The 144,179-nt window shown below is 44.1% G+C and overlaps 6 protein-coding genes across 9 annotated transcripts in view; 4 read left to right on the top strand and 2 right to left on the bottom strand.

Moving 5' to 3' along the window:
* The window catches only part of LOC115171742 (F-box/WD repeat-containing protein 9), a 10,426-nt gene extending 4,905 nt beyond the window's left edge, over positions 1–5,521 (top strand). Inside the window, exons 6-8 of the mRNA XM_029728837.1 lie at positions 2,689–2,892; positions 4,068–4,133; positions 4,268–5,521. Of these exons, the coding sequence (XP_029584697.1) occupies positions 2,689–2,892; positions 4,068–4,133; positions 4,268–4,342 (345 nt within the window). The 3' untranslated portion in view covers positions 4,343–5,521. The remainder of the gene's footprint in view (positions 1–2,688; positions 2,893–4,067; positions 4,134–4,267) is intronic.
* On the bottom strand, positions 4,722–33,808 carry LOC115171744 (guanine nucleotide-binding protein G(I)/G(S)/G(O) subunit gamma-12-like). 2 transcript variants are annotated; one of them, XM_029728840.1, is made up of 3 exons: positions 33,613–33,808; positions 6,241–6,398; positions 5,811–5,936 (listed from the first exon to the last, which is right to left on the bottom strand). In XM_029728840.1, the coding sequence occupies exons 2-3, from the start codon at positions 6,331–6,333 to the stop codon at positions 5,811–5,813; spliced, it is 219 nt and encodes a 72-aa protein (XP_029584700.1). In that variant the 5' UTR covers positions 6,334–6,398; positions 33,613–33,808. The 2 variants fall into 2 exon arrangements, with proteins under 2 accessions (XP_029584701.1, XP_029584700.1); XM_029728841.1 differs by lacking the exon at positions 33,613–33,808 and having other exon boundaries at positions 4,722–5,936; positions 6,241–6,333.
* On the top strand, positions 6,858–17,438 carry LOC115171743 (deoxyhypusine synthase). The gene is made up of 10 exons (XM_029728839.1): positions 6,858–6,936; positions 7,856–8,058; positions 10,237–10,386; positions 10,690–10,811; positions 12,689–12,785; positions 12,933–13,019; positions 13,418–13,523; positions 15,623–15,726; positions 16,252–16,377; positions 16,712–17,438. Exons 1-10 carry the CDS (start codon positions 6,915–6,917, stop codon positions 16,802–16,804), a joined length of 1,110 nt encoding a protein of 369 aa, XP_029584699.1. The 5' UTR covers positions 6,858–6,914; the 3' UTR covers positions 16,805–17,438.
* Positions 33,809–47,557: 13,749 nt separating the features above from the next.
* LOC115171745 (Na(+)/H(+) exchange regulatory cofactor NHE-RF2) lies at positions 47,558–107,977 on the bottom strand. 3 transcript variants are annotated; one of them, XM_029728842.1, is made up of 8 exons: positions 107,771–107,977; positions 106,917–107,159; positions 104,564–104,860; positions 104,078–104,122; positions 61,540–61,758; positions 52,254–52,407; positions 51,744–51,862; positions 47,558–50,796 (listed from the first exon to the last, which is right to left on the bottom strand). In XM_029728842.1, the coding sequence occupies exons 1-8, from the start codon at positions 107,837–107,839 to the stop codon at positions 50,629–50,631; spliced, it is 1,314 nt and encodes a 437-aa protein (XP_029584702.1). In that variant the 5' UTR covers positions 107,840–107,977; the 3' UTR covers positions 47,558–50,628. The 3 variants fall into 3 exon arrangements, with proteins under 3 accessions (XP_029584702.1, XP_029584703.1, XP_029584704.1); XM_029728843.1 differs by lacking the exon at positions 104,078–104,122 and having other exon boundaries at positions 107,771–107,976; XM_029728844.1 differs by having other exon boundaries at positions 106,917–107,976.
* Positions 107,978–135,211: 27,234 nt separating this feature from the next.
* On the top strand, positions 135,212–137,811 carry LOC115171746 (myeloid-associated differentiation marker-like). The gene is made up of 2 exons (XM_029728845.1): positions 135,212–135,860; positions 136,886–137,811. The coding sequence occupies exons 1-2, from the start codon at positions 135,594–135,596 to the stop codon at positions 137,471–137,473; spliced, it is 855 nt and encodes a 284-aa protein (XP_029584705.1). The 5' UTR covers positions 135,212–135,593; the 3' UTR covers positions 137,474–137,811.
* Positions 137,812–143,232: 5,421 nt separating this feature from the next.
* The window catches only part of LOC115171747 (myeloid-associated differentiation marker homolog), a 2,017-nt gene continuing 1,070 nt past the window's right edge, over positions 143,233–144,179 (top strand). Inside the window, exons 1-2 of the mRNA XM_029728846.1 lie at positions 143,233–143,550; positions 143,782–144,179. The exon at positions 143,782–144,179 is cut by the window's right edge and continues 1,070 nt beyond it. Coding sequence (XP_029584706.1) covers positions 143,341–143,550; positions 143,782–144,179 — 608 coding nt within the window. The 5' untranslated portion in view covers positions 143,233–143,340. The remainder of the gene's footprint in view (positions 143,551–143,781) is intronic.

Below are 144,179 nucleotides of genomic sequence, written 5' to 3' on the forward strand. Positions count from 1 at the left end.
TTTCTACATTGTAAAATAATAGTGAAGAGCTCAAAACAATGAAATAACACGCATGGAATCATGTAGTAACCAAAAAAGTGTAAAACAAATCTAAATATATTTAAAATTTGAGATTCTTCAAAGTAGCCACGATTTGCCTTGATGACAGCTTTGCACACTCTTAGCATTCTTTCAACCAGCTTCAGCTGGAATGCTTTTCCAACAGTCTTGAAGGAGTTCCCACATATGCTGGGCACTTGTTGACTGCTTTTCATTCACTCTGCGATCCAACTCATGCCAAACCATCTCGATTGGGTTGAGGTTGGGTGATTGTGGAGGCCAGGTCATCTGATGCAGCACTCCATCACTCTCCTTGGTCAAATAGCCCTTACACAGCCTGCAGGTGTGTTTTGGGTCATTGTCCTGTTGAAAAACAAATGATAGTCCCACTAAGTGCACACCAGATGGGATGGCGTATCGCTGCCGAATGCCATGGTAGCCATGTTGTTTAAGTGTGCCCTGAATTCAAAATAAATTACTTAGTGTCACCAGCAAAGCACCATCACACCACCTCCTCCATGCTTCACGGTGGGAACCACACATGCAGAGATCATCCGTTCACCTACTCTGCGTCTCACGAAGACACGGCGGTTGGACTCATCAGACCAAAGGACCGATTTCCACCGGTCTAATGTCCATTGCTCGTGTTTCTTGGCCCAAGCAAGTCTCTTCTTATTATTGGTATCCTTTAGTAGTGGTTTCTTTGCAGCAATTTGACCATGAAGGCGTGATTCATACAGTGTCCTATGAACAGATGCTGTTGAGATGTGTCTGTTATTTGAACACTGAAGAATTTATTTGGGCTGCAATCTGAGGTGTAGTTAACGCTAATGAACTTATCCTCTGCAGCAGAGGTAACTCTGGGTCTTCCTTTCCTGTGGCGGTCCTCATGAGATCCAGTTTCATCATAGTGCTTGATGGTTTTTGTGACTGCACTTGAAGAAACTTTCAAAGTTCTTGAAATGTTCTGTATTGACTGACCTTCATGTCTTAAAGAAATGATGGACTGTTGTTTCTCTTTGGTTATTTGAGCTGTTCTTGCCATAATATGGACTTGATCTTTTACCAAATAGGGCAATCTTCTGTATACCACCCCTACCTTGTTACAACACTACTGATTGGCTCAAATGCATTAAGAAGGGAATAAATTCCACAAATGAACTTTGAACAAGGCACACCTGTTAATTGAAATGCATTCCAGGTGACTACTTCATGAAGCTGGTTGAGAGAATGCCGTGAGTGTGTAAAGCTGTCATCAAGGCAAAGGGTGGCTACTTTGAAGAATCTCAAATACATTTTGATTTTTTTAACACTTGTTTTGGTTACTACATGATTCCATATTTATTATTTCATAGTTATGATGTATTCACTATTATTCTACAATGTAGAAAATATTAAAAATAAAGAAAAACCCTTGAATGAGTAGGTGGGTCCAAACTAATTTTTTTGTTTTTAATCCCATCCTTCAGCTACACTCGACCCCTCCCATCTATATCTTGCTATACTATCTTGCTATACTTTATTTACTTTGCCACCATGGCATTTTTTTGCCTCCCTTATCTCACATCATTTGCTCACATTGTATATAGTCTTATTTTTTTCTACTGTATTATTGACTGTATGTTGTTTACTCCATGTGTAACTCTGTGTTGTTGTATGTTGTCGAACTGCTTTGCTTTATCTTGGCCAGGTCGCAATTGTAAATGAGAACTTGTTCTCAACTTGCCTACCTGGTTAAATAAAGGTAAAATAAAAAAATACAATCTGAAGACCATCCAGTTTGATTTCTATTTGCCATATGTTTTTAACTGTGCTGTTTCACAAAAGTTCTAAACCTATATACATTTTACAGGTACATAATATTTGACATTAGCTATCTTGTTGTTTTTAGTCCCACCCTTCAGCTCCACTCAACCCCTCCCATCTATCTGTCCATATAGTTTTCAACTGTGCTGTGATGTTTCACAAAAGTTCTGAACCTTTCTATTGTCATAGTTTCTACAGATTGTAAATTAAAGATTTATTTTCTAAACGTTTTATATTATTGGTGAATTGACTATGACTTTTCAAATCACCCAGCAGTGCTATTTGCAGAGTTAGCTCCAGGTAAATTCTTCAGCCATTCCTGAACCTGCGACCAAAAACAAGCTACATGTGGACAGTACCAAAACAAGTGATCTAATTATTCTGTCTCTTCACAGCAAAATCTGCAGAGCTGGAATGGTTGAATCCCCCATATATATAACATTATATTGGTTGCAAGAATTTTGTATAATAATTAAAACATTCTACATTTTGAATCCGGTGTTGTTTTGCATATCAGTTCATAAACCATGTGCCATGGTTTTGGCACATTGAAAATCTCTTCCCAACTATTTTGCAATCTATATGGCACAGCTGTCAAGTTTTTGGTCCTTAAATGAAACTGGTATACTTTTTTATTTATAAAAAATTTCTTTAACTAATTTTGGTCTTTAATGCAGGGCTGACAGACAAGTTCCTTAATTTCTGACCCTTCCGCTTGTGCTGTTTTGTCTTATTTGGTTCAACAATGACAGGATTTGGCAAGTCGGCACAAACAGATCCAGGACCAGGCTATAATATGTTAGTATGTGTGTCTTCATTCTGGGTTGTCTCCTCTCTTCCCAGCTGAGCTCGTACCTGCTGTCAATGTGCTACAGTGACAGTGAGGTGTGGGCGGGGGACAACCGGGGCATGCTCCATGCCTTCTCCATGCAGGCCGGTTTCTTCAAGCCCCTCTCCCAGTTCGACGTGGGACACACCTCACTGGTCACCGGCATCCACAGGTCCCCTGGGAGCCTCTACACCTGCTCCGCTGACCGCACCATCAAGGTACGTCCTGTTAGCCTGGTTAAACCAGTCTGAATGCTGTGCAACAGTGGTGGGCATGGCGTTCTTCCTGGTTTATGCCAGGCATACACTACACGATTTTGCCATGAATTCGCCATGTTTTTGCCGTCCCAGATTAATTTTCATGATCGGGGTGAAATCTTATTAATTTGGACTAGGATCAGTACGTCAGGACTCGTGTAGTTTGTTTGAGCGGGTCAAGGACTCACCGCTGATTGCTGTTCCATTCTCCAGACCCCTGTCAGAGGTCCCGATAATTTTGACGTCAGAAATGTTGATTGTGTATCTTGTAGTATGAGCAGTGCTACAACGCGATTGGGCAAGGACGGCTGCCAATAGCCAGAGCATTCAGTATGTGAGACCAAAACAAAGAGGAAAGCAACATGCACCGTGTGGACCGTGGTGATGGTGATGCTTTACATGGCCCGGTGCCCCGGTTGGGCGGAGTTTGATTATTTCCGACCATTCCATTGGTCCTTAAGTGAAATCTCCACCCACTGGGCCATGCAAAACAAATTCCAGCAATATTATATCTGCGTCCTACCATGACAGAAACCAAAAATAGAATTTCATATTATCATTATTTCATATTAAGTCCATATTCTTTTTAACAAATGTTTCTGCACGTAATAATGTGCACACCTATAAAGCAGTTCACTGTTTGCGCGTCAGCATCTTCTTCCTACGACAACCGAGAAACGCAGGGCTGGATCAGCTAGGGAATCATGGTGTAATGTGAACACCCACGTCCTGGGGTTGAGGATGGGCGGAATAAAAGAACAGGTCCAAGTTAAGATTTAGAACTTATGTTGTGTATTCCCAGCATTAGCCAGGCTTACACCCTGGAGCCCACTAGAATAGAATGTCTTTATTGTCCATCCGAGGATGGTTCTTTTTCTTTGGCATCACCGTACAATAATATTTTAACATATGTGGTAATATCTATTCAGCTCTGTTGTAATGGTATTCTGTTTGGGGTTTTTAGATAAATGGATAGGCTACTTTATTGTCCTCAAAGAGGAAAATCATTTTCACTGCCCATTCGGTTACAAACAACATTAAACCATTATCAAAGAGCGTGTGCATTAATGACATGAATGAACAAATCCATGTTCCTTCATTCCCTGTTCCTATCTTATCAACCATTCATCTTCCAGGTGCATCTCCCCTGTTCCCCTCCAAGGACGCTGTGCACACTGCACCACCAAGCAGGCGTCAATGGGGTGAGTCTCACATCACTTTTTTTATTTTTTTATTCTGATGGCTGATAGCCTCTCTCCTTAGCCTCCTACCTTGATCTGGTTGAAGAAAGATCTGTTTTACTCTCTGTCTCTGTCCTCTCTCTCGCTCTCTGTAGTTGAGTGTGGAAGCAGGAGTGCTGGCTATCGCATCAGGAGAAATGTGTGTGGAGGTGTGGAGGGCCAGGAGGTGAGGGGGGCCACACCCACCCTAATCTACTTACGTTCCTGAAGTGATGCAAGATGACTGACGTATAATGGTCTGTCATTTAAATGATAAACCTTCTCATACTGTATGCTGTGAGAATGTGGACGTGAAGGACCAGTGCTCTTAGCTTTACCCAAAAAACTATATACAAGCCAAACATATTTAGTGTGTCTGTGTGATTCCCATGTATTTTATCAAAGAAAATAAGAAAAGAACACACAAAAAGGCTTCCTTAACTAATGTAAAGAAATGTAAACGAAAAGGCCTAGATAATAACACTTCATGGTATGGTGTATTTCTGTCTGTGTCCCTGTGTTGTTGACCCAGCACTCGTTCAAAAGATTTCACATAAACTGGATTTTAGCTTCAAGTGTATATTTGGGAGTTAATTTGAGGCTCAGCACTACTGAAGGGTTTTAAACACTTGTACATGATTAGATTTTTCAATGGCCTGATTTTAGCTTGTTGATTTAAAATGAGGACATTCTGCCACCAGCATTCCAGACAGTTGGTCTCTAGAAAATAGATTAAGTATTTTTCTCTTTGACAATTGAAACAGATTCGGAAACACAATGGAAAGGATCAGTCAAGCCGTTCTGACACACTGATTGTAAAGTATTTTGGTCTAACTGTCATAATGTGTGTAGTGGCGTTCTTATACTCAGTACCACAGCACCTGTTTGTCAATTACACTGTTCTGAGTTCTTCCTCGTTCTCTCTTAGGGTAACTACTTTACCAACTCTTACCGTTTTACGTAAAGCTCTTTTTTATTTATATTTTTTTAAATTCTGCACTGTTGAGGAAAGCGCTGTACTGTTACACACATGACAAAATAAACGTTGATTTGAATCTGTAGCGTCCCAGCATCCACCTCGCTCAAGTGACTCGTTTGAGTGCAAAACCCAATAGTACTGCATTGTTCACTAATTATTTCTTACAAGTTTTTGTTATTACACACACTGATAGTCTGAGGCAACAGTGTCTGTCCTTAGCAACAATCAATCTCCATGCCAACTCCTTATCTGCGACCCCTCTTCACCTGCTGCAAGAGAGTCCTCTGACTGCATAAAAATATCCAAATGATTCAGATTTTGTAAATATGCTTTTGTGAATATGCTATGTGTGATTTCTTTTGTTATGAATAAAATGTTTACACTCAATCAATTCATTGTTTACCAGTCTACCCTGTGGTTCTGTAATGTCAAGAAGAAGATATAAACAGTTTGCTCTCCTTTGTTACAGCAGAATCCGGTTACAGCATGACCAATACTGTACCAATACTGTACCAATACTGTACCAACCAGTCACTTTTTGCTTTAGCCACGTTAATGTCTTGTCTGGCATGATGAAGTAGGACATGTTGAAGTAGCCTGGTATAAAAACGTTTCACTGTTGTTAATGATGAAGCACTGTTGAATGCAGCGCCAGAGAGCAGTGTCCTGAGGCAGCCTTTCTACAGCAGGACACAGGTCTTCTTGTCTTTGAAGGGGTTGGAGGAGGCAGAGATGCCGGTGAGGAGGGGGTCACTGCGACTGTGCTCCTGACAGTACTGCACCAGCTGGGCAGCTGCTGTGGAGATCTGGGAGGAAGAAGTAAGGAACAGCCATAACTTAAAGCTTGTCTCAAAGCTGAGGTTATTGTACATTCAGGAGAAAGGTGATGCCCAATATACAAAGAGTTACTGATGTGTCCTAAGACGAGGGTGGGGGTCACATTTTCCTTTATCCGTTCTGTATCAGACTGCTCTGCACTGCTCCCACAATTGATCTTATTTTTGATTCATCAAATGAAAGTACTGATCAACAAAATTGTCATTCTCCAAATTAATTAGAAATTCTACTTCCAACCAATTCATTACACACAGGCTACTTTAGTGTACTCACCTTGATCCTCTCCATGCTTGCCTCCACTCGTAGTTGTTCCACAGTCCTCCGTGCCTGCATCACACTGTTATTGCTGCACACCTTCCCTGACATCCCCTCCTCCAGAGAGACTCCCACTTTTAGTCCCAGACAGCAAGCTGAAACTGCACTTCTTTCCACTCCAAAGTGAGAGAAAATAAATTAATGGAATTGCAATCAATTGTTGAGAGTTGAAAATGTACAACTTGCTGAACACACAGAAACCTGTTCCACCTCCAAATATGGATTCAGATTTGAAATAATAATGGAAAAGTTACTGTTATACTCTAACACTAGGCTATGTGTGCCTACGTCCAACCGAGGTCCCAATTTCTGCCAGAGTGGCATCTGGCCTCCCTTTTTAACCTCTGCTCTTTGCTGTTACTGTGGAGGCCACTTCAAAGCTGCTGTGATGTGTCAGGTTTAAAGGTTACACACACAGTCCTGGAAATGTCACATCAACATCACACATCCCTCACTGATGATAAAAGAGACTGGAGGGAGCAGGGATGGACAGGAAATGTGTGTGTGATATTGTTGACCCACATAATAATAAGCATAGGAAAGGTGCATACAGAACACAATCTTTCACCAGAATGCGTTGCTAGGTTTGAACCTTTGCGCTTTCCGTAGTGATTTCGTGTGCCGCATGGGGAATGTTAGATCGCCAGACCTGTGGTGTGTTGTTAATGTTTTGGCTGTCTTTATACATGATACCCTTTTTAGTTTCAGCATTCTCTAATTCAAAAAACTTTGTTGCTTCATTTGTCAGTGTGTGTAATTGTATTTAAGCCAATAGAGAATGGATAGCTAGCTGCTAGCTAGTTGCAAGCCAGGCAGCCAGCAGGCGATGGAGTGTTAGTTGCTAACTGACGTCTGCTATACTTGTTATACTTTGATCTCGGTGTCATGAAATGTGCTGAATGATGACGTTAGAATGCTGTCTCTATAAGATGCTACTAAGCACAATACAAGGCATGATCCTAATATTGTTGCTTGCCACCAGCTATACAGTAGAATCAGAATGATTCAGGGAGTTGACAGTTGATTTAGCTAACTACTGTAGGGAGTTGACAGTTGATTTAGCTAGCTACTGTAGGGAGTTGACAGTTGATTTAGCTAACTACTGTAGGGAGTTGACAGTTGATTTAGCTAACTACTGTAGGGAGTTGACAGTTGATTTAGCTAACTACTGTAGGGAGTTGACAGTTGATTTAGCTAACTACTGTAGGGAGTTGACAGTTGATTTAGCTAACTACTGTAGGGAGTTGACAGTTGATTTAGCTAACTACTGTAGGGAGTTGACAGTTGATTTAGCTAACTACTGTAGGGAGTTGACAGTTGATTTAGCTAGCTACTGAAGGGAGTTGACAGTTGATTTAGCTAACTACTGTAGGGAGTTGATAATAGTGCTGACACTTTGCAAACCTTTTCAACGTGAACTACAGGATTCCAGCTGTCAGATCATTTTGCTTGTAGCTATTCTAGGTTGAATGCCACTAAAACGATCTTTGCAGCCACTTAAGTAAAATGAATGTTCAGCACTCTTTATGCAACCGTTGCATAACTTTTTGATTTGCTTCCTTGTGTTTGACAGACGGTATGGCGGAAAAACACGCCCCCTTCGTGGCCATGGATGCGGTGCTGATGCCCAGCATGGCCCTCCCAGATGACATGCCCCGTATCAAGGGCTATGACTTCAACCAGGGAGTGGACCACCATGCCCTGCTCCAGTCCTTCCTCACCACAGGCTTCCAGGCTAGCAGCGTGGGCCATGCCATACAGGAGATCAACAAGATGGTGAGACTCACTGGAGGCTATCTAGCCTGGAATCCTAACTGATATGCTCAGTAAAACTATGGTGAAACGGAGCATAAAAAGTTGTATTCCAGGCTAGATGACATCATCCATCTCTAGAGGTTTAGGGAGTTGAGATTAGAGGTAGACCGATTTGCCGATGTTTATTTTATTATTTTTTATTTTTTAAATGTTTTATTTTTTTATATACACCTTTATTTAACTAGGCAAGACAGTTAAGAACACATTCTTATTTTCAATGACGGCCTAGGAACGGTGGGTTAACTGCCTTGTTCAGGGGCAGAACGACAGATTTTTACCTTGTCAGCTCGAGGATTCGTTTTTGCAACCTTCCGGTTACTAGTCCAACGCTCTAACCACCTGCCTTATATTGCACTCCACGAGGAGCCTGCGTGGCAGGCTGACTACCTGTTACGTGAGGGCAGCAAGAAGCCAAGGTAAGTTGCTAGCTAGCATTAAACTTATCTTATAAAAAACAATCAATCTTAACATAATCACTAGTTAACTACACATGGTTGATGATATTACTAGTTTATCTAGCGTGTCCGGTGTTGCATATAATCGATGCGGTGCCTGTTAATTTCTCATTGAATCACAGCCTACTTCGACAAACGGTGATGATTTAACAAGCTCATTTGCGAAAAAAGCACTGTCGTTGCACCAATGTACCTAACCATAAACATCAATGCCTTTCTTTAAAATCAATACAGAAGTATATATTTTTAAACCTGCATATTTAGTTAACATTGCCTGTTAACATGAATTTCTTATCACTAAGGAAATTGTGTCACTTCTCTTGCGTTCCGTGCAAGCAGTCAGGGTATATGCAGCAGTTTGGGCCGCCTGGCTCATTGTGAATTGCGTGAAGTCCATTTATTCCTAACAAAGGCCGTAATTAATTATGACATAACACTGAAGGTTGTACAATGTAACAGCAATATTTAGACTTGGGGATGCCATCCGTTAGATAAAATACGGAACGGTTCTGTATTTCACTGAAAGCATAAACGTTTTGTTTTCGAAATGATAGTTTTCCAGATTCAACCATTTTAGTGACCAAATGCTCGTATTTCTGTGTGTTATTATGTTATAATTAAGTCTATGATTTGATAGAGCAGTCTGACTGAGCGATGGTAGGCGATGTGTTTCTGATTCAAGCCCAGGTAGGAGCGAGGAGAGGGACGGAAGCTATACTGTTACACTGGCAATACTAAAGTGCCTATAACAACATCCAATAGTCAAAGCTATATGAAATACAAATCGTATAGAGAGAAATAGTCCTATAATTCCTATAATAACTACAACCTAAAACTTCTTACCTGGGAATATTGAAGACTCATGTTAAAAGGAACCACCAGCTTTCATATGTTCTCATGTTCTGAGCAAGGAACTTAAACGTTAGCTTTTTTACATGGCACATATTGCACTTTTACTTTCTTCTCCAACACTTTGTTTTTGCATTATTTAAACCAAATTGAACATGTTTCATTATTTATTTGAGGCTAAATTGATTTTATTGATGTATTATATTAAGTTAAAATAAGTGTTCATTCAGTATTGTTGTAATTGTCATTATTACAAATAAATTAAAAACAATCGGCCGATTAATCGGTATTGGCTTTTTGGTCCTCCAATAATCGGTATCGGCGTTGAGAAATCGTAATCGGTCGACCTCTGAGATGCCTTCTCAGAGCCTGGTCCCAGATCTGTTTGTGTTGTCTTGACAACTCACAATGACCATAGGAGTTGACAACACAGCACAAACAGATCTGGGAGCAAGCTAGTGTTGTCATTGGGTCAGAGGATGTCCGCTCTGTGTAGGAGTTGATCTACTAGGTACAGATCTAGAATCACCTGACCTAAGATCAGTGTACAGGGGGGAACTAGGCATCCTACTCCAAACATCCCAGGACGTATAAGGGGATAAGATGCCTAGTAGTTGGGGATGTGGAGAGTTATGTTAGCATCCAAGTTGTTGCCATTTATGTAGACATATGACATTCCTTGTCTGATTCTAGGCCTTGCTTTTTGGGGGATTGGGAGAGGAAGAGGGAGAGGAATAAGAAGAGGGAGAAATGTTTAAACCCCTTTATTAGAGAGAGCTTTTATCATACTGTATGTGGTCTATATTTCTCTTCTGTCATCTATTTATAACCACAGATTGAGAAGCGTCTGGAGCCACTGGAGGAAGAGGAAGGATGCGGCTCCTCCCCTTCCCACTCGGGCTGTACCATCTTCCTGGGGTATACCTCCAACCTCATCAGCTCTGGAGTGAGGGAGTCCATCCGCTACCTGGCACAGCACAAAATGGTACAGTCCTATACAACATCCCACTCTCGTGTGTCAAATTCCAGTCCTCCTGCACTCAGTGTCTGCTGGCTGTCATTACTCACTTGATCAATTAAGGTGTTTGATTAGTAGGAGCTGCCCCCACCTGGTTATCTAGGTCTTAATTGGACACCTATTGAAAATAGAAACCAGCAGATGCTGCAGCCCACCAGGAATGAAGTTTGACACCCCTACAACATAAACACTCACTTCAAGATGCCAGTGCATATAGGTGATCGTATACACTAGTAAAATGCTACATGTGTTTGTGGACCTTCCTAACAGGTGGACGTGATAGTGACTACAGCGGGGGGAGTCGAGGAGGATTTCATCAAGTGTCTGGCCCCCACCTACCTGGGGGAGTTCAGCCTGTCTGGCAAAGAGCTGAGACAGAGAGGCATCAACAGGTAGAGCACTATCACCTCGACTATGGATCACAGATCATAATACAATTAAGCAATAAGGCACGAGGGGGTGTGGTATATGGCCAATATACCACGGCTAAGGGCTGTTCTTATGAATGATGCAACGTGGAGTGCCTGGATACAGCCCTTAGCCGTGGTATATTGGCCATATTTTTATTTTTTATAATAATAATTTAAGGAGGTAGGCCAGTTGAGAACAAGTTCTCATTTACAACTACGACCTGGCCAAGATAAAGCAAAGCAGTGCGACAAAAACAACACAGAGTTACACATGGAATAAACAAACGTACAGTCAATAACAAAATAGAAAAGTCTATGTACAGTGTGTGCAAATGTAGTAAATAGGCCATAGAGACGAAATAATGACAATTTAGCATTAACACTGGACTAATAGATGTGCAGATGATGATGTGCAAGTAGAGATACTGGGGTGCAAAAGAGCAAAAAAATTAATCAATTACAATATGGGGATGTGTTATTTACAGTTGGGCTGTGTACAGGTACAGTGATCAGTAAGCTGCTCTGACAGCTGATGCTCTAAGTTAGAGAGGGAGATATAAGTCCAGCTTCAGTGATTTTTGTAATTCGCTCCAATCATTGGCAGCAGAGAACTGTAAGGAAAGGCGGCCAAAGCAGGTGTGGTCCCGTGAAGGCTCAGTTGGTAGAGCATGGCGTTTGCCATGCCAGGGTTGTGGGTTCGTTTCCCACGGGGGACCAGTACGGAAAAAAATGTATGAAATGTATGCATTCACTACTGTAAGTCGCTCTGGATAAGAGCGTCTGCTAAATGACTAAAATGTAAATATACCTGCTGGAGCGCGTGCTGCTGCTGCTGCAGGGGATACAGAGCTGTTGGCCGGGGTAGGGGTAGCAAGGTGGAAGGCATGGCCTGCTGTAGAAAAATGCTTATTGAAATGATAGATTATCGTAGATTTATCGGTAGTGACGGTGTTTCCTAGCCTCAGTGCAGTGGGCAGCTGGGAGGAGGTGCTCTTATTCCCCATGGACTTTACATTGTCCCAAAACGTTTTGGAATTAGTGCTGCAGGATGCACCTTTCTGTTTGAAAAAGCTAGCCTTAGCTTTCCTAACTGGATTGGTTCCTGACTTCCTTGAAAAGATGCATATCGTTTGGGCTATTCGATGCTAATGCAGTACGCCAAAGGATGTTTTTGTGCTGGTCAAGCGCAGTCAAGTCTGGGGTGAACCAAGGACTATATCTGTTCTTTGTTCTACAGTTTTTGAGTGGGGCATGCTTATTTAAGATGGTGAGGAAAGCAATTTTAAATAGCAACCAGGCATCCTCTACTGACCAGATGATGTCAATATTCTTCCAGGATACCTGGGCCAGGTCGATTAGAAAGGCCTGCTCACTGAAGTGTTTTAGGGAGCGTTTGACAGTGATGAGCGGTGGTCGTTTGACCACGGACCCATAACGGACGCAGGCAATGAGACAGTGATCGCTGTCTTTATTGCTCCGTGTCGGCAATAAAGGGTCCAGGCCAATTGGCAAAATAAGTATTGTAGCCCAATAATTAGCTGGTAGACCTCTTCGGCTAGCTTAAGGCTAACTGGTGCTTGCTTCGGGACAGAGGTGTTAGCCAGTAGTAGCCACTCGGTTGCAGCTAGCTAGCTCCGATGATCCGGTGTAATGGTCCAGAGCTTTCGGCAGGAATCCAGTGATGTGGTAGAGAAAAAGCAGTCCGATATGTTCTGGGTTGATATCGCGCTGTGCAGACTGGCAGGTGTCTGAATTAACGGTGAAGAGGGCTCGAACCACCCAGTTGTTCTTATTGTAGGTGCTGTCTAATACACTAAATTGTCATTAATCTTTTCTCTCTCCTCTCGCTCTTTTTCTAGGATAGGTAACCTCCTGGTACCTAATGATAACTACTGTAAGTTTGAGGACTGGTTGATGCCCATTCTGGACCAGATGGTGCAGGAGCAGAAAGATGAGGTGAGCTAATTTAACCCTTCGTACAGGAAATGTCATCTTCAGTATCTGTGTCTGGGTTGTATTCATTGGGGTAAAATGTATCAAAAAAGTTTATCATCCTGGTATTGTGACATTCATTTGACCTTTGACCTGTTAATAACCCTTTAGGGCACCCATTGGACCCCGTCCAAGATGATCCACCGTCTGGGCAAAGAGATCAACAACCCAGAGTCTGTCTACTACTGGGCCTATAAGGTGAGGACTGGATGGGCTCACTTGTCTCATCAGCCTATCCTTGATATAAAACAGGAGATATCAGTGGAATGAATTGAAACCCGTGCTCTTTGCCCTCTCTCTCCGTTTGTGATGTATCTTCATCATTCCCCTCTCTAAACTCACCAGTATAATGTACAGTAGGGGGCTCATGCCCCTCTTTGGCCTCACCTTACACTATCACAATGACCTCTACAAGGTTAACGGATCATAATATTATTGTTCATATTTGTTGCTGTATCAGTTGTTTGTGGGTGCTGTCTAATACACTAAATTGTCATTCACATTTTCTCTCTCTGCCTCCCTCCCTCCCTGTAGCCCTCATTGAGTTACAATAGGCTGTGTTCATATAATCAATAGATTTTCAACCTCTGTTGCAGAATGACATCCCAGTGTTCAGCCCTGCTCTGACAGATGGATCCATTGGGGACATGATCTATTTCCACTCATATAAAAACCCTGGGCTGGTGCTGGATATAGTAGATGGTAAGAGAGAGAGGAGACATGAGGACTGGGGTTCTGTCTGTGTACATTTCAATTTTTGTCATCCATGGCGACTTACCGACGCAATTAGGAATAAATGCCTTGCTTAAGGGCACATCGACCGATTTCTCACCTTGTCGTGTCAGGGATTCAAACCTTTCGGTTACTGGCCCAAAGCTCTAACCGCTAGGCTAGCTGCTGCTAGTTCTTTCCTTTGGTGATGTGAGACCACACACTTGCCTTGCTTTACATTGTAACTACAGTTGAAGTCGGAAGTTTACATACAGTTAGGTTGGAGTCATTAAAACTCATTTTTCAACCACTCCACAAATTTCTTGTTAACAAACTATAGTTTTGGTAAGTCGGTTAGGACATCTACTTAGTGCATGACACAAGTCATTTTTTCAACAATCGTTTACAGATTATTTCACTTATAATTCACTGTATCACAATTCCTGTGGGTCAGAAGTTTACATACACTAAGTTGACTGTGCCTTTAAACAGCTTGGAAAATTCCAGAAAATTATGGCATGGCTTTAGAAGCTTCTGATAGGCTAATTGACATCATTTGAGTCAATTGGAGGTTTTCCTGTGGATGTATTTCAAGTCCTACCTTCAAACTCAGTGCCTCTTTGCTTGACATCATGGGAAAATCAAAAGAAATCAGCCAAGACCTCAGGAAAGAAAATGGTAGACCTCTACAAGTCTGGTTCATCCTTGGGAGCAATTTCCAAACGCCTGTAGGTACCACATTCATCTGTACAAACAATAGTACGCCAGTATAAACACCATGGGACCATGCAGCCGTCATACCGCTTAGGAAGGAGACACATTCTGTTTCCTAGAGATGAACGTACTTTGGTGCGAAAATTGCAAATTAATCCCAGAACAACAGCAAAGGACCTTGTGAAAATGCTGGAGGAAACAGGTACAAAGTATCTATAACCACAGTAAAACGAGTCCTATATCGACATAACCTGAAAGGCCGCTCAGCAAGGAAGAAGCCACTGCTCCTAAACCACCATAAAAAAGCCAGACAACGGTTTGCAACTGCACAAGGGGACAAAGATAGTACTTTTTGGAGAAATGTCCTCTGGTCTGATGAAACAAAAATAGAACTGTTTGGCCATAATGACCATCGTTATGTTTGGAGGAAACGGGGGAGGCTTGCAAGCCGAAGGACACCATCCCAACCGTGAAGCACGGGGGTGGCAGCATCATGTGGTGGAATTGTTTTGCTGCAGGAGGGACTGGTGCACTTCACAAACTAGATGGCATCATGAGGCATGAAAAGTATGTGGATATATTGAAGCAACATCTCAAGACACCAGTCAGGAAGTTAAAGCTTGGTCGCAGATGGGTCTTCCAAATGGACAATGACCCCAAGCATACTTCCAAAGTTGTGGCAAAATGGCTTAAGGACAACAAAGTCAAGGTCTTGGAGTGGCCATCACAAAGCCCTGACCTCAATCCTATAGAAAATTTGTGGGCAGAACTGAAAAAGCGTGTGCGAGCAAGGAGGCCTACAAACCTGACTCAGTTACACCAGCTCTGTCAGGAGGAATGGGCCAAAATTCACCCAACTTATTGTGGTAAGCTTGTGGAAGGCTACCCTAAACGTTTGACCCAAGTTAAACAATTTAAAGGCAATGCTACCAAATACTAATTGAGTGTATGTAAACTTCTGACCCACTGGGAATTTGATTAAATTAAATAAAAGCTGAAATGAATCATTCTCTCTACTATTATTCTGACATTTCACATTCTTAAAATAAAGTGGTGATCCTAACTGACCTAAGACAGGGAATTGTTACTAGGATTAAATGTCAGGAATTGGAAAAACTGAGTTTAAATGTATTTGGCTAAGGTCTATGTAAACTTCCGACTTCTACTGTACATATCTCATCCACCACAAACTTGCCACTTGGTGACATTCATTCCAGATATCTATGCACTCAATAGTATATGTCACTGTTTTGGTGCTTGGTTTTGTAGTTGAAGGGTGGTGTGCTTGGTTTTGTAGTTGAAGGGTGGTGTGCTTGGTTTTGTCATTGAAGGGTGGTGTGTAATGTATTGTGCTGATAACACGGTCTGTATTGTAGATATCCGCAGGTTGAACAGCAAGGCAGTGTTTGCCAAACGGACAGGGATGATTATTCTGGGTGGGGGCCTGGTCAAACACCATATAGCCAATGCCAATCTGATGGTAAGTAACTACTATTACTACTACTATAAAGTGTTCTCTATGATCATATTCCTTAATTATAATGTTGGTGTAAATTATGAGCTGTTCAATTCACCTATTTTCCTATAATTTTGTGCTGTCGCAATTCACCAGTTAGAAAGTTGACGTGCTTAGCAGTGTTGGGGAGTAGTAAATTACATGTAGTTCAACTAGTAATGTAATTACATTTTGCAGTAGCTTGGTGGTAGTTGAACTACATTAAAATCTTGGTAGTGTTTCCAGTAGTTAATGACTTATCTGCCAGGTAGCGGTGTAGCTAACTACTGGAACTACTGTTTTTGCAGTTTGTAGTCTAGGACATTTCAGATTGAGATTTTATAGTTTATCATGTAGTAGTTTGGATGTAGTGAACTACTTTTTCAAAATAGTTGGTAGCTTGGTGAACTATTTTCAGAGTAGCTTCCCCAGCACGGGTGCTTAGCAACCATAACTAACCAACCAGGTCAAACCATTTTATTATAATGTAACCCCCCCTCCCTCCCTCAGAGGAATGGAGCGGACTATGCAGTGTTTGTGAACACTGGGCAGGAGTTTGATGGTTCAGACTCAGGGGCCAGGCCTGATGAGGCAGTGTCTTGGGGGAAGATCCGCATGGATGCCAAGCCAGTCAAGGTAACTCACTCACCAGCTATCTTATCCCCAGTCTGAAGGTTAATGGATGGAAAAGAAAATAATCTAACTTTATTGGCCACCTGAAGATGGAAATGTGCTTTTGGCCTCACCTTACGCTAATATAGATGACGTGAAAGTGTAACTCGGGGTCAAGCAGGAGAGCAGTGCCCCCAGAACTCTTGATAGATGCATTAGATCGACCAAAGATAAAACACAAACTCACGTTGAACCTTTTCCAATGGCTCTTTCCATTCCCATCTCCAGAAATTTCTCTTAGAGATCTGTATGTTTAGGCTTCTGTTTCCTTTCTGTGTTGTTTTGTTTCTCTCTCCAGGTGTACGCTGATGCTTCCATAGTCTTCCCACTGCTGGTAGCTGAGACATTTGCCCACCATGCTGACAAGCTGATTCCTGACCAGAAAGAATAACCAAACTAACCAAGGTGTTCCCACTCCACACTTAAAGGAATAATCCACAAAAAAAACAAATGTCGTTTTTTGTTTCATTTGTCAACTGTTGATACAGTCCCAAAATCGTTTTTCATGTCAGCAATCAAGTTTTCAAGATATAGAACTTTCAAAAGGTTAATTGTCACTTGCCACATCATCATGATAATGCATCATATGACAGTGATCTCTCTCTGCGTCTATTTTTAGACATGATGTTCTGTTTACGGACTTCTCTCTCCATTATTTCAGAAATAAGTATTTGCTACAGGGTACATTTAGCGCAGCGAAAGTGTTTTTGTTGTTGTATGACGTGAATTGCCATGTACCAATGAGTTGTGTGTGTACATGCGTGTGTATGCGTGCATACTGGCACGTATGAGAATGCCATTGCTGAGTGAGACATTACTATATGGTAAACTTATGAGAGATGTTTAAGTGTAGTGAGAGGGTCTCTTTAGGGGAGCATGCACTGTTATTCAAAGAAACGCTTACCTGACGTGAAATGTATTTATTTATTACCTAGTACCTACTCATGTATATCTGAAAATGTAAATGAATAAAAACAACCTCAGAATGTTTCCATTATTACAGAATAAAACATCTGATGTCTTACTACCTCTTGTTTTCTTCTCTCAAAAACGATGTTCAGCAGTGCTGTAGTACTTGAAATGACCATAAGGGGTCTCCCCTGCCTCAAACACTTTGCACGCACATATACAATAGTCCTTGACCGCAACTCTTCTGGCTACAGTGCATATCATCTCCAACAGTGATCTGGAGGCATTAGCTACCATTGGCAAGTACATCCACGTACACAATCAGTCAGAATGTTTATACTTTACATGAATCAGCATCATGTGAGCAAATCTACAGCTGAGTACAGGCAGCTCAATTCTGATATTTTGCCCAAATATTGTAGAAAGAGCTGATCTGATTGGTCAAAAGACCAAGTGTAGAAAAAAAATCTGAATTGGGCAGCTCACTTTTGTTGTGCAGCGTTATACATTTATTTTATTGAACCTTTATTTAACTAGGCAAGTCACAAATTCTTATTTACAATGACAGCCTACCAAAAGGCAAAAAGCCGACGGGCTGGGATTAAAAATAACAAATAAAAATATAGGACAGAACATATCACGACAAGAGAGACAACTCAACACTACAAAGAAAAATCTAAGACAACAGCATGGCAGCAACACATGACAACATGACAGCAGCACAACAGTTACATCACGTCAAACTCATTGCACGGAGGGCTGCGGGTTTTCGCTCTTCTCTTGTACTTAATTGATGAAATAAGGTCAATAATTAGTAAGGAACTGCCCTCACCTGGTTGTCTAGGTCTTAGATGAAAGGAATAACCAGAAACCAGCAAACACTACATTTTAGTCATTTAGCAGTGTTTCCCAACTCCAGTCCTCAAGTCCCTCTACAGAACACATTTTTATTGTAGTCCTGGACAATCACACCTGATTTAAGTAATCATCAAGCCCTCTGAGTTGAATGTGTGCTGAAGATACCGACCCTACCATTATGCTTGTTTACACTGAGTAGCACTGGGGTCGGAACACAATCATGGTTATATGAAGACACCATGGAGCTGGTAAGAGATATGGGTTGGAAAACTTACCTCAATGCAGGGATGGGATATGTCACTATACTCCAAATTGTACCTTTATCCAAATTGCCGTTTTCGTCCTCTTGCTAGCTACCAGTAGCCACAGCAACCATTATGGAAAGGCATGTCATGTTGAACAACAAAGAAACTGATTGGCTGACACAGCCACATTCCAAAATAGCTGCGGTGGCTACTGCTAGCTAGCATGGGGACGAAAAAGGCAGTATTTCAATCTTTTAGATGTATGAGTGTGGATAAAGGTAAAATGTGTAGTACAGTGGCATATCCCTGCATTGACGCATGTTTTCAACCCCATATCTGGCGCCAGCTCCTTAAAGTAACCATGATTGTGTTCTGACCCCAGTGCAGCTCAGTGTAAACAAGCGTAACTGTAGGGTCAGTATCTTCCGGCAACCGAAGCTACTTACATTAGTGCATTCATCTTAAGATAGCCAGGTGAGACAGCAACCTATCACAGTCGTAATAAGTAAATGAAGTTATGAAGCTCAAAACAAGTCAAGGGTGTAGTTATTGACAGTGAGAGGATATTGGCATTAACACTGCCATTACATGCTACTGTGGGGTGAAATGTGTGGTAGTGTGTTTGTTCATTGGTGTGTGTTTTCAGATGGTGGGTGTTATTGAATGGGTTTCCAGATCCAAGAGGCCATGTCAGGTAACCATTCCATCAATCACGGCTGTTGTCTGTGTTGTTCCGCCCCTCCCAGTTCCCCTGAAGAGTTAATGAAAGAATCATGCATCGCGTGTGGGCTGTTCTGTGGAAATGTCTGTTGGCACCGTTACCGGTTGTACAGGCACGCACGTGCACACACACACGTGTTTGGTTTTATTATCCTTGTGGGGACCAAACAATTGATTCCCATTCAAAATCCAATTTTCCCTTAACCTAACCTGATCGTGGACTTCAGGAAACAGCAGAGGGAGCACCCCCCTATCCACATCGACGGAACAGCAGTGGAGAATGTGGAAAGTTTTAAGTTCCTGGGCGTACACATCACTGACAAACTGACTGTGTGGTGAAGAAGGCGCAACAGCGCCTCTTCAACCTCAGGAGGCTGAAGAAATTTGGCTTGTCACCTAAAACCCTTACAAACTTTTACAGATACACAATTGAGAGCATCCTGTCGGGCTACCTGGTACGGCAACTGCACCGCCCACAACCGCAGGGCTCTCCAGAGGGTAGTGCGGTCTGCACAACGTATCACCGGGGGAAAACTACCTGCCCTCCAGGACACCTACAGTACAGCACCTGATGTCACAGGAAATCCAAAAAGATCATCATGGACATCAACCACCAGAGCCACTGCCTGTTCACCCACTATCATCCAGTAGGCGAGGACAGTACAGGTGCATCAAAGCTGGGACAGAGAGACTGAAAAACAGCTTCTATCTCAAGGCCATCAGACTGTTAAATAGCCACCACTAGCACAGAGAGGCTGCTGCCTACATACACAGACTTGAAATCATTGGCCACTTTAATAAATGGAACACTAGTCACTTTAATAATGTTTACATATCTTGCATTACTCATCTCATATTTATATACTGCATTCTATACTTTCTACGATATTTTAGTCTATGCCGCTCTGACATTGCTTGTCCAAATATGTATATATTTTTAACTCCGTTCCTTTACTTAGATTTGTGTGTATTGGTATATGTTGTGAAATTAGATTTGTGTGTAACTGGGTATATGTTGTGAAATTGTTAGATATCACTTGTTAGATATGGCTGCACTGTCGGAACTAGAAGCACAAGCATTTCGCTACATCCACAATAACATCTGCTAACCACATGTATGTGACCAATAAAATTTGATTTGACTTGATTAGAACCCTAACTCTTAACCCTAAAACTAACCACTACTCTACAACACTGGTCCATCAAGAAGATTGAAATACTGCTGTTTTCCCGGAAAACTGCCCTTTTTGTCCTCATGCTAGCTAGCAGTAGCCACAACAGCCATTATGGAATGGCACTTCATATTGAACAACAAAGGAACTGATTGGCTACTGCTAGCTAGCATGAGGACAAAAAAGGAAGTTTTCCGGGAAAACTAGCAGTATTTCAATCTCCTCTATGTATCAGTGTGGATAAAGGTCAAATTTGGAGTACATTGGCATATCCCATCCCTGCATTGAGGTACGTTTTCGAACTCATATCTCGCGCCAGCTCCTGGGTGTCTTAATGTAACCATGAGCAGTGGAGGCTCCTCAGAGGACGAAGGGGAGGAACATCCTCCTCAATGAATTTCATAAAAATAAAAATAGTGAAACATTAAAGTTATCCTTTTTAGATAAAACTATACTAAATATATTCACGTCTCCAAATAATTGATAAAAACACACTGTTTTGCAATGAAGGTCTACAGTAGCCTCAACAGCACTCTGTAGAGTAGCACCATGGTGTAGCCGGAGGACTGCTAGTTTCCCTTCTGGTCCCCACAAGGATAGTAAAACCAAAAACCTGCATTACATAACGATGAAATAATTGTCAAAACATTCTCAGCTTTTATGAGTCTGACATCAGTCACTTCACACTATAAACTTAACCTCAATAGTAGAGAGAGTATGCACTCTTCTCTCATTGAAATAGTACCATCAGTGTTCCCCTAAGGGGAGTTGAGCCTTCCAATGTCTAATCATAGTTCCCATATACCCAAACTTCCACCCTACACGTCACCATGCAGACCCATTATATTTCAACCTTTTAAATGGAACTTTTCCACAAATGTGTTTATTCATGAAAAGCCACAGTGACGTCAGGAATGTTTTATTTATTTTTTGCCCAAAATGTATCTGACCTTTCCTTCTGGATTCGGAAAGATGTGAATAAAACAAAACAGAATAGAATTTTGGGACAAGGTCCATTTTCCCAAACCTCAGCCTCAATGTGTCCCCCACCACACACTCTCTGCAGTTCCTCTTTTTGCACAAACTGCCTTTCCATGCATTTAATTTCCTATTGGCTTTGTGTGCTGTATGGTGTGTGTGTGTGTGTGTGTGTGTGTGTGTGTGTGTGTGTGTGTGTGTGTGTGTGTGTGTGTGTGTGTGTGTGTGTGTGTGTGTGTGTGTGTGTGTGTGTGTGTGTGTGTGTGTGTGTGTGTGTGTGTGTGTGTGTGTGTGTGGCACGGTGTGCTGTAGGGTGTGTTTACCAAGGGCTAGACATTAGATTGACAGCACAAAGGCCACACTGTATGGATTTTCCATCACGTTTAGACGCTTATGTTTGTTTAGCGCTTTATTGGATGATGAGGAGACAGAAAGTCTGAGAGAGAGAAGATATTGCGTGGATAGTTGTCTCGTGCAGTGTGTGTGTGAATGCGCGTGCGTGCTCAGGGCTGTGTGTGTGTGTGAATGCGCGTGCGTGCTCAGGGCTGTGTGTGTGTGCATTATCTAGTCACTCTATTATAATGTTGGGTGACGTCTCCACAGAGCGGACAGTGTTAGGACCTTCTCTCGCTGAACAATCACTACTCTGTGTGATGTGTGGGCCACAACAGTCATAATGGCAATTATGTCTGTACAGCAGCCAGATTGGCCGTTATCTACTGAGAGGGAGGGAAGGAACGAGAGAGAAAGAGGGAGAGAGAGACAGAGAGAGTGCAGAGGAGGGAGAGAAAGAGGGGGAGAGACAGACAGAGAAGAGAGCAAAAGAGAGAAAGAAAGGGAGAGGGAGGAGGAAAAAAGAAAGAGGGAAAGTGAAAGATGACTGGCTGCACAGCTGCAGGGTGGGTTGAGCCTGTCGAGAGTCTACTGCAGCGTGTGTGTGTGTGTGTGTGTGTGTGTGTTGTTGTGCGTCTTTTTCTATGTATGTAGTGTGTGTATGTCCTGTCTGTACACTCTTTAGCAGCGGCATCCTCATGCCCTTATCTGCTTCACTGTTTACCTGTTAGGTTGCCATGGGGACTCCCGCCCTGGATCCATGCCAAGCTAACCTCCAGACGGGTGTCATTCACCCCCAAAATCTGTGGGTGCACAAAGTATGTGAGGATGGCCGGGGGGTGGTTCGGACGGGGGCTAGGCCTCCTGCTGGAAGTTGGAGAATTTAGCATTTTTCAAAAACATCTAAAACAGCTTTTTCCTGCAATATAGATCGATAATCATTATGCTTAATTCTATGTAAAAACATATTTTTTCTGCATATCTAAGCATATCTCTTGAGCTGTCTGTGTCCTCCAGACTGGTGGTTATATCTTTTTTGGTATTGAAAGTTATGTGAGTTTTATTCAGTACATGTAGTAATTGCTTGCTTTTCTAAAGTCTACCAACCTTGCTAGCAGGCATCCCATCGTAGATAGTTTGACAAGCTAGCTACTCTAACTTGATTGATAGCCTGAAATGGCTTCTTGGTAGCTAGTTATGAGGTTTGGAGATTGGGAACCTATCTGGGCTAGTTAAAGTGAAATTCATAAAATTGCTAGGTGGCTAGCAGTATTACAAAGAAACAACAACCAAAAATGTAACTTTTTTCCCCCTCCATTTCTATTTTCTATTTGTAATACAAACCCTTTTATTCATTATACATTTATTTTTACAGGACAAATCTGAGGGGGCATGTACCCCTGTGCCCCCTATGGGCATGACGCCTCTACGTGCAGAGGTGGCAGCAGGTGAGGGACCCCTCAGACTTGTCCTGTACATTGTTTTTATAAAAATAAATAAACTGAGAAAGTGAGTGAGAGAGAGGGAGTCAACCTAGAGTGAAAAGAGAGAGAGAAAAAGAGAGAGAGCTTTAGCCTCACCTACAAACTGCTTTCTTAGAAACAGGAAGTTGATTGATGCAGTGTTACCTCTGACGCAGCCAGCTGCCGCTGCTGACGGAGACTTTCTCCGTTGGCCCGGCAACGACCCAGAGAATACAAACATCCGGACCGATGCTAAACTCTTTACCTCCATCATCAGCATTATCGTCATTGCCACTATAATCGGTGTCGTCATCATCTTTACCGTTATGATCATTAGCTTCGACAGCTGGCGCAGACTGGGTGGGGTTGGTTGGTGGTTGTAGAAGTCAGTGATAATATGACCCCATTGATATAGATCGTTTAGTTTACCCTGTCTCACCTGCTGTGGATAATCTCCCACAGTTAGTTAGTCACTACAGATACCCTGGTTCGAATCCAGGCTGTATCACAACCGGCCGTGATTGGGAGTCCCATAGGGCGGCACACAATTGGCCCAGCGTCGTCCGGGTTTGGCCGGTGTAGGCCATCATTGTAAATTAGAATTTGTTCTTAACTGACTTACCTAGTTAAAAGGTTAAATAAATAGAAATAAAAAAATAAACAGGGATCAAGTTCACTCTATATATCTCCCTTTAAGAAGACATGAACTCTGTCAGCCCTCTCATCTGTCTTTTGTTACCCCATATGGTGGTGCCAGATTGGGCAGTTTTCCTCACCTGCAACTGGGCTACTTTTAATGGACTTGGTGGGATTTTGGCTCAGATTCATCTGTAAAGTGTCATGAAATCTGGCAACACTAACTCCGTATATGTAAAAGAGACAGCGTTTTACAAACCTTAGCCTCAAGCCAGAAAAAAAGGATTGTGATGTAATATTGTGGTGTGATATTCAGTCGAGACAGGTTGCCTTTTGGTTCACAACACGGTTCACCATGTTCTAGTACACCACAAGTGTTATATGATGTGTTCAGATAGCTAAGCTTTAGTCGTTTCATCATTGCAAATGATTTGCGCTAGAAGGGTGTGACATGCAGGCATCGTCTTTAATGTTTTGTTTAATATTTGTGAGTTACTTTGTTCTATCAACCTTTATTCATCATTACAATATTGATTAATATCACAAATACATTGAGATATTTACAGATTAAGTCCCAATGGAGAAACATAGCTCAGCAATGTAGTTAGTAGTACATTATGACATGTACTAATCTATTCAGGGGGCAGGTAGGTTGCTGGTTCGTTTACAGAAATCGACAAGGGGAAAAAATCTGTCAATGTGCACTTAACCTAAATTGCTCCAGAGGTGCTGTGCTACTGTGGCCGACTCTGTAAAACAACGTATTTCCCTGCACCTAGCTGGTATATGTGACAATAAAAAAACAGATTTTTTCCTAAGTTATGAAGTTTCACAACTTGCACATGTAACTGAAAGCACATTATGTGAAGTTTTCCATTTTGCTGTTGTTACTCAATCCACATCACATCTGCTGTGAGGACTGAGAGAGTTCACAGCACAAGTCAAGGACAATAAGATCATAAAACAGGAGGAGGACATAGGGGAAGATAAAGAGAGATACAGAGATAAAGAAAGACAGGAAGAGGAACATAGAGATTGAGAGAGATAAATAGAGATAGTACATCTTGTTATAAACCTGTAGAATAGGTTGTTACCATGGTATTCATTGGAAATAACAAACTTGAGAAATAACACAAAGAAAAACATAATGCATTTTAGAGTATTCTTTTATTTGCATACTTTCATATCAAACACACACATTTATGCATTTTTTGTAATATAACATTAAAACATATGCAACAATTCAATCTGTTTTCTGTTCACCTGTCCTGTACTTCAATTTAAGAAGCATGGCTATATTTTTGTTGATGGAGAGATGGATATGATGGAGGAAGACGGGGGTGTATTCACTAGGAACCAAACAAGTACACTGGACAAATTGGGAGGGACTAACCTTGAATTTGTCCTATAAGAAATGGTCATTTTTGTTGCAAAACGTTTTGCACTAATGAATACACGTCTTGCCGATGGTTTACTGGAGTGAAACACTGGTCTCAGGTGGGGATGGTTCTCCTGTTCTAGTATGTCTCTCTCTGGCCTCCAGCCACTGTGGATGGGCCAGGCCCCTGTTCCTGCTGAACTGAGCCAGCTAACCTCACACACTGATTATCAGCACAGCAGGCACGGGAGACAGGCCCAGTGAGGGGGCAGAGAGAGACCACACACACACAGTAGTTAATATGCTAACACATACAGTAGCTACCCCAGCAGGAAGAGACAGCAGTGAGATAGCTGACCTACTACTCTTAATGAGGAGAGAGAGAGAGACCTTCACAGTTCTTTGAATACACTACGTGTCCTATACTGTACTAATGGAGACTTGTAACCAAACACTGACATTTGGAAAGTTTTAGTTACAAAGAGAGATCAAAGCATTCAATTTGTATTGTTCGGATGACAGGAAACAGTGGGTACACAAACCCTCCCTGCTAAAACCACAAGTAAGACCAACACTTCAATTACAAGCATTGGGGAACTGGGGTCGCGCACACACACACACACACACACACACACACACACACACACACACACACACACACACACACACACACACACACACACACACACACACACACACACACACACACACACAAGAAACTGAGAATAGAAACTGTGATGGATGACTATGAATTCTGTCTTATTTTATTCATGCATGAACACAGTCCGAGAAGCATTAATGCACCTGGAGAGGATGAAAGACTTCCCACCTGGTCACACAGCCAGTTGATAGAGAGATAGGAGCGCCCAACAGATCCATCAGAATCACAGACAGACATATAAACAGCCCTGATAATGTCAGGCCACACTTTATTTAGAGAGTCCCAAACAGATGATCTGCAGATGGTTACGGGTAATGGATAGTTAGCTGAAATGTTGCTGACAGTTATTGAACATCTACAAACCATCTACTTGGGACTATCCAAATGAAGTGTTACCTAATGTCATGCTTCAAATAGGTCCACCAATGCGTTGTATTACAATGGCGTAAACACTAACTGGTTGAACTTTGGCAATACTAAGGTCCATCCTTAGAGATCCAGGCTGGGGTAAGGGTCCCAGTGATTCTCCCCAGTGCCCCCTCTCCTCTCCTGGGTTCAGACATACAGGCTGTGGCTCCAGGGCGGCAGAACTTAACCACTGTGAACATGGAGGTAAACTTACAGTGTTCACATGTGTGCTAAGTCCTGCCGCCGCGCAACCAGGTGTGTGTGTGTATATATGTATAAATGTTTGTTCACACACCTTTATTCCCATTAGATCCAGGTTGCATACTTCATGCCGGCCATTGGAAATCCCTGGCAATGTGATTCAGTCTTTAGTCTTAAAAATCACTCTACCAGGAATTCCCCTGGCCGGCAGCATGGTTGACTAGACTTGAGGCGTTTGTGGTGGAGGTGTGTGTCTGTGTCCATGGTAACTTATGGTACAAGTGTAGGTCCATGGATGTGCTATCCTAAAAGACACCAGATGAAAACCCACAGATAGTTTCTGTATAAGTCCATGAGGGTGTTGTTCTGGATCTTCCCCTGGTCCCTCCTTTCACACGGTCTACAACTCCAGCCAGCTCAGTGTGTGTGTGTGTGTGTCTGTGTGTGTGTTTGTGCGTGTTTGTGCCTGGGTGTGTGTGTTTCTTCAGCACTGTCATATCTTCGCCATTCACAGGTCATTGTTGATACCCTTTTTCAGCAGTGTGTTGTAGCTTCTTGAAGACCCAGCTTCCTGAGGCCTCTTAAAAATAGCTTTTCAATGATAGTGTAGAGAATTAGGTCAGAAGGAAGTATAGCCAAGTGGCACTCCCATTAAGATGTTATACAGTACGCTCTGGGCCCCTCTCTCTGTCACTCCCATTAAGATGTTATACAGGACCCTCTGGGCCCCTCTCTCTGTCACTCCCATTAAGATGTTATACAGTACGCTCTGGGCCCCTCTCTCTGTCACTCCCATTAAGATGTTATACAGTACCCTCTGGGCCCCTCTCTCTGCCACTCCCATTAAGATGTTATACAGTACGCTCTGGGCCCCTCTCTCTGTGACTCCCATTAAGATGTTATACAGTACCCTCTGGGCCCCTCTCTCTGTCACTCCCATTAAGATGTTATACAGTACGCTCTGGGCCCCTCTCTCTGTCACTCCCATTAAGATGTTATACAGTACCCTCTGGGCCCCTCTCTCTGTCACTCCCATTAAGATGTTATACAGGACGCTCTGGGCCCCTCTCTCTGTCACTCCCATTAAGATGTTATACAGTACCCTCTGGGCCCCTCTCTCTGTCACTCCCATTAAGATGTTATACAGTACGCTCTGGGCCCCTCTCTCTGTCACTCCCATTAAGACGTTATACAGTACGCTCTGGGCCCCTCTCTCTGTCACTCCCATTAAGATGTTATACAGGACCCTCTGGGCCCCTCTCTGTCACTCCCATTAAGATGTTATACAGTACCCTCTGGGCCCCTCTCTCTGTCACTCCCATTAAGATGTTATACAGTACCCTCTGGGCCCCTCTCTCTGTCACTCCCATTAAGATGTTATACAGGACCCTCTGGGCCCCTCTCTCTGTCACTCCCATTAAGATGTTATACAGTACCCTCTGGGCCCCTCTCTCTGTGACTCCCATTAAGATGTTATACAGTACGCTCTGGGCCCCTCTCTCTGTCACTCCCATTAAGATGTTATACAGTACGCTCTGGGCCACTCTCTCTGTCACTCCCATTAAGATGTTATACAGGACCCTCTGGGCCCCTCTCTCTGTCACTCCCATTAAGATGTTATACAGTACCCTCTGGGCCCCTCTCTCTGTCACTCCCATTAAGACGTTATACAGTACGCTCTGGGCCCCTCTCTCTGTCACTCCCATTAAGATGTTATACAGTACGCTCTGGGCCACTCTCTCTGTCACTCCCATTAAGATGTTATACAGGACCCTCTGTGCCCCTCTGCTGTGCCCCTGACTGGGGAAACTGACTCAGTGTACAGTGGCGCTGCTCTTAACTCCTAACTAGGCCCCAACCAAACCTCATAGTGGATCTGCACCTAACTCTGCCCTAACTATACCTCACCATGGACAGGACCACTCCTAACTCTGCCCCAACCAAACCTCCCAGGAGCTGGGGTTTTGTTCTTAACTCTGCCTCAACCAAACCTCACAGGAGCTGGGGTTTTGTCTTAACTCTGCCCCAACCAAACCTCACAGGAGCTGGGGTTTTGTTCTTAACTCTGCCCCAACCAAACCTCCCAGGAGCTGGGGTTTTGTCTTAACTCTGCCCCAACCAAACCTCACAGGAGCTGGGGTTTTGTCTGCCTCAACCAAACCTCACAGGAGCTGGGGTTTTGTTCTTAACTCTGCCCCAACCAAACCTCACAGGAGCTGGGGTTTTGTCTTAACTCTGCCCCAACCAAACCTCACAGGAGCTGGGGTTTTGTCCTAACTCTGCCCCAACCAAACCTCCCAGGAGCTGGGGTTTTGTCTTAACTCTGCCCCAACTAAACCTCACAGGAGCTGGGGTTTTGTTCTTAACTCTGCCCCAACCAAACCTCACAGGAGCTGGGGTTTTGTCTTAACTCTGCCCCAACAAAACCTCACAGGAGCTGGGTTCTTCCTCTGCCACAGTGAATGACACGTAAAGACAGAGTTTGGTACATCCAGTACTACCAAAGTGCTATATTTAACCATTACCTAATGGACGGATATCAATTTTAGTCTAGTGACTCTAGATCACACCATATGAGTCAGTATTAGAGCACCTTTTGGGGGGAATTCCAGGCCCTAAATAAGTTAGTCTGGTGTCTGTCGTGTGTCTGTACACAAGGCCTGCCGTGCCGTGCCAGCCAAGGTACACCCGTGTTAGCATCGCTAATGCTAACATGCTATATAACTGTCGTCTGTATAGGCAGATGCTAATGGTAGCTGTAACACTGAAAGCTGTAAAGTTCCTAATATACTTTACCAAGCTGGATCTGTGAATGAAGAGTAGTGTCAGACTATAATTAGCTAATGTAGTGTGTCATTGATGTCTAACAGACTGGCGGTTTTAACACAAACCAAAGACAATAAACAGTGAAATAAACACTCATTACAAAATGTGTACACAGCTCACTTGATTGTGTCCAAAATGTTGATATACAGTTACTATTTATGTCTAAATGTAACTTGTATGTATTTGGACTACCTGAAGTAAATGGTCCCTCGGAGATAAGATTCCACAGAGATAAAGATTCTATATTCCATACCGGGTCACGCTATGAACTGTGTATAAAGCAGCCCTATGAGTGCTCACTGTTAGCTAATGCTGACAAACATCTCTGTGTAGCCTGCAGGTTGGCATGTTAATGCTAACTTTAACAAACATATCCCTCTTATCTCTGTGTAGCCTACAGACAGACCAGCCCAGCACATGCTAATAATATCTCTTGATGGAACAGACTAGCCCTATGACCGCTTCTAATGCTAACAAACGTCTCTCGCTCTCTCTGTACTGGTGCATAACTGCCCTATGAGTACATGCTAATGCTAACAAGCTTCTCTCTTTCTGACCAAAACCTGGGTTGCTCTGCCAAACCAATGTTCTGTCCCACCACTGCTTCTCTCTGTGGGTCAATTCATCAATCAAAGCTTGATTAACAGCTCAGGACTAGACGTGATAGGGTGGCTGCTGGGAAGAAACCGAGCAACTAGAAGTTTCTGTATGTCATTCTTCTCTCTCTAGCTCTGGCTCTCCCTGCTTACAGTATGGAGTGTGACTGACTTCAATTTGGGGACTGATTCAATTACCTGCTGAGTTATCGTTTTTGCATCATTGAGGGCCACTGTTGTTGGTTCACATGTCAGTGGACACAGGGATGCTGCAAGTTGATTTAGAGAAATACTCAATTTTCTTCACAATTTAGGCTACATTATGTCTAGCCTTTTATCATTGAGTTGTATCTGATGTCTTTTATTGCATCTATGCTTCTAACTGTATGAGTTACATATGAATAACTTTGCCTTCAAGACAGTTTCATGTTCATAATATTTACTAAAGCTTTAGTCTCCTGGAGACAGAAGGTCATTCAAGGTCTTTGTCAGTGCCCTTATAAGAAAGACCAGAACTGACACTCTTCTCTGGCAGCATATCAGCCAGTTACGCTGTGTACCCATATGTCCTTTCATCTCCTAGCTGGATCTCTCTCTCTCCCCCCATCTTTTCCATTGGGGCCTTCTTTTTCCCCTTTCCCCATTCTAACCCCCAGCCGTTAGTATATGAGCTCATTCCTTCCCTCTTCTCCTCTTAATGACAGCATGGCTGGTGACGCACGCCGCCCTGCCGCCTCACCTCAAACACTTATTCAAGGGATAGACGGCTAATATCTCTCACTGCTTTCCCCCTCTCTCTCATTCTGAGTCAACGAGTTTCTGGCTAATTCTCAACTAATCATCCTTTGGTAATTTGTGAATCCCGAGCGAAGCGGAGAATTGGAGGAAAATGTAATCACTGACTGAGTGATGTTCAGAAGCAGATGTATCTTAGCAATGACAAGCTGTTCCTCTGTGTGTGTGTGTGTGCATGCGTACGTACGTATGTACGTAGCCTATGTGTGTGCATATGGAAAAGAGAGTATAGTGTGTGTGTGTGTTTCTCTATGTCTAGACGTGGACTCCTCCTGCCACCAATCTCTCTGTTCTCAGATATTTGGGTAGTGTGTGTGTGTGTGAGTTGAGCAGTAGCATTTACACAAGGGCATAACGCTAAGTGGAAAACACTTTGTGAAGACAGCTGGATCTCAATGTGTGTTGTCTCAACACATATCTTCTCCCTGTGTTCCTATCCAGGCAGCCTCTCTCACACACACACACACACACACACACACACACACACACACACACACACACACACACACACACGCACACACGCTGCTGAGTACACTTCAGAGTACAATGCACACACAGTATGCATATAATCAATATACAAACAGCATTTTTTCACAATGTCCTTTAGAGCAAACACAGTGAGTGTGTTAGCAGCACTCTGACCTTAGCGACTCATAAAAGGAGAACAGAATCCAAAGCGATACTGTAGCAGCCTGACATCATACTCAACTTGGTGGTGTGAACTGGCTCCCGTTAGCTTATACAGAACAAACTGGACCAACCGTACCACTATGGTCTACTTTTACCAAAGTGTAATACTGTGTTTTTCCAGACTACAGCAAACTGTACATCGGTGAGGGCAGGACGGCTCATTATAATGTCTGGAATGGAGTGAATGCTCCGTCCTCCCCTCAACAGCCTCCGCTGCTGTACATAGACAGATAAATATAGACTGGAACATAATGTCTAGTTGAATTATATTTCTATGTGTTACTATGGAAAACTACTGTATTCCCATGATCTACATGATGCTCAATACTGTAAATAAGCAGGGATCAGGGGTGTTGCTAAGATGACATCGTAACAAACTGGATGAGGCCTACCGTAAATTACCATGAATCATCTTAAGCCTTTCAATCAGTCCTTCAATCAAGAGATCTGAAGTAGTGTGTGTGACACAGTGGAATCACTGTGTGGTACACTCGCTTTAACCTAGTTCTATAGACCTACACACCTTGATACACTACCACACCCGTTCCTTTGTGTGTGCTTGCCTCCATTTCCTCCTAGTAAGTGTGTGTGTGTGTGTGTGTGTGTGTGTGTGTGTGTGTGTGTGTGTGTGTGTGTGTGCATGCGTGTGAGGGCATGCGTGTGAGGGCATGCGTGTCAGGGCATGCGTGTGAGGGCATAGTTAGTGCTGATTCCGTGACATTCAAGGACATTCACAGAAAGATGTCAATGTCATTGTTATGTTTAACAGCGGTAACAGAATCAAAGCCAATTCAAAGTTCACTGGAAGTCAAACCAACAACCAAGGGAACGCATCACATGTGGTACATTAGTATGAAAATAAAAAGTATTTCCAGACGAAAAGCTCGATGGCCGTACCAGCCCAGAACCCAGCCCAGCTCAGCCCAGAACCCAGCCCAGCTCAGCCCGGCCAATCCTTCTCTCCCTTCAGCCCAGCGGCTGTAACCCTACCCTGGGCCTTATCCCCTGCCAAACCCCACCACCACTGTACTTTGCCACGGACGCCCACGCCGCCTTACACACACACACACACGCACATACATACACACATACACACGCAGACGCCCCAAATTAGACACCCCAAACACCAGGCCTCGCTCCAGCCCCTCATCTTCTCCTTCTCCTCCACCTCTTCCACCTCCCTCTCCTCTCTCTCCCTTCCATCTATTTTTCTCCTCTTCGTCACCATCCGCCCTTTCACCTTTCCACCCCTCCGCTCCTCCACCCCTCTCCCCAATGTCCGGTGACACTTGCAGCCTTAATGAGCACAGTGTGAGAGGATAAATGATCACCCCCCCACCACTCCCTCTGCCTGGAGGTCTAGGACTGGAGGCCCAGTTAGCTCCAGTAGAGACCCATGCTGAGAGCCCCAGAGAGGGGGAGCCAGATAGCCAGAGACAGACATCCTGGCTGGCTAAACCCTTGACTAGAACCGTGATCTGTATAATTCCCTTTCATGGAGGTTCTCTCCTCTCTGGGCTGCTGTAGCAGACTTACAGGACTCCTGAACAATGACAGGAATGTTCAGAGCTCTCCTCTCTCTCTCCCTCCCTCTCTCCCCCTCTCTCTCTCTCTCTCTCCCTCTCTCTCTGTCTGCTCCACGTCCTTCTCTCGCCTGCTTTTCCAACAAACTTTTTATGACATCCGCTGAGCTCTGTCTCTCAGCCCCCAACTAACTCAGGGCTGGTTGACAGACGTAGACAGACAGACGGACGGATAGGCAGACAGACTTACAAAAAGAGAGAGCGAGAGACAGACTAACAGATATACGGACAGACAGATAGACAGACAGATAGATAGACAGATAGATAGACGGACAGACTAACAGATAGATGGACAGACCAACAGATAGATAGATAGATGGACAGACAGATAGATAGATGGACAGACAGATAGATAGATAGGACAGACTAGACAGACTAGACAGACTGTCACAGACAATGAAACTATTTACAGCATGACCTTTGGGTGGATGTTCACATTGGCGGCAGAGATTACTCTTAGATCAGGGCGATATGTCGCTTATCCAAACGACACTTGAGTAGCAGATCCAGATAAGCATATCCACTGTTCACTAGAAAAAGTTAAAAGCCTGATCCACAGGTTGTTGTACAAACAGCTGGTGAAAAGTGAAGTGGTTCCCTCCCCTGTTAGGAACATACACCTAGGCCTACATCCTCACTTAAAAAACAAAACAAAGCTAAAGTCGTCAATAATCCAATAAGACCATTATCTGGGACAATGGTGAAAAAAGAACATCCTATGTGATAGAAGATATAAGTGTTACATACCTGAGAGGAGACTGTTTGCCTCTCTCTCACTCTCTCACTCTCTCTCTCCCAGAGACTGAGTTGAACGTCAAGGTTGCAGTGTCTCTCCTTCTCTCTCTCTCTCTCTCCGTTCTGTCTCTCTCCCAGAGCAGACAGTGTGTGTGAGTGTGTGTGTGTCTGGGAGCCAGACGGGTTGAGTGAGTCGGGCAGCCCAGCCCCAGCCATTGAGGGGATTCCTTTTTGTAAACGTCAAAGCTTGGGTCCACCCCTTCCCCACATCGCTGTAACACACAGGAAAAGGGGCAGGGAGGCAATTAGCTGTAATGCTGGTAATAAAGGGGCAATACTATTTCACGAAGACTTAGCCTGGGGCTGAGAGGATAACATTTTATGGGGTGTTCATTGTGTAATGTCTTGGCCCATGCTTAACATACTTTACTGTTTTAGGTTGACCTGTTTTCTTTGCAATGGATATCACCGACTTATGCTCTTTATTTTGTGTTACTGCATCAGTAACAGATTATGCTTGAGGTGGAAAAGTATGAACCAAAGTCCACAAATTCAATAAGCCTCATATTTATGTCTTTCTGTTGTTTTTATTTATTATTTAAAAAAATGACACCTTCTTCTCCCCAATTTCGTGGTATCCAATTGGTAGTAGTTACAGTCTTGTCTCATCACTGCAACTTCCATACAGACTAGGGAGAGGCGAAGGTCGAGAGCCATGCGTCCTCCGAAACACAACCCAACCACACTGCTCACTTAACCTGGAAGCCAGTCACACCAATGTGATTGGAGGAAACACCATACGCCTGGCAAACATGTCAGAGTGCATTGTGCCCAGCCCACCACAGAAGTCGCTAGTGCACGATGGGACAAAGACATTCCTGCCAGCCATGCCCTCCCCTAACCCAGACAACTGTGCACCGACCCACGAGTCTCCCAGTCACAGCCAGCTGTGACAGAGCCTGGACTCAAACCCAGAATCTCTAGTGGCACAGCTAGCGCTGCGCTGCAGTGCCTTAGACCATTGCGCCACTCGGGAGGCCCTTCTTTCTGTTGTTTTTAAGCTGTCCAATTAAGTTTGATTCTATCATGTGTTTCCACTTTCTGTTTTTGTTGTGAAGCAACAGGTGCTCGTTTAGATATATATTTTTTGAGTCCTCATGGCTCTGTGATGCTCAGTGGTTGGTAACTCTTGGGGGGGCGGGGAGGGAAGGAGAGGGCCTGTGTGGTTTGGTCCGCACCTGTCCAGTGTTGACACAGCCTCCCTCCCTGCCTCCTCCTTCCTCTCCTCACCTGCGGGTAAGACGAGCCTCTGAGAGAGGCTATTAGAGACTTTACGACTTTCCTTACTCTCTCTTCTCCCTCCATCCACTCCTCCCCTACCGCCACAAGCCTCAGGGTGGGTAGTGTGTGAGGAAAGAGCCTTACTTAGATGACCACGCCCCTGTAAGCACTGTGTGTACGTTACACATTCCTCACACACACACGCTCACACACACATATACACACACATGGGTTGTTTCTAAGCAACACTAACAAAGGCATATGTAATGATTCTTACCGTAAGGCAGATGATAACAGAGATATATTTGTCTTGAAAGGGTTCTTTTGGATGACATTACTGTTGACAAATTTGATAGTGTTCATGGATTTGTGTGGATTTGTTATGTTGTCATAGAACTTCTTTTGAATTGTGGGAAGCGTGTATTGTCTGTGTCAGTAATAATGTATATCTGTGTGTGTGAGTGTTTGTGTGTGTGTGTGTGTGTTTCTGTGTGTGTGTGTGTGTGTGTGTGTGTGTGTTTGCATGTGTGTACACATGCATGTGAGTGTATGTGTGTAAGACCTGTCTGAAAAAAAACTTGTGGGTGCGTCAGGGTCAGATGGGCTGAATTTGTCTGTAATGTCTCCCTGATACTGAATCAGTGGTGTGTCTCAGCACTAAGAAGGCTCCTCTGTCGTAGCATATGAAATGTCACGGTCTAGACAGAAAAAGTCATCATGTGAGTCCTAATATAGAATGCAGAGCTATAATCTAGAACAAAGCTCAAGTAGAGTGTGAGTGTGTCCTTGAGGGTCCAGGTTCACAGTGCAAGGTGCATGCATGGGATTGTGTGCTCAATGTGTTTCAGTGTGTGTGTGTCTGTGGTGTGTATGTGGTGTGTATGTGGTGTGTATGTGGTGTGTATGTGTGTAAAGGGTAGGGGGGTCATAAAGGAATGCCTGTTTTGCAACATGTAGGGGTCGTAGTTCAGTGTAATGAATGTGGACGTTATGTTACAGTACACGTTACAGTACCTTCAGCTCAGAGTTTATTGAGAGAAATGTGTAACACGTGACTCTTATGTGTGTGGTGTGTGTGTGTGTGTGTGCGTGTGTCAGACCTGGGTTAAAATGGGTATTAGATTATTAGTTAGTTAAATACACATTTTCTGTGTATTTGAGCATTTTTAAATGTGGTCCGAATCAACTTCTTCTATTGGAAGTATTTTAAAGTATTTTAAAATAATTTCCTATAAATAGCTTACTTATCTTAAGTACTATTTTCAAATACCTGGGTTAAATGCATGGGTGTGTAGTGTATTTTAGTATTTTCAAATGCATGCCAATACTTTCCAAGTGTATTTCCAAGTACTTTCCAAAATTAAAATACTTATCTTTTCGAATCTGACTTCAAAATGAATGTGAGAGTAATTGTCTGGTGTGTGTGTGTGTGTGCATGTGTGTGTGTGTGTGCGGTAGTCATGTGAAGTGTCAGAGTCAGTGTGTCTCAGACAGTGAGTCACACAACTATAAGTGACTCTAAACTCAGCCCCGGGATACGAAAAAAATAAAAAATCCCGTTTGGTTGTCATGACAGCAGGGATCTAATTATACAAGCATTCCAGAGAGGAAATAGGTCTTCCTCTGAGGGAGTGGAGAGAGACGTCCCTCCACTGGACCGAACTACTACCTGACTCCACTCCCTCATCTCTCACTCACTCTACACTGGGAATACACTGAGACTCAGTGAGGATGGGACCCAGATCTGTATGTGTTTCAGCAAACTTCTTTGAAGGTTTTGCTAGACTGGTCCCAGATCTGAATGCATGCTTTCACCAACTTCCTCTGACTACCGTTGTCATGTAGAGGACTAATTGGCTAAAGCCCATACCGATCTAGGACCAGGACCCGTATTCACAAAGCGTCTCAAAGTAAGAGAGCTGATCTAGGATCAGATCTTCCCTGCCCATATAATATTATTCATTATGATCTAGAAGACTAAACTGATCCTAGATTTGTCACTCCTACTCTAAGGTACTTTTTGAATACTGACGGCCCAGGCTACTACATTGCAGACCTGGGTCACATTCAGTGAGGCAAAATGTTATGGAACATTCAGATAGAGATATATGGTGTAGAAGAGACATACTTCTCTGTCATGTAGAGTCAGCTCTGCGACTTTTCTATCTGCAATGTTCATAGTTAAACGCCCTCCTAAACATGACTGTTGTAAGATACTTTGAGTAAGATGGGTGTATTTTCCATTATATTTTGCTCTACAAATCAATATTATTACTACGGTCCTAACAGTGCCTTCGGAAAGTATTCAGACCCCTTGTCTTTTTCCACATTTTGTTACGTTACAACCTTATTCTAAAAAAATCATCATCAATCTACACACAATACCCCATAATGACAAAGAGAAAACAGGTTTGTAGAAATTTTACATAAGTATTCAGGCCCTTTGCTTTGAGACTCGAAATTGAGCTCAGGTGCATCCTGTTTACATTGATCATCCTTGAGATGTTTCTACAACTTGATTGGAGTCCACCTGTGGTAAATTCAATTGATTGGACATGATTTGGAAAGGCACACACCTGTCTATATAAGGTCCCACAGTTGACAGTGCATGTCAGAGCAAAAACCAAGCCATGAGGTTGAAGGAATTGTCCATAGAGCTCAGAGACAGGATTGTGTCGAGGCACAGATCTGGGGAAGGGTACCAAAAAATGTTTACAGCATTGAAGGTCCCCGAGAACACAGTGGCCTCCATCATTCTTAAATGGAAGAAGTTTGGAACAACCAAGACTCTTCCTAGAGCTGGCCGCCTGTCCGAACTGAGTAATTGGGGGGAGAAGGGCCTTGGTCACTCTAACAGAGCTCTAGAGTTCCTCTGTGGAGATGGGAGAACCTTCCAGAAGGACAACCATCTCTGCAGCACTCCACCAATCAGGCCTTTATGGTAGAGTGGCCAGACGGAAGCCACTCCTCAGTAAAAGACACATGACAGCCTGCTTGGAGTTTGACAAAAGGCACCTATAGACTCTCAGACCATGGGAAACAAGATTCACTGGTCTGATGAAACCAATATTGAACTCTTTGCCTGGATGCCAAGCTTCACGTCTGGAGGAAACTTGGCACCATCCCTACGGTGAAGCATGGTGGTAGCAGCATCATTGTGTAGGGATGTTTTTCAGCGGCAGGGACTGGGAGACTAGTCAGGATCGAGGCAAAGACGAACGGAGCAAAGTACAGAAAGATCCTTGACGAAAACCTGCTGCAGAGCGCTCAGGACCTCAGACTGGGGGCGAAGTTTCACCTTCCATCAGGACAACAACCCTAAGCACACAGCCAAGACAATGCAGCAGTGGCCTTTAGACAAGTCTCTGAATATCCTTGAGTGGCCCAGCCAGAGCCCAGACTTGAATCAGATTGAATATCTCTGGAGAGACCTGAAAATAGCTGTGCAGCAATGCTCCCCATCCAACCTGACAGAGCTTGAGAGGATCTGCAGAGAAGAATGGGAGAAACTCCCCATATACAAATGTGCCAAGCTTGTAGTGTCATACCCAGGAAGACTCGAGGCTGTTATCGCTGCGAAAGGTGTTTCAAAAAGTACAGAGTAAAGGGTCTGAATATTTATGTAAATGTGATATTTCAGTTTTTTATTCTTAATAAATTGGCACAAATTTCAAAAAAACTGTTTTTGCTTTGTCATTATGGGGTATTGTGTGTAGATTGATGAGGATTTTTTTTAGAATAAGGTTGTAATGTAACAAAATGTGGAAAAAGTCAAGGGGTCTGAATACTTTCCGAAGGGACTGTATAGACCCAGACCAGACCCAAACCAGACCCAGACCAGAGCCAGAACAGACCCAGACCTGGGCACTTGGGGTCACAGCCTCTGTTCTCCTGGTACCACGTCACCAGAATGCTGTCCAGGCTCAGTGCAGGGTAGTAAAGTCAGGACCATCATGCCTCCCTCAGCCAGTCACTGAGGCCCAGATTGGGTCCAGTTAGCCAGTCACTGAGGCCCAGATTGGGTCCAGTTAGCCAGTCACTGAGGGCCAGATTGGGTCCAGTTAGCCAGTCACTGAGGCCCAGATTGGGTCCAGTTAGCCAGTCACTGAGGCCCAGATTGGGTCCAGTTAGCCAGTCACTGAGGCCCAGATTGGGTCCAGTTAGCCAGTCACTGAGGGCCAGATTGGGTCCAGTTAGCCAGTTATTGAGGGCCAGATTGGGTCCACTTGACTTTGGTGGGTAATGAGTTTGTCCTCATTTTCTCTCTCCTTTCGTTTCTTTCACTCACTTTCTTTCTGTCCCTTCACCCTCTTTCTTTCTCTCTCCCTCGCCCTCTTTCGCTCACACTTTCTTTCTTTACCTCTTTCCCCCTCTTTCTCCTTTCTCTCTCCCCCTCTCTCTCTCTCTCTCCCTCTTCTTCTCTTCTCTCTCTCTGGTATTTATGTGTTGGCAGTCGCCATGGAGACAAGACACACAAACATTGCAGCAGAGCAGAGACAGGAAGTGCTGTGGAACCACAATGACGTCACTGCGGCTCGGCGCTCGCTCTCCACTCACCGCTCCCCGGCCAGTACGCATGCTATTATCGTTAATGCTACTGAGACCGCACAGTTTTGGCCTCATTATTATTAGCATCACTTTTCAGCTGTGTCTGTCTTACTCTCTTTAATTTTCACCACGTTAGCTACATTTGTGTGGGGAAAACAGACTTGTAGACTGGCTCCTGACGGTACCCCCTGTCCACTCCGTTTGTGGTGTCTGGGAGTTGAGTGTCGGTGGATGTGTTGAAAAGTCTCAAGGAGTTTTTATATTGAAATAAAATGGGGTCCACAGTTGCCTTGTGGTATTTGGCAGTCTAAAATCTGTCTTGTGTTGTTAACTTGTTAGCAGAAGCATGTGTCCCTGATGAAAAGTGGGGCGTGTGTGTCCCTTATTGCACAGTGTTACATCAGACTGGTGGTCCTTCTGTACTGTAAGCACATCATTCCTTTTCTTTCTCTTTTAGTGGAGGCCTAGCCTAAATATACCCTGGAAAACCCCTTGAGAAGAGACCGCCCTCTACCCCTTCACTGGCTAAATATATCCTGCCATAACCACCTTTCTCTCCTTCATCCCCTCTTTACTCTCCCTCATCTCCCCTTTTCTCTCCCTCATCTCCCCTTTTCTCTCCCTCATCCCCCTTTTCTCTCCCTTATCCCCCCGTTTCTCTCCCTCATCCCCCTTTTCTCTCCCTCATCCCCCTTTCTCTCCCTCATCCCCCCGTTTCTCTCCCTCATCTCCCCTTTTCTCTCCCTCATCCCCCTTTCTCTCCCTCATCCCCCCGTTTCTCTCCCTCATCTCCCCTTTTCTCTCCCTCATCCCCCTTTCTCTCCCTCATCCCCCATTTCTCTCCCTCATCCCCCTTTTCTCTCCCTCTCTCAATCCTTCTGCCCTCTCTCCTTTTGTCTCTACCCCTCCATCCTCCTTCCCCCTCTCCTCTCTCTGACTCCCCCTCTCCTCTCTCCTTCTCCCTCCTCTCTCTGCCCCCCCCCTCTCCCTCTCCTCTCTCCTTCTTCCCCCTCTCCTCTCTCTGCCTCCCCCTCTACCCTCTCCTTCTTCTCCCTCCTCTCTCTGCCTCCCCCTCCCCCTCTCCTCTCTCCTCCTTCTCCCTCTCCTCTCTCTGCCTCCCCCTCTCTCCTCTCTCTGTCCTTCCTCCCTCTTTCTCCTTCCCTTTTTTATATTTCTCTTTCTCTCTCTATCCTGCTCCCCCTCTCCTCTCTCATTTATCCCTCACCCTCTCTGTCTCCTTCTCTACTTAGTTACTTAATATCTGTAATTAAATGATATTGACTCCTGTCCCTCTGATAAGGGCTTCTCCACCCAGTCCCGAGACACACACACACACACACTGCATGTTATGAACACTGCACAGACTAATCTCAGCTCACTAATAGAGACACTGTGGTGTGGATGTTCCAGAGATGCGGTCATGTTGTGAATGATTAGAGAAACTATTCTCTGTCTAGTCTAGTTATTCTATTTCTATGTCGACTACTCCAGCAGAGCTGAACAACACACTGGGAAGAGAGGGTGATAATGATGATGATAATGACGATAACGATGATGATGATGATGACATCTATAATGATGAGCATGATAGTGATGGTGATGATATGGTCATTTAGCTGAAGACTTTATATAAAGTTCGTCTGTATTTTATTATTTGTGGAAACCATATCCATGACCCTACGAGAATCCAACCCACAACTGTAGTGTTGCAAGCCGTGGTGAAACAGCAGTGACGGTGATGAAAAGGAAGGAAATGAAATGTGTTGTGTTGAATGTATTGCAGTGGTATCCTAGTGAAGTGACTGAGTTAATTGTAAAACTGTGTGGGTGTGAGTAAACTGTTGAGGTGGGGGGGGAAGTCTGTGTTCTGTTCCTCCATTCAACTGTCTGAGGTCATCTGTAATGACACAAGCCCAGTGACTTCCTCTTGTTCATCAATCAAATAGCTCTTGCAAGGTCTCTCTATCACACACACACGAGCGTGCCACACACACGGGTGACTATGCATAGATAATAAACAGCTAGTAGCAGCAGTGTAAAAACAAAGGGGGACTTAATGTTCATTTCTTTGCCACATTTTTTTCAGTTTTACTTTAGTGCCTTATTCCAATGCATGTTTTGGAATATTTTTATTTTTTACAGGTTTCCTTCTTTTCTTTCTGTATCTGCCTGCATCTTTGTAGTGACTGGGTGTATTGCTACACCATCCAAAGTGTAATTAATAACTTGTTGTGTTTTACCCATCTACCAGTAGGTGCACTTTTTAACGAGGCATTGGAAAACCTCCCTGGTCTTTGTGGTTGTGGAATATGTGTTTGAAATTCACTGCTGGACTGAGGCACCTTACATATAATTGTATGTGTGGGGTACAGAGATGTTAAACACTATTATTGAACACAGAGTCCGTGCAACTTATGTGACTTGTTAAGCACATTCTTATTCCTGAACTTATTTAGGCATTTCAGCTTTTCATTTTTAAATAATTTGTAAAAAACATAATTCCACTTTGACATTATGGGGTACTGTGTGTAGGCCAGTGACAAAATATCTCAATTGAATCTATTTTAAATTCAGGCTGTAACACAACACAATGTGGTAAAGGTTAAGAGGAGTGAATACTTTCTGAAGGCACTGTAGTTAGCTGGCAAACATTACAAGAGAATTTCAAGTGTAACTTGATCAACTTTCTGCTGCTGAACAGTGGATCATCAGTCAGTTTGCTCCATGTGCTCTTTGTAAACAAACATACCATGTGACTGGCTCAATTACATTTCTGTGAAGATAAAAAATCTCAATATTTTTTTGTACAGTATTTAAAAATCATACTGTTTGTATTTCAGAATACCCCTGTATACGGTATATACGGTATACTTCCCAAGCCTAGGGTCTAATGTACCGTGTGTGTGTATAATAAATGAAATGAATTAAATGGTAGTACCGTGTGGCCTCCATCACAATCTCCACTCTCTCTCATAGACGTGTGAAACACTCTCTTTCCCCCTGAGATGTATGTACTGAGCCACTCTTCCTGAGGTACAGCAGCCAAAACACACATTAAACTCTGTCTCGCCAGGCCAGCTCTGCTCTCCATAGGCCCTATGTATAAACCTCAGCCTACACAAGCCCTTCCGAATAAACACAAGAGATGATGATGTTTATGTGTGTGTGTGTGTGTGTGTGTGTGTGTGTCTGTGTGTGTGTGTGTGTGTGTGCGCACGCTCCAGGCTCCTCTGCTCAAACAACACGCCGTGGGAAAAGAAACACATCCAAAAAGAACGAAGGATATAAAAATGACAGTGTCTAATGCCTCTCTTTAACTCTACCACTCTTACCACACAGCCCTTCATAGAGTAGAATGTTTAAAAGATCTATTACATAGATTATGGTGTACATCTCTGTATAGGTGTGTAGGCGTAGGACTGTCTATATGATGAAGCACTGTCTATACAGCAGGGGCATTCAACTCTTAACTATGAGGTCTGGAGCCGTCTGGTTTTCTGTTCTACCTGATAATTCATTGCACACACCTGGTGTCCCGGGTCTAAATCAGTCCCTGATTAGTGTGACTGGTGTCCCGGGTCTAAATCAGTCCCTGATTAGTGTGACTGGTGTCCCGGGTCTAAATCAGTCCCTGATTAGTGTGACTGGTGTCCCGGGTCTAAATCAGTCCCTGATTAGTGTGACTGGTGTCCCAGGTCTAAATCAGTCCCTGATTAGTGTGACTGGTGTCCCAGGTCTAAATCAGTCCCTGATTAGAGGGGAACGATGAAACTAAGGAGTGGAACTGCCTTGGAGGTCCAGAGTTGAGTTTGATGGGTCTATAGGATAAAAGCAGAAACCTGTCTTTTATATAGATGACGGTGTTCATCTCTTGGTGTGTAGGTGTAGGACTAAAAGCAGACACCACTCTATTATATAGATTAGGATAGGTAAATATGAACAAAAAAGGCTGTGAAAAAATACATGTAATTGTTGTTTATCAGGTTGATCTTAAACTCAAAATATAATTTGCATTAAACCTTTAATTTAGTTTTAAAAAATCATTATTTTATTTGAAAACGTAAATGTCACTTAAGAGTTCCCATAGAATCAGATAAACTGTAAAAAGTAAAATCTTAATCGGAATATACATCAATTAGATTTTGTTCATAAGAATTTCTAGGGTGGCAGTAATTGTGACACGCATGTTTTTGAATGAAGTATTTTTTTCTTGATGATTTTTTTTCTTTAAACAATTTCAACTCAATTAAAGGTTAGATGCATATTATATTTTGAGTGTGAGATCAAGCTGACAAACAACAGTGACATTTCTTCACAGCCTTTCTTGTTCATATTTACCTAGGGTGCCAATAATTCAGGAGGGAACTGTATATGTGTAGGCATATAGGACAATCCCTAGAGGCAGCGTTTCCCAACTCCAGTCCTCCAGTATCCCCAACAGTACACATTTTTGTTGTAGCCTCAGACAAACTCACCTGATTCAACTCGTTGAGGGCTTGATGATAAGTTGACAAGATGGATCAGGTGTGCTTGTCTGAGGCTACAAATAAATGTGTACTGTTGGGGGTACTGGAGGACTGGAGTTGGGAATCACTGCCTTAAGTCTGTAACTGTAGGATTAGTCAGCTAAGCCAAGGTGTGCACTAACAGGGTGTGTTCATTTCCGCCCTGAATCCCTCATAAAGTGTGCCCCTGGGAAGAGGTATGTGCCCGTGCCCTCTTCCAACCTCTCCCTCTCTCCTCCCCTCCCTCCATCCACATTTGTCTGCTTGTGGTTCCACTCTCTCTTCTCTCTACTCCCTTCTTTTGTATTTCTCTCTGCATGTCTCTCTATTTTTAATCGTTCAGTGCTTCTCTCTCTTTCTTTTTCATAGTCAGACTTACTTATTCCCTCTCCTTCTCTTCATTCATGCTCCTTTCTCCTTCTCTCCTCTCCTCTCTCTTTCTACTCTCTCTGTGTGCATGTTAGTGTAGTTGTCCTTATTTGGCTCCACAGTGAGTGGGAGTGCATGTGAGTGTGTCTGTGTGTCTGTAGTGCCTCCATGTGTGTTTCCTCCTGACTGTGACTCATCGCTCGGCTGACTCACGCACCGCTAACAAAAACACACAGTCACCATGGCTACGGAGACTCCCGCCTCCTCTTCCCCCCTTACTCTCCCCCTCCTCTACCCGTGTGCTTCCGTGGCTCGGCTCCGGTTTCTCCTCTTGGGCACAGCTTCCCTACTGGCACTACTGGGGCCCTACTACTCCAACCTGGGCAGGGCAGGAGAGGAAGGGAGGGATGGATGGAGGAATGGGGGAGAGAGAGAGAGGCAAAGAGTGAGCAAGACGGGAGAGAGGCAGAGAGAGAAAGAAAAAAGACAGACACATAGGGAAAGAGAGAGCAATCACCCATCAAAACCCAACAACAATGAGAGTTTAAACATGCCTGCATAGACAGGGACAGACTGAATAGAAATGATCACCTGTGGATCCTTTATCCGTTTTTACTGCTCTGATAAATTGCTGCCTGCTTTGAACTTGTCCATCCTTTGATGTTGCCTGGCTTCACATCTAGAACGTAGTCGGTCTCCACCAGCGCCTCTGGGGGGTTTAATGCGTCCTCGTGTGGCATCGCATTACCACAAAGACCAGGTATGGCACTGGATGTACCGGGCTACACACACACACACACACACACACACACACACACACACACACACACACACACACACACACACACACACACACACACACAGCCTAGTTTGCACTGTTGCCGTTGCTCCACCTAGCTGACTGAATGCGTATTGTTGTCTTTCTGAGTGTTACTGTACAGTTGTTGTTTTTTTACAGTTAGTGTACAGTTTTTTTTTTACAGTTATTAGTGAACAGCTGAGGTAAATGTAGATAAGCCTAACTGTATGTGGCCAGAGAATGTCTTTTTAGTGGTTTCTGGGGGTTTCAATGTCTGTAACTCCGATGGTTCTGCTGATATAGGGATGTTTTGAACATGCTGCCTATTTGTTGAGGTTAGGATTTACAAAGTCAACATAACATCTTAGTAATCTCTTAGACACAGCCCACGTCTTGTCTATTTGTTGACCTGACTCTGGAAAGACCTCACCACCTCCACATCCATTTCAGACACAGCCTCAACAATGACAATAGGTATGTGTACATGTCATCACTGTGCTCCCACAACAGGGCTGTATTCACTAGGAACCAAGTGGAGGGGCAGCAGGTAGCCTAGCGGTTAAGCGCGCTGGGCAATTAACCAAAAGGTTGCTGGTTCGAATCCCTGAGATGACTAGGTGAATAATCTGTTGATGTGCCATTCAGCAAGGCACGTAACTCTAATTGCTTCTGTAAGTCGCTCTGGATAAGCGTGTCTGCTAAATGACAAATACAAGGAAAACGGCCTCAACAGGGAGAGACTTGCTCAATTAGAAATGCTCCTTTTTGTTTTCAGTTTCAAAACATTCTGCTACTGTGTGCCCTAATGAATACGACCCATGTAACCATGTCATCACTGTGTTCTCACTGTCTGACCGTTAACTTGACCAGTCGCAGACCTCTGACCTATGCATGACTGGCTTTCTGGGAAAGCGTAGGAGGATACACAGACACTAGGCACCAGTCAGTAAGAGTGTCTCTGCTGAGTCTAGTACAAACAGGCTGGGAAGCTCTGAATGCCAGTCTGCTGAGTCTAGTACAAACAGGCTGGGAAGCTCTGAATGCCAGGCTGCTGAGTCTAGTACAAACAGGCTGAGAAGCTCTGAATGCCAGTCTGCTGAGTCTAGTACAAACAGGCTGGGAAGCTCTGAATGCCAGGCTGCTGAGTCTAGTACAAACAGGCTGGGAAGCTCTGAATGCCAGACTGCTGAGTCTAGTACAAACAGGCTGGGAAGCTCTGAATGCCAGGCTGCTGAGTCTAGTACAAACAGGCTGGGAAGCTCTGAATACCAGTCTGCTGAGTCTAGTACAAACAGGCTGGGAAGCTCTGAATGCCAGTCTGCTGAGTCTAGTACAAACAGGCTGAGAAGCTCTGAATGCCAGTCTGCTGAGTCTAGTACAAACAGGCTGGGAAGCTCTGAATACCAGGCTGCTGAGTCTAGTACAAACAGGCTGGGAAGCTCTGAATGCCAGGCTGCTGAGTCTAGTACAAACAGGCTGGGAAGCTCTGAATGCCAGGCTGCTGAGTCTAGTACAAACAGGCTGGGAAGCTCTGAATGCCAGTCTACTGAGTCTAGTACAAACAGGCTGGGAAGCTCTGAATGCCAGGCTGCTGAGTCTAGTACAAACAGGCTGGGAAGCTCTGAATGCCAGGCTGCTGAGTCTAGTACAAACAGGCTGGGAAGCTCTGAATGCCAGACTGCTGAGTCTAGTACAAACAGGCTGGGAAGCTCTGAATGCCAGGCTGCTGAGTCTAGTACAAACAGACTGGGAAGCTCTGAATGCCAGGCTGCTGAGTCTAGTACAAACAGGCTGGGAAGCTCTGAATGCCAGACTGCTGAGTCTAGTACAAACAGGCTGGGAAGCTCTGAATGCCAGACTGCTGAGTCTAGTACAAACAGGCTGGGAAGCTCTGAATGCCAGACTGCTGAAGCACCGTAGTAGACAGTAAAGGACACACATTCTATAATGAGACTCTTTCACACTTGACTGAACACACGCAGACAGACAGACAGACAGACAGACAGACAGACAGACAGACAGACAGACAGACAGACAGACAGACAGACAGACAGACAGACAGAGACACACACACACACACACACACAAACTCCTCCTAAACACACACTCTGGACCTCTGCGTGACCTCTAACGGGCCTGAGTAATCACGGCAGCTGGAGGCACAAGAGAATTCTGGAAACAGAGTGAAACTGTATGCCAACACTGACATAATCCTTAGGGATCGAGGGGGACAGAGAGAGAGAGAGAGAACATGAAGGAGGACCGGGACATTAGGGAGGGAGATAGATAGAAGGGGGAAGATTGAGAGAGACAAACGGAGAGAGAAGAGGAGTTACTCTGAGAACTCCTGGATCACAGCTGTGGGAAGATTAGCTCATTGAACAGATAAACCCCCCCCCACTAGTATCAGAGACAACAGACTTACAGAAGAAGAAGGGATGACACTGAGATGATGTCATATTGTCCAGAAGGAGATTGTCACACTTTATTGAAAAAATACAACCTGCCATATATATACTGTAGGGAGGCAGGTAGCCTAGTGGTTAAGAGCATTGGGCCAGTAACCGATAGGTCGCTGGTTTGAATCTCCAAACCGACTAGGTGAAAAATCTGTCAACAAACTTTTGAGCAAGGCACTTAACCCCTAATTGCTCCTTAAGTCGCTTTCGATAAGAGCGTCTGCCAAATGACTAAAATGTAAATATACATGGGTCATATACCATTCTGCTCAGGGTTTAACCGTCAGCTTATCATATGGACCAATAGTAAAAACCCTTATGCAAACACATTGGTGCTAGATCACAAATGGAAACCAGAGAAATAAAAACACTTTTTTTCTGTACTATTATGAGTAATAGTAATGACAATATGCGTATTAACAAAAAATAAATTGTGCAATATATGAAAACAGATCAAACATTTCTCTCCGTCCTAAGTGTGGAGTCGGCGCCGCATAGCACAGCTGACCCTGGCCTGTACCTCAGACCTAGCCCAACCAGGAACCCGCATTTCAGATCCTACCACAATATGAACCTCCAGGGGGGACCTGGGCCCGTATTCAGAAAGCATCTCAGAGTAGGAGTGCTGAACTAGTATCAGGTCACTCCTGTCCAAATAATCTTATTAGTTATGATCTAAAAGGCAAAACTGATCCTAGATCGGCACTCTACGGACCCTGGGTGAATAGTAACAATGGATGACACAGAGACAAACTTTCCCTTCTATCTCCCTTCACCCCCGTATGAGATGTAGCAGTGGTTTGGTCTGGGGAGTGTTCTCTTTGTGTAGATCCTACCACAATATGAACGACCGGGGGGACCTGAGATTACTATCCGTAACAGTGGATGACACACACGCAGTAAGAAAAACTTGATCTTCACCTCCCTATGAGGCGTGACAGTGGTTTGGTCTGGTGTGTGTCTGTGTGCAGGACAGCTGTCCCCATGCTATCCTATGCTAGGACTAATCTCCTGTAAGTCCTGTGGCTCCCCTGGTCTCATTCATTAGAGCATCTCTGAGTCTGACCTCCAGGATAGGCCTCTCCCACACACCCCACTGCCCCACCACCACAGACCCCACTGGGCAGGCCCACTGATCAGAGCCCCTAGCCCCATAGCTCAGAGTAGCCTGGTCCGAGATCGGTTTGTGCTGCCTTACCAACTCCTATGGCTATTGTTGTGTGACGCCTCTTGATAATGACCATAGGAGTTGGCAATACCGCACAAATAGATCTGCGACCAGGCTATACTCACATACCAAAGCCCCTGATACCACAGCCGATCCACAATCCACAGCATTCAGGCATGTTGTACAAAAATAACTGTGTCCTTCCCTTCTGAAGTGAAACGGAAAGACAGCCCAGTCTGGAGTAGCTGATACAAGCACTATGTCAGTCTGTCATCACTTTACCACAACATCACATCAACACTGAGTGATGTAAGCTTTCTTTGATACGCTGGGCTCACTTTCAATCCCGTACAATATCCATCTTGGTATTTCATACATTATTTCTATCTATAGTTTTGCATATAAAGGAGTTCGGCTCTTAGATGGAGATGTTCATAACAAGTAATAAAGCATTATATTTGCTCATAACAAGTAATACAGCATTATCGATGCTCATACTGTAGCAAGTAATAAAACATTATAGATGCTCATAGCAAGTAATATAGCATTATATTTGCTCATAACAAGTAATAAAGCATTATACATGCTCATAGCAAGTAATAAAGCATTATACATGCTCATAGCAAGTAATAAAGCATTATATTTGCTCCTAACAGGTAATAAAGCATGATAGATACTCATAACTAGTAATAACACATACCTGCAGGCTTTACGTAAATGTTACAAGGTGTTACATAGATCTCATACATCTTTAAAGTGGTGATATCATCCCCAGGCTATCTTCTCCTTCTATGGTACTTTCATGTCCCAATCCTCATACATCTCTGAGCAGTGTACTGTAGTGGCTTCATGTTGCTGTGTGTCTTATTAGCACCCCCTGGTGTACTAGACATAAATACACTTAAACTGACTTAGAATGAGTGAAGCAGGCCTATAGGCTAGAGAATCATAGGGGGCTTTTGTGTGTGCATGTATGCATGCATTTAGTCAATGTATCTTAAATGCTATCATATTGAGAGGGAGGTAAGGGATGGAGTGAGGCTTTTGATTGTCTATGCATTGTTAACACCATCTATGAATACCAGTTCATATCCAACATAGGGAGCAAAGTGGAAATGTTATGACATTATGAGAAAACAGATGCTTTGATACAAATACAAACAGAGATGATACAGAAGCAATGCTATTCAGCCTCCAGTTTGTGCTTTTCCTGGTGAGCGAATCGTTGAAGTCTGAGGCGCATCGATCACACAATAAAATCACAGGAGGATCATGGGAGGAAGAGTTTCATCCATCTTTGGACATACGTTCCTTCTCTTACAGGGTCAAAACAAACCCCAATGTTTAAGATCAGGTCACAGTGTTCACAAACATCTCACATAGTCCATATTCCCCATACTCCATATAGCTGGGCTGGCTAACACCTATTATGGTGGTTTTCCACTTTCTAAATATAAAAATAAGTGCCTTCTCTGTCCAGAGCAGTCCTCAGAGAAGGTGGGAGTTAGTTGTAGAAGAAGAGGGACATGGGATGGTTTAGGGAAAGAGCGATGATGATGGGAGGATTCAGAAGAAGCTGGTAATCTTGAGTCTCTTATTCCAGTCCATTCCAGCAGACAAGCTCTCTCTGGGGTGGGATGGGGGTATAGAGAAGGGTGGAAGAAGGGAGGATTGAAGGAGGGGTAAAGGATGAGATGTCCATCATTCCATCCGGTCCATTTTGAAAGCAGGAGGGTGTTGGATTGCCAACGTTCAGAGAACAACATTCTATCTGCGTATTCTCTTCTGTTGGATTGGTTGGTAGTGGTGGTGCGGTAACGGGTAGGGATGTTGAAGGTAACTTTCAGAAATGTCAAATTCGACAGTCTCTCTGCTTCTCTCATTGGGTGGAAGAAAAGTTCAGAAGTTGCTGAAGAGCTGGTGTTTTTTGTCCCAGTCCATCTGAGGGGCTCTCTTCTTGGCTCTCTTGGCGTGGGCCTTCTCTTTGGCCTCAGCCGCTGTGGGACTCAGGAGCAGGCCGATCTCAGCAAACGGGTCCATCAGACGGCCCGCCTCGTCCTCTCCCAGCTAGACAGACAGACAGACAGACAGACAGACAGACAGACAGACAGACAGACAGACAGACAGACAGACAGACAGACAGACAGACAGACAGACAGACAGACAGACAGACAGACAGACAGACAGACAGACAGACAGACAGATTAATATCAGAGACTACTTGGTAGTTATAGTGTGGGTTGACATTCACACGCATGGCAGGGTTGAGGTCAATTCATTTTACATTTACGTCATTTAGCAGACACTCTTATCCAGAGTGACTTACAAATTGGTGGATTCACCTTATGATATCCAGTGGAACAACCACTTACAATAGTGCATCTATATATTTTTTTTTGGGGGGGGGGTTAGAAGGATTGCTTTATCCTATCCCAGGTATTCCTTAAAGAGGTGGGGTTTCAGGTGTCTACGAAAGGTGGTGATTGACTCCGCTGTCCTGGCGTCGTGAGGGAGCTTGTTCCACCATTGGGGTGCCAGAGCAGCGAACAGTTTTGACTGGGCTGAGCGGGAACTGTGCTTCCGCAGAGGTAGGGGGGCCAGCAGGCCAGAGGTGGATGAACGCAGTGCCCTTGTTTGGGTGTAGGGCCTGATCAGAGCCTGAAGGTACGGAGGTGCCGTTCCCCTAACAGCTCCGTAGGCAAGCACCATGGTCTTGTAGCAGATGCGAGCTTCAACTGGAAGCCAATTCAATTTCAATTCAGTCAATTCAGGGAATTCCAAATCTTCTAATTTGCTCAATGATTTGGAATTGGTCAAATGTGGGAATGGTAAAATTGGTAGACCTCAGTTTACTTCCTGAATTTAATGATTTGAAATAGAACCCTGATGTGTAATTCTGATAATATCTGTGTTAATGTGATACACTGTATGTGTTATATGAAATAACAAGAGGTTATATACTGTACACTACAATATAGTCCGCACACACACACACACACACACACACGTCTCACCTGCAGGCTGTTGTCAGGACTGCTCAGGTCAGAGTGGTGTGACTGGATGGAGCGGCTGGTGAAGCTGCCGTTGATCTGAGGACTGGGGGAGCCGTTGGATATGGACGGACCGTCATAGTCTGGGAAAGAAGGGTCAGAATTACTCTCTATGTACAGATCTAGGATCAGCTTCTCTACCCTTTCCTCCCCCCAATCCTAACCTTAACCATTAGTGGGGGGAAATGCAAAACTGATCCACCCTACGGGCACCTTCACCCAACACCCAGAATTACAGGCTCAGATTTGGAGGTCAGTAATCTGATGCTGGTTTTGATGAACTACACCATAACATTTCACTGTAGATTAGGATCATCAACACCATTACCGCCTTCTCAATATGCAACTGTACAATGTAGATGTACAATTAGACTAGAGACTTGTCCTGAGCTGTACTGTGCCTTTGGCGTGGTTTATAAGAGTACACTTTAAATAAATATTCTGTTTTACAGATAAACAAGGGTGTAGGCCTACCTTTGACGTGGCTGGCCAACGGGGTGACGCCCATCTTCTTAAAGTGATGGTCTGTGTCAGGGTCCACCACCAGCAACCTGGTCTCATCTCCTCCTGTCTTTATGAAGGCCACAACCTCGGCATGGCGCATGCCCTCCACGTTCACCCCATTCACCTGAAAGGAGAGAAGGGAGGCAGAGGGGAAGAAAGGGTGTTATGGGTGAGTGATGTTAGATGTCTCCATCTATACTGTTGTCTGGGATTCTGTGATCTGGCCTCGTCACTGTCTCAATGTTTCAATGTCTGAAAGATGTTCAAGGCTGTCTGGTTGTGAATATGTATACAGTAGGAAAGAAACAGTGAAAACTCTAGATCCTGCTGCTGGTTCAGACAGGAACAACTAAGTATCCAAAACAAGTTCTAAAAAAGCACACTAGTGATGTTGGTCGCTCGTCTGTCATTACTGGTGTGCAGACTTTACACTGGTTGACTTACAGTTGATTTCTGGTACGTCCACATTGGACCAGTGCAGCAGTTCACCAGTCTCAATCCAACAACATTCTCTTTACCTGATTCACAACTGTCCAAAACCATGGTATAGCCTAAACTAAAATACTTATTTATTCAGACAAGGATCAACTGAATATGCGAACCATTACTTGATCCAAACAGTAGAGGGTGCTATGCACCAAAACAATCATTTTCCACTGGACTCAATGAAGAGTGAGGACAAAACCTGTGAGTAATCAGACACAACATTTTGCAAGATGGTACATAGAGAGAGAGAATATTCTGCATTCCTTCCTCAATGACGTACAAGCTGAACAGAATACCTTTACATTCCATACCCCATTACAACAGGGATGGAACGAGCATGTAAGCTAATGGGCTCTAACAGTAGAACATCATTTATTTGTTTCCTTTTCAAACACTTTTTTTCTCTCTCTTTGGTCATAGTAATCCCTCTTTTATTGGTTCGGCAACTTGTGAATTCAGCTGGAAAAGAGTGAGGGGGGAGTGTGTGAGGAGAGAAAGAGAGGGGAGAGAGAGTGTATGAAAAGTGAGAAGCCCTCACACCTACACCCCAGTCACTAACACATCAGTTTCTGTCGGAGAGTTTCTCCCTGTGACTTTCCACAGACTCCTGTATATTCCATTAACTCTATTCAGCTAGTACTGTAGCTTTGCACGGTGCTGCCTGCCTTAACGTTGGTACACCATCAAATATTGATGCCTAGCTTCTGCTGAACCAATAGTGTGGGTTTCAGGTATCAGTGTCCTGAGGGGGATTTTGTTTTAAAATTCACTAACGCTGCTGCTTATGAAGTGAGGGCAGTAGGAGGCGGTTGTGACACAGACTGGTCTAATACACTGTAACAACACGGCTAGATACCAGACTGGTCTAATACACTGTAACAGCACGGCTAGATACCAGACTGGTCTAATACACTGTAACAACACGGCTAGATACCAGACTGGTCTAATACACTGTAACAGCACGGCTAGATACCAGACTGGTCTAATACACTGTAACAACACGGCTAGATACCAGACTGGTCTAATACACTGTAACAACACGGCTAGATACCAGACTGGTCTAATACACTGTAACAACACGGCTAGATACCAGACTGGTCTAATACACTGTAACAGCACGGCTAGATACCAGACTGGTCTAATACACTGTAACAACACGGCTAGATACCAGACTGGTCTAATACACTGTAACAGCACGGCTAGATACCAGACTGGTCTAATACACTGTAACAGCACGGCTAGATACCAGACTGGTCTAATACACTGTAACAGCACGGCTAGATACCAGACTGGTCTAATACACTGTAACAGCACGGCTAGATACCAGACTGGTCTAATACACTGTAACAACACGGCTAGATACCAGACTGGTCTAATACACTGTAACAGCACGGCTAGATACCAGACTGGTCTAATACACTGTAACAACACGGCTAGATACCAGACTGGTCTAATACACTGTAACAACACGGCTAGATACCAGACTGGTCTAATACACTGTAACAACACGGCTAGATACCAGACTGGTCTAATACACTGTAACAGCACGGCTAGATACCAGACTGGTCTAATACACTGTAACAGCACGGCTAGATACCAGACTGGTCTAATACACTGTAACAGCACGGCTAGATACCAGACTGGTCTAATGCACTGTAACAGCACGGCTAGATACCAGACTGGTCTAATGCACTGTAACAGCACGGCTAGATACCAGACTGGTCTAATACACTGTAACAACACGGCTAGATACCAGACCGGTCTAATACACTGTAACAACACGGCTAGATACCAGACCGGTCTAATAGACTGTAACAACACGGCTAGATACCAGACCGGTCTAATACACTGTAACAACACGGCTAGATACCAGACCGGTCTAATACACTGTAACAACACGGCTAGATACCAGACCGGTCTAATACACTGTAACAACACGGCTAGATACCAGACCGGTCTAATACACTGTAACAGCACGGCTAGATACCAGACTGGTCTAATACACTGTAACAGCACGGCTAGATACCAGACTGGTCTAATACACTGTAACAACACGGCTAGATACCAGACTGGTCTAATACACTGTAACACCACGGCTAGATACCAGACTGGTCTAATACACTGTAACACCACGGCTAGATACCAGACTGGTCTAATACACTGTAACAACACGGCTAGATACCAGACCGGTCTAATACACTGTAACAACACGGCTAGATACCAGACCGGTCTAATACACTGTAACAACACGGCTAGATACCAGACCGGTCTAATACACTGTAACAACACGGCTAGATACCAGACCGGTCTAATACACTGTAACAACACGGCTAGATACCAGACTGGTCTAATACACTGTAACAACACGGCTAGATACCAGACTGGTCTAATACACTGTAACAGCACGGCTAGATACCAGACTGGTCTAATACACTGTAACAACACGGCTAGATACCAGACTGGTCTAATACACTGTAACAACACGGCTAGATACCAGACCGGTCTAATACACTGTAACAACACGGCTAGATACCAGACTGGTCTAATACACTGTAACAGCACGGCTAGATACCAGACTGGTCTAATACACTGTAACAACACGGCTAGATACCAGACTGGTCTAATACACTGTAACAACACGGCTAGATACCAGACCGGTCTAATACACTGTAACAACACGGCTAGATACCAGACTGGTCTAATACACTGTAACAGCACGGCTAGATACCAGACTGGTCTAATACACTGTAACAACACGGCTAGATACCCGCCTACTCTCTCATAACTAACTGTTACATAGGAAATGTATAAGTCCAGTGAGAGCCTGTTAAGGCTAGGGAGAGACTAGGAGAAGGAGGGAAAGAGAGAGAAAGAAAGGAAAAAATGTGTAAAACCAAGAGAAGTTGAGTGTGTGTTGTGTGTGAAAGAGAGAAAAAGGGAAAAAAAAGAGCATGAAAGAAAGCGAGAGAGTGAGAGTTAAGCAGTGATAACCATTACGGTGATGACCCCTTCACTATCAGAAACCCTTCTCTATCTATTCTTTCTTTCTCTCGCTCTCTGTCTCTCCCTCTCTCTCTCTCTCCCTCTCTCTCTCTCTCCCTCTCCGTCTCTCCCTCTCCGTCTCTCCCTCTCCGTCTCTCCCTCTGTCTCTTTGTCTCTCTCTCTCTGTCTCTCACTCTGTCTCTCACTCTCTCCCTCTCTCTCTCCCTCTCTCTCTCTCTCTCTCCCTCTCTCTCCATCTCTCCCTCTTTGTCTCTCCCTCTCTGTCTCTTTGTCTCTCCTTCTCTTTGTCTCTCTCTCTCTGTCTCACTCTCTGTCTCTCACTCTCTCCCTCTCTCTCTCCCTCTCCGTCTCTCTCTCTCTCCCTCTCCGTCTCTCCCTCTCTCCCTCTCCGTCTCTCCCTCTCTGTCTCTTTGTCTCCCCCTCTCTGTCTCTTTGTCTCCCCCTCTCTGTCTCTTTGTCTCTCCCTCTCTGTCTCTTTGTCTCTCCCTCTCTGTCTCTTTGTCTCTCCCTCTCTGTCTCTTTGTCTCCCTCTCTCTGTCTCTCTCTCTCTCTCTCTCTGTCTCTCTCTCTCGCCATTAGAGTTGGTGTCAGAACATAAGGCTCAGTGGAGTCATCACACACTAATTGGTAGAGAATCGTCTCATCCTACCAGCCCTAGTGCATGAGGAGGAACAAGCCCCCTTTGTGTTGGGCTAGGGGAGCAGGTGTTGTGTCATGTTTCATAGCAGCAGCAATCCTTCACAATCCAACAAAACAATCCAGCCCACTCAAGCTAATTAATAGGGCCCTTGTTCATTAGGCGACTCCCACACAATACAACAGTCAGTGTAGTGCTAGTGTGCCAAACCTGTTTTTCATTGGAATACAGTGCTGTTCGAATGCTTTACAGAGCAGTCGTTTTCAAGGTACTATCATAATCGTCAGTGTTTGCTTAGGTTGTACACCCTGGAATGTGTATGTGTATGTGTGTGTGTGTGTGTGTGTGTGTGTGTGTGTGTGTGTGTGTGTGTGTGTGTGTGTGTGTGTGTGTGTGTGTGTGTGAGTGAGTGAGAATGGGTTTTCACCTTGCTAACGAGCTGCTGACAGATGGACCAAGCAGTGAACCGTGCCACACAGTTGCTTGGTCAGGACATCCTCCATTAGCCACAGAGAATAACACACACATAATCATCCTCTAGTCAACCGCTGAGCCCACACACCTGCCTGGGGTTACCGAGGCCAAACCCCCAGGGCTCTGCCTGCAGTTTCAGCAGGTACAGTGACCTAGCCACTTAGCACTAATCCAGCTACAACGAAGAGACAGAGCATTAAAACCAATGACTGAGTGACAGGGCTTCACTGACTACAGTTTACTGACACTGACTGTATAGGGGAAACTGCTCTAAGCGCATAAGGTAAAAGTAGTCCTTAACCCTTAACCCCAGATCTAGGACCAGATCAGCCTACTCTTGATCCTAACCTAAATGTTTATAGGCAGTGATGTAAAGTACTCTACATTACCAAAAGTATGTGGACACCTGCTCATTGAATATCTCATTCCAAAATCATGGGCATTAATATGGAGTTGGTCCCCCCCTTTGCTGCTATAACAGCCTCTTCTGGAAAGGCTTTCCACTAGATGTTGGAACATTGCTGCGGGGACTTGCTTCCATTCAGCCACAAGAGCATTAGTGAGGTTGCACACTGATGTTGGGCAATTAGGCCTGGCTCGCAGTCGGCACTCCAATTCATCCCAAAGGTGTTCGATGGGGTTGAGGTCAGGGTTCTGTAGAGGCCAGTCAAGTTCTTCCACACTGATCTTGACAAACCATTTCTGTATGGACCTCGCTTTGTGCACTGGGAAACAGGAAAGGGCCTTCCCCAAACTGTTGCCACAAAGTTGGAAGCCCAGAATCGTCTAGAATAAGGGGCCTGTAGCCCGAACCATGAAAAACAGCCCCAGACCATTATTCCCCCTCCACCAAACTTTACAGTTGGCACTATGCATTGGGGCAGGTAGTGTATTCCTGTCATCTGCCATACCCAGATTCATCCATCAGACTGCCAGATGGTGAAGCGTGATTCATCACTCCAGAGAACGCGTTTCCACTGCTCCAGAGTCCAATGGTGGCGAGCTTTACACCACTCCAGCTGACACTTAGCATTGCGCATGGTGATCTTAGGCTTGTGTGCGGCTGCTCGGCCATGGAAACCTATTTTTATGAAGCTCCCGACGAACAGTTCTTGTGCTGATGTTGCTTCCAGAGGCAGTTTGGAACTCGGTAGTGAGTGTTGCAACTGATGATAAATGATTTTTACGCACCACACACTTCAGCACTCGGCGGTCCCGTTCTGTGAGCTTATGTGACATACCACTTCGTGGCTGAGCTGTTGTTGCTCCTAAACGTTTCCACTTCACAATAACAGCACTTACAGTTGACTGGGGCAGCTCTAGCAGGGCAGAAATTTGACGAACTGACTTGTTGGAAAGGTGGCATCCTATGATGCTGCCACGTTGAAGGTCACTGAGCTCTCTGATAAGGCCAATCTACTGCCAATGTTTGTCTAGGGAGATTGCATGGCTGTGTGCTCGATTTTATACACCTGTCAGCAACGGGTGTGGCTAAAATAGCCAAATCCACTAATTTGAAGAGTCCACATACTTTTGTATATAGTGTACTTAAGTAAAAATACTTTAAAGTACTACTTAAGTAGTTTTTTGGGGTATCTGTACTTTACTATTTATATTTTTGCCAACTTTTAATTTTCCTCCACTGTATTCCTAAAGAAAATGATGTACTTTTTACTTAATACATTTTCTCTGACACCCAAAAGTAGTCATTACATTTTTGAATGCTTAGCAGGAAAGGAAAATGGTCCAATTCACGCACTTATCAAGAAAACATCCCTACTGCCTCTGATCTGGCGGACTCACTAAACACACATGCTTCGTTTGTAAATGATGTCTGAGTGTTGGAGTGTACCCCTGGTTATCCGTACATTTAAAAACAAGAAACTTGTGCCATCTGGTTTGCTTAATATAAGGAATGTGAAATTATTTATACTTTTACTTTTGATACTTAAGTATATTTAAAACCAAATCGTTTTTTACTTTGACTCAGGTATTTTACTGGCCGACTTTCACTTTTACATGAGTTATTTTCTATCAAGTTATCTTTAATTTTACTCAAGTATGACAATTGGGTACTTTTTCCACCACTGATTATAGGGACCCTGAATCAGTGGGTAGGGAGTAACTTCACTTAGCGCTAATCTAGCCAACACAGACAGGGTTTCAATGACTATAAATGAACCACTCTGAGCTGAAACTATACACCCAGACTGTGTTCATTAGAAATCCCTTTCACTTGGTCCTGTCAAAACACAGCTGATGCTGTTGAGCCCCATTCATACAGGAAGGGAGAAGGCCAAGGCTTTTAACTGTGTTGTGTTCAGAAGACGACACCAATACAGGCTCTTGATCTACAAATACCTTTTTGAATATGATGTGGTGGAATGTCACAGATGGTTGCTGAATGCTGCTTTGCAGACATATTGTGGAAGGTAATGCATAGACGTAGAATGAGATTCTATTGTTATGAATTGAAGAGCACAGTAGAGACAAACAGTACTGTATTGTCTCAAGTATATGGGCTCTCTGAGTGTTTACAGTATCTAAGCAGTGGGGAGGGGAGTCAGTGGAATGTCCTACAGTACTGCATTGAACTATACCCTGTATTAACCCAATGGAGCCCATTGTATTTACTGTCCTGTGTAGTCATCCGTCTCTGTCTCCCTGGGCGTGTGTATTCAGGTTCAGGTTCAGGGTATCTCTGTCTCCCTGGGCGTGTGTGTATTCAGGTTCAGGTTCAGGGTATCTCTGTCAATTACATTTCAATTTAAAAGGCTTTATTGGGAACTGAACCTTTTTTGGAACACCATTATTTTTGTCTTACTGAGATTTACTGTCAGGGCCCAGGTCTGACAGAATCTGTGCAGAAGATCTAGGCCTCTCTGTCTCTCTCTCTGGATGTGTGTCTTCAGATTCAGGGCAGGGACTCTTTAGTCTCTATATAAACATGATAAAACCTATTTATGGACCTTAGAGCACATGGACAGGGAGTGACCTGGCCTGTTATTGTCATCTAACAGACACAGGAAGCTAACTCCCATAGCTACAGTTCACTCTCACTGTTTCCTGTTGCTGGACAGACAGAGGGACATCAAAGCATTGAAAGCAACTCCTCCCTCTAGTGCCAGTGTGTGTGCAGCCGTCCGTGTTACTCATACTGTATGAGCAGGACTGGAATGGTATAGCTGTCCGTGTTACTCATACTGTATGAGCAGGACTGGAATGGTATAGCCGTCCGTGTTACTCATACTGTATGAGCAGGACTGGAATGGTATTGCTGTCCGTGTTACTCATACTGTATGAGCAGGACTGGAATGGTATAGCTGTGCGTGTGTGTGTGTGTCTCTCTTTGACCCTGTTGGGGTCTACTGTATGCAACTGCTCTGCCTGCCATATTACGGTTTGTTTATACTGTTTCCAGCCTTGTGTTTTCACCACAACGCTATGGTAACGTCATGGTAATGCTACGAGCCAGGTTAGGTTTAGTTAAACTAAGCTAGATTCTGTTTGGCTCTGTGTGACTTTCATTTGACCCTGTGTTTTTGATGCGGTGTATTTAACGTCCTGTCTGACCCTGTATTTGACCCTGTTTTACCCTGTTTTGGCATTGTGTGGCCCTGTTAGGCCCTGATGTACTGCTCTGGGGTCAGGGCTCATGGGAATGTGTCTGGGGGTCTGATTGAGAGGGTGTATGGTGAGCAGGATCAGTATGTTCCACACGTCTGCTTCTCCCCTGTCTGTCTCCTTCTATCCCTCTATCTCTGACCCTCTGCTATCCCCCCCCTTCTTTCTCCCACACATTCATGCCTCATATGTTTCTCTCCCGTCTGTATCCTGCTTTCAGACTGATGAACATCCTCTCCCCACTATCAGCCTGTCCTCCTTAATCTCAACTAAAACATGTGAGAGATGAGGCCGGGGTCCAGGCCGTGTTGTAGCAGTGGTATCGTTAGAGGGGTTAAACCAGGCACGTGTGGCCCTGCACACGCATGAAGGATGAGCATTGAGACTGCTGCCACACCAGGTCACACCTGTGTACACACACACACTGATAAGCACAAACCCAAACATTCACAAGCAAGCACACACCCATTTGCATGTACATAGGGGAGTAAAAGGCCTCTTGGGGCCTCACTCTGTATCCCTTATCTCAGACACATGTTCAATCACCCCACTCCCTCTCTCTCTCTGACATGTTCTATAAACCCCCGTAATTAGGGTGTTCCAACCCCATTTCTCAAAGCCCACCTCATTAGGGTCTCATTAGGACCATTGTAAACTAGCTGATTGGAGTCTGTCTCCTTCTCTCTCACCGCTTGTCTAAAGTTTACAAACCAAGCCTCTACTGGTCCATAGTTCCATGATTATTAAGACATCAGACTCCCTCCTCCCTCTCCCACCAATCCCCTGCAGCTCTATCCTCTTCCTGGACTAGCCCTTCTTCCCAGCCTCCTCCTCACAAACCTATCCTCCTCACCTTCATGAAAAATAAACACCTTCATGGAGCTCCACAGTCCCCCACCCTTCTTTAGTCTCTAACCACTTGCCCTCTTTCAACACCCATCCTTCCCCCCTCCACCCATCCCCCTCTCCTCTCCCCTCCTCCACCCATCCCCCTCTCCTCTCCCCTCCTCCACCCATCCCCTCTCTCCTCACCTCTATGAGTCTGTCCTGTGGTCTGAGCCCGGCGTGGTCAGCTGGAGACCCAGGGTCCAGGGAGCGGATGTACTGGCCCGGCCGGGACTTCTCACTGTGCAGGTTGAAGCCGTAGCCAGTCTCGGCCCGCACCAGGTGGCACAGCCTGGGGAACAGCTCCGATGGGTCCACTGGTGGCCGCGCCACCTGGGTATGGGCATTAACATGGGCCAGAGCCTCCTGTAGTGAACAGAGAGAAAGATACACAATATAATCTACAGTCTAGTCATATACACTACTGAGTACTCAAAGAAGTCTTGTCAAATTTAAGTGCAGAAAGAAGTTTGGATCCCTCCAATAGTCTTTATTGCTTGTTTGTGTTCTCTACCAAACAAACACCACTAATGTGTTTAATTTGTTGTCCATTATCACAGGGAAATGAAATGTGTCTTCTGCTTGATCCCAACCCCTATCTATCTACTGTATATCCTGTTTAACTTGAGTCAGAGAAGCAGAACAGATTGACGATACCACCCCTACCTATCTACTGTATATCCTGTTTAACTTGAGTCAGAGAAGCAGAACAGATTGACGATACCACCCCTACCTATCTACTGTATATCCTGTTTAACTTGAGTCAGAGAAGCAGAACAGATTGACGATACCACCCCTACCTATCTACTGTATATCCTGTTTAACTTGAGTCAGAGAAGCAGAACAGATTGACGATACCACCCCTACCTATCTACTGTATATCCTGTTTAACTTGAGTCAGAGAAGCAGAACAGATTGACGATACCTACACATATTATGTACAACACCAGCACATGCACTAAGACCATATGAGCAGAGAGAGAAATCCTCTGTGACAGATCATTCTGATGTTATTACAGTAAGATGACTGTCAAAGAAATAAAATAGTTATTACACCACAGGAATGTTCATATGTAGGCCTGCATCTCCTTAACACTGATAGCCTATCAGTAGAAAAAACATTCAGCAGGTTCTCTATACTGAGTGTAACGATCGTCCAAAGGAGTAGACCAAGGTGCAGCGTGGTGAGTGTTCATCTTGAATTTATTTTAAATCAGAACACTGAAACAAAAGAATAAACAATGACAAACGACCGTCACGTCTTGCAGGCTATAACGAGCGGTACAAAAATAACATCCCACAACTTCAGGTGGGAAAAGGCTGCCTAAGTATGGTTCCCAATCAGAGACAACGATAGGCTGCTGCCTCTGATTGGAAACCATACCTGGCCAAAACATAGACAATCTCCAACTCAAAGACCTTCACCTTGTATAAGACTAACTCATCCCAACACCACATCATAACACTCACCTCAACCACAACCACACATAACAACTGATTATCAGGAAAGTGATATGCAATCTTAGATAAAAGGGTTTCAAACAGCTTCTTTAGCTGTCCCCATAGGATAACCATTTTTGGTTCCAGGAAAAGCCTTTTTGGTTCCAGGTAGGGTTCTACATGAAACCCCAAAGGGTTCTACCTGGAACTAAAACGGTTCTACCTGGAACAAAAAAAGGTTATCCTATGGAAACAGCTGAAGAACCCTTATAGGTTCTAGATTGCACCTTTTATTCTAAGAGTGTAGACTACACTGTACATGGGTATCACAGTAAATGTTGAGTATCTGTGTAAAAGGTCACAATGAGCATCTAGGTTCATTCACCAACAATACGTGTCACTGGTGTCAGTGTTATTAATGACATAGTGTAACCTCACCTCCACTGTGGGGTGATAAAGAGTTGTTAGGGAGTGGTAAAGGGGGTGTAGGGGGTCTGGGCTAACCCCCATAAGGGACCCTATACCTCAAACACCCAATGCAGAACGCATACCTGACACACGCTATCAGTGTGTGTGTGTGTGTGTGTGTACTATCACACAATATCTGCATTATACATCGCCTGTCATCAGACAATACATCCAGTCCTGCCAAGGTATTTTTAGCAGACAGACACACAGGGTGTGGTGCATTATGTTGGCTCACATGGAGGGACAACAACAAAAGTCGTCCATTCGCTGGGCATAGAAGGAGAGAAGGAGGGAGGGATGGGTGTGGGATGGAAGGAGTATGCAGATGTATGGATGTCACTTTTAGAAGTATTACGAGGTAGATATCTAAGGGAAAATCTGTTTTAATACTTATTAAATCTCTCTCTCTCTCCTCAACACCAAAATATAAAACATGGCCCATTTCATGGACAGAATTCCATAAAATTGCTTAAACCAACAGCGTTCCGGGAAGGATGCCCTAAGAAAGTCATCCAGGCCTGGTGTGGAGTACAATGGAATGATTCAGACTTATTTCATTCAAATTAATTCTTATTGGAGGAGAAGCAGGAAGTGACCGCAAGAACAGAAGGAAGGGGTGGGGCTTAATAGAGAGAGGTCACCTAGCTATTAGAGCCCTGGGATCTGTCCTGGATCCACATAGAGAGAGATAGAGGAGGGAGGGATGGAGGGGGAAAGCGAGATTGAGAGAAAGAGAGGAAATAAAGAGAGAAGAAAGAGGGAGAGACGTATAGAGAGAGATGAAGAGAAAAAGTTGAGGAGATGAAAGAGAAAGAGAGGTTGTGTGTATGTATGAAAGAGAAAGAAGAAACGAGAGAGTTGAAACAGAGAGAGAGAGTGAGTGAGTGAGGAAGGTCTGAGAGTAAGATAAACAGTGTGAACAGCCCTGCCGTCCCTGCCAAGCCAACCTCTGACTGCCTCTAGATGCCCGTCCACACAGCACTAATCACCCCCTGGAGGGTGGCCCATGTCATCGTCCCTCTGTACGTGTGTGTGTTTTCCTCTTTCTATGCCAAAGGCCCCCTTCGCTCTACCTTAGCCAGCACCATCTGTGAGGGCCAATCTAGGCTGAGGTGCAGCGAAACGGGAGATGTCTTATTAAAGAGTGGTGATTGGTTAAGGCTTGGAGGAAAAACAATGCATCAGTTAACAAGAAGGGACTTGGAAGTTATGAGAAGGCTTCTGAGGATCTGTCCAAGCCAAGTGGTCATAACAACTCTGACAATACTGTATATCTAAATGGGATTTCTCTATTTCTGCAAGCCAGATGGCAATGATCAAATGTCAGTACACCAACAGTCGTTCATGTGATTGTTTTCTCCTGTTTCTGAAGGGCAAGATAACATATATTAAATGAATGGAGAAAAAACAGAGGAGAACTAAACAAAGGAAAATAATCAATGTTAAGACACGATCATTATGAGACGATGTATGTTATGACACGATCATTATGAGACGATGTTATGACACGATCATTATGAGACGATGTATGTTATGACACGATCATTATGAGACGATGTTATGACACGATCATTATGAGACGATGTATGTTATGACACGATCATTATGAGACGATGTTATGACACGATCATTATGAGACGATGTATGTTATGACACGATCATTATGAGACGATGTATGTTATGACACGATTATTATGAGACGATGTTATGACACGATCATTATGAGACGATGTATGTTATGACACGATCATTATGAGACGATGTATGTTATGACACGATCATTATGAGACGATGTTATGACACGATTATTATGAGACGATGTATGTTATGACACGATCATTATGAGACGATGTATGTTATGACACGATCATTATGAGACGATGTATGTTATGACACGATCATTATGAGACGATGTTATGACACGATTATTATGAGACGATGTTATGACACGATCATTATGAGACGATGTATGTTATGACACGATCATTATGAGACGATGTTATGACACGATCATTATGAGACGATGTATGTTATGACACGATCATTATGAGACGATGTTATGACACGATCATTATGAGACGATGTTATGACACGATCATTATGAGACGATGTATGTTATGACACGATCATTATGAGACGATGTATGTTATGACACGATCATTATGAGACGATGTTATGACACGATCATTATGAGACGATGTATGTTATGACACGATCATTATGAGACGATGTTATGACACGATCATTATGAGACAATGTATGTTATGACACATACATTATGAGACGATGTATGTTATGACACGATCATTATGAGACGATGTATGTTATGACACGATCATTATGAGACATGTATGCTATGACACGATCATTATGAGACAATGTATGTTATGACACGATTATTATGAGACGATGTTATGACACGATCATTATGAGACGATGTATGTTATGACACGATCATTATGAGACATGTATGTTATGACACGATCATTATGAGACGATGTTATGACACGATTATTATGAGACGATGTTATGACACGATCATTATGAGACAATGTATGTTATGACACGATTATTATGAGACGATGTTATGACACGATTATTATGAGACAATGTTATGACACGATCATTATGAGACGATGTTATGACACGATCATTATGAGACAATGTATGTTATGACACGATTATTATGAGACGATGTTATGACACGATCATTATGAGACAATGTATGTTATGACACGATTATTATGAGACGATGTTATGACACGATCATTATGAGACGATGTTATGACACGATCATTATGAGACAATGTATGTTATGACACGATTATTATGAGACGATGTTATGACACGATTATTATGAGACGATGTTATGACACGATCATTATGAGACGATGTATGTTATGACACGATTATTATGAGACGATGTATGTTATGACACATACATTATGAGACGATGTATGTTATGACACGATCATTATGAGACGATGTATGTTATGACACGATTATTATGAGACGATGTTATGACACGATCATTATGAGACGATGTATGTTATGACACAATCATTATGAGACAATGTATGTTATGACACGATTATTATGAGACGATGTTATGACACGATTATTATGAGACGATGTTATGACACGATTATTATGAGACGATGTTATGACACGATCATTATGAGACGATGTTATGACACGATCATTATGAGACGATGTTATGACACGATTATTATGAGACGATGTTATGACACGATTATTATGAGACGATGTTATGACACGATCATTATGAGACGATGTATGTTATGACACGATCATTATGAGACGATGTATGTTATGACACGATCATTATGAGACATGTATGTTATGACACGATCATTATGAGACGATGTATGTTATGACACGATCATTATGAGACGATGTATGTTATGACACGATCATTATGAGACGATGTATGTTATGACACGATCATTATGAGACGATGTATGTTATGACACGATCATTATGAGACGATGTATGTTATGACACGATCATTATGAGACATGTATGTTATGACACGATCATTATGAGACGATGTATGTTATGACACGATCATTATGAGACGATGTATGTTATGACATGATCATTTAGAGACGATGTATGCGCATACCTTATACAAACATTAAAGAAGTGGTTGTTACATGTGGTGTACTGCACTGAGCTTGGTGTTACAACATCTTTCAGTTATAGTCACTCTCACACCTGTGACGGGTGTGGAGGGACTGGTTAGTTGAGCTGACAGCCAGCAGAGATAGAGAATATAAATCACAACACTGCCAAATATGGCCGCCCTCCAGGCTTCACTCCTCCAACTCCACTTGGCAACAGCGTGGGAGTTTTGGAGCCAACTGGGAACAAGAATAAGAGGTATTTCCTATCTAGGTTAATGATGATATCTGGAATTCTGGATGGATATAAAGCCAGTGTACATGAGGTAGTTTCATTTCCAACTAGATTTGTTATTTTTCAGGTGGGGTTAGGCAGTTTTCAACCTCCACCCCTATTTATGAGGGAAAATGGACTATTCCAACGCTATCACTGTAGAAAAGACTTGGATTGATCCATGTTAGAATTATACTTTTTTTTGGGGGGGGGGGGTTCTTTGATTTTCTCTCTAATGGGTCAGTGGCTTTTAGATATTTTGATGAGAAACAGAACAAAATCGAGCTTTTGTTTTTCCCTTCAGTGAGCAAACAAGCCTATAATCATGAAATCACTTCAAGGTGAGAACTCCATCCTTGTTTTGGAAAATCGAGTGTTCTGTTTAGGAACTCTGTACAGAATAACATTCTCCACTCCCATTCCAATATGTGTGAGCTACGTTTCTGTTCTGTTCTGAACATGGCCATTGGAAAGTAACAGGCATAAATCCTAATGATTCCTAAAGGAAAATCCAAACAGAATGTTTTCCACCTTCATGATATCCATACAACATAGTCAGGCTGAGTGCAGGGCTTTTCCTGGTCAAGTCACATTGTCAGGAAACAGTATGCACTGTAAGTAGGGTCAGGACTTTTACCTGACCACATGACCTGACCAGGAAGAACTCAAGGCCCTGATTTAGGATAGAACTAGCCCCTGGTATTAGAATAGACCTAGGCCCTGGTATTAGAATAGAACTAGGCCCTGGTATTAGAATAGAACTAGGTCCTGGTATTAGAATATAACTAGGTCCTGGTATTAGAATAGAACTAGGTCCTGGTATTAGAATAGACCTAGCCCCTGGTATTAGAATAGAACTTGGTTCTGGTATTAGAATAGACCTAGGTCCTGGTATTAGAATAGAACTAGGTCCTGGTATTAGAATAGAACTAGGCCCTGGTATTAGAATAGAACTTGCCCCTGGTATTAGGATAGAACTAGGTCCTGGTATTAGAATAGAACTAGGTCCTGGTATTAGAATAGAAATAGGCCCTGGTATTAGAATAGACCTAGCCCCTGGTATTAGAATAGAAGTAGGTCCTGGTATTATAATATAACTAGGCCCTGGTATTAGGATAGAAGTAGGTCCTGGTATTAGAATAGAAAGAAGTAGGTCCTGGTATTATGATAGAACTAGGTCCTGGTATTATAATATAACTAGGCCCTGGTATTAGGATAGAAGTAGGTCCTGGTATTAGAATAGAAATAAGTAGGTCCTGGTATTATGATAGAACTAGGTCCTGGTATTATAATATAACTAGGCCCTGGTATTAGGATAGAAGTAGGTCCTGGTATTAGAATAGACCTAGCCCCTGGTATTATGATAGAACTAGGTCCTGGTATTATAATATAACTAGGCCCTGGTATTATGATAGAACTAGGTCCTGGTATTAGAATATATAGAAGTAGGTCCTGGTATTAGAACTCATAGGGAAAAACTCCTGACGCCTGCTTCTATTACCTACTGTCTGGTCTCTTTCACCCATAGACATACAATCACTATTGAGATGATAATTCTATGCTCTCATCCACTCCCTTCACTCACCAGTCCCTCCCCAGTCTCCAGTCCCTTTACCCCTCCACACTGACACACCCAGCCTCTCCAGTCTCCAGTCCCTTTACCCCTCCACACTGAACCACCCAGCCTCTCCAGTCTCCAGTCCCTTTACCCCTCCACACTGACCCACCCAGCCTCCCCAGTCTCCAGTCCCTTTACCCCTCCACACTGACCCACCCAGCCTCTCCAGTCTCCAGTCCCTTTACCCCTCCACACTGACCCACCCAGCCTCTCCAGTCTCCAGTCCCTTTACCCCTCCACACTGACCCACCCAGCCTCTCCAGTCTCCAGTCCCTTTACCCCTCCACACTGACCCACCCAGCCTCCCCAGTCTCCAGTCCCTTTACCCCTCCACACTGACCCACCCAGCCTCCCCAGTCTCCAGTCCCTTTACCCCTCCACACTGACCCACCCAGCCTCTCCAGTCTCCAGTCCCTTTACCCCTCCACACTGACCCACTCAGCCTCTCCAGTCTCCAGTCCCTTTACCCCTCCACACTGACCCACCCAGCCTCTCCAGTCTCCAGTCCCTTTACCCCTCCACACTGACCCACCCAGCCTCTCCAGTCTCCAGTCCCTTTACCCCTCCACACTGACCCACCCAGCCTCTCCAGTCTCCAGTCCCTTTACCCCTCCACACTGACCCACCCAGCCTCCCCAGTCTCCAGTCCCTTTACGCCTCCACACTGACCCACCCAGCCTCTCCAGTCTCCAGTCCCTTTACCCCTCCACACTGACCCACCCAGCCTCTCCAGTCTCCAGTCCCTTTACCCCTCCACACTGACCCACCCAGCCTCCCCAGTCTCCAGTCCCTTTACCCCTCCACACTGACCCACCCAGCCTCTCCAGTCTCCAGTCCCTTTACCCCTCCACACTGACCCACCCAGCCTCTCCAGTCTCCAGTCCCTTTACCCCTCCACACTGACCCACCCAGCCTCCCCAGTCTCCAGTCCCTTTACCCCTCCACACTGAACCACCCAGCCTCTCCAGTCTCCAGTCCCTTTACCCCTCCACACTGACCCACCCAGCCTCCTCAGTCTCCAGTCCCTTTACCCCTCCACACTGACCCACCCAGCCTCCCCAGTCTCCAGTCCCTTTACCCCTCCACACTGACCCACCCAGCCTCCCCAGTCTCCAGTCCCTTTACCCCTCCACACTGACCCACCCAGCCTCTCCAGTCTCCAGTCCCTTTACCCCTCCACACTGACCCACCCAGCCTCCCCAGTCTCCAGTCCCTTTGGCCCCTCCACACTGACACCACATTCAGTAACACAGCCCCAGAGCAGTGCCCTGTTGACATGCAGTGGATGATCTATCAATGAACATAGTGCCACGACATGCATTCCTTCCATTTCCTGTCTGTCTGTCTGTCTGTCTGTCTGTCTGTCTGTCTGTCTGTCTGTCTGTCTGTCTGTCTGTCTGTCTGTCTGTCTGTCTGTGTATTTATGTGATGTGTGTGTCTCTGTTTGTATGAGGGCGTGTGCCCCCAGTCCTGCCTCAAGGACAAGACTCATCCCAATAAACGTCAACCTGCCCTGAGTGTGTGTCTGTACAGTATGTGGTGTGTGTCTGTACGGTGTGTGTGTGTGTACAGTATGTGGTGTGTGTCTGTACGGTGTGTGTGTGTACAGTATGTGGTGTGTGTGTGTCTGTACAGTATGTGGTGTGTATCTGTACGGTGTGTGTGTGTACAGTATGTGGTGTGTGTCTGTACGGTGTGTGTGTGTACAGTATGTGGTGTGTGTGTGTCTGTACAGTATGTGGTGTGTATCTGTACGGTGTGTGTGTGTACAGTATGTGGTGTGTGTCTGTACGGTGTGTGTGTGTACAGTATGTGGTGTGTGTCTGTACGGTGTGTGTGTGTACAGTATGTGGTGTGTGTGTGTGTCTGTACAGTATGTGGTGTGTATCTGTATGGTGTGTGTGTGTACAGTATGTGGTGTGTGTCTGTACGGTGTGTGTGTGTACAGTATGTGGTGTGTGTGTGTCTGTACAGTATGTGGTGTGTATCTGTACGGTGTGTGTGTGTACAGTATGTGGTGTGTGTCTGTACGGTGTGTGTGTGTGTACAGTATGTGGTGTGTGTCTGTACGGTGTGTGTGTGTGTACAGTATGTGGTGTGTGTGTGTGTCTGTACAGTATGTGGTGTGTATCTGTATGGTGTGTGTGTGTACAGTATGTGGTGTGTGTCTGTACGGTGTGTGTGTGTGTACAGTATGTGGTGTGTGTGTGTGTCTGTACAGTATGTGGTGTATCTGTACGGTGTGTGTGTGTACAGTATGTGGTGTGTGTCTGTACGGTGTGTGTGTGTACAGTATGTGGTGTGTGTCTGTACGGTGTGTGTGTGTACAGTATGTGGTGTGTGTCTGTACGGTGTGTGTGTGTACAGTATGTGGTGTGTGTGTGTGTCTGTACAGTATGTGGTGTGTATCTGTATGGTGTGTGTGTACAGTATGTGGTGTGTGTCTGTACGGTGTGTGTGTGTACAGTATGTGGTGTGTGTGTGTCTGTACAGTATGTGGTGTGTATCTGTACGGTGTGTGTGTGTACAGTATGTGGTGTGTGTCTGTACGGTGTGTGTGTGTGTACAGTATGTGGTGTGTGTCTGTACGGTGTGTGTGTGTGTACAGTATGTGGTGTGTGTGTGTGTCTGTACAGTATGTGGTGTGTATCTGTATGGTGTGTGTGTGTACAGTATGTGGTGTGTGTCTGTACGGTGTGTGTGTGTGTACAGTATGTGGTGTGTGTGTGTGTGTCTGTACAGTATGTGGTGTATCTGTACGGTGTGTGTGTGTACAGTATGTGGTGTGTGTCTGTACGGTGTGTGTGTGTACAGTATGTGGTGTGTGTCTGTACAGTATGTGGTGTGTGTGTGTGCCTGTACAGTATGTGGTGTGTATCTGTACGGTGTGTGTGTGTACAGTATGTGGTGTGTGTCTGTACCGTGTGTGTGTGTGTACAGTATGTGGTGTGTGTGTGTTTGTACAGTATGTGGTGTGTGTCTGTACGGTGTGTCTACAGTATGTGGTGTGTGTGTGTCTGTACAGTATGTGGTGTGTGTGTGTTTGTACAGTATGTGGTGTGTGTCTGTACGGTGTGTCTACAGTATGTGGTGTGTGTGTGTGTCTGTACAGTATGTGGTGTGTGTCTGTATGGTGTGTGTGTGTACAGTATGTGGTGTGTGTCTGTATGGTGTGTGTGTGTACAGTATGTGGTGTGTGTCTGTATGGTGTGTGTCTGTACAGTATGTGGTGTGTGTGTGTTTGTACAGTATGTGGTGTGTGTCTGTACGGTGTGTCTACAGTATGTGGTGTGTGTCTGTACGGTGTGTCTACAGTATGTGGTGTGTGTGTGTCTGTACAGTATGTGGTGTGTGTCTGTATGGTGTGTGTGTGTACAGTATGTGGTGTGTGTGTGTCTGTACAGTATGTGGTGTGTGTCTGTATGGTGTGTGTGTGTACAGTATGTGGTGTGTGTCTGTATGGTGTGTGTGTGTACAGTATGTGGTGTGTGTGTGTCTGTACAGTATGTGGTGTGTGTCTGTATGGTGTGTGTGTGTACAGTATGTGGTGTGTATCTGTATGGTGTGTGTCTGTACAGTATGTGGTGTGTGTGTGTTTGTACAGTATGTGGTGTGTGTCTGTACGGTGTGTCTGTACAGTATGTGGTGTGTGTGTGTCTGTACAGTATGTGGTGTGTGTCTGTATGGTGTGTGTCTGTACAGTATGTGGTGTGTGTCTGTATGGTGTGTGTGTGTACAGTATGTGGTGTGTGTGTGTCTGTACAGTATGTGGTGTGTGTCTGTACGGTGTGTGTGTGTACAGTATGTGGTGTGTGTGTGTCTGTACAGTATGTGGTGTGTGTCTGTATGGTGTGTGTGTGTACAGTATGTGGTGTGTGTCTGTATGGTGTGTGTGTACAGTATGTGGTGTGTGTCTGTATGGTGTGTGTGTGTACAGTATGTGGTGTGTGTCTGTACGGTGTGTCTACAGTATGTGGTGTGTGTGTGTCTGTACAGTATGTGGTGTGTGTCTGTATGGTGTGTGTGTGTGTACAGTATGTGGTGTGTGTCTGTATGGTGTGTGTGTACAGTATGTGGTGTGTACAGTATGTGGTGTGTGTCTGTATGGTGTGTGTGTGTGTACAGTATGTGGTGTGTGTCTGTATGGTGTGTGTGTACAGTATGTGGTGTGTGTCTGTATGGTGTGTGTGTGTACAGTATGTGGTGTGTGTCTGTATGGTGTGTGTGTGTACAGTATGTGGTGTGTGTGTGTCTGTACAGTATGTGGTGTGTGTCTGTACGGTGTGTGTGTGTACAGTATGTGGTGTGTGTGTCTGTACAGTATGTGGTGTGTGTCTGTACGGTGTGTCTACAGTATGTGGTGTGTGTGTGTCTGTACAGTATGTGGTGTGTGTCTGTATGGTGTGTGTGTGTACAGTATGTGGTGTGTGTGTGTATGGTGTGTGTGTGTACAGTATGTGGTGTGTGTGTGTATGGTGTGTGTGTGTACAGTATGTGGTGTGTGTGTGTATGGTGTGTGTGTGTACAGTATGTGGTGTGTGTGTGTATGGTGTGTGTGTACAGTATGTGGTGTGTGTGTGTCTGTACAGTATGTGGTGTGTGTCTGTATGGTGTGTGTGTGTACAGTATGTGGTGTGTGTCTGTATGGTGTGTGTGTACAGTATGTGGTGTGTGTCTGTATGGTGTGTGTGTGTACAGTATGTGGTGTGTGTCTGTACGGTGTGTCTACAGTATGTGGTGTGTGTGTGTCTGTACAGTATGTGGTGTGTGTCTGTATGGTGTGTGTGTGTACAGTATGTGGTGTGTGTCTGTATGGTGTGTGTGTGTACAGTATGTGGTGTGTGTCTGTATGGTGTGTGTGTACAGTATGTGGTGTGTGTCTGTATGGTGTGTGTGTGTGTACAGTATGTGGTGTGTGTCTGTATGGTGTGTGTGTACAGTATGTGGTGTGTGTCTGTATGGTGTGTGTGTGTACAGTATGTGGTGTGTGTCTGTATGGTGTGTGTGTGTACAGTATGTGGTGTGTGTGTGTCTGTACAGTATGTGGTGTGTGTCTGTACGGTGTGTGTGTGTACAGTATGTGGTGTGTGTGTGTCTGTACAGTATGTGGTGTGTGTCTGTACGGTGTGTCTACAGTATGTGGTGTGTGTGTGTCTGTACAGTATGTGGTGTGTGTCTGTATGGTGTGTGTGTGTACAGTATGTGGTGTGTGTGTGTATGGTGTGTGTGTGTACAGTATGTGGTGTGTGTGTGTATGGTGTGTGTGTGTACAGTATGTGGTGTGTGTGTGTATGGTGTGTGTGTACAGTATGTGGTGTGTGTCTGTACGGTGTGTGTGTACAGTATGTGGTGTGTGTCTGTACGGTGTGTGTACAGTATGTGGTGTGTGTCTGTATGGTGTGTGTGTACAGTATGTGGTGTGTGTCTGTACGGTGTGTGTACAGTATGTGGTGTGTGTCTGTATGGTGTGTGTGTACAGTATGTGGTGTGTGTCTGTATGGTGTGTGTGTGTGTACAGTATGTGGTGTGCGTCTGTATGGTGTGTGTGTGTGTACAGTATGTGGTGTGTGTCTGTATGGTGTGTGTGTACAGTATGTGGTGTGCGTCTGTATGGTGTGTGTGTGTGTACAGTATGTGGTGTGTGTCTGTATGGTGTGTGTGTACAGTATGTGGTGTGTGTCTGTATGGTGTGTGTGTGTACAGTATGTGGTGTGTGTGTCTGTACAGTATGTGGTGTGTGTGTGTCTGGTGTGTGTGTGTACAGTATGTGGTGTGTGTGTGTCTGGTGTGTGTGTACAGTATGTGGTGTGTGTGAGTAAGATTATGATGGAGCATGTGTCAATGTGTGTGTGTGTGTTTTCTCAAATGTGACCACTGGCTGTGTACGTGTGTGTATGTGTGTGTGTGTGTGTGGTTGATGAAATTAGATCGGTGCTGTTGTTGAATTATTCACTAAGAGACTGCTGGGATAGTTGGATCATGACCACTGTTAACCCCGTCACTACCAAGGATCATTGACTCTGTCTAGTACCACTACTCAGGACTGTGCCAGCCAGTGTGTGTGTGTTACTGTGTGTGTGAATGTGGTGTATCATAAGTGTGTGTGTGTGTGTGTGTGTGTGGACGTGTTTAACTATACTTGTGGGGACCAGAAGAAGGACCAGAAGTCCCCACAAGAATAGTAAACAACTTTGACCAACTGGGGACAGTTTGTTGGTCCCCACAAGGTCAAATGCTATTTCTAGGGGCTTAAGGTTAGAATTAGTGTTAGAACTAGGTTTGCGGTTAGGAGCTAGGGTTAGTTTTAGGGTTAAGGTTAGGTTATCGGGTTAAGGTTAGGGTTAGTTTTAGGGTTAAGGTTAAGGTTAGGTGTAAGGAAAAATAGGAAATTGAATGGGACTGAATTGTGTGTCCCCACAAGGTTAGTTTTACAAGACTGTGTGTTTGTGTGTGTGTGTGTGTGTGTGTGTGTGTGTGTGTGTGTGCGCATTCGCGCGTGCGTGTGGTGATGCTTTGTCTGTAACCTAGTAGGGGAATCCCTAATGTGTGTGTGTGTTGTCATCGATGTATTCAGCTGTATGATTTCCATTAGGGGATTAATGCTAACCCAATATCCTCTGGAGAAGAGGATCACATTTCTTATGAGCCCTGAAGGTTACAGTGTGTGCAGTGTGTCCTGAAAACCATAAACACCTTCATTGGGGAAGACGGGCTCATAGTAATGGCTGGAACGGAATTAATGGAATGGTATCGAACAGATCAAACACATGGTTTTACTATGAGCCGTCATCCCCTAAGTAGCCACCTGTGATACACACATACTGTATATGGAAACATTCGACTAAAGCGGAAAACAGACCAGAAGCGGGCGGGCTGAGCAAGCAGAGCGAGGTGGGTGGAAAGGACGGGACAGGCTGTTTGCTAGCAGGATAGTCCATATCTCCAATCATCTTTGCTGATAGCGATGTTGTGTTTCCATTAGTGGATGAATTGGTCTAATGTACCATGTATGGTAAAGCTTCAACACTTAGCTAGCTACCTCTTCCAGTTAAAAAAATTGAGACATGTAATTGAGTGAGGCATCAAAGCGGACAACCCGCCCTTCCGGCTTAGGTTAGGTCATTATAATTCAAAACCATGCATTCTAAAATAAATCACACAGACGCCTCGCACACTCACCTTTAGGCCATAAGAGTAAAAAAAAGACCAAAAATGTAATATGAGTTTTCCTAAGATTATTCCTGAAAGTCAAGCTTGTCATTGCACTTTCCATGGCAAGTATTCCTACTCTAGTAAAACTGGAGAAAGGGTTGTAACATTTTCTGTAAAGACACTAACTGCACAGGATAGTACAGAACCCCTAGTGACATCATGGCAAACAAATCATCATAGAGTGAACGTGCCCTCAGCAGTAGCACATTGATGATGTCATGAGTACAAGGTATTGTCATGGTGACAGTAGTGTAACCAACACGGCCAGTTTAACTGACATCGCCGGGTCTCACCTTGGGGGCGTGGCCTTCAGGTAAAGGGTCAGATAAGAGGTCATCAACAGGTCAACAGTTAGGAGTTTTCAAAATCAGACCCAATCTCATTAGGTGTTAAAAGTAATTTTTTTTTTATTTTATTGTATTTTTTTATTTTTTTTCACCTTTATTTAACCAGGTAGGCAAGTTGAGAACAAGTTCTCATTTACAATTGCGACCTGGCCAAGATAAAGCAAAGCAGTTCGACAACATACAAAAACACAGAGTTACACATGGAGTAAAACAACATACAATCAATGATGCAGTAGAAAAAAAATAAGACTATATACAATGTGAGCAAATGATGTGAGATAATGGAGGTAAAGGCAAAAAATGCCATGGTGGCAAAGTAAATAAAGTATGGCAAGAAAAAACACTGGAATGGTAGATTTGTAGTTTGAAGAAAGTTAAAAGTTAAAATATAAATAATATGGTGCAAAGGAGCAAAATAAATAAAATAAATAAATACAGTAGGGGAAAATTACAGGAGAACCACAACACAAAGTCTATTCATATCTGTGAGGCTATGCATTAACATTACATTATGTGTAACTATAGTCATGGGCCTCATCATAATGAGGATAGTTTGGTAAGGCCAGTCTGAAATAGCGCAATTGCTGTATCTCTGAGATTCTGTGCATAGATGTTCTGCCCTCAAATAGAGAATGTGTGTGTGTATGTGTCTGTCACACACAGTTCTCCCATTGCTCAATCTGAGGGGAGGGAGAAAGAGAAAGAGAGTGAGAAAGAGATCATGAAAGAGAGCGAGAGAGAGAGAGAAAGGAGAAGAAGAAGGAAAGGAGAGACAGAGGTCAGGCAGCTAATTGTTTTTCCCACTGGCTGTATTACATAATAATCCCCTGTGTTACTGAGGCAACGGTGTGTGTGTGTGTGTGTGTGTTACTGAGGCAGCGGTGTGTGTGTGTGTGAGTTGAGTGTAATTGTGTGTGTGTTCTGCAGGCTGGGACAAGCATGCTGGGATCTGTTTTCATGGCCTCCTCCTCTGGTTTATCATCAGATAGAGAAAACATAATGGTGTTCCAGAAAAGGTCCAGTTTCCAGGACCACAAATACAAATTCCATCTAGACAGCATTGCCCTAGAGCACACAAAAAACGATACATACCTCGGCCTAAAAATTTGACATACCAATTAGGTTCTGGTTAAAAATACTTGAATCAGTTATAGGATCCATTGCCCTTCATGGTTGTGAGGTCTGGGGTCTGCCCACCAACCAAGAATTCACAAAAATAGGACAAACACCAAATTGAGACTCCATGAAGAATTCTGCAAAAATATCCTCAGTGTACAACGTAACACACCAAATAATGCATGCAGAGCAGAATTAGGCCGATACCCGCTAATTATCAAAATCCAGAAAAGAGACTTTCTATTCTACAACCACTTAAAAGGAAGCGATTTCCAAACTTTCCATAACAAAGCCATCACCTACAGAGAGATGAACCTGGAAAAGAGGCCCCACAGAGTAGCAAGCTGGTCCTGGGGCTCTGTTCACAAACACAATCAGAGGAACAGGAACAGGCTCACTGGGTGGAGATGACAGAGCAGGGCTGGAGGAGTTACACTGGAGAGCTACTGGGTGTGCAGGTTTTTGTTCCAGCCCAGTAGTAGCACACCTGATACATCAAGCCAACTAATCAGCAAGCCATTTTTCACTCCTCTTTTCCTTTCTTTAACCAGTGTGTTCGGGCTGGGATAAAACAAAAGCCTGCACATCTTGTAGATCAAATTGTAATCGCATTGTCAGGAAAAACTCCTGTCCCTAACCATAATGGACAGAGTCACACTGTTCCTCCTTCAGTTTGAGTGAGAGATTAGCAGCTGTCAGGTGTACTGTAAAGCCTGGGATTGGATCCAACCTATTATTTTCACATTGCAGCCACCTTCACATATAATTCATCTGTATTGTGTTTCTGTGTGTGTCCTTGTGAGGCTTTGTGTGTGTGTGTGTGTGTGTGTGTGGTGTGGTGTATCTGCGTATGTTTCTGTGTGTATTTGTCTGAAGCTCCTCACACAGTGTGTTTTATTGTGACGTGTTCAGCAGTGTGCTTTCTTTGGAACCAGCATCTGTAGTACTCTGTTCTCTGATGTATTCTGTAGTACTCTGTTCTCTGACGTATTCTGTAGTACTCTGTTCTCTGACGTATTCTGTAGTACTCTGTTCTCTGATGTATTCTGTAGTACTCTGTTCTCTGATGTATTCTGTAGTACTCTGTTCTCTGATGTATTCTGTAGTACTCTGTTCTCTGATGTATTCTGTATGGAGCACTGGCCTTGGATGAACCTCATTCTGAACTCTGACTTAGAAACAAGTGCGCACGCAGGCACACACTTATGTGTACACACTTACATTTAAAAGCACGCAAAAGCATGTACATTCACACACACACAACCTTTTAATCACCTGTAGCCCCAGCACTCAGGGTTGGGTTCAGTACCATTTCAATCCAGCCAGTTCATTAGGAAAATAATTTAAATTCCAAGTGCCATTTATTTTTGATGAGAATGTTTCCATTCTTGAACTGGAATTTCAATGTATTTCCTGAATCACATGAATTCAATTGACCCCAAGCGTGATTGACTGAGGGTGAAAGACGGGGGGGGCGGGGTGTGAAAAGGGTGGGGGGTGAAAAGACTAACTCTTTGGAACCCAAGCTGACATTCTGAGATGAGAATCAATGACATCCACATAAGCAACAGCAGAATAAACATGCAGCAATAGTACAGCAATAGAACATGTAGTAATAGAAGATGTAGCAATAGAACATGCAGTAATAGAACATGTAGCAATATAACATGCAGCGTTAGAACATGTAGCAATAGAACATGCAGCAATAGAACATGTAGCAATAGAACATGTAACAATAGAACATGTAGTAATAGAACATGTAGCAATAGAACATGCAACAATAGAACATGCAACAATAGAACATGTAGTAATAGAAGATGTAGCAATAGAACATGCAGTAATAGAACATGTAGCAATATAACATGCAGCAATAGAACATGTAGCAATAGAACATATAGTAATAGAACATGTAGCAATATAACATGCAGCGTTAGAACATGTAGCAATAGAACATGCAGCAATAGAACATGCAGCAATAGAACATGCAGCAATAGAACATGTAGCAATAGAACATATAGTAATAGAACATGTAGTAATATAACATGCAGCAATAGAACATGCAGCAATAGAACATGTAGCAATAGAACATGCAGCAATATAACATGTAGCAATAGAACATGTAGTAATAGAACATGTAGTAATAGAACATGTAGTAATAGAACATGTAATAATAGAACATGTAGCAATAGAACATGCAACAATAGAACATGTAGCAATAGAACATGCAACAATAGAACATGCAACAATAGAACATGTAGCAATAGAACATGTAGCAATAGAACATGCAGCAATAGAACATGTAGCAATAGAACATATAGTAATAGAACATGTAGTAATATAACATGCAGCAATAGAACATGCAGCAATAGAACATGCAGCAATAGAACATGCAGCAATAGAACATGTAGCAATAGAACATATAGTAATAGAACATGTAGTAATATAACATGCAGCAATAGAACATATAGTAATAGAACATGTAGTAATATAACATGCAGCAATAGAACATGCAGCAATAGAACATGCAGCAATAGAACATGCAGCAATAGAACATGTAGCAATATAGAAGAAGAGAGGGAATGAGTGGTTGTCTTATTAGATTCCAGATATGGTCATGGGTTATGTTGTTACTACATTATTTATACCACCACAGTGATATATTCTCCTGAACCTTATCATTCTGTGAAGGTCCTAATAAGGGTTTAATGTATAATGTATTCTCCAAACACCTTCAGCCAAACTGTCACATGGTTTTGACTTTACAGTAGTCAACATGTGAACAGCCTGAGTCAGAGGAACTAGCTGAGTGTAATGTTCAGCAGTAGATGAATGATTTAAATGAGACTAATACAACTGATCTGGCATTGCCCACTATCACCACACACACACACACACACACACACACACACACACACACACACACACACACACACACACACACACACACACGGCTCTGGTTCCAAGTACACTGTATCTTATTTCTGTGCAAAACAATCACGTTCACAAAAACAAGACAGGGTCAGATAGGCCAAGCGGCGACCGCCAGACTATATTGTGTTGGCAGCACATCTTATTCTTGTCAAAGCATGTCACCTGTTCAGGCTCCAATCCCCAGTGATCTGGGAGACAGGGCTGCTGAAGCACAGCAGAACACACGACTATAGAAACCCAGCCCAGCATCACACGCTAGCTAATTAACATGTTCTTTCTAGCTTGGTGGCTTTCTAGGACAGCAGGGCAGGGAGTCAGGGACACCCCTCTATGGTTGGATCAACTGGGAGCAACTAGGTTCAGGGTAGGAGTCACGTTCAACTCCATTAGGACATGTTCATTAAAATATCTCAATGAAAGAGAGATCCTCTGTTAGTCATGCAGATATGATCCACCTCACTGAAATACTGGACCATGTTGCTGCATTCTCTCTCTCCCTCATTCCCCCTCTCTCCTCTTTCCCTGTTATTCTCCCTCTTCTTCATTTACTCTCTTCACCACCACTCCACTCCCTCTCTCTTCCATTCACTCTTTCCTCCACACTCCCTCACTCCCCAGTTCCCTCTCTCTCTCCTCAGGTGCAAGTGCAGCTCATCTGGTGTGAGTTATCCTAGCATCTCTAATCCATGCTGATCACAGCCCTCTAAAACCCCTCTGAGACAGATGGACAGACAGACAGGAAGTCTGCACCGTGACCAATCACAACCAGGAGGATCCACGAGTCCCACAGTGGATCAGTCCATCAAACGTTGTTTATACAGTGATTCTTATCAACACAGAACTAAAGGATAATGAACAGCAGCCTGAGGAAAGGAGCAGAAAGCAGCCGTTGTGGCCCAGCTAGGAGATAACACCAGGGAGATAACACCAGGGAGATAACACCAGGGTTGCCTTCATAAGGACCAGCAACTGAAAATGTTTCAAAACTTTTTGTGACAGAAAATAAACGTTAGCGTTTCTCATTGGACAAAGTACATGTAGTTCATCACCGTTTCATTCGGTTTTCTTCCTTTTGGTGAATAATGACCCTGTGCCCCATTTATTTGTTTCCTCAATGTCTCTTAAAGCCAATTGGAGACAGCTAGGGCTTGATTCAATCCATAGCGCAGAATATCTGCATTGTAGCACAGTTGAAGTTTTAAGGTAATTTCCGATTGAGCCGACATATGCAGCATTTTACCTCGAATGCAATCTCCGCTAACGCTGAAACATTGCTTTTCAATGTGAATCGCGCTATAACGCTGATCTTCTGCGCTACATATTGAATCGAGCCCCTAGTAACCTTCCAGACACAGCCATAGATATAGTATTGAATAGATTTGACCATTTAAAACAAAGCTAAGTAGCTAATCTTGGCATGCTGGGATGGAATATTCCATTGCTAACCATAATGGTGGGTTCATTCAGTTTCCTGTGGAATAACAATGTCAGAGCTTGTATTCAAAAAGCGTCTCAGGAGTGATGATCTAGTATCAGGCCCCCCCTGTTCCTATAATCTTATTCATTATAATCAAAAAGGCAAAACGGATCCAGACGGTTTCTGAAAATCGGTCAATTTCTGTGCATTCTGTCTGACTCAACCAGTCATCACTGTTACCATAGATATCTGAGACACAGCGGCCATCTTGAATACAAGAGGTTTGTTTGGAGGTCCTTATTTCCAAGAAATCCAAAGGCAGTAACTGACAAACTGACAAACTGACAAAACAACCGCCTATGGACAGAGAGACAAGGTGTTGCCTCTACGTAATCAGTGACTTACACATTGTCATCTTCCTGTCATTCTTGACACAGACAGACAGACAGACAGACAGACAGACAGACAGACAGACAGACAGACAGACAGACAGACAGACAGACAGACAGACAGACAGACAGACAGACAGACAGACAGAGACATCCATCCATCCATCCATCCATCCATGGGAGTGTGTGAGGCTGAACACATGCTGAACACATACCCTTTCTAAGAGAAGCATGCTGGCTGGGTTTTCAAGTTCATTGTGGATTACAGTTGAGGCTAAAAGACTGCATGCATTTCTGTTCGTAAATCAAGCTAAACCATTGCCAGACGTGTAAACTATCATATCTCCCTCAGCATCAGACTGCATGGAGATTACCTTGATATGAATATCATGTAACTGAAAACAGCCATATTGGGTTGACTAATTTTCTGTTTTTGCTTTTCTGTTAGTTTTCCAACAGAGTGAGGAATCCAAACAGCTGGCTAAGACCTTATTTCTTTCCACCCATTTGTCTTTCTGTCTGTCTGTTTCTCTCTCTCAATATCTCTCTCTTTCTGTTTGTTTCTCTCTGTCTCGGTATCTCTCTTTCTGTCTGTTCCTCTCTCTCAATATCTCTCTCTTTCTGTTTGTTTCTCTCTGTCTCGGTATCTCTCTCTTTCTGTCTGTTCCTCTGTCTCAATATCTCTCTCTTTCTGTCTGTTTCTCTCTCTCAATATCTCTCTCTTTCTGTTTGTTTCTCTCTGTCTCGGTATCTCTCTCTTTCTGTCTGTTTCTCTCTTTCTGTCTGTTTCTCTCTGTCTCGGTATCTCTCTTTCTGTCTGTTTCTCTCTTTCTGTCTGTTTCTCTCTGTCTCGGTATCTCTCTCTTTCTGTCTGTTCCTCTGTCTCAATATCTCTCTTTCTGTCTGTTTCTCTGTCTCAATATCGCTCTCTTTCTGCCTGTTTCTCTCTGTCTCGGTATCTCTCTCTCTCTGTCTGTTTCTCTCTTTCTGTCTGTTTCTCTGTCTCAATATCACTCTCTTTCTGTCTGCTTCTCTCTGTCTCGGTATCTCTTTCTTTCTGTCTGTTTCTCTCTTTCTGTTTGTTTCTCTCTGTCTCGGTATCTCTCTCTTTCTGTCTGTTTCTCTCTCTCAATATCTCTCTCTTTCTGTTTGTTTCTCTCTTTCTGTCTGTTTCTCTCTGTCTCGGTATCTCTCTCTTTCTGTCCGTTTCTCTCTGTCTCGGCATCTCTCTCTTTCTGTCTGTTTCTCTCTGTCTCAATATCTCTCTTTCTGTCTGTTTCTCTGTCTCAATATCTCTCTCTTTCTGTCTGTTTTTCTGTCTCAATATCGCTCTCTTTCTGTCTGCTTCTCTCGGTATCTCTCTCTTTCTGTCTGTTTCTCTCTTTCTGTCTGTTTCTCTCTGTCTCGGTATCTCTCTCTTTCTGTCTGTTTCTCTCTTTCTGTCTGTTTCTCTCTGTCTCGGTATCTCTCTCTTTCTGTCTGTTTCTTTCTGTCTCGGTATCTCTCTCTTTCTGTCTGTTTCTCTCTTTCTGTCTGTTTCTCTCTTTCTGTCTGTTTCTCTCTGTCTCGGTATCTCTCTCTTTCTGTCTGTTTCTCTCTTTCTGTCTGTTTCTCTCTGTCTCGGTATCTCTCTCTTTCTGTCTGTTTCTCTCTTTCTGTCTGTTTCTCTCTGTCTCGGTATCTCTCTTTCTGTCTGTTTCTCTCTGTATCGGTATCGCTCTCTCTTTCTGTCTCGGTATCTCTCTCTTTCTGTCTGTTTCTCTCTGTCTCAACATCTCTCTTTTTCTGTCTGTTTCTGTCTCAATATCTCTCTCTTTCTGTCTGTTTCTCTCAGTCTCAATATCTCTAATTTTCTGTATTTTTGTCTCGGTCTCAAAAGCTCTCTCATTTTCCATCTATATTTTTCTCTTGGCCTCAATGTCTCACTCTTTCGCTTTATCTCTCATTCATTTTCAATGTCTCTCCATTTGAACTCCTCTCTCTAATTCTCTCTCAACTACCTACTTTCTCTCCCCTGCCTCTTTCGTTCCCTCTACTCTCTCTCTCTCTGTTCTGGTGTTATGATGTGTGTCACACAGGCAGCTCCACACCCATGTTATCAGTTTGGAGCAGCTCAGGGGTGTGTGCGTGTGTTAGAGTGGGTGGGGGGCAGACTGGGCCCTCTGAGGGGTGTTGGGTGACGGGGGGGTGACACGTGACCTCGAAGAGACACAAGCACACCCCGGGAGGCCCCCAGATGACAACCTCGGTCCTATGACTGTTGGGGACAGAAACCCTGGTTTGTGTAAGAGGCGAGAGCACTAACACCGCCTGCCAAGAAACATGAGGCCCAACAGCATGTACACTGATGGTAACTGAGAGGGAAAGATTGTGTGTGTGTGAAAGAGACAGCAAGAGAAAGATAGAGTGGGAGAAAAAAGAAAGCGTGGGTGAAAGAGAGAAAGTATATAGAGAGATAGAGATAGCGAGGAGGATAGATACCATCTACACCACTAATGTGTTAATCCAAATCACAATTTACCTTTTCAATTAAAATCCGACAATCCAACCAGCATGGTTCAATTTTAATCAAAGCATTCTTTCTTTCACAATAATATGACACCATGAATTTCAGGCAGTGCTTCCCAAAAATATGTCTCAAAAAGCATGTTGAATCAATTAGGTTGAATTCCTCTCTGCGTCCACAATGTCCTCCCATCCAGATTGCATTGGGGCCCATGTAATTCATGCATGTCACCTGAACGCCTCACAAACCCATGAGTTAATCCCTGAGTTTGGGAAGCAGCTGAGTGTCTGTAGCATTCCAAAGCATTCCCACTCATCCATAGGGATACAGAGCATTATTCCCATCCCATTTATCACAGTCCATGTACAAAACATCATTCCAATTTATCCCAGTCCAGTCCACACCCCGACACAGGAATTCAAAGCCTGATTCCAATCTGATCCAGCCCACTCCACATTCCCTGGAACCCACAGAGGGATGGCTGGATCCATAGCATTTCCACTCATCCATAGGGATACAAAGCATTATTTCCATCTATCCCAGTCCATACCTAAAGAGTAATTCCTGTCTGATCTCCACTCCACATTCCCGTAGCCCTTTCCTGCAGTCAAATGACGAAATCGCCCTCTGGGTGGCCCCATGGGTGGAATGTTATTCATATTTTTCATAACTTAATTAATATTTAAAAAAAGTATAATTAATACACTTTTTGTTTTACAGCTGAAAATCCGGTGTTTATGTGAAACGGTTTAATAATATTTCAGTCTTCTGTGACGTATATAAAGTGTAATATCGGGATGCAAACTATATCTGACATGGTACAGGTGTCTTCTTTCCTTAAGCCCATAACCATGGTGTATACTTTGGTTTCAAAGTAGATTTGTTTAAGACTACCAAGAAACACTTTGTGTGACTTTGATGTAGCCCACTGCAGTAAAAGGTTAAATCCAGAAAGGGATGGCTGGAATCACACTGATCCCGAAGCTCCATCTGTGAGACAATGGGATCCAGAGAAGCTGATCCAAGATCAGAGCTGATGAGATATAGGATCAATGTCTCTCCCTGTTTGGATGTACTGTAAGCAGCTGTGAGGCAGCGAGGAGGATTTCATTGGTAATGGGGGTTTAACAGAGATGGAGGTTGGGAGATGGTGAAATTAAGAGGTTGAAAGTGTGGAGAAGAGTGTGTGTGGTGGATGTTTGTATTTAACCCTTATTTTAGTTGTATTAAAAAAAAATGATCAGGTAAGTTGACTGGGAAATTATTCTCATTTACAGCAAGGACCTGGGGAATAGTTACAGGGGAGAGGAGGACGGATTAATGAGCCAATTGGAAGCTGGGGATGATTAGGTGTCCATGACGGTATGAGGACCAGACAGGGCATTTAGCCAGGACACTGGAGGGCATGCTTGTAGGGTTTAAGAGGATAGGTGCTTGATGGAGCAAGTAGTACAGCTGTATGGATCTCATTACAAAGACCTGTCAACTACAGCTGAACAATAGTCTCTCTCAATAATAGCACAATCTATTTTAAGTGCCTTTCACGACACCTAAGAAACAGTCAAATACAACAATTTTTCTCTCTCTCTCTCTCTCTCTCTCTCTCTCTCTCTCTCTCTCTCTCTCTCTCTCTCTCTCTCTCTCTCTCTCTCTCTCTCTCTCTCTCTCTCTCTCTCTCTCTCTCTCTCTCTCTCTCTCTCTCTCTCTCTCTCTCTCCATCCATCCATCCATCCATCCATCCATCTCTCTGCGGTTCCCACAGTTAGGTAATGAGTGGGCAGCAGTGTATCGATCCTTTCCTGGTTAGAAGAACCTACGCAGTATTCTGGAGCTTTATTGTTACATCACTATTGTGTGTGTGTGTGTGTGTGAGAGAGAGAGAGCCTGTGTGTGGTTAGCAAACAGACCTCTAAACCACATAGCTGTGTGTGTCTGTGCTGTGGAATCCATTCCTGATTCACCAGGGCAGCCCAGAGCATAGAGCGGTAGGGGGTATTGAGCAACCATCTCCCCTGATGTATGCCAAAGGCCACACAAAACCTAAACATTCAACATTTCAACACAGTGTATGTTTGTGTGTGTGTCTGTTGGGTTAACAGGGGGAATGACCCCGGTGCCGGACATGCAGTCATGCCTGGAGAGATAAGAGGGATGACACGTTTGTATTCACACACACACACACACACACACACACACACACACACACGCACACACACACAGACACACACTCCCCCTAAACCCCTCCCCCCAACCAGACTCCCCATACCCCACATGACAGCTCCAACTCCAGGCATTCCTCAGCCCTAGCCCCAGGCCCGCCTTCCCCCCTTGGCCCCTCCAGACGCCCACATCTGGACATAACACAGCTGGCTTTCAGCAGGGACTGGGGAAGGGGGGGTGGAGGGGAGACTGGAGTGGAGATGGAGGAAGGGAAGAACAGAAGAGATGGGAGAGAAGGTATATAGCACTGGGACTGATAAACACTGGGTTACTGGGGTTCATGTTTCAGAAAAAATAGGACACATTGCTTTTCCATGACTCACCATTACCACAGTACAGATGAGGAAACATTACAATATTCCATATGGGACATGACTATATATCTATAGCCTTCTTTTTGGGTGGAAGAGAGTCACTGAGCGATTAGGTAAAGGTGAGACATGAGATCAGTCTCAGCGGTCAGACCATGGCCTGTATTCACAAAGAGTCTCAGAGTGCTGATCTAGGATCAGGTCCCACCTCTCCGTGTAAATACATATATTAGGATCTAAAAGCAAAAAAAACTGATTTCAGATCAGCACTCATACTCTGAGACACTTAGTGAATATGGGCCCAGGAGAGTGTTTTAACCCAGCTGCTTTGTGCTTTCAGCTCTCTTCTCAGCTGAGTGGCTCCAGACTCCAGAAGACTCCTGTACTGTGTCCCTCTCGAGTGGAGCCGACCCCAGTCATCTTTATCCCATTACTGAGAACTGATGTGAGACAGACTGAGACACAATGTGAGACAGCAAAGAGCCAGATGATACTTTTCACAAGTTCTCACACAGAGAAAAACTGGCAGAAAACTACCCACAGAATTACATCAAAACAATGAGGCAAGACAAAAACAACATTTACAAAATCCCTTTGCAGATGGAGAGATGAGAAATGTGGGAATAGGAGAAAAGAAAGAAAGAGGTGAAAGAAGGGATTTATGAAGTTCATATGATCCAGAACAACCTGTTGAGCTTCAACAGATAAAAGACAGAAGTGTGTGTGTCATCATTGTACTCTACAACTATTTACAAAGCAGTTGTCCACTGGCTCCATTAGTCATGGATACTCTATCTGCTTAAAGGCTAGCACCCAAGAACACATCCTCTAACACACAACTCTCTCTCTCTTCCCTCTCTCACAGCCTCTCTCTTTCTCTCTCGTTCTCCCTCTTTCTCTCACCTCCTTCCTCTTACTGCTTCAGTCTTTTTCTCTCTCCTTCAACACAACACTCTTTCACTCTACTCCAGCTCTCTATCATTATTCCCTCCCTCCCTCCCTGCCTGCCTGCCTTGTATCTGTGCTATTCAACCCTAACCTCTGACCTTGACCCTAACCCCACACCATGTTCTCTACATCCATTTATTCCCACACAGATTCTCTTCCACTGCTGCACCAGCAGCCCTGCAGAGGAGGACACATGAATATGGATCAGATTCCCATCTTAAGCTCCATCATTTCCTACTGAGGTATCATGCAGTGATATGGTACCATGCAGTGATATGGTACCATGCAGTGATATGGTACCATGCAGTGATATGGTACCATGCAGTGATATGGTACCATGCATTGATATGGTATCATGCAGTGAGAACTAGGGATGGGACTTGGAAATGATTTCACTATTCTTATAATATCCAGATTTTTTTTATTTTTCCTTCGTAAATCTGGATAGTTGAAATACATGAGTGGGGACTTGCTTGCGTGACTCAGGAGAGGCGGTCCACTGTGCTTGTTGTTTCAGCAGACAGATGGGAGAGGGGTGCTAGAGGAGCAGGGGCTGTTGTGTCTGACATAAAGAGAGAGATCGTGTGTTTCTTGACTGCATCAAATCAATATAAAGAAACTAGCTAAGTACACAAGCCAGTTAGCTAGCTAGCAAGGCTAATTGATGTTTTCTGCTGCTCTCCCCGCGTCCTTGTCTACAACAACTCCATTCATATTAAACAGCTTACCTGTTGGTTGATCACTGTAGCCTACTACATCTCATTTAGCCAACTTCATTCTGTAATTGTAATTCCATTTAGCATTATTAGAAATCTCCCACTTGACTTGGAGCCTCACTGTGGTGCTGCTTTGATTGACGACAATAACAGGCTACACGCGTGAAAAACTGTCATATAACCGTTGTTTTATTAAAATGTCTGTCCTTGTATGTAGCAATGTCCCAGATAATTGAATTACATTTTAGACAAAGCCTTTTCATTAAAATAGGCCTATCTTTTTAATATATATTTTTTATACTCTCCCAGGTAATTGAATACTGAAGTCCGTTCGGATATTGGAATAGCCGTGCCCATCCCTAGTAAGGACTGACAGCTAGCTGCAGTTTGTAGCTAGTAGTTGTTTATTCTCTGTGGTGTTTAGGCTCTCTGTTAGTGTTTAGATTCAGATCAGTGTCTGTTTGACCTCACCATCACCTGATACACACACACACACACGCACGCACGCACACACACACACACACACACACACACATTAGGACCACCCCCCCGGGTTGTTTATATATACAGATGTGAGAGGTAGAGAAGAGCAGATGTTTCCAGTTAGGCCTTCCTTCATAAAGCCTCAACATGATGTTGTAATGCAGGAGGAGGGTTGTGTGTGTGTGTGTGTATATGTGTCTCTACGCTGCAAGAAGAACCTCCAAGCTTATGAGGGAGTAGGTCAATCACTAGTCTAACCCTGGCCTGGTCCAGACACGCTTCAGACTGGAGAGTGTGTTAGTGTGTTCTGACACAGTGGATGGCGACACCTGGAGAGATACTAGCACCTATTCAACCTATTACATATGAACGTACCAGTATACAACTCACACAGGGCACGAGTACAGCACACAAACACACACAGGTGGTTGCACTAAGCTAATGTTACTTTACAGACACTGGGAAAATGGAAGTAGGAGATATATGGTAACTGTCCACTTGGCAAAGACTGCTTGAATCACATAATTTCAACAATAAAAAATTCTCAATGTGATGAAGTTGAATCAACTGATTGGATTTGCAAAAAGTCATCAACATAAGTGAATGTTGTATTTTCTTCACCCAACTTTTAACCTAAATCCAATGACATGGTGAATTTTTTTGTTGCTTTCACGTTGAATTCACGTTAGTTGACTACTCAACCAAATGGAAGTAAAAACTAGACGTTGAACTGACGTCTGTGCCCAGTGGGGGAATGAAATCACTGGAGACATAGACGTTGAACTGACGTCTGTGCCCAGTGGGGGAATGAAATCACTGGAGACATAGACGTTGAACTGACGTCTGTGCCCAGGGGGGGAATGAAATCACTGGAGACATAGACGTTGAACTGACGTCTGTGCCCAGTGGGGGAATGAAATCACTGGAGACATAGACGTTGAACTGACGTCTGTGCCCAGTGGGGGAATGAAATCCCTGGAGACATAGACGTTGAACTGACGTCTGTGCCCAGTGGGGGAATGAAATCCCTGGAGACATAGACGTTGAACTGACGTCTGTGCCCAGTGGGGGAATGAAATCCCTGGAGACATAGACGTTGAACTGACGTCTGTGCCCAGTGGGGGAATGAAATCCCTGGAGACATAGACGTTGAACTGACGTCTGTGCCCAGTGGGGGAATGAAATCCCTGGAGACATAGACGTTGAACTGACGTCTGTGCCCAGTGGGGGAATGAAATCACTGGAGACATAGACGTTGAACTGACGTCTGTGCCCAGTGGGGGAATGAAATCACTGGAGACATAGACGTTGAACTGACGTCTGTGCCCAGTGGGGGAATGAAATCACTGGAGACATAGACGTTGAACTGACGTCTGTGCCCAGTGGGGGAATGAAATCCCTGGAGACATAAGCAACGACCTCAATCCCACAGAAACAAGTGGATTTACCAAAAGCTCAGAGGATTTGACAGTAAACAACTTACTCTGTTCTGTCAACTACATCAAGACTTAGACACCAGTACAGAGTCTGACAGGGGAGAGAGGAGGGGGAACAGAGAGGGAGGGAGAGTCTCCAAAAGGCATTAGGGGTTGCACAAAAAGATGCCCAATTTTCACAACAACTCACAGTTCAGAGAGAAAATCACCATTACATAGTCTGACAGAACAAGAACAAATCCCTCACAGTGTGTGTTCTGACAGAGAACGCTATGCCCAGCTGTGGCTAGGGGTTTCTGGGTCAATATGGAATCAAAACCAGCAGAAGGAGAAATATAAACTCAACTCACAGTTCAAACAGTAAATCCCTGGCCTCAACCACTGTGGGAAGAATAGCCACGTCAACGCCACATCAATAGCAACATGTCCCTGGCTGGCCTCATAATCATCACTGGACTAAGAGCAGCAGATATAGGGACTTTGAAGGCAGGGCAGTTTGTCAGTGTGTCCACTTCACTAGGTTTCACTATGTCTTCCTCACTAGGTTCCACCATGCCTTCCTCACTAGGTTCCACCATGCCTTCCTCACTAGGTTCCACCATGTCTTCCTCACTAGGTTCCACCATGCCTTCCTCACTAGGTTCCACCATGCCTTCCTCACTAGGTTCCACCATGCCTTCCTCACTAGGTTCCACCATGTCTTCCTCACTAGGTTCCACCATGCCTTCCTCACTAGGTTCCACCATGCCTTCCTCACTAGGTTCCACCATGCCTTCCTCACTAGGTTCCACCATGTCTTCCTCACTAGGTTCCACCATGTCTTCGTCACCAGGTTCCCCCATGTCTTCTTTCCCAGGTTCCACCATGGGTTAAGTATTAAGTATATATACAGTTGAAGTCGGAAGTTTACATACACTTAGGTTGGAGTCATTAAAACTCGTTTTTCAACCACTCCACAAACTTCTTGTTAACAAACTATTGTTTTGGCAAGTCGGTTAGGACATCTACTTTGTGCATGACACAAGTCATTTTTCCAACAATTGTTTACAGACAGATTATTTCACTTAATCACAATTTTAGTGGGTCAGAAGTTTACATAGACTAAGTTGACTGTGCCTTTAAACAGCTTGTAAAACTTCAGATAATGATGTCATGGCTTTAGAAGCTTCTGATAGGCTAATTGACATCATTTGAGCCAATTGGAGGTGTACCTGTGGATGTATTTCAAGGCCTACCTTCAAACTAGTGCCTCTTTGCTTGACATCATGGGAAAATCAAAAGAAATCAGCCAAGACCTCAGAAAAAAAATTGTAGACCTCCACAAGTCTGGTTCATCCTTGGGAGCAATTTCCAAACGCCTGAAGGTACCACGTTCGTCTGTACAAACAATAGTACGCAAGTATAAACACCATGGGACCACGCAGCCATCATACCGCTTAGGAAGGAGACGCGTTCTGTCTCCTAGAGATGAACGTACTTTGGTGGGAAAAGTGCAAATCAATCCCAGAACAACAGCAAAGGACCTTGTGAAGATGCTGGAGGAAACAGGTACAAAAGTATCTATATCCACAGTAAAATGAGTCTAATATTGACATAACCTGAAAGGCCGCTCAGCAAGGAAGAAGCCACTGCTCCAAAACCATCATAAAAAAGCCAGACTACGGTTTGCAACTGCACATAGGGAAAAATATCGTACTTTTTGGAGAAATGTCCTCTGGTCTGATGAAACAAAAATATAACTGTTTGGCCATAATGACCATCGTTATGTTTGGAGGAAAAAGGGGGAGACTTGCAAGCCAAAGAACACCATCTCAACCGTGAAGCACGTTGAGCACAACAGCATCATGTTGTGGGATTGCTTTGCTGCAGGAGGGTCTGGTGCACTTCACAAAATGGCATCATGAGGAAGGAAAAGTATGTGGATATATTGAAGCGACATCAGTCAGGAAGTTAAAGCTTGGTCGCAGATGGGTCTTCCAAATGGACAATGACCCCAAGCGTACTTCCAAAGTTGTGGCAAAATGGCTTAAAGACAACAAAGTCAAGGTATTGGAGTGGCCATCACAAAGCCCTGACCTCAATCCCATAGAAAATATGTGGGCAGAACTGAAAAAGCGCGTGCGAGCAAGGAGGCCTACAAACCTGACTCAGTTACACCAGCTCTGTCAGGAGTAATGGGCCAAAATTCACCCAACTTATTGTGGGAAGCTTGTGGAAGGCTACCCGAAACGTTTGACCCAAGTTAAACAATTTCATGGCAATGCTACCGAATACTAATTGAGTGTATGTAAACTTCTGACCCACTGGGAATGTGATGAAAGAATAAAAGCTGAAATACATCCTTCTCTCTACTATTATGACATTTCACATTCCCAGTGGGTCAGAACTCGTCCCACCTACGTAACAGCCACTGAAATCCAGTGGCGCGATTTTTGAATCGTTAGAAATACTATTACTTCAATTTCTCAAACATATGACTATTTTACAGCTATTTAAAGACAAGAATCTCGTTAATCTAACCCCACTGTCCGATTTCAAAAAGGCTTTACAACGAAAGCAAAACATTAGATTATGTCAGCAGAGTGCCCAGCCAGAAATAATCAGACACCCATTTTTCAAGCTAGCATATCATGTCACATAAACCCAAACCACAGCTAAATGCAGCACTAACCTTTTATGATCTTCATCAGATGACACACCTAGGACATTGTGTTATACAATACATGCATGTCTGTTCAATCAAGTTCATATTTATATAAAAAAACAGCTTTTTACATTAGCATGTGACGTTCAGAAAAAGCATAACCCCCGCAAACTTCCGGGGAATTTACTAACAGTTTGCTAAATTACTCACGATAAACGTTCACAAAAAGCATAACAATTATTTTAAGAATTATAGATACATTACTCCTCTATGCACTCGATATGTCCGATTTTAAAATAGCTTTTCGGATGAAGCACATTTTGCAATAATCTAAGTACATAGCCCGGCATCACAGGGCTAGCTATTTAGACACCCACCCAGGTCAGCCTCCACCAAAATCACATTTCCTATAAGAAAAATGTTCTTACCTTGCTTGTTCTTCGTCAGAATACACTGCCAGGACTTCTACTTCAATAACAAATGTTGGTTTGGTCCCAAATAATCCATCGTTATATCCAAACAGCGACGTTTTGTTCGTGAGTTCTAGACACTATCAGAATGCTACATCACGGTCTCGCGCATGGCGCATTGGCGTGACAAAAAAATTCTAAATATTCCATTACCGTACTTCGAAGCATGTCAACCGCTGTTTAAAACCAATTTTTATGCCATTTATCTCGTAGAAAAGCGATAATATTCCGACCGGGAATATGCATTGAGCCTAAACAGCCGAATTAAATTTCTCCTCAGGAGCGAATCGTGCACGCGCCTCATTCAAAGGTCCTCTGATCCGCCACTTACCAAAGGCGATAATGTGTTTCAGCCTGAGGCTGCCTCGTCAACCTTCAGGTATTTCCCGGGTTCTGAGAGCCTATCGGAGCCCTGGGAATTGTCACGTTACAGCTAAGATCCTTACTTTTCAATAAACAGATGCAAGACGCACGACTCCTTGTCAGACAGGGTACTTCCTGCATGAAACCTTGTCAGGCTTTTGCCTGCCATAGGAGTTCTGTTATACTCACAGACACCATTCAAACAGTTTTAGAAAATTCAGAGTGTTTTCTATCCAAACCTGAACAATAATATGCATATTCTAGCTTCTGAGTTGGTGTAGGAGGCAGTTAAAAATGGGCACATATTTTTTCCAAAATTCTCAATACTGCCCCCTATCCCAAACAGGTTTTAAAGTAAAGTGGTGATCCTAACTGATCTAAGACAGGGAATTTTTACTAGGATTAAATGTCAGGAATTGTGAAAACTGAGTTAATGTATTTGGCTAAGGTCTATGTAAACTTCTGACTTCAACTGTGTGTGATATATATATATATATATATATATATATATATATATATATATATATATATATATATATAGTCTTAGTATTAAGAGAGGGTGGGAAAGGGTGTATGTGTGTGCATGTGTGGGTGAAGAGGTTGTATGTATGCATAGTCACTTTACCCCTACCTAGATATTACCTCAATTACCTGGACTAACCTGTACCCAAGCACATTGACTCGGTATCGATACCCCCTGTATATTGCCTCGTTATTTCATTGTGTTACTATTTACCTTTAGTTTATTTAGCAACTTGTTTTTCTTAAATACATTTTTACTCTGCATTGTTGGTTAAGGGCTCATAAGTAAGCATTTCAAGTGACAAAAAAATTGTATTTGCTTTGAAGACGTTAAGAGCTGCTTCTGAACATTACTGTGTGCGCGTGTTAGCGGTGCGTGGATCAGCTGTTTGTTCACCCGCACCCGCCTGCAATTGCTAATAACCCATCCTCAACCGGCCAACTATATGTGAAAGTCTGAGGCCAGCACCCGACTACAAACATAGAAAATGTGCTATATGCTACAGTCCAATACTTTTTGATAGGGGGTGTGCTATATGCTACAGTCCAATTGTCATACTCGTCGTAGTGAGTGGACCAAAACGCAGCGGGTATATGTATGCTCATCTTCTTTTATTGAAGAAAAACAAAACAAAAACACTTATACTAAACAAACGACGAAAAACAGTCTTGTAAGGTTCACTGACAATACACGGAGACAACTACCCACAAAACCCATGGAAAAACACCCCTACTAAATAGGACCTTCAATTAGAGGCAACGAAGAACAGCTGCCTCCAATTGAAGGTCAACCCAAGAAACTTCAACATAGAAATAGACACACTAGAACAAACATAGAAATACAAACTACAAACTACTACAATAACAAATAACCCTCTTTACTGGTCAGGACGTGACACCAATACTTTTTGATAGGGGGTGTGCTATATGCTACAGTCCAATACTTTTTGATAGGGGGTGTGCTATATGCTACAGTCCAATACTTTTTGATAGGGGGTGTGCTATATGCTACAGTCCAATACTTTTTGATAGGGGGTGTGCTATATGCTACAGTCCAATACTGTTTGATAGGGGGTGTGCTATATGCTACAGTCCAATACTCTTTAAGGGGTGTGCTATATGCTACAGTCCAATACTTTTTGATAGGGGGTGTGCTATATGCTACAGTCCAATACTGTTTGATAGGGGGTGTGCTATATGCTACAGTCCAATACTTTTTGATAGGGGGGACAGAACTGTTTTTTTTTTAAATAATTTAGATATGTTTCTGCTTATAATTTTCTACATTTTGTCTATAATTAGATACACGTAGCTTCTCTCGTCATTATATGTTGCCCCAGAAGACTAAATAAACACTTGCTCAACAGAATAATGTAATAGATTGATAGAATGAATGCTTCAATCTAGTTGACGTCGGTAAAGTTCTCTCTGCCATCTTCATTCGCGGAGCAAAGACCTTTAGGGACTGGGGAGAAAATGCAATGACACAAAAAAAAAACGGGAAAGATTTTCTGTGAAAAGATGTCCAAATGCCATCAGTTTGACGGTTGTAAGGAAGTAGAAAGCTGTGAAAGCAACCCAATGTGTTTCTGATCAGATTTCAGTTCTGATTGGATGCATATTTTATGTGGCCGAAATACTATCAGATTTTATGATGCTGATATAGATTGCACCTCTACAGACGGTATCTAACTGCGCATTCGCATTCTCTCAAGAGGCTGAAAGAAAGAAATCATATTTCTCCACTCCTGTTCCCAAGTCCAAATTGTGCCTACATTTGGTGTATAATTTTACTGCAAGAAATGCTTAATTCTTAATCAGCGTCCAGATTTCAGTTTCCAGTTAACCCATCTATACACTAGGCTACAGTTCTCTTGACATGTCACAGGCCTATTTGAAGTCCGTCTTGTGACTATCGAATTTGTATTGTGTCTCAGAATCATCACACATAACAATATTTAATGACCCGAAACCCGTCCGCCCCGCTGATATAACATCGGGGCCTGCAGGTTATGAGTCAACCTGCATATCACTAGTGTGTGTGTCGCTGTGTCTCTCTGTGTGTGTGTGTGTGTGTGTGTGTGTGTGTGTGCTACACAGACATAGAGGTCAACAAGGTGTTTTTGACCTGTTTCCCCCCCAACACCTACACACTCTACTGACGTCATAATGAGTGGTGCCAAACCCCACACAACCAAGTGACATAATAGTTTTGCTTGATGCCAACACAGTAAGGTGATATAATTTAATGAGCACGCACACAAACACAGTCCTAATGAGGTCACACACCTATTATCAACCCCCGGCACCACAGACGCATGAGAAGAGTAGTCTCTGTAGTGGTTTGGCTGTGTGTGTGTGTGTGTGTAGGTCTGGCTGAGGTTGCTCTGTGTGTGTGTGTGTGTGTGTGTGTGTGTGTGTGTGTGTGTGTGTGTATGTGTAGGTCTGGCTGAGGTTGCTCTGTGTGTGTGTGTGTGTGTGTGTGTGTGTGTGTGTAGGTCTGGCTGAGGTTGCTCTGTGTGTGTGGCTGAGGTTGCTCTGTGTGTGTGTGTGTGTGTGGCTGAGGTTGCTCTGTGTGTGTGTGTGTGTGTGTGTGTGTGTGTGTGTGTGTGTGTGTGTGTGTGTGGCTGAGGTTTCTCTGTGTGATGCTGTGAGAAAGTGACACCTGACCCTTTATCACGGGTGCTGGTGACAATACAAGACTAAGCCCCGCCTCTTCTGGAGAAGGTGAGAGGGGGGGTGTGTTTGTGTGACTGAGTAAGTGTTAAGGTGATAGCTGCTGACTAAGCTGTGTGGAGAGGTAAGGGATACATCCTCATGACCACATGGTTCCGTTTTCATTTCCTTCGCCATTTCACCGGCAAGTTAAAACCCACTCATTCATCCAATGGTAAGGTCTGATTGGCAAGTGTGTGAATAGATTTTTTTACTGTTTATTTGACTTTTGTTTATTATCTATTCCACTTGCTTTAAAAAAAGAAAGAAAAGTAAGTTAAGAACAGATTTGCCACCCTATGGGATTCCCAATTACAGCTGGATGTGATACAGCCTGGATTTGAACCAGGGACTGTAGTGACACCTCTTGCACTGAGATGCAGTGACTTAGACCGTTGTGCCAGTCAGGAGCCCCCATTTGCTTTGGCAAATCTAAACATATGATTCCCATGCCAATAAAGCCCTTATATTGAAATGTAATTGAAATTGAGAGAGAGAGAGAGAGAGAGAGGCAAACAAAGGACGAAACTCTTTCATTCGATAATGACACAATCTCGTCTCCTCTCTTCTCTCATCTCCTCTATCGGGGGGGGGGGGGGGGGGGTGCTCTGTTTCTTTGATTATGTCTCAGGAAGCTGTTAGCTGCTGTTAGGTCCTGGAGTGAGTCTCTTTACATCAGTCTATATATATATATATATATACACCCGGTGGAAATAGTCTTGGCTGGGTTAGACAGAGCTGTAATACTGTAATATCTAGACCCCTGTCAGTGTGTGTGTGCGTACGTGTGTGTCTCTCTTTCTCTCTCTTTGTGTGCGTGTGTGAGTGCGTGTGTTTGTGTGGAGAACAGCCTTCAGATATACCCACGCCCCCTGTTAATTAAGCAATAAGGCCAGAGGAGGTGTGATATATGGCCAATATACCACGGCTAAGGGATGTTCTTACGCACAACACAATCCGGAGTGCCTGGATACAGACCTTAGACATGGTATAATGGTCCTAATATACCACAGCTAAAGGCATAAGCACAGCCCTTAGACATGGTATAATGGTCCTAATATACCACAGCTAAGGGCATAAGCACAGCCCTTAGACATGGTATAATGGTCCTAATATACCACAGCTAAGGGCATAAGCACAGCCCTTAGACATGGTATAATGGTCCTAATATACCACAGCTAAGGGCATAAGCACAGCCCTTAGACATGGTATAATGGTCATAATATACCACAAACCCCCGAGGTGCCTTATTGCTTTTATAAACTGGTTACCAACGTAATTTGAGTAGTAAAAACAAATGTTTTGTTATACCAGGGGTACACGGTCTGATGTTCCACGGCTGTCAGCCAATCAGCATTCAGGGCTCGAACCTCCCAGTTTATAATATGTGTTATATAACAGTCACACTCCCTCTGCAGCTCCAGTCATTGTCCTCAGTAGGATTCTATTAGGATTCTATTAGAGTGGTTAAATAAGACTTTTTAGAAAGCTGGACACGACTCACATTACTGTATAGGTAATGCTGTGCTTATGGGTGAAAATGAGAAAACGTTCTCCTTCCTGTTTTGAGTTTTATATCCACCACTATTTACATATGTACATAACATTACAACCATATGTCTGTCTCTCTCTTCTCTCTCTATCACTCTCCTCTCTAGCTCTCTCTTTCTATCTCTCTCTTTCTCACCACTCTCTCTCTCTCTCTCTCTGTCTCTCTCTCAATCTCTCTCCTCTCTAGCTCTCTCTCTCTCTCTGCCTCTCAATCTCTATCTCTCTCTTTCTCACCACTCTCTATCTCTCTCTCTATCGCTCTCTCTGTCTGTCTCTCTCAATCTCTCTCCTATCTAGCGCTCTCTTTCTGCCCAGTTTCACCTTCTCTTCATACAATATCAAGTCAACCATACACTGTACAGGGTAAATCATTTTTGTATTAATGTGTGTACATTGTGCATAAGGGGGTTGCAATCCCGGTGCTAGTCAGTACAGCTACAGTCACACAGTCAGTACAGCTACATTCACTCAGTCAGTACAGCTACAGTCCCACAGTCAGTACAGCTACAGTCACAGTCAGTACAGCTACAGTCACACAGTCAGTACAGCTACATTCACTCAGTCAGTACAGCTACAGTCACACAGTCAGTACAGCTACAGTCAGTCAGTCAGTACAGCTACAGTCACTCAGTCAGTACAGCTACAGTCACACAGTCAGTACAGCTACATTCACTCAGTCAGTACAGCTACAGTCACACAGTCAGTACAGCTACATTCACTCAGTCAGTACAGCTAGTCACACAGTCAGTACAGCTACAGTCAGTCAGTCAGTACAGCTACAGTCACTCAGTCAGTACAGCTACATTCACTCAGTCAGTACAGCTACAGTCAGTACAGCTACAGTCAGTCAGTACAGCTACATTCACTCAGTCAGTACAGCTACAGTCACTCAGTCAGTACAGCTACAGTCACTCAGTCAGTACAGCTACAGTCACTCAGTCAGTACAGCTACAGTCACTCAGTCAGTACAGCTACAGTCACTCAGTCAGTACAGCTACAGTCACACAGTCAGTACAGCTACAGTCAGTCAGTACAGCTACATTCACTCAGTCAGTACAGCTACAGTCACTCAGTCAGTACAGCTACAGTCACACAGTCAGTTCAGCTACAGTCACACAGTCAGTACAGCTACAGTCACACAGTCAGTACAGCTACAGTCACTCAGTCAGTACAGCTACAGTCACTCAGTCAGTACAGCTACATTCACTCAGTCAGTACAGCTACATTCACTCAGTCAGTACAGCTACAGTCCCACAGTCAGTAGAGCTACAGTCACACAGTCAGTACAACTACAGTCACACAGTCAGTACAGCTACAACCACACAGTCAGGACAGCTACAGTCACTTAGTCAGTACAGCTACCGTCACACAGTCAGTACAGCTACAGTCACACAGTCAATACAGTCACACAGTCAGTACAGCTACAGTCACACAGTCAGTACAGCTACAGTCCCACAGTCAGTACAGCTACAGTCACTCAGTCAGTACAGCTACATTCACACAGTCAGTACAGCTACAGTCACACAGTCAATACAGTCACACAGTCAGTGCAGCTACAGTCACACATTTAGTACAGCTACAGTCCCACAGTCAGTACAGCTACAGTCACTCAGTCAGTACAGATACAGTCACTCAGTCAGTACAGATACAGTCACTCAGTCAGTACAGATACAGTCACTCAGTCAGTACAGATACAGTCACTCAGTCAGTACAGATACAGTCACTCAGTCAGTACAGCTACAGTCACTCAGTCAGTACAGCTACAGTCACTCAGTCAGTACAGCTACAGTCACACAGTCAGTACAGCTACAATCACTCAGTCAGTACAGCTTCAGTCACACAGTCAGCACAGCTACAGTACAGTCACACAGTCAGTGCAGCTACAGTCACTCAGTCAGTACAGCTACAGTCACTCAGTCAGTAGAGCTACAGTCACTCAGTCAGTAGAGCTACAGTCACTCAGTCAGTAGAGCTACAGTCACTCAGTCAGTAGAGCTACAGTCACTCAGTCAGTAGAGCTACTGTCACTCAGTCAGTACAGCTTCAGTCACACAGTCAGTACAGCTACAGTACAGTCACACAGTCAGTACAGCCTGAAATCAGTTGGTTCTGAGTCAATCTCTTCTTCTGGACTCTCTTAGCTGTCTCTCAAATCTACAGGAGTGTAAACAGTAGAGGAATGCAGGGAAAAGGAAACCAGAAGATGAAGGAAGATAAAACCCAGAAAACCCCAGTAAGAATCGTATAACTTCTACACACACAGATGCACCGATGCAAAAGGTGGCACGTGGACATACAGACAAGCATGCATACATCCACTTACACAGGCAATAATGCACACATGCACATATGCAGACACACACACACGCGTGCACACATGAACATAGACACACACATTAGGTGAATGTGTTAGTGATTATGGTTGGTGACAGGGGGTCTGTGGAGCTCTGTAGAGGTGCTGCCTGCACTACTTCCCAGCCCCAGAACAGACTGGAGCCTAATCCCTCAGCTCCTCCCCCCAGGAAGTCCTGGAATTCAAGGTAACCCTAGGAGTCTGGCTGCCCTGACAACACGTCCTGTAGCAAACTGGGCTCACTGCATACACAGTAAAGAGGAGAAGAAAAGAGGGGTTCGTTAGTGTTCTAGATAACTGAGTAGACTAAACAGTCACATCTAAAACTGATCGATTGTGGTTAAGTAGCCATCCTGTGAAAGACTGAGCAGCTGCCCTGCTACAGAGCCCCTCCCTCCCTGTTCCCCATCCATCCAGCTGGTCAGACGTTTCTACGTCTGTTTTATGGACCACAGCGGAGGCCTAAGGCGGGAAAACAGACGTGTGTGGGAGACAGGGTGTGAGACAGACGGCTGATACTGACAGCTAGGATGGACGTTCCAGTCGTATCCCCCCCACCCCCACACTCTCTACGTCAGCCTCTGGAGTCTGCAATGGAAGTTACAGATGCATGGTCCATGTTTTATATTGCATATCTAGACTGAAAAACATCTCTTCTAAAACATGGCCTCTCAGTTGGGACACTGACAGGGTACAGGCATTGGGGTCAGCTAAAGACTGCAGACCAGATACTGTCCCCTTATTATTGTAGAATGAGTCCTGGCCACCAGCTATACTATATCAACAAATACATATATTATTTTAGCTCTGTGGATTAGAGTGGACACACACGCATGCATGCACACATCACACACAAACACACTTTGATCCCTTTGTGATGAAACAGGAAATATCCCCTCCTCGTCCACCCACAGCTTGTTACACATTACCATAGGCATGTCCAGCTGCAGGACCCTAGTCCTACGTGAGAGTGTGTGTGCCGTGCATACATGAGTGTGTGTGTGCGTGCCGTGCGTACATGAGAGTGTGTGTGTGTGTCCTCCAGACATCCACACTACCCTACACTGGCCCACTGACTGGCTGTTGTGCAGGGTTTCCCAAACTCGGTCCTTTCCTCTCCTTTCCTCTCCTCTCCGTTCCTTCTCTCCACTTGGAAAGGATTTGTTTCTGGCGTCTCTGTGTATTTTATGTTCTCTTCAGGCAAGCTTGGTCAGAGAGAGATTGAGAGAGCGAGGGAGGGGTGGGGGGGGAGAGAGAGATACATTTCCTGAGCTTAGTTAGGCCTTCTGGCCCCTCAGGCTGCTGGGATTTCTCTCCACGGCTCACAAAGCGATCGCAGCTGAGCAAAGGCTAAACACACACACACACACACACCACACGCACGCGCACACACACACACACATACACACACACACACCCCCACACACACACTGATTGGCCTTGTCAGTGCTTATGTAGAAATAAGAGTTCTGCATCGTGCACCAATTGGCAAGATGAGCGTAAGTGAAAACACATGTTCTGTTGAATGCATGAAACAGAAGCAGAGAAGCCTCAACTTGCAGATGAAAACAAAAGCAGAGTAGATTGTCAGGAAGACAGGGACCCAACGGAAATGTTTTCCAAATCAACATGCAATACTTGAACTAGATTTCAGACATCTGCACATACAACCATTCACCAGAACATGTTCACCCAAGGGTCCCTATTCATAAAGCCTTACAGAGTAGGAGTGCTGATCTAGGATCAGGTCCCCCTGTCCATCCATCTTATTTATTATTATTCATTTATTATGATCTAAAACGCTAAACTGATCCTAGCTCAGCACTTTACTCTGAGGTCTACTGTAATACTGTGTGGATAGTAGTTTCTACAGCCACAGGATGTCACTTAGGTACTTGGCAAGCACAGGGAGAATTGCTGCATTGGCCATTAGGTCAGAATCCTAACCACTGTGATGTAATGACCCTTGACCTTTGAGTGCCTTTCTGACCACTACAACTACAAGAAGTCTGGAACCAATCCTGCCATCTGACACACACGCACGCGCACGCACGCACACACACACACACACACACACACACACACACACACACACACACACACACACACACACACACACACACACACACACACACACACACACACACACACACACACACACACACACACACACACACAGTTACTACTGTGTGTTGACAGGGCTTGGACAGGGCTCCCCTCAAATAGAGGACAGGTCTAATCTAATCTAGGCCATCAGATCAGGTTGGAGCTCAGTCAGCCAGCTCGAAAAACAAGACCCAGGTAATCAGATCTCAGCGGGCATAGGATGGAGTCACCCTTAGACACAGATCTAAGGTCAATTTGTATGTCTCCCCCCGATAGCGGAGGTTATGATTTGAGGAAGATAAACTGACCCTAGATCTGTGACTAAAGGCAATCAGATGTTATACATCGGCTTCTCTGGCTGCTACAGCGAGAGAATGCTGACCCACATTCAAATACCAGCACACTGTGACAGCATGGTACTGTGTAGATAGCAGACAGCAGTTTGGGTTTAGCTACCCTTGAGCTAACGTTGAACTCGATCTTACCTGGAAACCACAGGGTGAAAGCAAGAGAGGAAGACCCAAGAACACCTGGAGGGGTGACACAGAACAAGACATGAAGAAAGTGGGGTTGACGTAGCAACACCTTGAAGGAATGGTGCAGGACAGAAGAGTTTGGAAGAGATTGGAAGCGAGTAATTCCATAAGGAATTCAAAGGTCTAAGTAAGTACTGTATGTTCTCTGGAACATCCCCTAACTTTAGCCATAATCCCCGAAATACCATCCCCTGATCCAGCAGCCTTCAGTCCATATCTGATGTGCAGATATGAGTGCAGGATTTTGTTCCAGCCTGCACTAAGTCAAGAACACAGCCCTACTCCAGTGTAAAAAGCATTTATCTATGTCAGCTGGTGGTCTCTGGTGTGTGTTTGTGCGTGTGGAAGCTTTCGTTCCAGCCCAGCACTAACCCACCACCACAACACCCCTACAGAGTAAACATCCATTGAGTCTCAACCCGAGGGGGTACACACCTTCTTGGCGGCCCGTGACGGAGACCTTCGCGTGGGCTTGGGTACCTCTCTGGTCAGGGTGGCGGGCAGCTTGGACACAGAGCCGTTCTCTCTCTTGGCCGCGGGCGAGGAGGCCGGGGGCGAGGAGGGGGGCGGTGAGGCTGGGGGTGAGGCGGGGGACACAGAGGTGAGTCCCCCCAGACGGACAGCCATCTCCTCGGTGCAGACGAGGCGCAGGCTGCGGAGGTACTCGTCCGTTTCCCGGTCTACCACCAGCAGCCTGGTCTCATGCTCCACCGCCTTGATTCTCTGCACCACCTGTTGGGAGAGGGAGATCATTATCGCACATCATTATAACACTGTACATAGCCATAATATGATATTTGAAATGTGTATATTCCTTTGAAACTTGTGAGTGTTACTGTTCATGTTTTTATTGTATATATTACTCTGTTGTTAATTATCTAGTTGACTTGCTTTGGCAATATAAACATATGTTTCCCATGCCAATAAAGCCCTTTGAATGGAACAGAGGAGAGGATGAAAGCGTAAGATAGGGAGAGAAAGAGAATGAGAGTAATAACATGATAATTGACATGATAATGAAGTAGTGAACTACAGGGAATAGGGGTTGATTGGAGACAGAAACACCAACACTCTCTACAGCATCTGGACCCTACATCATGCCAGCCTCTTTGTTGAAGTGTCTAAAGTGGGTCTCCCTTGTCCCAGACGTCCCAGTAGACGTCTGTCTCCGCCAGTGATGACTTACTGCTGAGTGGCATGGGGTGAGGGACTAGGGAGGAAGGGTTTGGGATGTAAACACAACGAGGACGTCTGGAACTCTGGTGATTTATAGAACAGTTGGTTATGAGGTCCAGATTGAGTGCATACCCATGTGAGTACACGTGACTAACCGGGTTTTGATCCCAGGTCTCCTGCATGGGCGCCACAAGACTGTGTTAGCCCACTGAGCTAAAGTCTATAAGTATTAGGTCTTATAAAAGGTCTCAGACAAGGTCTCAGGCTAGGTTCCTCATCATGCGAGTGTGGCTCACCGAACCAACGTGTTACATATTTACAGCGCAGGGCTTATTATATGTCTCATCCTGGGTCACAATGTCAGAGGTGACACACGCTGACATGAAACTAACATGATGACAGCCATTTCAGACATCCTACCTCACTGGAATAGATTGGCTCCACTTCAATCTCATGCACGCTATGTCTGCTTGAGGTGTGCTTGCCTCATCTTCAGGCTGCCATTGCCCATCGGAGATACAACACAGCCATTCACTAAAAACTCAGATCACTATCAACACGGCAGTGTGAGTGTGTGTGTGTGACCAGGCAGTCTCAGCAGCTGATGATAGGGAGATGTGTGATGTCTTCCAGCAACTTCTGAAAGGCTGTCTAGACTGTCTGCTTATTCTCACAGACCACAGAACATTCTAGACTAAACAACTTGGTTAGAGTGCCATGTAACCATGCACTGTGTCTTACAGTGCCTAGTCGTAAAAAAGTGGATATTTTAACCTGGAAAAGTTGTTAGGGGTTTTGGCATGATTTATATTATGCCACTCCATGGTTTAATGCTGAGTGTTTTAGGGGAGATAAAATAAAGGTATATTTTGGTATTGTCCATTGTTGTATACTATGATTATTTTATACAGGTATAATAAGCTTATAAAACCATATTAAGTGTGCAGGGAATAAATACAAGTATCAAATCAAATGTCAAGTGCTCCTTCAACGTTTTGAACGCCAATGGATGATACAGTGGCTGACCTCTCCGTGTCCTCCTCTGTCTGTCTGTCACTTCCATGACAATATCATTACTGAAACACTAGGCTCATAACATACTTATTTACCCCTTATTTTACCAGGTAAGTTGACTGAGAACACATTCTCATTTACAGCAACGACCTGGGGAATAGTTACAGGGGAGAGGAGGGGGGATGAATGAGCCAATTGAAAGCTGGGGATGATTTGGTGACCGTGATGGTATGGGAATTTAGCCAGGACACTAGGATTAACACCTCTACTCTTACAATAAGTGTCATGGGATCTTTAGTGACCACAGAGAGTTAGGACACCCGTTTAATGTCCCATCCAAAAGACAGCACCCTACACTGGGCAATGTCCCCAATGACTGCCCTGGGGCATTTTTTTTTAGACCAGAGGAAAGGGTGCCTTCTACTGACCCTCCAACACCACAGCATCTGGTCTCCCATCCAGGGACTGACCAGGACCAACACTGCTTGGCTTCAGAAGCAAGTCAGCAGTGGTATGCTGCTGGCGCATATTAAACATGTCGATGTAGTCCACTGACAGAAAAAATTGAGTTGGACAGTTCGTGATGTGCTATACTCACTTGATGGTGCGTATCTTTCTCCACATTTCCCCCGTTCACCTCAATGACACGGTCCCCCGGGCGCAGCCCCGAAGCTTCTGCTGACGACGCGAGCTCAACTTTGCGAATGTACTGGCCGTTCTTCCCCTTCTCACCGTGCAAGTGAAACCCATACCCGTTCTCACTCTTTGTCATGATACAAAGCCGTGGTTTCAGTTCGCTGGCCATTTCTCCTGCAGTCCAGGACTTTAAACCTGTTTTGTTCTTGAATATAGTTAGCAAAGCAGAAAAAAATACAAAAATATATTACAATAATGACCCAACAGAGCGCAGAGCGAAACTTTCACTCTACATGTAAAACACCATCCTCTTCGTATGCGTAATTTGTTCCAAAAGTTGCTCTGCAGGTTCTTCACACACAAAAACGCTCCAAACACAAGAAAACGCTCCGTATTAAAAATTACATTCCAGCATTGAACTTCACATGTAATAAAGGCAAACTCCTAAAAATAGCCTAAATTATCGACCCAGGCGAACGTATTGCTTGGTGGAGCCAAGATATCTGCTAGTCGTATCGTCTCTCCAAAAACGAGTGAATTATTGTTGTTGGCGGCGCAGCGTCCTCAATCCCTCAAACTGCCCACCCTGAGGACTGATAAAGCGAGAGACCCCCAGTGCAACATGCTGCACCAGGAAAGAGCAACAGGCACTAACTAACCCCTCTCTCGACCTCCATCCATAACAACCGGTTTGGAAATAAGGATTCAATTACAACACATGCCGGGTTTCCAGATAATTGGATAGGGCACTCGTTTGGTGCGTAATAGCACCTCCCTCGCTAGAAATCAACGAGTTTTGCCTGGGTCTGTCATTACCAGAGCGCAGCTCTTGAAGAGTGGTCTAAGAAGGGGTCCTTTCTCACTGAGTAGCCTAATCAAGCGCATGCTGTGGAAATGCTGCCGTTTAGCACGGGATGGGGATCCAGGTACGAGGACTCCGCGTGTAATCGACCAATCAGTGTGCTCGCTGGGTGTCTCAAGTGTCAAAAATGGCGACCTCGCCAAAAAGAGTTGGGAGGTTGTTTTGTTGTGTCGGAAAGGACTCAATTGTATCATGTTGACAACACAATGATTTATTGTCATTAAATTCAGGTAAATAACGATTTATTTGTAACATGACCCTTCTAGCACCATTACGCATGGCATACAATTACGCATACCGTTCATGTTACAATGGTGCCCCTCAGTGGTCAAATTACGAAATGCATGTAAAAAGGGTATGAAAAATGATATTAGTATCATTTAATGTGTGTGGTGGTGGTGTGGGGGATTTGTGGGAACTAGTGAACAAGTGTACACTTCAGGAGAAGGGAGATGTTATTGGAACGCAGCATATCAGACACAGTAGCACAAGCTGAACTGCAACAGAAGGGGGAGCCCGTCTGGCCTGCATGGTCACAGTCAAACTAGTGATACATGAAGACAGAGGGGGCAGCAGAGGAGTGTCTTTACAGCTCTGGGGTGAAGTTTCCCCTAGACACTGATCTTGGGTCAGTTTTGCATTTTCCCCACTATGGTTAAGGTTAGGATTGGGGTAGGGTCAGCTGATACCCTACTCTGTCTTTTCTAAGGCCAAGGAGGCTGTATATACGGATATATTATGCTGTTTCTGTCTATACATAGAAACAGCAGGTGGCAGCAGAGGAATGTATTTGCAGAGGCCACAAAGACTGTACTTGTACCTACCGTATGTTACTCTACAATACCGGCTATGATATATGATCAAGAGATTGAAATATAATTCCTGATTATATGTCCAGTGCACCAGTATGTCTCATTGACTTGAATGGGGATGCCGGTTCTAGCAATTCTATTTATATTTAGCCTACTTTATTTGGTTTGTGTTTGATTTATTTGACAATTCAAAAACACAATACAACCACAAATGTGGATACAATGCATTTAACAACTGTCTAGATTAACACAAAAAGTTTAAAAAACCATTCTGATACAGTATATTCACATACTGTATTTACAGTATATGCTTACGTTGTTGTCTCTTTGTTGTCTATTTCTCTCTCTGTATCTGTCTGTCTCCCTTTCTGTCTCCCTTTCTGTCTCCCTTTCTGTCTCCCTTTCTGAGAGACAGACAGATACAGAGAGAGACAGAAAGACAGACAGACAGATACAGATACAGAGAGAGAAAGAGAAAGACAGACAGAAAGAGAGAGAGACAGGCAGATACAGATCGAGAAAGAGAGACAGACCGATACAGATCGAGAAAGAGAGATAGACAGATACACAGAGAGAGAGAGAAAGACAGACAGATACAGAGAGAGAAAGAGAGAGACAGACAGATACAGAGAGAGAAAGAGAGAGACAGATACAGAGAGAGAATTAGAGAGACAGACAGATACAGAGAGACAGAAAGACAGACAGACAGACAGATACAGATACAGAGAGAGAGAGAGAGAGAGAGATAGAGACAGACAGACAGACAGACAGAGAGAGAGAGAGAGAGAGATAGAGACAGACAGACAGACAGACAGACAGACAGACAGACAGACAGACAGACAGACAGACAGTCTGTCTGTCTGTCTGTCTGTCTGTCTGTCTGTCTGTCTGTCTGTCTGTCTGTCTGTCTGTCTGTCTGTCTGTCTGTCTGTCTCTATCTTTCTCTCTCTCTCTGTATCTGTCTTTCTCTCTCTATCTGTCTGTATCTCTCTTTCTCTTTCTCTCTCTGTATCTGTCTGTCTCTCTTTCTTTCTTTGTATCTGTCTGTCTCTCTCTGTATCGATCTGTCTCCCTCTTTCTCTCTCTGTATCTATCTGTCTTTCTCTTTCGCTCTCTGTATCTGTCTGTCTCTCTCTTTCTCTCTCTGTATCTGTATCTGTCTGTCTCTTTCTCTCTCTGTATCTGTCTGTCTCTCTTTCTCTCTCTGTATCTGTCTTTCTTTCTCTCTCTGTATCTGTATCTGTCTGTCTTTCTCTTTCTCTCTCTGTATCTGTCTCTCTCTCTTTCTCTCTCTGTATCTGTCTCTCTTTCTCTCTCTGTATCTGTCTGTCTCTCTTTCTCTCTCTGTATCTGTCTGTCTTTCTCTTTCTCTCTATGTATCTGTCTGTCTCTCTTTCGCTCTCTGTATCTGTCTGTCTCTCTCTTTCTCTCTCTCTCTCTGTATCTGTCTGTTTCTCGCTTTCTCTCTTTCTCTCTTTCTCTGTATCGGTCTGTCTCTCTTTCTCTTTCTCTCTTTCTCTGTATCTGTCTGTCTCTCTCTTTCTCTCTTTGTATTTGTTTGTCTCTCTTTCTCTTTGTATCTGTCTGTCTTTCTCTTTCTCTCTCGGTATCTGTCTGTCTCTCTCTTTGTCTGTATGTCTCTCTCTTTCTCTCTCTGTATCTGTCTGTCTTTCTCTCTCTCTCTCCATCAATCATTTTCAATTTTAATCTTAACCCCATTTACTTATTCTCTGAATTTTTCAGTTCCTCGAAAAGATAGAGCGAGCGACAGAAAAAGGAAGTAAGAAAGAAAGGAGAGAGAGGAGAGAAACAGGCCTTTCGGCGATGCATTGAATTGACTATCTCTCCCTCTTTCAATTTCTCACTCCGCCTCTCATCTATCATTCTCTGTCGTTAGTTTTTCTGCTTTAGTTGCAGTCCTGGAGGTGGATGAGGAAGAGAATGGAAGAAAGAGGAGAGGGGGAGTAAGGAGAGGTGAATCAAAGTTTTAAGCTAACAAAACCTTTAATGAGTGCTGTCAGTGTTAAGTTGTAAGTAGCAGGAAGTTGTGAAGTGAAATGTAATGATGGTTGTTTCTGCCCTCCTCTGGATCTACTGGCTGCACATGAGATAATGATTCTAAAGGCCTGGTCCAAATTAAACCCTTTTCTCCGTGTACTGCACTAGTCCATGTGGACTTCAAGGTATACATACATACCATATACACCGTGTTTGTAGTTGGTATAAAGTTGATATAAATCAGTTATAACTAGCTAACTAAGTAACAAACTAAGTAACAAATGAATGAACGAATGAACTAACTAACTGGTTTATCCACCTTTTCCTCAAATGGAATTATTCACTAAACAGGAAATTACCACTTTCCTGTCCCAGTTTTCCTCCTCATCCCTCTTCCTACATTAACCATAATGGATGTCCCAGTTTTCCACCTCATCCCTCTTCCTACATTAACCATAATGAATGTCCCAGTTTGCCACCTCATCCCTCTTCCTACTTTAACCATAATGGATGTCCCAGTTTGCCACCTCATCCCTCTTCCTACATTAACCATAATGGATGTCCCAGTTTGCCACCTCATCCCTCTTCCTACATTAACCATAATGGATGTCCCAGTTTGCCACCTCATCCCTCTTCCTACATTAACCATAATGGATGTCCCAGTTTTCCACCTCATCCCTCTTCCTACATTAACCATAATGGATGTCCCAGTTTTCCACCTCATCCCTCTTCCTACTTTAACCATAATGGATGTCCCAGTTTTCCACCTCATCCCTCTTCCTACATTAACCATAATGGATGTCCCAGTTTGCCACCTCATCCCTCTTCCTACATTAACCATAATGGATGTCCCAGTTTGCCACCTCATCCCTCTTCCTACATTAACCATAATGGATGTCCCAGTTTTCCACCTCATCCCTCTTCCTACATTAACCATAATGGATGTCCCAGTTTGCCACCTCATCCCTCTTCCTACATTAACCATAATGAATGTCCCAGTTTGCCACCTCATCCCTCTTCCTACATTAACCATAATGGATGTCCCAGTTTTCCTCCTCATCCCTCTTCCTACATTAACCATAATGAATGTCCCAGTTTTCCACCTCATCCCTCTTCCTACATTAACCATAATGAATGTCCCAGTTTGCCACCTCATCCCTCTTCCTACTTTAACCATAATGGATGTCCCAGTTTGCCACCTCATCCCTCTTCCTACATTAACCATAATGGATGTCCCAGTTTTCCACCTCATCCCTCTTCCTACATTAACCATAATGAATGTCCCAGTTTGCCACCTCATCCCTCTTCCTACTTTAACCATAATGGATGTCCCAGTTTTCCACCTCATCCCTCTTCCTACTTTAACCATAATGGATGTCCCAGTTTTCCACCTCATCCCTCTTCCTACATTAACCATAATGGATGTCCCAGTTTGCCACCTCATCCCTCTTCCTACATTAACCATAATGGATGTCCCAGTTTGCCACCTCATCCCTCTTCCTACATTAACCATAATGGATGTCCCAGTTTTCCTCCTCATCCCTCTTCCTACATTAACCATAATGAATGTCCCAGTTTTCCACCTCATCCCTCTTCCTACATTAACCATAATGAATGTCCCAGTTTTCCACCTCATCCCTCTTCCTACTTTAACCATAATGGATGTCCCAGTTTGCCACCTCATCCCTCTTCCTACATTAACCATAATGGATGTCCCAGTTTTCCACCTCATCCCTCTTCCTACATTAACCATAATGGATGTCCCAGTTTTCCACCTCATCCCTCTTCCTACATTAACCATAATGGATGTCCCAGTTTGCCACCTCATCCCTCTTCCTACATTAACCATAATGGATGTCCCAGTTTTCCACCTCATCCCTCTTCCTACATTAACCATAATGGATGTCCCAGTTTTCCACCTCATCCCTCTTCCTACATTAACCATAATGGATGTCCCAGTTTGCCACCTCATCCCTCTTCCTACATTAACCATAATGGATGTCCCAGTCTAAAAAGGGCACACAAATCAAATCCACTTTATTTCAATCTGGCCATCGGAACACAATAAACCATTACACCCAGAGGATTGTTCCGGCAGACCTTTCAAATAAAATAGCAATTTCCAGGCAATTGCCACTCAGGCCAGCGTCGTGGTGGGGGCGTAAATAGATACGTCTGCAATACCACCATTGTTTTCCTTTCTGTCTTATTCATAATTAAATTACTTTTTTGTCTTCTCACAATGCAAACACACCTTTGGCGAGAATCCTTCTGTTCTGTTCCATTTTACATTTTGTATCAGCCATAATCATCATTTCCTCTGAGCTGAGGTCATGCACATTGTGTGTAACAGGTAGAGAGTTTAATGCCTAATGCACTTAGACAGCTGATGACTAAGACCCTATAGACGAAGTGCAGAGCTCAAGGGCTGCAGACATGACCAAAACACATTCATGAATTCAGCTGGGAAACACTGAGGATCCGTAGACACTGCAGCTTTAGAGGACTGGAGGGAGGAAGGGAGAGAGAGGAGGGAGGGAGAGAAAGTTGAGAGGAGAGGGAGCCAAGGAGGATGAAAACGAGAGAAAGGTGAGAGAGAGAGTGAGGAAAAATGGAAAGGGAGAGCAAGAGAGGAGAGAGAGAGCAAAGAGAAAAGGGGGAGTTATGAGTCGGCTTTAATCACCCTTTATTTATCTCTTACCCTTTTATCTCTCCCTTTCTCTTTTACTCTCCTTCTGTCTGTTCCTCATACCTCACTTTCTGCTTTCTCTGTCGACATCTCCTCCACTCACCTTCTAATCTCTCGCTCGCTCGCTTTGTCTCTGTCTCTGTCTCTGTCTCACTCTCCCTCTCTCTTGCTTTCTGCTTCTGTCTCAATTCAATTCAATTTCAATGTAAGGGCTTTATTGGCATGGGAAACACATGTTAACATTGCCAAAGCAAGTGAAGTAGATAATAAACCAAAGTGAAATATACAATACAAATGAACAGTAAACATTACACTCACAGACGTTCCAAAAGAATAAAGACATTTCAAATGTCACATTAAGTATATATACAGTGTTGTAATGATGTGCAAATGGTTAAAGTACAAAAGGGAAAACAAATAAACATAAATATGGGTTGTATTTACAATGGTGTTTCTTCTTCACTTGTTGCCCGTTTCTTGTGGAAACAGGTGGGCGAGCACGTCCCCATTCACATCGACGGGGCTGTAGCTTCAAGTTCCTCGATGTCCAAATCACCAAGGACTTGAAATGGTCCACACACGCACAGTTGTGAAGAAGGTGCGACAGAGCCTCTTCCCTCTCAGGAGGCTGAAAAGTTCTACAGCTGCACCATTGAGAGCATCTTGACTGGCTACATCACTGCTTGTTATGGCAACAGCACCGCCCTCGATCACATGGCGCTACAGATGGTGGTGCGGACAGCCTAGTGCATCACTGGGGCCGAGCTCCCTGCCATCCAGGACCTCTATACCAGGCGGTGTGAAAGGAAGACTCCAGCCACCCAATCCATAGACTGTTTCTCTGCTTCCTCACGACAAGCGGTTCCGCTGCATCAAGTCTGAAAAGCCGTAAACCCTCTCATGAAAAATAAAGATTGAGTGAGCGAGCAACAATAAACCTTACCTTTATTATTACTGGATATGAAATGGAGCTTTCAGTTTTACCACACCATTGAAAATATGTTTTCCTGAAGACCTCTGTGTTTTTTAGTGACGTTGGTGGACTTTGATAGAGGCAAGCAGGTCGATAGGGATGGTAGAAGAGAAGTGATGGTGGGAGTAAGGCAGTCTGGGAATTGTGCTCCTGGGAATTGACAGGATAGGGATTACCATGTGGTGTAAATCACTGTCAGTCACTTGGCTAGTGGAGGATCTTCGCCCTTCGCCACAATGTAGCAATTCCATTGGGTTAAAACCAATAGCAGCTGATATCCATATACTGTACCATGATTCGGGCCATGACTTTATCCTGACCACAAAAAAAACAAACAGCTGTGTTTTGCTCTGTAAAATATTATCTGCATCTCTGTGAACACATGGCAATTCCCTCTGGATATACAGAGCCATCAGAGTTTTGCTGCGTCATGCACATTCACATTCATGCTGGAAACACTGCCTTCTCACTCTCCAAATGGAAAAGTATAGGCCTAGTATAGCTCTACTGGGGATGGTGAGAACAGCTTGCTGGACACACACACACACACACACACACACACACACACACACACACACACACACACACACACACACACACACACACACACACACACACACACAAATACACACACAAATACACACACAATCATTTGCTCACACACACATAACATACACACACATTTATAGTGACTCTACACACGAGCACACACACTCATGTTTACATATCTACCTCTATCCCTCCAGTATCCCTGCACATTGTAATATGGTATTGGAACTGACCCTGTATATAGTCACTTTACCCCTATACATATCTACCCCTACCACTCCAGTATCCCTGCACATTGTAATATGGTATTGGAACTGACCCTGTATATAGTCACTTTACCCCTATACATATCTACCTCTACCACTCCAGTATCCCTGCACATTGTAATATGGTATTGGAACTGACCCTGTATATAGTCACTTTACCCCTATACATATCTACCTCTACCACTCCAGTATCCCTGCACATTGTAATATGGTATTGAAACTGACCCTGTATATAGTCACTTTACCCCTATACATATCTACCCCTACCACTCCAGTATCCCTGCACATTGTAATATGGTATTGGAACTGACCCTGTATATAGTCACTTTACCCCTATACATATCTACCCCTACCACTCCAGTATCCCTGCACATTGTAATATGGTATTGAAACTGACCCTGTATATAGTCACTTTACCCCTATACATATCTACCCCTACCACTCCAGTATCCCTGCACATTGTAATATGGTATTGAAACTGACCCTGTATATAGTCACTTTACCCCTATACATATCTACCTCTACCACTCCAGTATCCCTGCACATTGTAATATGGTATTGAAACTGACCCTGTATATAGTCACTTTACCCCTATACATATCTACCCCTACCACTCCAGTATCCCTGCACATTGTAATATGGTATTGGAACTGACCCTGTATATAGTCACTTTACCCCTATACATATCTACCTCTACCACTCCAGTATCCCTGCACATTGTAATATGGTATTGGAACTGACCCTGTATATAGTCACTTTACCCCTATACATATCTACCTCTACCACTCCAGTATCCCTGCACATTGTAATATGGTATTGAAACTGACCCTGTATATAGTCACTTTACCCCTATACATATCTACCCCTACCACTCCAGTATCCCTGCACATTGTAATATGGTATTGGAACTGACCCTGTATATAGTCACTTTACCCCTATACATATCTACCCCTACCACTCCAGTATCCCTGCACATTGTAATATGGTATTGGAACTGACCCTGTATATAGTCACTTTACCCCTATACATATCTACCCCTACCACTCCAGTATCCCTGCACATTGTAATATGGTATTGAAACTGACCCTGTATATAGTCACTTTACCCCTATACATATCTACCTCTACCACTCCAGTATCCCTGCACATTGTAATATGGTATTGAAACTGACCCTGTATATAGTCACTTTACCCCTATACATATCTACCCCTACCACTCCAGTATCCCTGCACATTGTAATATGGTATTGAAACTGACCCTGTATATAGTCACTTTACCCCTATACATATCTAACCCTACCACTCCAGTATCCCTGCACATTGTAATATGGTATTGAAACTGACCCTGTATATAGTCACTTTACCCCTATACATATCTACCCCTACCACTCCAGTATCCCTGCACATTGTAATATGGTATTGGAACTGACCCTGTATATAGTCACTTTACCCCTATACATATCTACCTCTACCACTCCAGTATCCCTGCACATTGTAATATGGTATTGAAACTGACCCTGTATATAGTCACTTTACCCCTATACATATCTACCCCTACCACTCCAGTATCCCTGCACATTGTAATATGGTATTGAAACTGACCCTGTATATAGTCACTTTACCCCTATACATATCTACCCCTACCACTCCAGTATCCCTGCACATTGTAATATGGTATTGGAACTGACCCTGTATATAGTCACTTTACCCCTATACATATCTACCTCTACCACTCCAGTATCCCTGCACATTGTAATATGGTATTGAAACTGACCCTGTATATAGTCACTTTACCCCTATACATATCTACCCCTACCACTCCAGTATCCCTGCACATTGTAATATGGTATTGGAACTGACCCTGTATATAGTCACTTTACCCCTATACATATCTACCTCTACCACTCCAGTATCCCTGCACATTGTAATATGGTATTGGAACTGACCCTGTATATAGTCACTTTACCCCTATACATATCTACCTCTACCACTCCAGTATCCCTGCACATTGTAATATGGTATTGAAACTGACCCTGTATATAGTCACTTTACCCCTATACATATCTACCTCTACCACTCCAGTATCCCTGCACATTGTAATATGGTATTGGAACTGACCCTGTATATAGTCACTTTACCCCTATACATATCTACCCCTACCACTCCAGTATCCCTGCACATTGTAATATGGTATTGGAACTGACCCTGTATATAGTCACTTTACCCCTATACATATCTACCTCTACCACTCCAGTATCCCTGCACATTGTAATATGGTATTGAAACTGACCCTGTATATAGTCACTTTACCCCTATACATATCTACCCCTACCACTCCAGTATCCCTGCACATTGTAATATGGTATTGGAACTGACCCTGTATATAGTCACTTTACCCCTATACATATCTACCCCTACCACTCCAGTATCCCTGCACATTGTAATATGGTATTGGAACTGACCCTGTATATAGTCACTTTACCCCTATACATATCTACCCCTACCACTCCAGTATCCCTGCACATTGTAATATGGTATTGGAACTGACCCTGTATATAGTCACTTTACCCCTATACATATCTACCCCTACCACTCCAGTATCCCTGCACATTGTAATATGGTATTGGAACTGACCCTGTATATAGTCACTTTACCCCTATACATATCTACCCCTACCACTCCAGTATCCCTGCACATTGTAATATGGTATTGAAACTGACCCTGTATATAGTCACTTTACCCCTATACATATCTACCTCTACCACTCCAGTATCCCTGCACATTGTAATATGGTATTGAAACTGACCCTGTATATAGTCACTTTACCCCTATACATATCTACCCCTACCACTCCAGTATCCCTGCACATTGTAATATGGTATTGAAACTGACCCTGTATAGTCACTTTACCCCTATACATATCTACCCCTACCACTCCAGTATCCCTGCACATTGTAATATGGTATTGAAACTGACCCTGTATATAGTCACTTTACCCCTATACATATCTACCCCTACCACTCCAGTATCCCTGCACATTGTAATATGGTATTGAAACTGACCCTGTATATAGTCACTTTACCCCTATACATATCTACCTCTACCACTCCAGTATCCCTGCACATTGTAATATGGTATTGGAACTGACCCTGTATATAGTCACTTTACCCCTATACATATCTACCTCTACCACTCCAGTATCCCTGCACATTGTAATATGGTATTGAAACTGACCCTGTATATAGTCACTTTACCCCTATACATATCTACCTCTACCACTCCAGTATCCCTGCACATTGTAATATGGTATTGGAACTGACCCTGTATATAGTCACTTTACCCCTATACATATCTACCTCTACCACTCCAATATCCCTGCACATTGTAATATGGTATTGAAACTGACCCTGTATATAGTCACTTTACCCCTATACATATCTACCTCTACCACTCCAGTATCCCTGCACATTGTAATATGGTATTGGAACTGACCCTGTATATAGTCACTTTACCCCTATACATATCTACCTCTACCACTCCAGTATCCCTGCACATTGTAATATGGTATTGAAACTGACCCTGTATATAGTCACTTTACCCCTATACATATCTACCTCTACCACTCCAGTATCCCTGCACATTGTAATATGGTATTGGAACTGACCCTGTATATAGTCACTTTACCCCTATACATATCTACCTCTACCACTCCAGTATCCCTGCACATTGTAATATGGTATTGAAACTGACCCTGTATATAGTCACTTTACCCCTATACATATCTACCCCTACCACTCCAGTATCCCTGCACATTGTAATATGGTATTGGAACTGACCCTGTATATAGTCACTTTACCCCTATACATATCTACCCCTACCCCTCCAGTATCCCTGCACATTGTAATATGGTATTGGAACTGACCCTGTATATAGTCACTTTACCCCTATACATATCTACCTCTACCACTCCAGTATCCCTGCACATTGTAATATGGTATTGAAACTGACCCTGTATATAGTCACTTTACCCCTATACATATCTACCCCTACCACTCCAGTATCCCTGCACATTGTAATATGGTATTGAAACTGACCCTGTATATAGTCACTTTACCCCTATACATATCTACCCCTACCACTCCAGTATCCCTGCACATTGTAATATGGTATTGAAACTGACCCTGTATATAGTCACTTTACCCCTATACATATCTACCCCTACCACTCCAGTATCCCTGCACATTGTAATATGGTATTGAAACTGACCCTGTATATAGTCACTTTACCCCTATACATATCTACCCCTACCACTCCAGTATCCCTGCACATTGTAATATGGTATTGAAACTGACCCTGTATATAGTCACTTTACCCCTATACATATCTACCCCTACCACTCCAGTATCCCTGCACATTGTAATATGGTATTGAAACTGACCCTGTATATAGTCACTTTACCCCTATACATATCTACCCCTACCACTCCAGTATCCCTGCACATTGTAATATGGTATTGAAACTGACCCTGTATATAGTCACTTTACCCCTATACATATCTACCTCTACCACTCCAGTATCCCTGCACATTGTAATATGGTATTGAAACTGACCCTGTATATAGTCACTTTACCCCTATACATATCTACCTCTACCACTCCAGTATCCCTGCACATTGTAATATGGTATTGGAACTGACCCTGTATATAGTCACTTTACCCCTATACATATCTACCTGTACCACTCCAGTATCCCTGCACATTGTAATATGGTATTGAAACTGACCCTGTATATAGTCACCTTACCCCTATACATATCTACCCCTACCACTCCAGTATCCCTGCACATTGTAATATGGTATTGAAACTGACCCTGTATATAGTCACTTTACCCCTATACATATCTACCCCTACCACTCCAGTATCCCTGCACATTGTAATATGGTATTGAAACTGACCCTGTATATAGTCACTTTACCCCTATACATATCTACCTCTACCACTCCAGTATCCCTGCACATTGTAATATGGTATTGAAACTGACCCTGTATATAGTCACTTTACCCCTATACATATCTACCCCTACCACTCCAGTATCCCTGCACATTGTAATATGGTATTGAAACTGACCCTGTATATAGTCACTTTACCCCTATACATATCTACCCCTACCACTCCAGTATCCCTGCACATTGTAATATGGTATTGAAACTGACCCTGTATATAGTCACTTTACCCCTATACATATCTACCTCTATCCCTCCAGTATCCCTGCACATTGTAATATGGTATTGGAACTGACCCTGTATATAGTCACTTTACCCCTATACATATCTACCTCTACCACTCCAGTATCCCTGCACATTGTAATATGGTATTGAAACTGACCCTGTATATAGTCACTTTACCCCTATACATATCTACCCCTACCACTCCAGTATCCCTGCACATTGTAATATGGTATTGAAACTGACCCTGTATATAGTCACTTTACCCCTATACATATCTACCTCTACCACTCCAGTATCCCTGCACATTGTAATATGGTATTGAAACTGACCCTGTATATAGTCACTTTACCCCTATACATATCTACCTCTACCACTCCAGTATCCCTGCACATTGTAATATGGTATTGAAACTGACCCTGTATATAGTCACTTTACCCCTATACATATCTACCCCTACCACTCCAGTATCCCTGCACATTGTAATATGGTATTGAAACTGACCCTGTATATAGTCACTTTACCCCTATACATATCTACCTCTACCACTCCAGTATCCCTGCACATTGTAATATGGTATTGAAACTGACCCTGTATATAGTCACTTTACCCCTATACATATCTACCCCTACCACTCCAGTATCCCTGCACATTGTAATATGGTATTGAAACTGACCCTGTATATAGTCACTTTACCCCTATACATATCTACCCCTACCACTCCAGTATCCCTGCACATTGTAATATGGTATTGAAACTGACCCTGTATATAGTCACTTTACCCCTATACATATCTACCCCTACCACTCCAGTATCCCTGCACATTGTAATATGGTATTGAAACTGACCCTGTATATAGTCACTTTACCCCTATACATATCTACCCCTACCACTCCAGTATCCCTGCACATTGTAATATGGTATTGAAACTGACCCTGTATATAGTCACTTTACCCCTATACATATCTACCTCTATCCCTCCAGTATCCCTGCACATTGTAATATGGTATTGGAACTGACCCTGTATATAGTCACTTTACCCCTATACATATCTACCTCTACCACTCCAGTATCCCTGCACATTGTAATATGGTATTGAAACTGACCCTGTATATAGTCACTTTACCCCTATACATATCTACCCCTACCACTCCAGTATCCCTGCACATTGTAATATGGTATTGAAACTGACCCTGTATATAGTCACTTTACCCCTATACATATCTACCTCTACCACTCCAGTATCCCTGCACATTGTAATATGGTATTGAAACTGACCCTGTATATAGTCACTTTACCCCTATACATATCTACCTCTACCACTCCAGTATCCCTGCACATTGTAATATGGTATTGAAACTGACCCTGTATATAGTCACTTTACCCCTATACATATCTACCCCTACCACTCCAGTATCCCTGCACATTGTAATATGGTATTGGAACTGACCCTGTATATAGTCACTTTACCCCTATACATATCTACCCCTACCACTCCAGTATCCCTGCACATTGTAATATGGTATTGAAACTGACCCTGTATATAGTCACTTTACCCCTATACATATCTACCCCTACCACTCCAGTATCCCTGCACATTGTAATATGGTATTGGAACTGACCCTGTATATAGTCACTTTACCCCTATACATATCTACCCCTACCACGCCAGTATCCCTGCACATTGTAATATGGTATTGAAACTGACCCTGTATATAGTCACTTTACCCCTATACATATCTACCCCTACCACTCCAGTATCCCTGCACATTGTAATATGGTATTGAAACTGACCCTGTATATAGTCACTTTACCCCTATACATATCTACCCCTACCACTCCAGTATCCCTGCACATTGTAATATGGTATTGAAACTGACCCTGTATATAGTCACTTTACCCCTATACATATCTACCCCTACCACTCCAGTATCCCTGCACATTGTAATATGGTATTGAAACTGACCCTGTATATAGTCACTTTACCCCTATACATATCTACCCCTACCACTCCAGTATCCCTGCACATTGTAATATGGTATTGAAACTGACCCTGTATATAACCTCTTACTTTCTCGTGTTCTTCTTATTTTCATTTCTGGTGTGTTTTTGTTCTACCTTATGTTATTTGTAGTGCTAAATTGTTATTGATTACTGCATCCTTGTGTTTGCAGCTTGCAAGACAGGCATTTCACTGTACTTGTGCACGTGATATTCAAACTTGAAACTAGAAACATATGAAAAGCTAAAAGTTTGTGAGAATTAATAAAACTATCATTTAGTCTCAGTTGTCTTTTACCAACCTACAACCAAGACAGCTTGTCTAAGATAACTCAGAAATGCTTATTAATACATTTTTTGACATAATTCTGAAAGAAATAATCAATTATTATTTGCAGTGGGGGCGACAGGAACAGTCTGTACACCTCTGCGTGACCAAGGAAAATCAGAGAGGCAGCTTGACCTTTTGGAAAGTGGCCTGTAATTCTGAAAGCAGGGCATCGGAACAATAAACCATTACACCCAGAGGATTGTTCCGGCAGACTTTTAAAATAAAATAGACATTTCCAGGAAATTGCCACTCAGGCCAGCGTCGTGGTGGGGGCGTAAATAGATACGTCTGCAATACCACCATTGTTTTCCTTTCTGTCTTATTCATGATTAAATTCCTTTTTTTGTCTTCTCACAATGCAAACACACCTTTGGCGAGAATCCTTCTGTTCTGTTCCGTTTTACATTTTGTATCAGCCATAATCATAATTTCCTCTGAGCTGAGGTCATGCACATTGTGTGTGTCACGTCCTGACCAGTAAAAGAGGTTATTTGTTATTGTAGTTTGGTCAGGACGTTGCAGGGGTGTGTTTGTTTTGTGTTTTCGGGTTTTTTGGGTATTGTTCTATGTTTTGTATTTCTATGTTCGTATTTCTAGTTGTTCTATTTCTATGTTAGTTTTGGGAACGACCTCCAATTAGAAGCAGCTGGTTGTCGTTGCTTCTAATTGGAGGCCATATTTATATGGGTTTATTTTTTGCTTGTGTTTGTGGGTGGTTGTTTCTTTGTATAGTCGTAGTACCTTACAGGACTGTCGTTCGGTGTTTTGTTTAGTGTTCACGGTTTATAAAAATATAAGTATGGACACTTACCACGCTGTGTATTGGTCCGATATTTCTTACTCCTCATCTGAAGACAAAGACTATGACAGTGTGTAACAGGTAGAGAGTTCTATGCCTAATGCACTAGACAACAAGACAGCTTGTCTAAGATAACTCCGAAATGCTTATTAATACATTTGTTACATAATTCTGAAAGAAATAAACAAATATTATTTGCAGTGGGGGCGACAGGAACAGTCTGTACACCTCTGCGTGACCAAGGAAAATCAGAGAGGCAGCTTGACATTTTGGAAAGCAGCCTGTAATTCTGAAAGCAGGGCATCCATGAAATGATCTTTTTGGTTTAAGATTCTGACTGGTGAGATGCCGGGTTTTGGAAAGGACTCTATCAAAGGATTATTCCATCCTGTCTCCTGTAATCTTTTGGTTGAGGAGAGATGAGTACATATTAATGTAGAGATGAGAGAAACTATGTAGGTTTTGCATGTGGCTCAGTTACAGTATTTACACACACACATGCACACATGTCAAAACATGCATCCAGGTAGAAAGGTCTCTAGTTCGAATCCCGAGCTGAGAAGGTGAAAAATCTGTCGATGTGCCCTTGAGAAAGGCACTTCACCCTAATTTCTCCAGATAATGGCAGACCTTGGCCGTGACCCCAGTCTCCGAGGGTGTGTCAGAGAAAGTTGGTATATGCAAAGTTGCAGTGCGTGGGGAAAATCACTGGGGAAACCAAGCCCCCAAAACATGCCATATTACAACCTGTGTGTTGTGATAATTGTGTTGTTTGCTCTATAACCTGTTAGTTCATATGCCTTGACACTGTGATATATAGGCCTAAAGGCAGAGACAATAAGAAGACACAGTGGCAGAATAAACTCAACCACATCTTTGTTTCATCACAAAACCGGAGAGCAACCTGTCTGGTGAAGTCCACAAAGCATACTGCATGTAACAAACAGCTTCATCGTCAAGCAAGTTAATGTTTCAAACATCTTAGGACCACTAAATAACTATTGATTTAGAACCACAGAGAGTTACCGCAAGTCGCAAAGAAAACAGAAGCTGCCTCCAGTATTCCAGCACCATATCAACTTCAATATTTCAACATCATCAAATCACCTCTGCTTAGTCTGATACACTGACAACTAAAAGATAGCAAAACAATTTAGTACAATCAACGTAATCTAAATATGATGTGGCTGTCCATGATTTGGATTTCTGTATATGTGTGTCTGTATATGTGTGTCTGTGTGTGTGTGTGTGTGTGTGTGCGGGCAAGTAGAAAAAACATGTAGACTCCCCCTACTTGTAGAGAAACACCATGCCATCCATCCTCCTATGCCTCTGTCATGTTGTTGTCCTAGGCTACCTGGCAGAAATGCTTGCTCACTAGCCTAATTACCTTTCATGGGCAACGAAGCGCCAGACCAGCTAGTTAACATTAGCATACTACATCTAGCCACACTTCCATCCTCTCAGGCCAGGGGCACAATGTATGCATTTATGGTTGGATCAGAATTAATCATTGGCCAGTACGGAGGATTAAGTAAAACCACAAGTCCAAATCCAATCTGGCTTCCTTGACATTCTCTTCTGGTACGCAAGAACCATTCACAGCTGAGCTCACTCTGTTTAGCTCAACGCTGATTGGCTATGATTTTACATATTTTAATCAAGGGAGGACAAATGCTCGCTGGCTTCCCTTACATTCAATACTACAGGCTTCAACAATGTCATACACTTTCTGACCAGACAGCATCAGATAGATGGGCTACACATACAGAGACAGAGAGGCACTTTCTATTTCGCTCAGATGCTTTCTGCGGTGAGATACGTTCAGCCTCTTGCAAATCGAAGGAAATATACGAAACACAGAGAGAAGAAAGATACATTATTTTGTCTATTTTTTTCTACATACATTTTTTGGGGGAAGCCTGGCTTCCCTTGGCATCCATGAATACACGCCACTGGATATGCATAAAACACATTCCCAATTTGCACAATTTGCGTATTAATACATACTTGTACATGTGTGAAATTGGACAAATGTAATTACCCACCAAATTATTATTATTATTATGCACACACACGTGCACACCTACACAGACAGACAGTCTGTAATATGTAATAATATTACTAAATAACCCCTTGATAAATAGTCATTGATAATACAACTGTAAGCTCTGCTAGGCCTTCGGAAAAGTGAAAATGCACTTTATTGGTGAGGAGGGAAACGCAATTGATTGTCAGCAATTTACTCAAGTGATCACTGTGAGTGACTGGAACCATCATTACTGTAAGGTATGCATGAGAGAGAGATGGGGGAGGGGGGGAGTGAGAGAGGGTGGAGAGAGAGAGGGGGAGAGAGAGAGGGGGGGAAGAGAGAGTGGGGGGGAAAGGGGGACAGAGAGAGAGGGGAGAGAGAGGGTGGAGAGAGAGCACGAGAAGAAGAGAGAGAGGGGAGGAGGGAGAGAGAGCGGGAGAAGAAAAGAGAGAGAGGGGAGAGAGAGGGGGCAGAGAGAGCACGAGAAGAAGAGAGGGAGGGAGAGAGAGGGGGAGTGAGAGGGGGGAGAGAGAGCGGGAGAAGAAAAGAGAGAAAGGGGGGAGAGAGACAGGTGGGAGATAGAGGGTGGGGGAGCGCGAGAAGAAGAGAGAGAGGGGAGGGGAGATAGTTGGGAGAGAGGGGGAGACGGGGGGAGAGAGAAGTGTGTGTGCTCTATTTCCCTGACAGAGAGAAAGAGTGACACATTATCAGGTCACAGCAGACCAGCAGAGTGCTGTTCTATGACTCTCTTCCTCCCTCATTCCCTCACTCCACCTCCACAGCATCATCCCTCGTTCCCATCATCCACCTCCACGGTGTCATCCCTCGTTCCCTCCCTTCACCTCTACAGTATCATCCCATTACAGGAGGAAGAGAAGTGGAGATGTTTTGGCTTCCAGGGCTGGGAAAAAGGAGTGTTGTGAATGGAGATAATTCCTGATAATCCCGATGCCCCTTGGTTCTGGCTGGGTTCTTGTTATTGTAGAGGCAGTCTGTAACAGAGGGGTGACGTTATCAGTGAATGGAACAAGGAGTGTAACAGCAATCTGATGTTATGAATACATGTATGAATATCCAGTATTTATTTGTATTTATTATTTGCTCCTTTATGGGAATGGTGACATTGGTCATTTGTCAACATGACAGCAGGTTCACAGCAGATGTGAATAATTAAAACCCTCCTCGGCGTCCCCTTCTCAGCCCTACACTCTTCTGAGCATGTTCTCACATTAACATTACATCTGACCTTGATTGATGGAGAGAGAGAGAAAGGGGGGGGAGAGAGAGAAAGAAAGGGGGGAGAGAGAGCGAGAGAGACAGTGATGGAGAGAGATGCTGTAACTGGTTGATGGATAAATGTAAATATCTAAGCAGCCTAATTGATGGTGATTTTACTTAAAGGTATACATAGAGGAGGGAGAGAAGTGTGTGTGCTCTATTTCCCTGACAGAGAGAAAGAGTGACACATTATCAGGTCACAGCAGACCAGCAGAGTGCTGTTCTATGACTCTCTTCCTCCCTCGTTCCCCCGCTCCACCTCAACAGTCTCATCCCTCGTTCCCTCACTCTACCTCTAGTGTCATCCCTTGTTCCCTCCCTCCACCTCCACAGCATCATCCTTCCTTTCTTCCCTCCTTCCACCTCCACAGAGTCCTTTCTCATTCCCTCCCTCCCTCCCCTCCCTCCCTCCCTCCCTCCCTCCCTCCCTCCCTCCCTCCCTCCCTCCCTCCCTCCCTCCCTCCCTCCCTCCCTCCCTCCCTCCCTCCACCTCCACATAGTCCTTCCTCGTTCCCTCCCTCCACCTCCACAGAGTCCTTCCTTGTTCCCTCCCTCCACCTCCACAGAGTCCTTCCTTGTTCCCCCCTCCACCTCCACAGCGTCATCCCTCACCTTATCCTCCTCACAGTCCGTGGGAGACAAGTTTCCCTCCTCTTCCCTCCTCTCACAGTTGTTATCAAATCTGTCCATTTCTAAAATCTTTGACATCCAAGACCGTCAAGAAGGGAGGAGAAGCACTGTCAAAGTTTACAATGGAGGTGCCATCTACCAACTGCAGTATGAAAAATATACATTTTAATAGAAGCTGACAGAGAGAGAGAGGACTGGTAACAAGAAGAATGTGCTCCAATTAGAAGCAGCTGGTTGTCGTTGCTTCTAATTGGAGGCCATATTTAAGTGGGTTTATTTTCTCTTGTGTTTGTTTCTTTGTATAGCTGTGTAGCCTTACAGGACTGTCGTTCGTTTTCTTGTTTTGTTTAGTGTTCACGTTTAAAAAATAAAAGTATAAGTATGGACACTTACCACGCTGCGTATTGGTCCGATATTTCTTACTCCTCAGTAGACGAAGATAATGACAGAACCACCCACCAAACCAGGACCAAGCAGCGGAGGCAGGAGCAGCAGAGGAGCTATAAAGAGTCATGGACCTGGGAGGATATCCTGGATGGGGCAGGACCATGGCACCAGGCGGGGGAGTACCGGCGCCCTAAGGAGGAGCTGGAGGCAGCTAAGGCGGAGCGGCGACATTACGAGGCGTTCTACGCAAGGATGGGCAAGTACGAGAGGCAGCCCCAAAAATCTTTTTTGGGGGGGGGCACACAGGTAGTATGGCTAAGTCAGGTTGTAGACCTGAGCCAACTCCCCGTGCTTATTATGGGGAGCAACGGTTCATGAAGGCACCGAGCTATGCGGAAATACGCACGGCAGCCATCATGCCTCAGCACAGCCCAGTTCGCCCTGTGCCAGCACTCCGCCCGTGCCGGGCTACGGTAACAATCCAGCCAGAACGGGTTGTGCAGGTTGTGCGCTCTAGACCTCCAGTGCGTAGTCAAGGCCCCGTGTATCCAGTTGCTGCTCCTCGCACTAGCCTTGAGGTGCGTGTCCCTAGTCTGGCACCTCCAAAGCCAGCCCCACGCATCAGGCCTCTAGTGCGCCTGCCCAGTCCAGTACGTCCTGTTCCTGCTCCTCGCACTAGCCTTGAGGTGCCTGTCACCAGTCTGGCGCCTCCAAAGCCAGCCCCACGCATCAGGTCTTTAGTGCGCCTGCCCAGTCCAGTACATCCTGTTCCTGCTCTTCGCACTAGCCTTGAGGTGCGTGTCACCAGTCTGGCGCCTCCACAGCCAGCCCCCCGCACCAGGCCTTTAGGGCGCCTACCCAGTCCAGTACGTCCTGTTCCTGCTCCTCGCACTAGCCCTGTGGTGCACGTCCCTAGTCTGGCGCCTCCAAAGCCAGCCCCACGCACCAGGCCTTTAGTGCGCAGTCCCCATCTAGAGCTTCCGACGACAGTGTCCCGTCTAGAGCTTCCGGCGACAGTGCCCCGTCCAGTGCTTCAGTCCGGAACCGACAGAGACGGCCCACAGTCCGGAACTGACAGAGACGGCCCACAGTCCGGAAACCGACAGAGATGGCCCACAGTCCGGAACCGACAGAGACGGCCCACAGTCCGGCGCAGCCAGAGTCGGCCCGGCAGACCGGCGCAGCCAGAGTTGGCCCGCCAGTCCGGCGCAGCCAGAGTCGGCCCGGCAGACCGGCGCAGCCAGAGTCGGCCCGGCAGTCCGGCGCAGCCAGAGTCGGCCCGCCAGTCCGGCACAGCCAGAGTCGCACCTCAGCCCGAGGTCTCCAGAGACGCACCTCAGCCTGAGGTCTCCAGAGACGCGCTACAGCCCTAAGCCTTCAACGGGGGTGGACAGGTTAGAGTGGGGATTAAGCCCAGAGCCAGAGCCACCTCCGTGGGGGGAGGTTTGGGAAGGGGGGGTGTAGCACAGGAACCGTCGGTGACGGTGGCCACCCTCCCTTCCCTCCCTTTAGTTTGGGTTTATTGTTTTGGTAATTTTTTGTTTCAGGTGCATTCGGGGTCTGCACCTTTGGGGGGGGTACTGTCACGTCCTGACCAGTAAGGGGTCATTTTGTTATTGTAGGTGGTCAGGATGTGGCAGGCGTGTGTTTGTTTTGTGTGTTTCGGGGTTTTTGGTTTATGTTCTATGTTTTCTATTTCTATGTGGGTTTTCTAGTTTGTCTATTTCTATGTTAGTTTTGGGAACGACCTCCAATTAGAAGCAGCTGGTTGTCGTTGCTTCTAATTGGAGGCCATATTTAATTGGGTTTATTTTCTCTTGTGTTTGTTGGTGGTTGTTTCTTTGTATAGCTGTGTAGCCTTACAGGACTGTCGTTCGTTTTCTTGTTTTGTTTAGTGTTCACGGTTTATAAAAATATAAATATGGACACTTACCACGCTGCGTATTGGTCCGATATTTCTTACTCCTCAGAAGACGAAGATTATGACAAACATAGTGTACAAACCTAGCCAGTATGATTTCAGGATTCTGTAACATAGTGTACAAACACAGCCAGTATGCCTGTAGAACTCTGTAACATAGTCTACAAACCCAGCCAGTATACCTGCAGAACTCTGTAACATAGTCTACAAACCCAGCCAGTATGCCTGCAGAACTCTATAACATAGTCTACAAGCCCAGCCAGTATGCCTGCAGAACTCTGTAACATAGTCTACAAGCCCAGCCAGTATGCCTGCAGGACTCTGCAACATTGTATACAAACCCAGCCAGAATGCTTGCAGAACTCTGTAGAGGTGTGTGGGATGAATGGACGTCACTACAGGCAGTATTGAGGTCAGAACTACAGGAAACAAGCATATAAAGAGATGAGAGCTGTCATACACCTGATGAGTGCTGCTGACGCCATTCCTGACTGCTGCTGTGTGTGTCCTGCCTGGACACTGTATGTGGCGGTGTGGGACACAGTGTGTAAGAGTTTGTGTGGGGTAAAGTGGAGAGTACTGCGTCACGTGTGTGTGTTGGTGTGGGTGTTTATGTGTGTCTGTGTTAGCGCTTCAGTGACAGAATACATTTTCATGTGTGTATGTGAATGTTTATGTTGTGTATGATGTGCAGTTTGTGCATCAGTTATGACTGTTTCAGTGTGTGTATATGTTGTGCAGTTTGTGCATCAGTTATGACTGTTTCAGTGTTTGTATGTTGTGCAGTTTGTGCATCAGTTATGACTGTTTCAGTGTGTATATGTTGTGCAGTTTGTGCATCAGTTATGACTGTTTCAGTGTGTGCGTATGTTGTGCAGTTTGTGCATCAGTTATGACTGTTTCAGTGTTTGTATGTTGTGCAGTTTGTGCATCAGTTATGACTGTTTCAGTGTTTGTATGTTGTGCAGTTTGTGCATCAGTTATGACTGTTTCAGTATGTATGTTGTGCAGTTTGTGCATCAGTTATGACTGTTTCAGTGTTTGTATGTCGTGCAGTTTGTGCATCAGTTATGACTGTTTCAGTGTGTGTATGTTGTGCAGTTTGTGCATCAGTTATGACTGTTTCAGTGTGTGTGTATGTTGTGCAGTTTGTGCATCAGTTATGACTGTTTCAGTGTGTGTATATGTTGTGCAGTTTGTGCATCAGTTATGACTGTTTCAGTGTGTGTATATGTTGTGCAGTTTGTGCATCAGTTATGACTGTTTCAGTGTGTGTATGTTGTGCAGTTTGTGCATCAGTTATGACTGTTTCAGTGTTTGTATGTTGTGCAGTTTGTGCATCAGTTATGACTGTTTCAGTGTGTGTATGTTGTGCAGTTTGTGCATCAGTTATGACTGTTTCAGTGTGTGTGTTGTGCGTTTGTGCATCAGTTATGACTGTTTCAGTGTGTGTGTATGTTGTGCAGTTTGTGCATCAGTTATGACTGTTTCAGTGTTTGTATGTTGTGCAGTTTGTGCATCAGTTATGACTGTTTCAGTGTGTGTGTATGTTGTGCAGTTTGTGCATCGGTTATGACTGTTTCAGTGTTTGTATGTCGTGCAGTCTGTGCATCAGTTATGACTGTTTCAGTGTTTGTATGTTGTGCAGTTTGTACATCAGTTATGACTGTTTCAGTGTGTGTATGTCGTGCAGTTTGTACATCAGTTATGACTGTTTCAGTGTGTGTATGTTGTGCAGTTTGTGCATCAGTTATGACTGTTTCAGTGTGTGTATGTTGTGCAGTTTGTGCATCAGTTATGACTGTTTCAGTGTTTGTATGTCGTGCAGTTTGTGCATCAGTTAAGACTGTTTCAGTGTTTGTATGTTGTGCAGTTTGTAGAACAGTTATGACTGTTTCAGTGTGTGTATATGTTGTGCAGTTTGTGCATCAGTTATGACTGTGTCAGTGTGTATATGTTGTGCAGTTTGTGCATCAGTTATGACTGTTTCAGTGTGTGTATGTTGTGCAGTTTGTGCATCAGTTATGACTGTTTCAGTGTTTGTATGTTGTGCAGTTTGTGCATCAGTTATGACTGTTTCAGTGTTTGTATGTTGTGCAGTTTGTGCATCAGTTATGACTGTTTCAGTGTGTTTATGTTGTGCAGTTTGTGCATCAGTTATGACTGTTTCAGTGTGTGTATATGTTATGCAGTTTGTGCACCAGTTATGACTGTTTCAGTGTGTGTGTATGAAAGTTCCGGAGGGATCCGTGACAGGGGCAGTATGTCATGTCATCTTCCAATGTCCTAGCAGACCTTACACCATCCCCATCCCCATCCCCAATGTCCTAGCAGAACTTACACCATCCCCATCTCTATCCACAATGTCCTAGCAGAACTTACACCATCCCCATCTCTATCCACAATGTCCTAGCAGAACTTACACCATCCCCATCCCTATCCACAATGTCCTAGCAGAACTTACACCATCCCCATCCCTATCCACAATGTCCTAGCAGAACTTACACCATCCCCATCTCTATCCACAATGTCCTAGCAGAACTTACACCATCCCCATCTCTATGCACAATGTCCCAGCAGAACTTACACCATCCCCATCCCTATCCACAATGTCCTAGCAGAACTTACACCATCCCCATCCCTATCCACAATGTCCTAGCAGAACTTACACCATCCCCATCTCTATGCACAATGTCCCAGCAGAACTTACACCATCCCCATCTCTATGCACAATGTCCCAGCAGAACTTACACCATCCCCATCTCTATCCACAATGTCCTAGCAGAACTTACACCATCCCCAACTCTAACCACAATGTCCCAGCAGAACTTACACCATCCCGTCCCTATCCCCAATGTCCTAGCAGAACTTACACCATCCCCAACCCTATCCACAATGTCCCAGCAGAACTTACACCATCCCCATCCCTATCCACAATGTCCTAGCATAACTTACACCATCCCTATCCCCAATGTCCTAGCAGAACTTACACCATCCCATCCCTATCCACAATGTCCTAGCAGAACTTACACCATCCCCATCTCTATCCACAATGTCCTAGCAGAACTTACACCATCCCCATCCCTATCCACAATGTCCTAGCAGAACTTACACCATCCCCATCCCTATCCACAATGTCCTAGCAGAACTTACACCATCCCCATCTCTATCCACAATGTCCCAGCAGACCTTACACCATCCCCATCTCTATCCACAATGTCCTAGCAGAACTTACACCATCCCCATCCCTATCCACAATGTCCTAGCAGAACTTACACCATCCCCATCCCTATCCACAATGTCCTAGCAGAACTTACACCATCCCCATCCCTATCCACAATGTCCTAGCAGAACTTATACCATCCCCATCTCTATCCACAATGTCCTAGCAGAACTTACACCATCCCCATCCATATCCACAATGTCCTAGCAGAACTTATACCATCCCCATCTCCAATGTCCTAGCAGAACTTACATCATCCCCATCCCTATCCACAATGTCCTAGCAGAACCAAAACCTACTTGTGGCCGGTTTCCATATCATCTCCCGACGTCCTCAGACATGGATGGACGTCGAACACTGACTTGCGTCATGGGTGACCTGGGTGGCAATAACAACTACCTCAAACTCACAAGAACTGCTCATTGATTTCTGGTGGAAGGCAGACCCAGTGAGCCACCTAGTCCTGGGTGGTGAACAGGAAGAGAGAGTGGGGAGTTTGAAGTACCTGGGAACCATCACGGACAGCACACTCTCTTTTAATGCCAACACCCAGAACATCAATAAAAAATAACAACAACGACTACCACACCTGTCATATAGAGAGTGTGTTGACTTTCTGTTTCCTGGCCTGGTACGCTGGACTGTCAGTGGCTAATATGGGTATCCTCAGGAGGACTGTATACCTGGGGTCCAAGCTCTGTGGATTGCAGTGCAGGGGGCTTCAGGGCCTCTATGATAGACAAGGACAAGCACATCATAAAGGACCCTACACACAATATTACCCAATGTTCTGAGCTGCTGGAGATTACAGGTCCCACTGTTCAGCAAGAATAGGAACAGGGCAAGTTTCATTCCATCAGCCATCAGGCTACTGAACAGTGGGACATAGGACAGATGTAGGATGCTGAACAGTGGGACATAGGACAGATGTAGGACAGATGTAGGATGCTGAACAGTGGGACATAGGACAGATGTAGGATGCTGAACAGTGGGACATAGGACAGATGTAGGATGCTGAACAGTGAGACATAGGACAGATGTAGGATGCTGAAAAGTGGGATATAGGACAGATGTAGGTTGCTGAACAGTGAGACATAGGACAGATGTAGGATGCTGAACAGTGGGACATAAGACAGATGTAGGATGCTGAACAGTGGGACATAGGACAGATGTAGGATGCTGAACAGTGGGACATAGGACAGATGTAGGATGCTGAACAGTGGGACATAGGACAGATGTAGGATGCTGAACAGTGAGACATAGGACAGATGTAGGATGCTGAAAAGTGGGACATAGGACAGATATAGGTTGCTGAACAGTGAGACATAGGACAGATGTAGGATGCTGAACAGTGGGACATAAGACAGATGTTGGATGCTGAACAGTGGGACATAGGACAGATGTAGGATGCTGAACAGTGGGACATAAGACAGATGTAGGATGCTGAACAGTGGGACATAGGACAGATGTAAGATGCTGAACAGTGGGACATAGGACAGATATAGGATGCTGAACAGTGAGACATAGGACAGATGTAGGATGCTAAACAGTGAGACATAGGACAGATGTAGGATGCTGAACAGTGGGACATAGGACAGATGTAGGATGCTGAACAGTGAGACATAGGACAGATGTAGGATGCTGAACAGTGGGACATAGGACAGATGTAGGATGCTGAACAGTGAGACATAGGACAGATGTAGGATGCTGAACAGTGAGACATAGGACAGATATAGGCACAATACATGGTCGGACAGTAGGCTGCAGAGACTTTGAATATGTGAAAATGTAAATGTCTGACTTGTGTGCTTTCCAGTGTTTCTGTACTGCATGTAATATATTGTGTTGTGTTTGTGTATTTGTATGCTGATGTCATGAAATTAATGTAACTGGACAATGAAGTATATCGTATCATATACATTATACAGTAGGCTACAGTACATGGTATAATACACAGCAAGATCAGCTCAGTATATGTACTACTTAAATAACTGAGGTATTATTCACTTTTACTGATAAGGGTGACCGACTACACCCTATTTCATAATCACACAACATTGACATCCGGGGCTTGATGCACACACGCACGCACGCACGCACGCACGCACGCACGCACGCACGCACACACACACACACACACACACACACACACACACACACACACACACACACACACAAAGCCTATAATCAAACCTTCACCTGAGTACCATTTGAGGAAGGCCTGATAAGGTAGCAGAGGGAGTGGCAGGCAGTCTACACCCTTCTCTGCATTCCTACAGTACCGTGGCCCTGTCAGAGCAGTCCAGACTTTACAGGGGATCACATACAGGAGTATCAGATACAGGAGGATTGCATACAGGAAGAGGAGAGGAATAGAAGAAGACAGAAGCCTGAAGAGACTGACAGAGAGTGTCAGAGAGAGGTGTGACAAGTAGAGAAATAATCGTTTTTGAGTCAAGTCAGGGAGAGGAGGCAGGGAGAGCTCAGAGAGAGAGAGCTGTCCAAAGAAGTGGAAGAGAGATCAGAGTGCAAAGAGATCAACAGGAAAAAAAAACGGTGAGAAAACAAAAAACAGCCATCTACAATCGGTTTGGGTAGGTTAAAAGGTAAAACTGCCGTACAGTACTGTACTCGACAGCCGGATCTGACCAGAACTAGCATCGCCATGGTGACCCTGGACACGCGGACCCTGACGGTGCCCGTGGGCATCGTGAGAATGCTGGAGGTGGTCCTCACATGTATCTCCTTCAGCCTGGTGGCCTCGGTGGGTCACTTCGGCTCATCCTACTGGGCCTGGTGCATGTTCACCTGGGTCTTCTGTTGCTTCGTCACCCTCTTCATCCTCATCATGGAGTTCACCACCCTCCATGCCCGGGTGCCCATCTCCTGGGACGACTTCACCACCGCCTTTGCCATGCTGTCCACGCTCATGGTGGGTAACTTCCACGGCGTCTTTTGTCTGTGGGTTAGACTATAAGGGGTAGAATCCAGATAACATACCTACATATTAGTGTCAATGTGTGACAGTTACATTGAGACAATATAAGCATTCAAAACTAGAGTAGAGATGGATGTGTGTAGTTTACTTTTGTGTAATTGAAAATCAATTAAAAGGCGATTCTTGGGAGATTACACATCAATCTTCCCTGCCATAGACTAGACTTCTGTTCGAGGAGGTGTACTTGTACATCACACTGCTTCATGCTTCAGAAACAGGAGTTAGGTTCCAGCACCTATGGGCCGTTCTGGCTGAGATAAGGCTACTTACTTTTTTACATATATATTATGCGCTTATATAGAGTGAGGATCAGCACTGGACCTTGAACAGCCAGTTGTTGTTATCATCATACGGTACATGAAAAAAGTGGTTAAATGAAACATGAAATATTTTAGTACCACTTAGAATTGATGGTCGATCCAATAATGGCAGCAATCGCTAGTCGTGTACGTACACTTACTCTCACACTAATTGCAAATGAACTTAAACTGAGACATAGATGCCAGCAGATACTGATGTAGTAATAGTCATTTGTAATTGCTAGTTCCACTGAACTAGAACGAGGTATTGATCAAAGTGATGATCTCATCTTCAGTATGTCACAACAGCAAGGCAGCTAATCTATCTTTTTCTCTAGTGTAGTCCATATTTCACCTCTCTAGTCAGATCAGTGAGGAAATTGGATAAATGCAATAAAAGGAAAGACTTTAACCATTAAGGAGTGCGTTGGAATTCCTGTAGCTTTGCCAACATTTTGGAAGGATTTATTGAGTAGGAGCTACATTGGTAGTAGATGAAGTGGAAGTATCAGGTGACACCCATAGCACTTTGACAACTTTAATGAGTCAATTAAGTCCACTGACATTCCATGTTATTGTCTTCAAACTCTGATGTTGTTTATCCTATTCCATTGCTGTTATTCATCCATCATTATCATCTATTGTCTTGGGCTTTAACAGGTGCTGGCTGCCTCCATCATCTACCCCACCTTCTACACCTGTGCCTCATGCGGGAAGCAGATCGCCGCCACCGTCACTTCCTGTCTGGCCTTCATCTTGTACGCCACGGAGGTGGGCCTGACCCGGGCCAAACCCGGCGAGATCAGCGGGTTCCTCTCCACCGTCCCGGGCCTCCTCAAGGTCCTCGAGGCCTTCGTGGCCTGCATCATCTTCATCTCTCTGGACCATGGCCTCTACTCGCGGTTCCCAGGGCTCCAGTGGTGCGTGGCGGTCTATTCGCTATGTTTCATCTTCGCCCTCATCATCATCCTCTTTACTATCTGCCGCCTGCTGTCACTCTTCCCGTTCCCGTTCGACAAGGTGCTGACGGGCTACAACGTGCTGGCCGTGCTGATGTACATGACGTGCGTGGTTATATGGCCTCTCTATAGCTTCCAGAACAACCACAGCAGACCCAGCGGGTGTGGCCGCACCTGCTACTGGGATAACCTGGTCGTAGTGGCGTTCATGACCTGTTTCAACCTTGTGGTTTACATTGTGGACACGGTCTACTCTTTCAAGCTGGTGTTCTTCGTCACCCCGGCTTAGGTCAAAGGTCACCCACCTTACCCAACCTGAGAACTGGCCCTGAAACACAGTGCCGGATCTTAAACAATAGACTGAACTTTGCTTTTGTATGAATACAGCAAACTGTAACCATGCTGTTTTTTTGGAACACTAATTCGTATTGGGAGAATGTCTCTGTATGGTGGATAATAACCGTTTTACTTGGCAAGATTACATTTTTGTGAATGATAATGCTTCCTCATGGATAAAATGGGGTTATAATACTGCTAGCAATTCACAAACCATGAGGTGGATAACAATGTTCTGAATGCTTGGATCTGTACGTAGATCCAATGTATATTTTGTCTTCCCGTCTAAAATACACAAGGAACTATGCAGTCCACATGGGCTGTACTCAAAGTGAATAGAAAGATCAAAGAGCTGTTCTTGATATGTTCCTTTTATTCTCTTATTCTGTTCTCCATTTCATCTTTGTCTCTCTGGCCTTGATTTAATCAGTTCCGCGTTATCCCCAGATAACCCACAACTGCATAGCAGATCATTGTTTTTACTGATTTGACAGCTCCAACGATGTTACACCTTTGTCATGGCCCAAATAAAAACAGATCTGCTATGCAGTTGTCGGTTATCACGGGTTAACGTGGAACTGATTGAATCTAGGTCTCTCTCTCTCTCTCTCTCTCTCTCTCTCTCTCTCTCTCTCTCACTCTCTCTCTCTCTCTCTCTCTCTCACACACACTCTCTCTCTCACTCTCTCTCTCTCTCTCTCTCTCTCTCTCTCTCTCTCTCTCTCACTCTCTCTCTCTCTCTCCTCTCTCTCTCTCTCTCTCTCTCTCTCTCACACTCTCTCTCTCTCTCTCTCTCTCTCACACACTCTCTCTCTCTCTCTCACACTCTCTCTCTCACTCTCTCACTTTCTCTCTCTCTCTCTCACACTCTCTCTCTCTCTCTCTCTCTCTCACTCTCTCTCTCTCTCTCTCTCACACACACACTCTCTCTCTCTCTCTCTCTCTCTCTCTCTCTCTCTCTTTGTGCGTCTACTGTACCTACTCTAATCCTGACAAACATGCAATCCAGACAGATATGACAGAATTCAGCTCAAACATGAATCTGAATAAGTAAAACATAACTTTTGACATTTAGCTGATATGACTAAATTGTTTTAATAATGTTATATAACAATAAAATAAAGAAAACATTTGCTTAAAAGTCCATAAGAATCATATGTTTTGGCCTCACTGCATTAGTGTATGTATTTACTGTAACACCTATTCTGTTTCTACAACACTGGGAAAGGACATTCAGCAACACTCCCTCCCTCTCCCTGTTTGCTGGGGTGTGTCTGCTATCAGAGGCCCATTGGATGAAATGGCGTGGGATGTCGAGGTCCAGCCCTGGACTTTGCTTTCATGTCTCTTTCTGTGTTTGCTGAGTGCGGTGGGGAAGCCGACAGCGAGATAAGTCTTAACCACACTCCGTTCCGTCCCACCTGGATGACATCACTCTCTTACACATGCAGCATCTGAATCCCTCACGGACCGTGGCTTACCACAGATTCAATTTGATAGGGAACATATTGGGCCATTCTGAGGCTGCTAAACTAATTATAATTTGTAAAAAGACAGCAGAATAATTGTGGTTGGTGATCTGTTAATGGTAATGATGTCAAGGTCTCTCATGCCCACACTTTGTTTTGTGATACATATGGCAGGGGTTATTCCTTTCTTCATGAGAGAAATTAAGTTAAGTGACAAATGAAGAATCATTGTTCCAAAACAGAAGCCAGCAGAATGATGGAGGTTCCTGATCCGATTATGGTAATGAAGTCAAGGTCTTTTATGTCCACATCTTTTCTTCTGTCTTGCAACCTTTGACGGGGATTATTGATTTGTTCAAAAGAGAAATGAAGTTATGTTGCTGCTGTCTCCTTGGCACAGATCAAGAGGGAGGTAAAAGTGAAAAATGGATGAGGCAGAGATAGAGAGAGTGAGAAGTGAGAGTGGGAGAGAAAGAGAAAGAGAGAGAAATAGAGAGAGAGGAGGGAGAGTGAGAGTGAGATAGAAGAAGTATATAGAGAGAGGAGAAGGAAGAAGAATATGAGGGTATATAACAGTAGAGAGGGAGTTAGGCAATGCACTGACAATATTTAAAGGGATCATTGTCCTTCAGCTGAGACAGCTGCTGCTGTTGACACAACCATGCAATCTCCATAGACAAACATTGGCAGTAGAGTCAATCAATCAAAACAATTGTACACCTCGGTGAACTAATTTCTCATTATTGTGTCAAACTGCCCTAGTAGCACCATTGAATCCAAATGTAATACATTTTGTAAATGATTCCAAAAATCTAGAGTGATACATTCAAAGTTGGTATGGTACACTCTGAACTGGGGCAGTAGTACGCATATAAGTAAGTAAGCATTTCACGGTAAGGTCTACACTTGTTGTACTCGGCGCATGTGACAAATAAAGTTTGATTTGATATCATATTATCTTTATCAACCAGAACACTATTCGATTTCCATTTTCAGTGGAAACAGAATAGTTCTTCTACAAATCCTTTGCCTACCACTAATCCCCCTTCCCTCCATCTCTTTCTCTCCCTTTCTCAAGAACATGGATGGGGATATTTATCAATAGCCATCAAGCGTCAAAAAAGAGCTTAAGTCAAGTTAGGAACATTGAACTGAACAAATGTGAGGTTACTTCACAAGCATGGGTTTCCCTGGATAGGGGATGTGCACTTGGACCAGAGCTGGGTTCAAATAGTATCTGAAATCTTTCAAATACTGTAGCTGTGCTTGATTGAGCTTACCTGACACAATGGATCCAATAGAATAGTCCCAAAGGTGCAAACCCTGCCCATCTGGCTTTCCAAGCAGACTCAATCAAATGCTGAAAGTATTTTAAAGATTTCAAATCTTACTTGAACCAAGGTCTGATATGGTCCCACTCCCAGGGATTGGGTCAGTATTGAAGTTTACCTTTGACAGAGACCAGAGTCCATCATGTGTGGCTTGGGCGAGCCAGATAAGACTGGACAGGCGTCCAATGAGCCTTGAGTCTGGGTCGTAAAACTTGCAATTAAGCCAAGAGAGGACAGGATACACCATAGAAATAGAATGAACAGAAAGGGCTTGGAACCTCTAAACTCATGGGTACACTCTCAATGGCTGCCTGGTATTGTGATGCAATTATTTCCAAGGTAATGTAGAGTGTTCATTTAAATGATGCTAACTGATGTGGCCTGGGCAATGGAATTTTTGTTCATGTCAGTTGATTTCACAAATCACAGCACAGATTGGTACACTTCCTGATTTTACTTCCTGCTTTGTTCCTATGGGCTAGTTTAAAAAAATACAGGTTAAGACAATGTAACAATTCCATGCTGAGTGTTGGACTGATTCTATACAGTGGGGGAAAAAAGTATTTGATCCCCTGCTGATTTTGTACGTTTGCCCACTTACAAAGAAATTATCAGTCTATAATTTTAATAGTAGGTTTATTTGAACAGTGAGAGACAGAATAACAACAAAAAAATCCAGAAAAACGCATGTCAAAAATGTGATAAAATGATTTGCATTTTAATGAGGAAAATAAGTATTTGACTCCTCGGCAAAACATGACTTAGTACTTGGTGGCAAAACCCTTGGCAATCACAGAGGTCAGACGTTTCTTGTAGTTGGCCACCAGGTTTGCACACATCTCAGGAGGGATTTTGTCCCACTCCTCTTTGCAGATCTTTTCCAAGTAATTAAGGTTTCGAGGCTGACGTTTGGCAACTCGAACCTTCAGCTCCCTCCACAGATGTTCTATGGGATTAAGGTCTGGAGACTGGCTAGGCCACTCCAGGACCTTAATGTGCTTCTTCTTGAGCCACTCCTTTGTTGCCTTGGCCGTGTGTTTTGGGTCATTGTCATGCTGGAATACCCATCCACGACCCATTTTCAATGCCCTGGCTGAGGGAAGGATGTTCTCACCCAAGATTTGACGATACATGGCCCCGTCCATCGTCCCTTTGATGCGGTGAAGTTGTCCTGTCCCCTTAGCAGAAAAACACCCCCAAAGCATAATGTTTCTACCTCCATGTTTGACGGTGGAGATGGTGTTCTTGGGGTCATAGGCAGCATTCCTCCTCTTCCAAACACGGCGAGTTGAGTTGATGCCAAAGAGCTCCATTTTGGTCTCATCTGACCACAACACTTTCACCAGTTGTCCTCTGAATCATTCAGATGTTCATTGGCAAACTTCAGACGGGCATGTATATGTATTCTTGAGCAGGGGGACCTTGCGAGCACTGCAGGATTTCAGTCCTTCACGGCGTAGTGTGTTACCAATTGTTTCTTGGTGACTATGGTCCCAGCTGCCTTGAGATCATTGACAAGATCCTCCCGTGTAGTTCTGGGCTGATTCCTCACCGTTCTCATGATCATTGCAACCCCACGAGGTGAGATCTTGCATGGAGCCCCAGGCCAAGGGATATTGACAGTTATTTTGTGTTTCTTCCATTTGCGAATAATCGCACCAAATGTTGTCACCTTCTCACCAAGCTGCTTGGCGATGGTCTTATAGCCCATTCCAGCCCTGTATAGGTCTACAATCTTGTCTCTGACATCCTTGGAGAGATCTTTGGTCTTGGCCATGGTGGAGAGTTTGGAATCTGATTGATTGATTGCTTCTGTGGACAGGTGTCTTTTTTACAGGTAACAAACACACTCCCTTTAAGAGTGTACTCCTAATCTCAAACTTCTAACCTGTATAAAAGACACCTTGGAGCCAGAAATCTTTCTGATTGAGAGGGGGTCAAATATTTATTTCCCTCATTAAAATGCAAATCAATTTATAACATTTTTGGCATGCGTTTTTCTGGATATTTTTGTTGTTATTCTGTCTCTCACTGTTCAAATATCATTAAAATTATAGACTGATCCTTTCTTTATCAGTGGGCAAACGTACAAAATCAGCAGGGGATCAAATACTTTTTTCCCCCACTGTAGGATTAGCATTGAAAACATGACCAGCGGTCGGGAAATCATGTTATAAAGTGGCTGTAGATAACTTTAAAAACATTTAAATGTATAAAATGACAGTAAAACAGTTCATCTATTTGTTTGCGGAGTAATAGTGAAATTCACCTCCGTTGTGTTTATTTTCCACTTTGATGGTAAACTTTCTGTACTGATATCATTCTCTCCCAGTCATTTTCATTCCGGCGCTGGTGCAATGAATTTGTTAATTTTATAACGCTTTGCATTTAATTATTAAGCTATCTTAACCTCTGTTATCTTCAACCTAGCCTATGGGTACACTTGCAATGGCCGCAATCATTGACATGAATGGGGAGGCCCGTTCTATTCACTCTATTTCTATGGGCTACACACCATCATAAACACGGGAGGAGTTTGGCTCGACACAGGCATGCTCTGGTCTCTACAGCATGGGGAAGGAGACTTGGATAAGGCAGGAACGAGAGAAGGTCTTACCTCCCTTGGAATTGTAGTGCTTTACTGGAAGGTCCTTAGTCGGCAGGGGAATGCACAGAGAGACAAAGACGGTAGGAGAGAGAGGAGGAGTGGAGATGTCAATGTGACACAGTGGAGAAAAGAGAGTGACACAGCAGAAAATTACTGGATGAGCTTCCATGAAGAGGAGAATATAAGACTTTAAGAGGGCAACAGTAATTGAACACAATTAATTGAATCAGTGATTCATTCAAATGTGAAATATGTGCATTTGGTAAAAGCGAGCAAAGGAGAGAGACAGAAAGAAGAACAATAGCCAGAAGAAAGAGAGAGGAAAAAGAGAAACTTTAGCCAAACAAAAAGTCAAGGAACCCTTGGTGAGTGAACAGTCACCCAGAGTCCCTAGATAGATCCTTATCTCATCATGGTGAACCTGGACCTGAGGTCTCTCACCCTGCCGGTGGGCATCATCCGTATGTTGGAGGTGGTCCTCACCTGTATCTCCTTCAGTCTGGTGGCCTCGGCAGGCCATGTGCTCTCCACACACTGGGACTGGTGCATGTTCACCTGGTGCTTCTGCTGCTTCTTCTCCCTCTTCATCCTCATCATGGAGTTCACCCGCTTCAGTGCCAAGGTGGGGGATGTTTACTGTCTGGATTTTATGGAATAGATTGGTGGGAGGGGAATTTGTGGCTTACGTGTATCGTAACTTATGAGTATCTGTCTTATATATTTCTAATGTCTTTTTCTATTGTAAAGCAGTAGTAGATGTAGGTGCACGTTTTTGGGGAAAACACATTTTTCAGGAAAACTCTTGGCCCTAGAAATAACCTTTCCTCACATCTTCCCTCCTCATCATCTCAAGGTGCCCATCTCCTGGAATGACTTCACCACGGCCTTCGCCATGCTGGCCGCACTAATGTGTTTCACTTCCTCCATCATCTACCCCACCTTCTTTACCTGCCTCACCTGCTACCGCCAGATCGCCGCCACCGTCATCTCCCTACTCTGTTTCGGAGTGTACGTCGGCGAGGTGGTGTTGGCCCGCCTCCGGCCCGGTGGTGAGATCAGTGGCTTCCTGTCCACTGTCCCGGGCCTCCTCAAGATCCTCGAGACTCTGGTGGCCTGTATTATCTTCACGTCGCTGGATCCGGCAAGGTTTTCGTTCAATCCGGGACTGCAGTGGTGCGTGGCGGTTTATTCCCTCTGCTTCATCTTCGCACTCGTCATCATCTTCCTCACCGTCGGTCAGCTGCTGTCGCT

This window comes from Salmo trutta, chromosome 32, assembly GCF_901001165.1.
Source record: "Salmo trutta chromosome 32, fSalTru1.1, whole genome shotgun sequence".
In the NCBI taxonomy this organism is placed as follows: domain Eukaryota; kingdom Metazoa; phylum Chordata; class Actinopteri; order Salmoniformes; family Salmonidae; genus Salmo; species Salmo trutta.

Coding starts and splice junctions, on each gene's coding strand:
- LOC115171744 (XM_029728841.1), bottom strand. CDS start 6,333: ATGTCAGGGAAGGTGTGCAGCAATAACAGTGTGATGCAGGCACGGAGG. Junction 5,937..6,240: donor CAAGCATGGAGAGGATCAAG/GTGAGTACACTA, acceptor TCTTCCTCCCAG/ATCTCCACAGCAGCTGCCCA.
- LOC115171743 (XM_029728839.1), top strand. CDS start 6,915: ATGTTAGATCGCCAGACCTGTG. Junction 8,059..10,236: donor TACAGGAGATCAACAAGATG/GTGAGACTCACT, acceptor TTATAACCACAG/ATTGAGAAGCGTCTGGAGCC. Junction 10,812..12,688: donor AGACAGAGAGGCATCAACAG/GTAGAGCACTAT, acceptor CTCTTTTTCTAG/GATAGGTAACCTCCTGGTAC.
- LOC115171745 (XM_029728842.1), bottom strand. CDS start 107,839: ATGCGCTTGATTAGGCTACTCAGTGAGAAAGGACCCCTTCTTAGACCA. Junction 61,759..104,077: donor TTTCACCCTGTGGTTTCCAG/GTAAGATCGAGT, acceptor TGTTCACTACAG/GAGGCTCTGGCCCATGTTAA. Junction 50,797..51,743: donor GTCCTGACAACAGCCTGCAG/GTGAGACGTGTG, acceptor CTGTCTGTCTAG/CTGGGAGAGGACGAGGCGGG.
- LOC115171746 (XM_029728845.1), top strand. CDS start 135,594: ATGGTGACCCTGGACACGCGGACCCTGACGGTGCCCGTGGGCATCGTG. Junction 135,861..136,885: donor CCATGCTGTCCACGCTCATG/GTGGGTAACTTC, acceptor GGGCTTTAACAG/GTGCTGGCTGCCTCCATCAT.